At 40.1% G+C, this 144,179-nt stretch overlaps 1 protein-coding gene and 1 non-coding gene across 7 annotated transcripts; both read right to left on the bottom strand.

Annotated features, from left to right (window-relative positions):
* Window positions 1–38,987: 38,987 nt before the first annotated feature.
* On the bottom strand, window positions 38,988–122,078 carry CPEB2 (cytoplasmic polyadenylation element binding protein 2). 6 transcript variants are annotated; one of them, XM_068975190.1, is made up of 12 exons: window positions 120,399–122,078; window positions 117,261–117,542; window positions 116,389–116,478; window positions 108,098–108,188; window positions 83,886–83,936; window positions 67,916–67,939; window positions 57,226–57,396; window positions 55,502–55,591; window positions 50,336–50,454; window positions 49,953–50,067; window positions 47,878–48,059; window positions 38,988–39,309 (listed from the first exon to the last, which is right to left on the bottom strand). In XM_068975190.1, exons 1-12 carry the CDS (start codon window positions 122,076–122,078, stop codon window positions 39,082–39,084), a joined length of 3,123 nt encoding a protein of 1,040 aa, XP_068831291.1. In that variant the 3' UTR covers window positions 38,988–39,081. The 6 variants fall into 6 exon arrangements, with proteins under 6 accessions (XP_068831291.1, XP_068831295.1, XP_068831290.1 ...); XM_068975194.1 differs by lacking the exon at window positions 116,389–116,478 and having other exon boundaries at window positions 117,252–117,542; XM_068975189.1 differs by lacking the exon at window positions 67,916–67,939.
* Window positions 122,079–137,863: 15,785 nt separating this feature from the next.
* On the bottom strand, window positions 137,864–137,935 carry TRNAW-CCA (transfer RNA tryptophan (anticodon CCA)). The gene has a single exon. It is a non-coding gene; the product is annotated as a tRNA-Trp (tRNA).
* Between the last annotated feature and the right edge of the window lie 6,244 nt (window positions 137,936–144,179).

The following is a 144,179-nucleotide window of genomic DNA, read 5'->3' as shown; positions in this document are numbered from 1 at the left end:
TTTTATAATCCAATTAAAAAAAAAAGTGCCCGACATATAGTAACACTCAGGAAATACAGCTTTAATTGTTAGCATTTTTTATAGGTTGGTAGAAAGGAGACAGAAAGGTCTGGGTAAAATGTGGAACATACAGTTCCTTCTGGAGAGTGTGTGTGGGCCTGTGTGCCTGTATATGCATATTTTTTAGCTTATTTTCCATTACAGGTTGTTATGCAATATTAAATATAGTTCCCTGTGTGATACAGTAAATTTTGTTTTCCATCTATTTTGTGTATAGTAGTGTGTATTTGTTAATCCCATGCTCTTAATTTATCCCTCTCCCTCTCTTTCCCATTCAGTAACCATAAGTTTGTTTTCTATACCTGTGACTGTGTTTCTGTTTTGTATATAGACCTGTTTGTATTATTTTTCAATTTCTATATACAAGTCATATCGTATAATACTTGTTTTCTCTGTCTGACTTACTTTACTTACTATTATAATCCCTAGGTCCATCCATGTTGCTGCAAATGATAATATTTCATTATTTTTATGATATTTTCTCTTTAGATAGTCCATATTTTATATATAAGTACCCATATAGATGGGCTTCCCAGGTGGTAAAGAACCCACCTACCAATGCAGGAGATACAAGAGACACAGTTTCTGTCCCTGGGTTGGGACGATTCCCTGCAGGAGGGCATGGCAACCCACTCCAGTATTCTTGCCTGGAGAATCCCATGGAAAGAGGAGCCTGGTAGGTTACAGTCCACGGGGTTACAAAGAGTGGGACACACCTGAAGTGACTTAGACAGAACAGCACAGGACCCTTATATATATTTATACACCATATCTTCTGAAACGAGCTATCTGTTAATGAAAACTTGGACTGTTTCCAAGCCTTGGCTATTGTAAATAGTGTTGCATTGGCTACATGTAGCAATGATGACTTTTTAAGTCACTGCTGGATGATAAGAACAACAGCATCAAAGTCCACCACCAAGCTTCTGTGTAATATAATTCTAGCAAGTCCAGGATGCCCAAATCTGTCCCAATCCATTAGGTGCCCTATATTTGCCAGCATGATTTGTTCCAGTTGAGAATGAGCTGGTTAATATTACTCATGGGCTTTCCCACGCAGTTCTGTCATGATCACAGGGACATTATTTTGAAGAGAGCAGGGGGTAAATGAAGAGCAGCAGGAATTTTGGAAATAGAGTTTTTTTTTTTTTTTTTTTTTTTTTTTTTAAGAGTTAGCTTGATAATGCGGAACGGGTTATATCCTGTATCTTCTTTTATTTGCTAATGAAATTTTGCTGAGTTCTTAGGAGGACGCCTGAGATTCTGCACAGCTCAATTCATTCTCTATGGACTTTGGGTAAAGGAAGATAGAGCAGCCACAAGAGCCTGGACACTGGCTTCAAGCAGGGGCCTGACTTTGACCTCAATCTTGGGGTTAGATCTCCACAACCTGGGTGGCTTAAAACAACAGATACTTGTTGCTTCACTGTTCAAGATGCCAGAAGTCTAAAATCAAGGTGTCAGCAGAGTTGGTTGCTTCTGAAGGCTCTGAAGGATTGTTGGTTCTAGGCCTCTCTCCGAGCTTCTGATTGTTGTTTTTGTTCAGTTGCTAAGTCATGTTGGATTCTTTGCTACCCCATGAACTGCAGTATGCCAGGCTCCTCTGTCCTCCATTATCTCCCGGAGTTTCCTCAAATCTGTGTCAGCTGAATTGGTGATACTATGTAACCATCTCATCCTCTGTCACCCCCTTCTCCTCCTGCCCCCAATCTTTCCCAGCATCAGGGTCTTTTCCAATGAGTCAGCTCATCTCATCAGGTGGCCAAAGTATTGGAGTTTCAGAATGAGTCCTTTCAATGAATATTCAGGGCTGATTTCCTTTAGGATTGACTGGTTTGATCTCCCTGCAATTCAAGGAACGCTCAAGAATCTTCTTCAGCATCACAGTTTGAAAGCATCAATTCTTTGACTTGCAGGCTTCTTTGCAGTCCAACTCTTATATCTGTACATGACTAAAAAACCATAGCTTTGAGGCATTTGCTGGCACTCCTTGGCCTTCTTAGCTTGCAGCAGTGTCAGTCGAATAATTGCCTCCATCACCATGTGACCTTATTCCTGTGTGTCTCTCTGTGTCTTTACTTGGCCTTCTTCTAAATGTTGCAGATCTTTGATTTAGTGCCCCTGCTAATCCACTAGTACCTCATTTAATCATATCTACAAAGATCCTAGGTCCAAATAAGGTCACATTCTGAGGCTCCAGGAGGACTTGAATTTTGAGAAGGTGCTCTTCAACCTGGTTCAATTTCTCTTGCTAGCTGTGTATGTTTCTTATAGGGTAAGTGTTTTCACTTATAATGTGTAAATCTTCCACTGTTGGGTCATGTGAGTAAATGAAGTAAAGCAGGGAACTCAGCACCGTGCTGAGTATACAGTAAAGACCGCAAGAGCTGTGTTACTAAGGTCAGATCCTGTCTGTGCTGGGAGATTGTGGGCCTCTCTGAGCCTGTTTCCTATTTGATTAAAAGCTCCTTAAAGACAGGGAAAATTTACTCTATTTTATTTGCATTGCTACATCTCAAGAGCTCCAGGTCAGTAGTGGGCACTTATTAAACTATCTTGGCATCTGTGGATTCTAACATGGGAATGATGGGTATCTCACAAAAGTGTTGGTGGGATGAGATAAGACAAAATTGTGTCTGCTTCTTTGTACTCAGAAAATGTCCATTTCCTCTTGTCCGTCTATCTCTCTCTCTTTCTGTCTGTATTTTAAAACACAGGCTGGTACAGAATATACACATTCTGAGAGATGCCAACAGGGACTGTACTCACTGGCGAAAATCTCAAGACTTAGGGAAGGGACATCCTGAGCTCAGTTTAAGGCCTGGGTAGGATTTGGAGGATGGGAAGGAAAAAGGTAAGCCAACTTGACAAACCACCAAAATGATGTCCACTTAGTCTACAAACAGACCTTTACATCCAGTGCTATTCCAGAAACCATGTATGTGGTTGGGGATACCAAGGTGATCTCCTGTTCTCTTTGGTTCTTAAGTTCAGTAGACATGGGGCTAAACAGATCTAAACAGGTTAATATGAGGTTATAGGGCTCCACGGGGGCATTTTGCCAGGATAAAATTTTCTAGACATATGCAAATGTATAAAAATAACAGTGAATATTATATACCCAAGTAAAGGAATGAAGTATTGTTAATACAGTGGGAACGCTGTGTTCTTCTTCCAGTTGGCACCTCTCTGACGGGTGGAAAGTTGTCCACCAAGAAAAGCATAAAGTGAGGAGAAATGACTGGCCCGGGCTGCCAGGTCCACTCTTCCGTAATGAAACAGGCAAGTATAGCCTTGTATTGTCTGATGGTGTCCATCACTTTTCAAGCAAAGGAAACAGACTATTATTCTAAAGGCTTCGTTCAGTGTGAATGACCCTTTCCTTCCTTCCCTGAATCCTATACCTAAGGTAGTCTTATTCTATTTAATAACAATGTCACAAAAAATTTAGGAAAAGGAAGCTCCAGCCGCTCCCATGCTACATGAAACCTCCAACAGAGGATCAAGCATCATGCCAAGGGAATCCCTGAGAGGTGGGAGAATTAACCTCTGCCTCGATATTTGCCCAAGCATCACACCACAACATTCCTCAAGCTTGTGAGAATGAATCCAGGGGACACAGAAGATGAGGGAGTTGTGGGAACCCTACTCTTTGTTTGAGAAGAAACATCCATCCTCTTTGGCAGCCAAGTTAAAGAGGTGAACTAAGAACATCACTTTTGAAGGCCAAGGGCATCTTACTTGCCAACTGGAGGTCACTGAACTGTAAAACTTTGAGGCCTTATCTGGTGCTATTATTGGAGAAGAGAGAAGCAGTGTGGTGAGCAGAATTTTAAGGTGGCCCATTGGAAAAGACCCTGATGCTGGGAAAGACTGAAGGCAGGAGGAAAAGGGGATGACTGAGGATGAGATGGTTGGACAATATCGCCAACTCAATGGACTGGAGTTTGAGCAAGCTCTGGGAGATGAAGAAAGACAGGGGAGCCTGGCATGCTGCAGTCCACGGGGTCTCAAAGAGTCAGACATGACCTAGTGATTGAACAGCAACAGCTGAGCTTCTCAGACCCCAGTGTACACACACCTCCTCCTAGTCTCAGTGAGCACCAATCTAAGTCCTGATGTGAAGGGATTTTTCAGATATAATAAAGATCTTAAATTAGTTTTCATTAAGACGAGGAGGTTATCTGAAGCCTGGCCTAATCACAGCTGAGTTTAAGGGTCAAAGGCAGAGGAAGCCAGAGACTCAAAGTGTGAGGGAGGCTGGGCACACACAAAGTTCTCCTTTGATGACTTGAAGATGGAGGCGGCACATGCAAAGGAATTCAGGTGGCCTCTGAAAGGTGTGAGTAAGTCTGGTTGACAGTCAAAAAGAAAACGGGGACCTCAGTCCTACAACCTTGTGGAATTCTGGCAGGAGACTGGATTTGTTTGGAAGCAGATTTTTCCCCACAGCCTCCAGCGAGAACTCAGACTGGTCAACATCTCCATTTCAGTCTTAAGATAAACTAAGCAAAGAACTTTAGATCTGCAAAACTGTGAGAAAATAAGTGGGTATTGTTTTAGGCTGGAATATTGTGGCAATTTTTATGTAGCTAGATTTTCAAGATCATTCTTTCCATGGTGGCTCAGTGGTAAAGATTATACCTGCAATGCAGGTTTGATTCCTGGATTGTGAAGATTCCCCTGGAGAAGGGAATGTTTCAGTTCAGTTCAGTTGCTCAGTCGTGTCCAATATTTGCGGCCCCATGGACTGCAGCACGCCAGGCTTCCCTGTCCATCACCAACTCCTGGAGCTTGCTCAAACTCATGTCCATTGAGTCGGTGATGCTATCCAACCATCTCATCCTCTGTCACCCCCTTCTCCTGCCTTCAATCTTTCCCAGCATCAGGGTCTTTTTCAATGGACCCCCTTAAAATTCTGCTCACCACACCATGCTTTCCTCCTCTCCAATAGGCTGGGTGGTTAAAAGCAGAAATTTATTTCTCACAGTCTGGAAATTGGGAAATCCAATACCAAGTTTTTGGCCTATTTGTTTCCTGGTGAGAGTTTTCTGCAGAAAGCTGTCTTTTTACTTTATCCTCACATGGTTGAGAGAGAGAGAGAAAGCAACCTCTATGGTCACTTCTTATAAGGGCACTAATTGCATCACAAAGACACCATCCCCATCCCCATTACCTCATCACTTCATCTGATATCCTAATTACCTCCCGAAGGCCTCATCACTTTGGGAGTTAATGGTTCAACATAAAATTTTGAGGAGGACACAAACATTCAGATCATCACAGGAGGATTCTCTAAGGATGAAGATATGCCACTAAATACCATAATCAAAGACCCTGTGGCCTCTGAGCCAAATGTCTTGCAAATGAAAATAAACTGAAATCCTGGTTGGGGGCAAGGGGCAAGCAAGCCTGTTGAGAGCTATCACTGTTCATGTCATCTTCAGGCCGGAGCTGCCTTGAACCTCAGGAGTTCCTGCTCACTAATCCCAGACCAGCCATTCAGGCCCAGATTAGCACAGTCTGAGCCAAGGACATCTTCATCACCCGGGAGACTATTCAGTCTCTTCTATGGGAGCACATTCCGAGGCCAGGGAACAGGCAGAGGTGGAGAGTTGGCACACAAAGAGACACATCTCAGAAAGCAGCCTCAAAGAAAGTCACAAAAGCCACGTTTGCCTCGGCCTAATATTTGCCATTCCTGGATTTCACATCGGCTAACAGTAGGGATGAACCTGTGGCCATGGACACAGTCTGGGGTGAGGGCTGCTTCTCACTCTTTATGGCTTTTCCAAGAAACCTGCAGGGTTCTGCAGACACAACGTGATTTGTCTTTGGAGTCTCTGTCTCTCTTTCTCTCTCTCTCTTTCCTCCTCCTCCCTCTCTTTCTTCACACCACACAAAAAGATTTGAAAGAAAGCATGAACAAGTTAATATTTATTGAACCCTGATTGTGTTCTAGATATCATGTTGCTGTATTAATTGATCTTCCTGATAATCCCACAAAAAAGTATATTACACAAGTTGGAGGGAAAGAGTAACTATGTTCAGAGATGCTGATTAAAGTGTCCAGAATCATACAGGCCATAAGCAGTGAAGTTGGACTGGAACTCCTGCCTAGCTGCCCTCAGATCCCTGCTCTAGCCACCTTTTCTTTCCAGCAGAAAGCTGAATTCAGGAAGCGGATTCTATATGTGAGACAGTGGATCCCCCTCCAGACAAGAACTCAGTATGAAACTCCTTTTTTCTTACTGCCCATCTAGGACCCAACCCACAGTGCCCATCTAAAGGACAACTTGAGGGAAGGTGGATGGGAACAATGTCTTATCTTTCATGATACCTTTAAACAAACATCTTCTGAGGTCCGAAGGATCACCTGTGAAATGACTGAGGTTAAAAGACAAGAGATTCCACTCCATCATTTTTACAAATATCAGCAAATCTCCTGCCATTGCTTCATTGCTAAACCTAAAAAAGATGAACAAGATCATCTTTACCCTTAGACTAAAAATGGTTTATGCTGTTACCAAGCTTTTAAAATATTGTATTCCTTTCTTACTTATTTTTCACAAGAATCCTATTAGGAAGCCAATAGCATATCCATTTTATAGAAGAGTCAGTTGATTGTCCAAAGATCCATAGTAAGGATAGACACAGCAATAGCCAAAGTTCATATAAGTTGTACACTGTCCGTGGGTACCCAGTCCATCCTGGCAATGGGAGAGGCTCATCCTGGATCAGGCAGTTAAAAGGTCCATTATCTGAAGACAACCTAAGAACTTAAAACTGATGGGAAGTGGTCTATCGCAACTCTAGTTCAACAAAGATAAATAGGGACGTAAAAATGGAAGCTCTGAGAAACTAGATAACCAGACCATAGACAGATGGTAAGTTAGGACTAGAAGTAGAATCCTATGATGCATGATTCACTATTCTTTTTACTCTAGCATGATGCCTCTATGACCATAATGTTAATAATACATGTAGTAATTCTTATTTACTGGATATCCAGCATTTTTCATGCTCATCTTGTTAAATCTTCAGGAGAGCCCTGTGCAGCCAAGATTATCCTCATTTTCCAAGTGGGAGGAGAGGGAAAGAAACTCATTTGTATGACAGAAGTGGGAAAGAGGGGGCCTGGGGACGGAACCCACACGTGAACCCACGTTCTCAACCACAGCAGTGCACTGCTTCCCACGACTGCTCAACTGAAAACCTTCCTTCGATGGTGTCAGCAATTCTGTGCTCTTGGTAACCATTTGCTATGTTAAAGGAAACAGCCTAGCCACGCCATAAGCTTTAACTCATGTTAGCCTCCTCTTCCAGTCAGGCAGCAATTCTTATTTCTGTAAAAGAGAAACAAGTCAGCTAATAGAAGTCAAGGAACTTGCCAAAGGTCAAAGTGAGGTGGGACCATTGCTTCTCTGCCTGACTTCCAAGAAGCAGCCTCTGTACTCTGGCCTCCCCAATGGCCACCTTGTGAATATTATGAGAGGGGTAGCAACCATTATTATGAATCAGAGCTGACTGTAGCAGCAGCTATGGTCACTGCAAATCATCTCTGTTGCTAACAGATTAGAGAGGAGCCAGAGTAAAATTATAAACGCAATTTTTTTTAATGCCATCAAACAGATCAAGGGGCTTCCCTGGTGGCTCAATCGGTGAAGAGTCTGCCTGCAATACGGGAGACTTGGGTTCAATCCCTGGGTTGGGAAGATTCCCTGGAGAAGGAAATGGCAACCCACTCCAGTATTCTTGCCTGGAGAATCCCATGGACAGAGGAGCCCACTGGGCTACAGTCCATAGGGTCACAAAGGGTCAGACACGACTGAGTGACTAACACACACATTAAGAGGTTAAGAAATGGGAGGATAAGAAGAAGAAATATACAAGTGTATGGCAATCATAAGACGGCCCTGGTGGTTCAGTGGTAAAGAAGCTGCTTGCAGTGCAGGAGACACATGAGACTAGGGTTCGATCCCTGGGTTGGGAAGATCCCTTGGGGAAAGGAATGGCAACCCGCTCCAGTATTCTTGCCTGGAGAATCCCATGGACAGACGAACCTGCAGTCCATGGGGCCTCAAAAAGTCAAATATGACTGAGAAACTAACACTTTCAATTTCTATCAAAAACATACACAACCCACAAATATCAGCATGCTGAGAGATACAAATATTTCTTCAATGAAAAATGGATTTGTAGCTTGAAAAACTTGGTACAGTAATGGTATAAAATAAAATTTATATATATATGTATATATATGTATATATATATGAGCTCACACACATACATGTATGTTTTATCCTTATAGAGGAGGCCAGATTTTTTTTTTTTTACTCAGAGTAAAATTTAAATTTTTACCAGGAGTTATACCACTTCTTGAGCTTTTCTGATGGTAGAATCGCTTCTTCCTTTTTTTTTTTTTCCTCAGAATGCTGACTGATATTTATAACAGGTGAGTTTCTCTGTAAGGCCTAGTTAGTAAATATTTTATGCTATGTGGGCCATACCAACTATTTTGCAATTACTTAATTCTTCGCATGACACAAAAAGGGCCATTGACGACTCCTGTGTGAATGGACACCAGTGGTTGCTATCCATAGGCAGAGACACCCTGGAGAACAACTCGGCACCGTCCTGCAAAGCAGGACAGGCACACACTTTGTTATTCAGGGGCTCTGCTTCTAGAATCTGCCGTGCACGTGCATCTGAAGACTCATGTAAGAATGTTCACAGCAGCCTTGTTTGTCATAACGAGAAAACTAAGAATGAATCAAGCTGGCAGAATGGAGTGATAAATCGTGATATATTAGTACAATGGAAAACTACACATCAGGGAAAATAAATGAACTACAACAGAACATCCACCTGGGTAAATATTAGAAGCATCGTATTCCGTTGAAAAGTGGAGAGCAATTTCATTCTTATAAAACTCATAAATGAGCAAAATTAGATGGTGCACTGTTTGGGGACACATACACACATGGAAAAATTACCCCCCAAAAGACAAGGAGGTCATGAGCACCAGTTTCAGGGGAATATTTACATTTAAGAGGGAGGAAGGGGATATGGGAGGAGCACTGGGATGATGTTTAAGTCACCAGTGGGATTTTATTTTGTTTGTTTCATTATCCTGACTATGATTTTCACAAATATTACACCTTTTCTTTTGTACAAAAAGTTATGTAATGAAGCAAAAAATAAAAAAGATTGTGTTCTAATAAAACTATATTTACAAAAACTGGTGGTAAGAAGTGGTATTTAACCCATGGGTCATAGAGTCCTGGCCCTGATACGGTGGGACATTTGTTTCCTAAAACACAGCTTATGTGATGTCACTGACTGTTTACAAAGTGCTAGAGCAGACCATGCAATTTATCTGGTTTCACCTGCTGCAAGCAGCGGAACCCTAAATCTATTAGTAAGGTAGAGCTCATGCAATAAAGATACTTGTCAAAATATCTGGAAGGGTTCTATAACTGTTCTTGTTGTTGTTTGGTCTCTAGGTCATGTCCAACTCTTTGCAATCCCACAACTGCAGCATGCCAGTCTCCTCTGTCCTTCATATCTCCTGGAGTTTCTTCAAATTCATGTCCATTGAGTCAGTGATGCCATCCACCCATCTCATTCTCTGCCATCTCCTTCTTCTCCTGCCTTCAGTTTTTCCCAGCATCAGGGTCTTTTCCAATGGGTCAGCTCTTCCCATCCAGTGGCCAACATACTGGAGCTTCAGCTTCAGCATGAGTCCTTCCAATGAAAATTCAGGATTGATATCATCCAGGATTGACTGATTTGATCTCCTTGCTGTCCAAAGGACTCTCAAGAGCCTTCTCCAACACCATAATTTGAAAGCATCAGTTCCCTGGCACTCAGCCTTCTTTATGGCCCACTTCTCACATCCCTACATGACTACTGGAAAAAACATAGCTTTGACTACAAGTACCTTTGATTTTATAAAAATGATAGAATTGACTGTTAAAGATGATCCCATGTTCTAGAAAGATAACTCTAAGGCATACTACTTTCATACAAAAATTACAAAATAAATTCTGTTACTAGCTTCCTAAAAATAAATAACATGCAAAAAATTAAAGATGTCAAATACCAATAGATAAAAGTTAACATAGATTAATAATAAAAATGCTTAATATGTAAGCACTTGAAGTACACCATTAGCACAGCAAAGCATTTCAAAACAGCCAACATTGTGCTTAATGATAAAGCACCAGAAGTTTTGGTATTGACATCAAGAATAAAATGAAGCTACTATTTAATTTTATTCTTCATGTTCAGAACAGTCTAATAAGGCCTAAGCCAGAAATAAGGGCTGTAAGTATTAAAAAAGATATCATTATATCAGGATGATACAATATAGTACTTTAAAAAATCCAAATAAATCAACAAAAATTCTGTTAGAATTCATGAGTTCATGAGTAAAGAAACCAAGAAGATAACTATATAAAAATCAGTGGCATTTCTCCAACCCAGCAATTATGAGTTTGAAACAAAAGGAAAACATAAGTAAAAATCGGAATGGCAGTTCATTATAAAATATCAAGCAATAACTTTGACCAAAAGAATTGTGTATATTTATACATCTTTGATCGGAGAAGGCAATGGCACCCCACTCCAGAACTCTTGCCTGGAAAATCCCATGGACAGAGGAGCCTGGTAGGCTGCAGTCCATGGGGTCGCTGAGAGTTGGACACGACTCAGTGACTTCACTTTCACTTTTCACTTTCATGCTTTGTAGAAGGAAATGGCAACCCACTCCAGTGTTCTTGCCTGGAGAATCCCAGGGACGATGGAGCCTGGTGGGCTGCCGTCTACGGGGTCACACAGAGTCGGACACGACTGAAGCGACTTAGCAACAGCAGCAGCATACATCTTTGATAGACTATTCATACAATTTGAATAAAAATCTCCCTTGTTTCCATGCAGGAACAGAAAATAGATTAGAGATAACCACAAAGCAGTCAATCCAAAAGCAGACTATCACTGAATATTCATTGGAAGGACTCATGTTGAAGCTGAAGCTCCAATACTTTGGCCACTTGATGCGAAGGGCTGACTCATTAGAAAAGATCATGATGCTGGGAAAGGGCAAGGGGAGAAGGGAGCGACAGAGGATGAGATGATTGGATGGCATCACCAACTCAATGGTCATAAATTTGAGCAGACTCCGGGAGATAGTGGAGGACAGGGAAGCCTGATGTGCTGCAATCCATGGGGTCACAGAGTCGGACACGACTTAGCACCTGAACAACAGTAGTCACAGGCTCAATGGGAAGTCATTCTTCCCAGTGGCTGTCATATCCTGGAGAACAGGTCATAAAATGGACCATTAATCCAGGTGGTAGCAGTATCTGTGGTAAAGAGAGAGCATTCTTGGGATGTCAACAGATATAAACTGGTGCTGCAAAGTTAATTATTTGTCTGGTTTTTGTCCAGGGTTCCTAGCACTGAGCTTCTAAAACCCTTGTAATTTCCCAAGTGATAAAATTGTCTGTTTTACCATGGATCCCTTGGGCCACATCTTAACTTAAAATGATGAGATGACTCACGTTTGGCCTCTACATACTTCAAGATGAGGACTGGTCCTCGGAAAGACCAACCACATGATTAGAAGGCTGAGACTTTGAGCCAGCTTGATCTTCTAGAGAAGGAAAGGGAGTTGGAGACTGAGTTCAGCCATGTGGCCATGATTTTATCAATCATGCCTAACAATGATGGTGGTTTAGTCGCTAAGTTGTGTCCAACTCTTGCAACACTGTGGACTGTAGCCTGCCAGGCTCCTCTGTCCATGGGATTCTCCAGGTGAGAATGCTGGAGTGGGTTGCCATTTGCTTCTCCAGAGGATCTTCCCAACCCGGGAATCGAGCCTAGATCTCCTGCATTGCAGGCAGATTCTTTACTGACTGAACTACAAGGAAAGTTCCTAAGACTTCAGTATAAAGCTGGATAGTGACGCTTGTTGGAGCATCCTGGGTGGGGAAGACATCTGTTGGGAGAGTGACAGGTCCTGATTCAATGAGGAGAAGGCACAGGAGCTTTGCATTCGGGACTTTCTTGGTCCCTGCCCTATTTACACCGTCATCTGGCTATTCTGAACTCTGTCTTTATAATAAAATTGCTGTTATAAGTATTGCACCCTCTTGAGTTCTGTGAGTCATTCTAGGAAGCTATGGAGCAAAAAGCAGTCATGGGAACCTCCAAAATGTACCCTAGATTGAAGAATGCATGACTCTGATGTCAACCTGCCAATGAGTTGGCCAAAGGAGAACATGCCTTCTGTGGTGCTGGGTGGTGGGAAGACAATGTGATGCCTGGATCTGGGGTTGCAGCAGCTGCCTGCCTGACTCACTGAGGATGGATCAAATGGAAAAAGGCAAAGCTTTTTAGAGAAAGCCCCACCTCAGGATTTCCTCTTGGCTAGGGAATGACTCACTGCCCAAGGTTGAGGCCATTTCGCTGATGTGTCTTCTGCTGCTTGGAGCAGAAAGCCTTAGGACGCAGTGAGAAAGCCAGGAAAGGAGACCCCAAGGCTTCCTGAGACTTCCAGAGATGAGATTCTCCCAATATATGTGGTCATTCGACTTCATCCTGGGAGAGAGCTTACTGGGAGGGAATTTACAATGTGTGTGCAATGGATAGGCTCATATTCTGTTTGGGAGAATATAAATTGAAAAGACCTCTTTAGAAAACTTTTTGGAAGTTTGTAGCAAGAGCCTTAAGTAAAGCAGTACACTTTGATGCAATTATTCTACTTTTGACAATTTATCCTCAGGAAATAATTCTAAATATGGAAAATGCTTTATGTCAGCAGATGTTTATTGCTATAATAATGAAAAATGGAACCAAATTAAATTTGCAACAAGCAGGGGGAATTTAAATCAATGATGGCACATATACTCTCCACTTGCAAAGATATTAGAAATGATGATTATGAAGACTAAACTAGCAATGAGAAGTGTCTATAATTTAATATGAAAAAATGATGATATAAAATTATATACAGTATAATTACATCGTGAAAAGCAACAATTGTATGGGTAGAGACATGCTGGAAGGAAAGGCAATGGAACATGAATAATAGCTGGATTTGAATAGTGGGGTTATCAAGATTTTTGGCGGGGTGGGGGGTCTTCCGTGGTTAAGTGGTAAAGAATCTGCTTGGTAATGCCGGAGACACAGGTTCGATCCCTGATCTGAAAAGATCCCCCATGTCATGGGGGAACAAAGCCCCTGTACTACAACTATTGAGTGTGTTCCAGAGTCCAGGAGCTGCAACTGCTGAAGCCTGGGCGCCCTAGAGCCCGTGCTCTGCCACAACAGCAGCCACTGCAATGAGACACCCTTGCATCACAAGCAGGGAGTGGCCCCCCACCCCTTGTTGCAACTGCAGAAAGCCTGGGCAGCAACAAAGACCCAGCACACCCTTAAATAAAATATATATACATTTTTTTAAAGTTCTTTTAACTTTCTACATTTCTATAAAATACTACATTTATAATTGTTCTTATTGTTCATTCCCCTAGTCGTGTCAACTTTGTGACCCCATGGACAACAGCATGCAGGACTTCCCTGTCCATCATCATCTCCCAAATCTTGCTCAGACTCATGTCCATTGAGTCAGCGATGCCATCCAACAATCTTATCCTCTGTCATCCCCTTCTCCTCCTGCCTTCCATCTTTCCCAGCGTCAGGGTCTTTTCCAATGAGTTGGCTCCTCTCATCAGGTGGCCAAAGTATTGGAGCTTCAGCTTCAGCATCAGTTTTTGCAATGAATATTCAGATTGATTTCCTTTAAGATTGACTGGTTTGATCTCCTTGCAGTCCAAGGGACTCTCAAGAGTCTTCACTACCACAATTCAAAGGCATCAATTCTTTGGTGCTCATCCTTCTTTATGGTCCAGCTCTCACATCCATACATGACTACTCTTATAATATATAATTTTTAAAAAGATCAGAGTAATTGCCTTAAAAAATGCAAAATGTGTTGTGTTAGGGCTTTCCAGGAAAACAGAATCAATAGGAGATAGACATTATGGGGAGAGAGATTTATTGCAAAGTTTTGTCTTGGGTGATGAAGGAGGACGAACAGACCCATAACTTGCTATATCTAAACTAATGGCCCTAGAGAGCCAGTGGTGTGGTTCCGGTCCATGTCCAAAGGCCTGGAGCCAGGAGTGGTGATGGTGTAAGTTCCAGTCCGAGTACAGTAAGCACTCAATGTCTCAGCTTGAAACCAGGTGGAGAGTGACTTCTCCCTCACCCAGACTTTCCTCCATCCAGGCCTGCAGTGGATTGGATGAGGCCCACCCACATGGTGAAGGGCAATCTGCTCTACTCAGTCGATTGATTCAAATGTTTATCTCATTCAGAAACGCCTTCCAACACATGCGCAGAATAATGTTCAAGCAAATACTTGGACCCCACTTGACTCAGTCAAGTTGACTGTAAAATTAACCATCACTGCAGCCATGAAATTAAAAGATGATTGCTCCTTGGAAGAAAAGTTATGACCAACCTAGACAGCTTATTAAAAAGTAGAGACATTACTTTGCAAACAAAGGTCTGCCTAGTCATAGTTATGGTTTTTCCAGTAGTCATGTATGAATATGAGAGTTGGACTCTAAAGAAAGCTGAGTGTATATATATATATATATATATATCTTAATACAGCTTTCTATGTGTATACATTTATATCTATACAGGCATCTACGTGTGGGCATGCTCATTTGTTGTTCAGTTGCTCAGTCATGTCTAACTCTTGGTGACCCCCATGGACTGCAGCACACTGGGCTTCCCTGTCCTTCACCCTCCCCTGGAGCTTGCTCAAGCTCGTGTCCATTGAGTCTGTGACGCCATCCAACCATCTCTTCCTCTGTATCTATATTTGTACGTGTGTGTGTATATTTGTATGTGTGTAAATATATCTAATTCCTAAGTGTCAGGCATAGTTCTAGACCCTAGAGAAGCAGCAAGACAAAGTCCATAGCCTTATAGAGCTTACAGTCTAGAGACTGAACAGATGAAACTGGAAAATAATAAATAAATTTATAATTATACATTATACAATTTATTTAATAAATCTATAATACAATAATAATTTATTATTTAATAAATACATAATAAACTTTAGACAATGAAATATACTAGGAAGAAAAATTATAGAGAATACATAGATAGGTGAGGGTTCTATTTTCAGTGACATTGTCAGGGAAAACCTCCTTGAGGAGATATTTGAGCACAAACCTGAAGGAAGCCAAGGAGCGATCCCAGTGACAAAGGTACCAGGCAGATGGGATGTTACTTGGGGATCTTGAGGAGGACAGCTCGCCAAGGCAGCTGGAGCTGAGTGGGGAGGGGTGTTAGGAAATAAGGTCAAGGGTGGGCAGGAATGAGAGCAGGTGTAGCTACATAGGCTTGGGGAGCGGTTTGAAATGTACTCTGAGCACCTTGGGGGCCAGTGAACAGAGCGTGCATGCTTAGTCACTCCAGGCATGTCCCGCTCTTTGTGACCGCATGGACTATAGCCTGCCAAGCTCTTTGGTCCATGGGATTCTCCAAGCAAGAATACTGAAGTCGGTGACCATGCCCTCCTCCAGGGGGTTTTCCCGACCCAGGGACTGAACCCACATCTGTTAGGTCTCCTGCATTGCAGGCAGATTCTTTACCACTGGGGCTTCCCTGCTGGCTCAGACAGTAAAGCATCTGCCTGCAATGTGGGAGACCCAGGTTCGATCCCTGGATCGGGAAGATCCCCTGGAGAAGGAAATGGCAACCCACGCCAGTACTCTTGTCTGAAAAATTCCATGGACTGAGGAGCCTGGTAGGCTACAGTCCATGAGGTCACAGAGTTGGGCACGACTGAGTGACTTCACTTCACTTCTCTACCACTGAGCCACCAAGGGTTTTGGGTGTTGCAACAGGCAAAGGCCGACATATTCACTTTCATACTCAACTGAATAAACCCATCTGGTGCCAGGCATTGTTCTGGGCAATTTCTCTTTGATATGCAATATCCTGAATGAATGCAGTGGGTTCTCTAGAAATGCTTGCTAAAATTCATGTGTTCCTCCCTTAAAAGCTATAAACATCACGAGGTACAATGTAAAACATTTGGAAACTGGCCCTCAAATGGTAAGGAGATTTGCTGAGGTCCTGCAGCTAATGTAGATAAAATGCAATGAGAGGCTTTGGTCTGAATTGTAAATGGGCCACTTGCCAGGTTTGCAGCCTTGGGAACAGGACTCCACTGCTCTGTGTCTCAGTTTGCACACGTGTGATTTGGGGTTAATATTAGCACCTCCCTCATGGGGAGGTTCTGAGGATTAAATGAGATAATGAGCAGAGCTGATGTTATTATTGTTAGAGCTTCAATTCCTGCCTAGGCTTCTGGCTGGAAGCAAACGTACTGTCTTGGTACTTATCTGACTTCTTACAAATCTATGCCACTCCACAAAATCAAATCAAAGCAGTCATCTGACAGTCAATAGGAGCCAATTTCTCACAACAACCTTGCATTTAAGAGTCTGCTCATAGCCAGGACCAGCCAGGAGAGCTGCTCTTTCTTTTCCGAAAGGACCTTGGTCTGGTAGAAGCATCCTGGTGTGTAGGGAGCAGCCTTGCCGGCTGAAGGAACACACTGTCACCTCTGTTTCTCCTGCACGGGCTGGGTCTTCTGCTTCTTCTGAGTCCAGTTTTCTCTGAGGGTGTCATATGTCTCCCCAAACCAGACCACTGCTGCCTTGGGAAAAAGTTGCCAAATATCAAACAAAGGCTCTGTTTAGGTCCTGCCACCGGAGGGCTGAACTGAGGGTCATATTCCATCTGGGGTTCTCCAGGTTGCATACCTGTTCACTTTAGCACATGTTTTTTGAGACTACAGACTACAAATCTCTCCCCACCCACCCCTAGCCACAGCTCTCTTGTAGAACTTCTCTCCCTCTGCCCTAGCATATTGGGTCTTCCTGTGGGTTGAAGGATGGGCTTTGTTAGCGGTGCTTGACTAGAAGCACATTTCCAAGCCATGTGAGTGTATCTCAGTGACCACTGCTCACCTCACCCCATGGAGGGCAGGTGTTTCCATTTTTCAGTAGAAAGCTATGCCCTGACTTCCCAGGTGGCTCAGTGGTGATTCTGCCATGCAGGAGACACGGATTCCATCCCTGGGTGGGGAAGGTATCCTGGAGAAGGAAAGGGCAACCCACTCTGGTTTTCTTGCCTGAGAAATCCCATGGACAGAGGAGCCTGGTGTGGGGAAGATCTCCTGGAGAAGGAAGTGGCGATCCACTCCAGTATTCTTGCCCAGGAAATCCCATGGATAAAGGAGCCTGGTGGGCTACAGTCCATGGGGTCACAAAAGAGTTAGACAGGACCTAATGACTCAACAACAGCAGGCCCTGACTTCGAACTGGAAGAGTCACTGAAGAATATCTTATGGATCTCCTTTCTGATGTTTCAGAGTGCCGGACAGTGCCTCAGCTCTCCTCCATATATTCTATAATTTCAAATCATCTCATTTTGATTGAAAGCTCTTTGCACCTGGTGGTCACATCACTTTCTTAGACTAGTCTTTTTACATCTGAATTAGAGTATTTGTATGCAAAGAGCATATTGTAATGTTGACAAAATTTCATTTGGCCCTAAAATTGAGAGTAATAATCTTTGGGGGAGTACTCTTTTCATTTTCTGTTTGTCCCTTCAGATCCACTTTGTAAAAATTAATTTTTATTGGAGTATGTTTGCTTTACAATGCCGTGTTTGTTCCTATTCCTCAGCAAAGTGAATCAGTCTTTCGTATATATATATCCTCTCTTTGTGGATTTCCTTAGGTCTCTGTAGAGCATTGAGTAGGGTTCCCTGAGCTATACAGCAGGCTCTGATTAGTTATCTATTTTATCAGATTCACTTTTAGCCCTCCTCTGCCCTGCTTTGGGACTCAAGAGGCTGACTATTAGGGACTTCATCAGTGGGCACAATTGCCCTCTGATTTCTTATTGATTTTTAATGAGGTCAAGGTGTGTCTTATCCCAGTTTCCTCACAAAACAGACTAAGGTTTATGTGTAGGTAGTTTATTTTGGAAGTGATAATAGGGATATGGAGTGAAGACTTAGGGAGAAAAAAATAAGAGAGGTGGTGAAGTGAATATAAGGGCCTCAGTGTGGTCAGCTGCACTGAACATCTTACCTGTACTCCTGGTAGCTCAGTGATCCTGAGAAGAAGAAGAAGACAGAATATGCCTCAGCATTTTCTACCAGAAGGCTGCTGGGGAGAAGCAATTAACCATTGTCTCCAGTCTTCATTCCCTGAAGTTTGCCCCATGGGCTGTTAATTGCCCCTATATTTCTCATGGATGGGTGTTGAACAGGCTGTCACAGGCATCAGAGAAGATCTGGGGCAAAGGACAAAGGCAGAGTGGCGTGCATGTGAGTGGAGGCACCGCCAGGCAGAAACAAATCGAAACCTGCATGGAATTGATCACCAGAGCTGTGGCTGGGATTCCAGGTGAAGGCAAGCGTGTGTGAGTTGGTGAACCAAAGGTTTCCTATATTGTGTATTTATTCCCGCTGGTTCCCTCTCTGCTTGTTTGTTTCACTCTTTCTAAGGTTACAGTTCCTACTGGGTGACTCCCCCCAAATTGAGATCTAAGCCAATATCTCCATCTCTGAAAACGCTATAAAATAAGAAATTTGAGACACCAATATGAAAAACCTGGTCCTGATCGGGGGGAAATTCAGAACCCTAGGGAGCATCAACTGCAAAACCACCAGACCCAGAAGGTATCATCAGTGAGGGGTAGACATAAGAAACAACTACTCAAGATAAATCCACAAACAGAAATTACAAAGCCTGTACTCAAAACAATTATCACAAAAGATTGTCTGCAAACTCAATGGACAGGGACTTTATTGTTGAGGAATTGTAGGTATTAGGATCATCTTCTCAGAAGGCATTTAAATGATATGGATTAAATCCTCAAAACAATAAAGAAAGACATCACATCCATAAAGAGAAAAAAAAAACCAAGAAATTATGAAACAGAAACAGGGAGGTCTGAACCAAGAACAACAGGAATTTGAAGGGGAGATGTCTTTTTTTTTAATGAAATTTTTAAAAAGAAAAGTTCTAGAATCTATACAGAATGATTGCAAAGATAGTTCCTCTTATACTCTATGTTCAAGTTCCTTTATTATTAACATTTTACAATCATGGTACACACGTCACCGTTAATGAACCAACTTAATACATTAAGTCAAGTTCATAATTTACTTATATGTCCTCAGCTTTTCCCTAATGTCCTTTTCTTTTTTTCAGTTCCAGAATCCAATTCAGGATATCACATGACATGTATTAGGCATGCTTCCTCAGTTACCTCTGTTAGGCAGCACAGTGAGGCTATATGCTGACTCAGTCCAGTTCAGTTCAGTTCAGTCGCTCAGTCATGTCTGACTCTTTTCGACCCCATGAACCACAGCACGCCAGGCCTCCCTGTCCATCACCAACTCCCGGAGTTCACTCAGACTCACGTCCATCGAGTCCGTGATGCCATCCAGCCATCTCATCCTCGGTCGTCCCCTTCTCCTCCTGCCCCCAATCCCTCCCAGCATCAGAGTCTTTTCCAATGAGTCAACTCTTTGCATGAGGTGGCCAAAGCATTGGAGTTTCAGCTTCAGCATCATTCCCTCCAAAGAAACCCCAGGGCTGATCTCCTTTATTTTTATTTTATTTTTTTTTTAATTTTTTTTTATTTAATTTTAAAATCTTTAATTCTTACATGTGTTCCCAAATAAGAATGGACTGGTTGGATCTCCTTGCAGTCCAAGGGACTCTCAAGAGTCTTCTCCAACACCACAGTTCCAAAGCATCAATTCTTCAGTGCTCAGCCTTCTTCACAGTCCAACTCTCACATCTCTGTTAGGCAGCTCAGTGAGGCTATATGCTGACTCAGAGGATACTTAGAAGGCAGAGAAACAACAGAGTGGATCTGTTGGCTCTTGGGGCACTGAAACAGTGCTGATGGAAGTGGGGCTCTGAGCCACGTGGGCCCAGAAGGAGGTGCTACTCTCCCCAAGCCAAGAGCCAAGAACCATGCAAGGGAGTCTCAGGTGGTGGTGCTTGTTTTTAACATTGTTAAAATAGATCTGACTAGTATCAACTAAACCTATACCAAGGAGGATCATCTCCTGGGCCATTAAACCGAAATGGCAACCCACTCCAGTGCTCTTGTCTGAAAAATTCCATGGATGAGGAGCCTGGTAGGTTACAGTCCATGGGGTCTCAAAGAGTCGGACACGACTGAGCTACTTCACTTTCTTTCTTTCTACCAAATTGAGAAGAACTAAAATTACACCGAATGTGTTCTTGAGCCTCCACTGAATTAAAGTAGAAATCAACAGCAGAAATGTTTATAGGATCTTTTTTGTGATAGCCCCAAACTGGAAACAACACAGGTATATCCCTCAGGGGGTGACTGTTTAAACAACCTGTAGTGCATCCATATTATATAATGGATATATATATGTATATCCATCCATGCACGTGTGCTAAGTTGTGTCCCACTCTTGTGGCTCCATGGACTGTAGTCTGCCAGGTTCCTCTGTCCGTGGGATTTTCCAGACGAGGGTACTGGAGTGGGTTGCCGTTCCCTTCTACAGGGGAATCTTCCTGACCCAGGGATTGAACCATGTCTCTTATATCTTATGAATTGGCAGGCACGTTCTTTATGACTGACGCCACCTGGGAAGCCCAGAGTTACCATATTTCCCAGCAATTCCACTGCTGGGATTATATCTAAAATACAGAAACACAAATACAAAAAGACAAACCTAGACAGCACTTTAAAAAGCATAGACATCACTTCCATTGGAGGGACTGATGCTGAAGCTGAAGCTGCCATACTTTGGCCACTTGATGTAAAGAGCTGACATGTTGGAAAAGCCCCTGATGCTGGGAAAGACTGAGGGCAGGAGGAGAAGGAGTGACAGAGGATAAGTTGGTTGGACGACTCAGTGGACGTGAGTTTGAACAAGCTCTAGGAGATGGTGAAGGACAGGGGAGCCTGGCGTCCCACAGCCCGTGGGGTTGCAAAGAGTCTAACTTGACTTAGTGACTGAACAACAACAATCCAAAAAGATACATGCACTGCAATGTTCGTAGTAGCATTATTTATAGTTGTGAAGATACGGAGACAACTAAATGTCCATCAACAGATGAATGGCTAGAGAAGATATGGTGCCTATAGACACTATATATACATACATACCTATATAATATATATAATGGAATATTGCTCAGCTTTAAAAAAGAATGAAATTCTGCCACTTGCAACAATGTTTATGGCCCTAGAGGGAATACTGCTTAGTGGAATAAGTCAGAGAAAAAATATTCCATGTTATCACTTATGTGAGGAACCTTAAAAATAGAATAAATGAATGAATGTAACCAAACAAATTCACACATATAGAGGACAAGCTAGTGGTTACCACTAGGAAGAGAGAACAGGGAGGGGCAAGAAAGGGGTAGGATATTAGTAGACAGATACCACTAGTTCAGTTCAGTTCAGTTGCTCAGTCCTATGGATGAAACAAATAAGCAACAAGGATATATTGTCCAGCACAGGGAAATACAGCCATTATTTTGTAATAAACTAAAATGGAGTATAATCCACGGAAATATGAAATCATTATTTTATAAACCTGAAACTAATATAGTATCGTAAGACATCTGCACTTCAATAAAAGGAGTCTCATTACATTAGCACCTTAGCAGAAGGATCTCTAGCCTTTTCTAGCTGTGATATTGCACAAGTTACTGAGCCTCTCTGTTTGTTGGTCTCTTCATCTATTGATGGGATCTTTTATGGTTGTAAATATGAAGTGCTTACCATAGTCCGTGTCACAGAGCAAGCATTTCAGTAAACACAGTCTCATTTACATCATCATCATCATGACTGCAGGCAACCTTGAATGGGACACACTGGAGAAGAAGGTGAAGAAGGGACTTTCAGTGGAGTATGTGGCACGAGGACCTGGGGTGGAATAAGACTGGGAAGAGAAGCAGGCCTGGGAGAAACTCACAGCAAGGGCTGGGGCCGAGCGGAGGGGAGGAGCATGGGCAGAAGATACAACGGGAAGCACTGCCTTTGCATTCCTGTTCAGCCGGGACTGATTTCGCATCCCAAATTCAGATCTTTTATTGGTGTTCCCTTTTCTTCTGCAGTCAATTTGAACAGAAACTTGCCCGTTTTGCATTTTCTTTTTTTAATGCAGTTCACTCACTAAATTTTAAATGAGTACCTGTTAGGTGCACGACACTGTTCAGCGTATGTTGTCCCACTGTCTCACGATTTAGAACTTTCGGACACTTCCATTCCAGTTTTCACCCTCAACAAATGGTCTTATTTGTGACAATGAATTTGAAGGCTGTTTATGAAGTAAAGCTGGTATAAATAGTGTGGCTTTGAACAGGTACTTAAAACTTCTGAACGTCAGCTCTTCATCTACAAGATGGGCAAAAGTATTATTTGCCCTAAAGGGTTAGTGTGAGGGTTAATTTGACTAAGCCTATAAAGTTCACATGGTTTCTGAAATATATATATACCCCTAACAAATGTTGCTCTTCCTATAACTAAGAAATCCTAACCTGGACCAAAGCCTCGGGGCCAGCCCTGCACACATGCCGGTGGTCAGCGAACATCTCCTGCTTTTCCTTCTCATGTGCTCAGGTATCAGGTTTGGGTTCAGGATCATTTCCAAGCCAGCTGAGCACTGTGATCTTGGGTGATTTATATCTCTGAGGCTGTGTTCTCATCTTGTGGAAAATATTAATACAGTGCAGCCCTTAGAAGCATGAGCCCTGGCATCAGACGAACCTGTGCTTAAAACCCTATACCTTCATGTATTAGCTGCGAGACCTTAAGAAGGGAGCTTGAGCTCTCTGTGCCTCAATATTATCGTATGCAAAGTGGGAATAACAGTACTTGCATCACTGTGTTTTTATGGTAATGCAGGATATAGCGTATATCAAGCCTTGTGCATAATAAGCACTCAACAGTCCCCTTTTCTGTATTCTCTATTTATCTTAGAGAAATTATAAGTAAGTGTCTTATTTATTTAATTTTATTATTTGGCTATGTCATGTGGCATGTGGGGTCTTAGTTCCCTGACCAGGGATCGAACCTGTGCCGCCTGCAATGAAGTGTGGGGTCCTAACCATGAGACCACTGGGGAAGTCGTGCCCTCTTCTTTCTTATGTAGAATGTCTAGAATAGTGGCTGGCACTCAGCAAAGGGTAGCTGTTATTATTGAATTTCTTGTTCCCAGGAGCAATATGCTTACAAGTGATACTCAATATAAAAAATCTGAAAATGATTATGGAGAAGGATTCATTCATGATACATTTCCAGGTTACATGAGGTCCGCCTTCCCCTAACTACTCTGAGAGCTTGGAGGAAAACATCAACTATTTGTTATTTATTTCAGCATATAGTGTCCAGGAAAGCATGAAATGAAATCCATTGGAAAAAGTATGGAGGGAAGAAATATTAAAACACAAGGGATAACTCTAATGCTTCCAGTCACTCCAGCTGGGCCCCTCTCTCCTCCCACTTAGACACGCACCCCAAAATTAGAAAAAGCATGAATCTTGCCCACAGCAGTTGCCTGTAGGGAACTTTTACTGAGAGATTTAGATGATTTGAGTCGGAAAATGCCTTTCACCACAGCCTTTCACCACAATAGTGATTGGGTAAAGTGACATTTGATGAACTGTGGTGAGATAAGTCTATATCTACCCACTGATGCCCCAAACTCATGAAATAGGATCGTAAGCCCAGTTAAATAGAAGCAGATCTGATCCCTATTTTCAGGTAAAATCCAGGGGACTAATTTGCTGTCTTGAAGGGATTTCAGGTGGACTACATTCTGTTCTGCAATAATGTTATGTTCTTGATGAACCTCATGTCATGATAGAAATTATTGCTTCTATGTGGCGGGGAAGTAATATACTAAAGTGTTTCACAAGTGCAATGGTGGTGTGGTTTAGTCACTAAGTTGTGTGCAACTGTTGTGACCCCATGATTGTAGCCAGCCAGGCTCCTCTGTCCTTGGGAATTCTCCAGGCAAGAATACTGGAGTGGGTAGCCATTTCCTTCTCCAGGGGATCTTCCTGACCCAGGTATTATACCCACATTTCCTGCATTACAGGTGGTCTCCTATATTATAGGTTGATTCTTTATCAACTGAGCCACCAGGGATGCCTCATATGTACAATAATAAAGTTTTCTTAGGAATTTTAATAATACTACTTGCCTAGCTAAGATGTATATATATAGCTATAAAACTTAAACATGACTTGAACACATCTGACACTTGATTCCATGCAGCTTAAAAAAAAAAAAAATGTCTATCACCACCGCTTGTTATGCATCCATGCCGCCTTTCTATATTCCCTTAACAATTGTTGATCAAAATTTCTACTACATGCCAGGCACCCTTCCAAATGCTGGGCCTGTGAGAGTGACTGAGGCAGGCAAGAGTTCTGACTTCAGAAGCATGGAAACCATCAGGTCAACACAATGATTATGGATTTCTACTGGGTTACCCAGGAACTAGAGAAGACACTGGGATGAAGGTGAAAAGGAGGGACCCACTGTGGAATGTGTGAGCAAAGGAGGCCTTGTGGAAGCTGAAGGCTACAGCCTGAGAGAGACATGGGGAAGACCATGGCAGGCCGAGGAAAGAAGTGACGTGAAGGACCTGAGTCGGAAAGAGCTTGTCGGGGCCTTGGGAAGAGAAGGGGTGCCCGAAATGATGGGACCACGTATGGAACAGCCGTGCTTTAACCCTGATGCACTCCTGATCCCCTCACTATATCACACCCTATCTATTTCAGATTACGAAGTCACGCTGGAGGGAAATGCCCGCCCCACTTTCTTTCTATTTATTTGTTTAAGTTTCTTTTTGGCTGCCCTGGGTCTTGGTTACTCACGGGCTTTCTCTAGCTGTGGCGAGCAAGGGTTCCTCTGTGTCACTTGCGTGAGTTTCTCACTGCAGTGGCTTCTCTTGTTGCAGAGCACAGGCTGCAGGCACGTGGGCTTCAGTGGTTGCAGCGCGTGAACCCAGTAGTCATGGTTCACAAGCTCTAGGGAACAGGCTCAACAGCTGAGGCAAACGGGCTTAGTTGCTTCGAGGCATGGTCTTTCCAGACCAGGAATGGAGCCCATGTCCTCTGCCTGGGCCGGTGGAGTCTTCCCCACCGAGCCACGAGGGAAGGCCCCTGGGCCCCTTTCGGATGTTCCTCTTTTCCTGTTTTTCTGGCACTGAAGCTCCTGGCTCAGGTCTTCATACTCTGCCTTGCAGCTGGCAGCCTGGGGCTTATTTCAGCCTCCAGAATCACATGAGCCAATTTCCAAACGAATCTCCTCTTATATATCTGCGTGTGAGCAAAGTCGCTTCAGTTGCGTCCAATTCTTTGCAACCCTATAGACTGTAGACCATCAGTCTCCTCTGTCCATGGGATTCTCCTGGCAAGAATACTGGAGGGGGTTGCCATGCCCTTCTCCACCTCTTATATAAATATACATATGCTATTGGTTCTGCCTCTGGGAAACTGACTGCTAGTCAAAGCTATGGTTTTTCCAGTGGTCATGTATGGATGTGAGAGTTGGACTATAAAGAAAGCTGAATGCCGAAGAATTGATGCTTTTGAGCTGTGTTGTTGGAGAAGACTCGAGAGTCCCTTGGACAGCAAGGAGATCCAACCAGTCCATCCTAAAGGAGATCAGTCCTGGGTGTTTATTGGAAGGACTGATGTTGAAGCTGAAACTCTAACACTTTGGCCACTTGATGTGAAGAGCTGACTCGTTGGAAAAGACCTTGATGCTGGGAAAGATTGAGGGCAGGAGAAGGGGATGACAGAGGATGAGATGGTTGGATGGCATCACCGACTCAACGGACATGAGTTGAGTAAACTCCGGGAGTTGGTGATGGACAGGGAGGCCTGGAGTGCTGCAGTCCATGGGGTAGCAAAGAGTCGGACACGACTGAGCGGCTGAACTAACTGACTGACAGTTGGATTGCTAACATTATCTAACTCAATTGATGGCATTCCTTACTTGGTAAGTACTCAGTTTAGAGATAATTGAATAAGCAGTAGGTGCAAGATTCAACTTAATTGTTCAGTAGGAAGTATGTTTTAAACAAACCTTTAAGCATTATACAATGTTCAAAGGTGTATTTTCTAAAATCTGAGGTGCTTGTTTCCTTCTGGTTAAAATTTACTTTAGTCCAAATCAGAAATTGTTTTATATATTAATAGAAGTCTAACTTGAAGTTTCGGTTATTGTTGAAGTTGTATCCATTGTTCTTGTTTAGTTGCGGCTGTGCTTAGTCACTCAGTTGTGTCCAACTCTCTGTGACTCCATGGACTATAGCCCAGCTGGCTCCTCTGTCAGGGGGTTTTTCAGGCAAGAGTACTGGAGTGGATTGCCATTTCTTTCTCCAGGAGATCTTCCTGAGTGGATAATTTCATTGACAGAGGGGCCTGATGGGCTACAGGCCATAAGGTCACAAAGAGTCAGACATGACCGAAGTGACTTAGCATGCATGCACATAATAAGCAGATGAAAAGATGTCAATATTATTAGTCATCAAGAAAATTGCAAATTAAAACCATGAAGAGAAAGATACCAGTTAATATTCACTTAAATACAAAAAACCCATCAACCTTGGTGGGAACGCTGTTGTTGCTGTTTAGTACATCAGTCTTGTCGGCTTCTTTGTGACCCCATGGACTGCAGCATGCCAGGGTTTCCTGCCCCCCACTGTCTCTCAGAGTTTGCTCAAACTCATGTCCATTGAGTCGGTGATACCTTCCAACCATCTCATCCTCTGTTGTCCCCTTCTCCTCCTGCCTTCAATCTTTCCCAGCATCAAGGTCTTTTCCAATGAGTCAGCTCTTCACATCAGGTGGCCAAAGTATTGAAACTTTAGCTTCAGCATGAGCCCTTCCAATGAATATTCAGGGTGGATTTCCTTTCAGATTGATCGATCTCCTTGCAGTCCAAGGGACTCTCAAGAATCTTCCCCAGCACCACAGTTTTAAAACCATCAATTCTTAAGCACTCAGCCTTCTTTATGGGCCAACTCTCACATCCGTACATGACAACTGGAAAAACCATAGCTTTGACTATATGATCCTTTGTTGGCAAAGTGATGCCTCTGCTTTTTAATATGCTATTTATGTTGGTCATAGCTTTTCTTCCAAGGAGCAAGTGTCTTTTAATAGAATGGCTGCAGTCACCATCTGAGTGATTTTGGAGCCCCCCAAATTTGAGTCTGTCACTGTTTCCATTTTTTCCCCATCTATTTGCCATGAAGTGATGGGTCCAGATGCCATTATCTTATTTTTTTTGAATGTTGAGTTTTAAGCTAGCTTTTTTCAGTCTCTTTCACCTTCATCAAGAGACTCTTTAGTTGCTCTTTGCTTTCTGCCATGAGGGTGGTATCATCGGCAAATCTGAGATTATTGATATTTCTCCTGGCAATAATCTCTGTTTTCCTGGAAATGAACAGAGATCATTCTATTGTTTTTGAGATTGCACCTGAGTACTGCATTTCGGACTCTTTTGTTGACTGTGATGGCTACTCCATTTCTTCTAAGGGATTCTTGCCCATAGTAGTAGATGTAATGGTCATCTGAATTAAATTCACCCATTTCAGTTCATTTTAGTTCACTGATTCCTAAACTGTCGATGTTCACTCTTGCCGTCCCCTGTTTGATCACTTCCAATTACCTTGATTCATGGACCTAACATTCCAAGTTCCTACGCAGTACTGCTCTTTACAGCATTGGACTTTACTTCCATCATCAGTAACTTCCCCAACTGGGCATTGTTTTCACTTTGGCTCAGCCTCTTCATTCTTTCTGGGCTTATTTCTCCACTCTTATCCAGTAGCATATTGGGCACCTACCGACCTGGGGAGTTCATCTTTCAGTGTCATATCTTTTTACCTTTTCATACTGTTCATGGGGTTCTCAAGGCAAGAATGCTAAAGTGCCTTGCCATTCCCTTCTTCAGTGAGAACATACAGCAATTGAAACTCATGGATTGCTAGTGGAATGCAAAGTGGTAAGGCCACTTTGAAAAAGAATATGGAAGCACCTTACAAAATTTCATACATATATTTAATATAATTCAGCAATTCCACTTTTAGATATTTATCCAAGATAAATGAAAACATATATTCCCATAAAAATGTGTGAACATTCCAGCCAAAACCTGGAAGAAATCCAAATGTCCATCAGCTGATGAGCAGACAAATTGTGTATGATGGAACAGTAATCTGAAACAAGAGGAGGATGATACATTATTATGGACAACACAGGGATAAATCTCAGAAAAACTCTAAGTGAAAAAGTGAAACACAAAATGTTATGTTCCACGTGATTTTGATTATATGAGATTTTATCAAAACTATTGTCAGAGAAAGTAGAACCATGCTTGCTGGAGGCTAGAGGTATGAGAGGAAGGACTTGTATCGTGTAATAGACACAAGAAACATTGCAGAGAGAGGGAGCTCTTCTGTAGTTTGGTTGTCATGGTGATTGTGATTGTATACAGTTGCCCAAATTTGTCCAGCTGTATATTTAAAACGTGTGAATTTTATAAATACCAATGTGAAAAAGAGAAAACAATACAAGCTAGTGCTTGCTGAAAAAATTAACATTAAGTGGTGAGATAACATATGGAAAGGAGAAAATCTGGGTGATGACATAACAGGATACAGCAGGATGGTCCTGGTTGTTCAGCCTTCCTGGCCTGCTTGCAACCGCATCATGGCTGGTGTCCAGTCCTGTTTCTGAAAGGCAATGTGTCGTGAATCACTCATCAGCTGGTGTGTGTGTGTGTGAACAGTTGCTCAGCGGTGTCTGTCTCTTTGCAACTCCATGGACTGTAGCCCTCCAGGCTCCTCTGTCCATGGGATTATCCTGACAAGAATACTAGAGCAGGTCTTTTTTTCCTCCAGGGGATATTGCCAACCCAGGGATCAAAACTGTGTCTCCTGCCTTGGCAGGCAGATTCTTTACCACTGAGTCACCTGGGAAGCCTGCCACCTGGGAAGAGGGTTAAAAACATTAACATGGTCAAGATTAATATTAACCAAATTGGCTCGGTGCATGCATTTTACTTAACAGAAGATTCCATTTGGCAGAATTACCTTGTACATACATTCATATTCCTTTAAAGGATGAGGTGAAAAAAAGACATATATGAGAACAGTTACTATCTGGTCTTTGGGGCTATGTTGTGTGTGAAATTTCTAAAGTTCATCAATGCTAAATGGGTTTCTCCATACGTTTATTGAGTGGATCATAGTACTGGTTATAATCAAACATTTCCCATGATTGACAATAAGAATGAGCCAGACATGGTACCTGATGCTGGTTATAAAAGTGAGCAGACATGTCGCCCATAGTCTAGGATTTGGCACCCTGCTCTACTTAACTTTTTATTTTATATTGGAGTAGAGGCAATTCACAGAGTTGCGATAGTTCCAGGTGAACAGCAAAGGGCCTCAGTCATACATGTACCCATTCTCCTTAACCCCCCTCCCATCCGGGCTGCCACATAACATTGAGCAGGCCTCCCTGTACTATACAGTAGGACCTTGTTTGGTTATCCATTTTAAACAGAACAGTGGTACATGTCTATCGCAAACTCCCCAACCATCCCTTCAACTCATCCTTCCCTCCGCCACCCTGCCCCTGGAAACAGGAAGTTTGTTCTCTGAGACTGTGACACCCTGCTTTTGTAAATATCTAGGTAGTACATGGACCATCCTCTGTTGCAACTACTCAACTCTGCTCAAACTCATTAGTAATCCAAGAAATGAAAACTACCACAGATTGGCAACAAAGATGGACCAAACCTGTAGGGACTAGGATGCAGAATATCAAAACTTCCTTACATTGTTAACGAGTGTACAAGCCAGTATAATCACTTTAGAAAACAGATCACATTCCTGAGCATGTAGAAGCTCCTGTGCCCTCTGACCCAAGCGATTCACTCCTGGGTATTATACCCTAGAAACTGAGACATGTGTGCATACAATGACAATAATAATGAAATACAATAACATTTATAGCAGCACTGTTTGAAATAGCTGAAAACAACTAAATGCCCTTCAATAACAGTTAGATATTTATATGATAAAATGCTATCCAGCAATGAAAATGAACTGTAGCTACAGACAACACAGATGTATCTTATACAAAATACTGGAGAGCAAGAAGTAGACGCATGAATTGTTTTAATTCCATTTACTGAAAGTTTAAAAGCGATGTCATTTTGGAATTCAGACTTGAGTGTTAAATTATACCAAAATGTAAAAGGCAGCAAAAGTGATTGTTTCAGAGAGGATGGGAAGGTTATGACTGAGGGGACAAAGAAAGATCCTGTCAATTTGGATACTGTCAATTTTCGTCCTCTTATTTATTTATTTATTTATTACTGTAGTGAAATATACATAACATAAAATGTACCTTTCTGACATGTATGATGTGAGAGTTGGACTGTGAAGAAGGCTGAGCGCTGAAGAATTGATGCTTTTGAACTGTGGTGTTGGAGAAGACTCTTGAGAGTCCCTTGGACTGCAAGGAGATCCAACCAGTCCATTCTGAAGGAGGTCAACCCTGGGATTTCTTTGGAAGGAATGATGCTAAAGCTGAAGCTCCAGTACTTTGGCCACCTCATGCAAAGAGTTGACTCATTGGAAAAGATGCTGATGCTGGGAGGGATTGGGGGCAGGAGGAGAAGGGGACGCCCCAGGATGAGATGGCTGGATGGCATCACTGACTCGATGGACGTGAGTCTGAGTGAACTCCGGGAGTTGGTGATGGACAGGGAGGCCTGGCGTGCTGTGATTCATGGGGTCGCAAAGAGTCGGACACCACTGAGCGACTGAATTGAACTGAACTAAACCATTTTTAAGAGTGCAATTTGGTGGTACATTCACGTCATTGTACAATTATCACCACTACCCATTTCTAGAATTTTTTCATCATGTCAAACAAACTCTGTCCCCATTAAGCACTAACCATCTTTCCCTCAGATCCTGGCAATCTCCATTGCACTTTCTGTCTCTAAGAAGCTGACTACTCTTGGTAGCTCATATGATGAAATCACAGTGTGTCCTTTTGCAACTGGCTTACAGTGGTTCAGATGGTAAAGCATCTACCTACAATGCGGGAGAGACCTGGGTTTGATCCCTGGGTCAGGAAGATCCCCTGGAGAAGGAAAAGGCAAGCCACTCCAGTACTCTTGCCTGGAAAATCCCATGGATGGAGCAGCCTGGTAGGCTATGGTCCATGGGGTCACAAAGAGTCGGACATGACTGAGCAACTTCACTTATTTCACTTAGTGTCTTGTCTTCAAAGTTCATCCATGTTGTAGCACGTGTCAGACTTCTCTTGCTCGTAAGTTGGAATCATAGCTCATTGTATGCCTGTATCACATTTTGTTTATCCATTCATTTGTCAGTGGTCACTTACGCTGTTTCTACCTTTTGACTATTGTGAGTAATCCTGCTGTGAACATTGATGTATATCCAAGTCCCTGCTTTTAACAATTTTCTTTTTGCATTTTAAAATTACTCATAGTGCATATTGATGCTTAATATTTTCTATACGTACTTAACAGTTCACAAGGAGGCTTTTAAAAAAATCCTATAGATCTGGGATTCAGGTACCATGGAATCTCGGTTTCTGATTTTGATTTTGCATTTCTTCCTATGGAACTCTCGCTCTTGTCCTACTAAAGCAAATGGCGTTTCCTTGCTCATTTAAAAATAAGCTTTTAAGTGAGGTATAAAACCTATAGAAAAAATGCAAAAATGATAATCATCAGTGTGATGAATTATTCACAAAATGAACAGCCTGTTTGCATGTGCATGCTAGGTACATGAAAGGGGTGTGTCTGGAAACAAACCACATACAGTCATTTTAGGAAGCCAACAAGGTCTTAAGCTGAAAAAGAAGAGCGAAAGTGTGCTACTTAGCTGGAAGGAGGTAAATAGCATGATACTGTAAAAGTGTTAACACTTTTAAGGTGGTTGCTTCTCAGGAATGAAAAGTAGGGATGAAAAGTTGGTGGGCCAATGTTTTATTCTGGCCATTGTGTATTTGACTTTTAAAAGAGATACATATTTCATATTATAATTTGAAAATAGTTTATTTACAATAAATGAATCAACATCTATAATCTGTCTTCCTTACCCCAAACAAGGCCTTTGTTATCATTTCAAATGTTCATCCAGGTTTTGGTTTTGTTTAAATTGAGTTTTATTCTTATCTTAATGTTATACTTAGATGATATATTATGTCTCTACTCTTTAGGACTTTGGAGAAGGAAAGGGCAAATCGCTCCAGTATTCTCACCTGGGAAATCCCATGGACAGAGGAGCCTGTTGGGCTATAGTCTTTCAGGTCACAGAGAGTCGGAGTGACTGAGTGACTGAGCACATACTCTTTAGGACTTAACTATACATTAGACCCACAACAGTGTCCAGCACCCATGTTATGACTTTGACATCAATGACAATGTGTTTTTCTAACGCATGCGTGTATGTGTACGTGCTAAGTCACTTTAGTCGTGTCCCACTCTTTGCAGCCCCAAGAACTGTAGCCCGCCAGGCTCCTCTGTCCATGCAATTCTCCAGGCAAGAATACTGGAGTGGGTTGCCATGCGCTCCTCCAGGGGATCTTCCCCACCAGGGACCAGACCTGAGTCTCCTGTTTCCTGCACTACAGGAGGCTTCACCACCAGTGAAGCCTTTATTCCCAAGACATCACTAGCAATTCTTTGACACCACATGAATGCCCTAAAATTAACTCAGCTCGGACACTATCTACCTGGTGATAGTGCCAGACCTCATAGATGAAGTCAGGCTCGGACCTACAAGGTCCCCCTCCTCCCACTTCAGTTGAAGTCCAGATTGTCAGCTGCAGTTCTATAGGCTGAAGGTTCCAACCACTCCTCCTTGGATTTCAGTAACTACCAGTTTATTATAAAAGAATATAACTTAGAAAGAGCCTGATGGGAGAGATGCCTAGGGCAAGGTGGGGGAAAGAGAGTGGAGCTTCCAAGCTCTATCTGGACTCAAGCTACTTTCCCTGAGCTCACCGCCCAGGGTGTTCACAGCTCTCCAAACCCTGTCTCTTGGTTTTTTTTATGGAGGCTTCCTTACTTTGGCATGATTGATTAAATTGCAGTTCATTGGTGATCGATTCAATTCACAGTCGATCGATTCAACTCACAGTCCAACTCCCCTTCCTGGATGTGGGCCAGGCTGGGGGCAGGTGGGGTGGAGACTGAAAGTTCCAATCTTCTAATCACAGTGTGGTTTCCCATCCTTAATCGCTTTCCAAAAGTAACCTCATTAACAAACTCAGGTGTGGTTGAAAGTAGATTGTTATGAATATTCACTACCTTCATCATTCTTCTCACTTTGGAAATTCCAAGGGTTTTAGGAGTTCTGTGCCAGAAACCAGATAAGGATTAGATATGTACCTATTATATTTTCATGATATCATACATCTTCCTGTCCCCTGGATGTTTTATTTTTACTCCTTTTGGTGAAATAGATATTCAAGTGTTTCTCTCAGAAACAGTTTGTATTGAGTTTTTTTTTCTCATTTTATTCTTTTATTGCTTATATTTTCCTCATAGTAAATTCCTTTCTGTGAATTAAGTTAGATGATTATTTTTTAATTGAAATAGAATTCCATATAACATTATATTTCAACTGTATAACATAATGATTTTAATATATGCACATATTGCAAAATGATCCTCACAATATGTCGTTAACATCCTTTAAATTCTTAGGTCATACAAAAATTCAAGTCAAATGCTAACCCCTAAGTGAAATTCTTAGAAATTGTTTCCCATAGCGATTGATGCAAGTTGACTATGATGAGTTTGAATTAACCTTTCAACCTACAAGGCTATGACATGGCCTGGCATCCAAGGATCCTACATGGCTAGTGTCCACTCCTTAGCTGCTATTCAAAGTTTATTCTTAAGTAACAGAAGGATAGGGGAGCACAGAAAGATAAATGATTTTTATATCAGCAGTGGGGAAAAGAGATAAGAGGATCAGAAATTCCTGCTAAGTCTTAAAAGGTAGACAAGAATGGAGATGAGGCTCTCTGCTTTTGCTGTGGAAGGGAACTTGTTGGGTTTGAGAGAAACTAAGATTCTAAACAGCAAAATGGCAGCTTAGGCCACATATATATGAAGAGGCATGGTTTGCTTGCAGAGGCAGGTGAGGGGCTGGCCAGGGTCGGGATTAATCGGGTTAAGGCATTTCTGTGAGGTCTTGTAGAATATGAGGAAGTAGTTTTATCCTCTCTGGGACACCTATTTCCTTGTGGATTGTGTTAGTTGCTCAGTCGTGTCCAACTCTTTGTGACCCCACGGACTGTAGCCTGCCAGGCTTCTCTGCCCCTGGAACTCTCCAGGCAAGAATACTGGAGTGGATTGCAATTCCCTTCTCCAGAGGAACTTTCCAACCCAGGGATCAAACCCTCGCAGGCAGATTCTAAAGAATCTGTTTGAGCTACAGGGAAGTCTTTGTATAGGTAAAACAAAAAAACTGGTTGCACTTGGTACTTTTTAAAACGTTCTCTGAAAAAGCAATGGCTCCTTTTCTTCCCCAACCCCCTGCCTGAACATCAGTTTTCAAGTAGAACGCGAATGCTGTTCAAGTTAAAAGGAGATCTGTTCTAACCCTCATTAGGCTGAGGACCTTGATCCCATACCACTTCTTCTATATCTGTCCTTCTTTCTTCCTCTACAATGTGGCAGCTGAATAACTCAGACTGTGCAGAAAATAAGTAGGAAAATCTTATGGCAGTGGTTCTCAACTAGATGGTGTCTGAAAAAGTGTCATGGAAATTGTGCACTTGCAAATGGTCAAAAGTTTCTCAGTTTTAAGTGCAGCATCAATTTGGATGTGGTCACACTATCTGGTGATGACTATAATACCAAAATTTCTATGGTATGTGTGTGGGGGTTTAGGGGGAAGTGAGGAAAAGAACTGAGGCCCAAGGTCTTTGGGGCTGAACTAGATTTCAAGGTTCTTTTGTAGTCCATACAGAGTGGTCATGTCATTTAGCTCTCTGAATAAGATTTTACTGGTGGTGATGAGTATTTTGATAGATTTGAACTGAAGAGTAAAGATTCCACAACCATGCCAATAACTTAATAGTTTATTAGTCAGTCAACAATATTACAAATATTTAAAAATTACTTAATATAAATAGTTGGCAGCAAACTATTCCATTACAGAGTTAAATTACCAGTACAACAGACAGACTGGAGATTTAGACACCTGGAAGATAACAATAAAATAAACTAAAATATTTTAACAAAAAAATTTAAGCTGAAGGCGTTTACCTAGTGTCCATAAAAGCATGGGTTCTCTTTTTATTTAGAAAAAAATAAAAAACGGCTTTAACACCTCATTAGGAATATAAAATAAAATCAACTGAAAATATTAATTTGCATATCAAAGAACCATTTATAATTACAATCCAAACACTCCATAAACCACTTGTGCGATTCTATACAGAAACTGGGAATTAGAAACTAGTTGCTTTAATATTACAAAGATTTCAGCTCCAAAAATAATTCAACATAAAATAAACTTTAGCAATTAGTGTCATAAAATTATATATTTCCACATAAAAATACAAAATAATATTAATGACAAGAATATGAAAAATTATTCCAAGTATATTTTACTACTATTAAAATAAAATAAAACCCAAAAAAACAAAATAGAAATATGCATGAAAAAAGTCTCTCCTTTTGTTAGCAAAACACTATCCAAAATAACTACAATCATTTACATCAGTACAAAGATTTCTGGATTTAAAAAATAGTTGCAATGACAAAAGGGGTATCTTTTCTGACAGTAAAAAATGACACTGTGGATAAAATCTGCAAAATATGCAATGAAAAAAATAAATTTGCATTAAAAAGGTTTACACTGTTATTTTTTTTTATACAAACATTAGAAACAGTATTGCACATCACAACACAGAATCGAGGTTAGTCAGCCTTCCAAAATGTGTTATATTCAAGTTTTGTAGCATCTTTGAGGAGAGGCTCTGTGCAGCCAGATGCAACAGGGATAAAATGTCAAGTGTCTTCCATACACAAATATATAAATGTTAAATGTTTCCTTCTTAACAAAAAGTGTGGATTTTTAAAGTTTTTTTTTTTTCCTCCACAGTCATACTTTTGGGCAGCAATATGAACATTTAGGGAACACAAGTGAAGAAGCTTTGAAAATACAAAAATACAATCAAAATTAATAATTTTCTACAAAAATAGTAAAATAAATATGATCTGTAAATTAAAAAAAAAAAACAAAAACTCCAATACAGTGTTTAACAGTTAGAAAATAAGAATGCAGTACGTAAAACGAAAAAAAAAAAAAGAGGTGGGGTGAGGTGGGGAGGAGTGAAAGATTAGACTAACAAGCTTTAATTGTAACAGAAATGAAGGTAAAACAAGCCATACATTTCTGTCATTTTCACCCGTGGCGAAAAGGGTGTTCTACTACATTTCCCTTCATTTCCAATATTTATTTCTGTTTAAGAAGGGAAACTGATTTTTCAACATCTCCAATTATTTTCATCATATAATTTATTTTAGTGTTCATTATTTAATACACAAAAAGGCTCTTCAATTTTAAACATTAAGCAGAAATTATGAAAATAAAGTTAAAAAATCTGCGAAATTAAATATCTAAATAATTAACATTGCAAAACTACTGATTTCTTTTCTAAATTCCAAAAATTGAGGTATAGCAAAGGAGATGTCATCAGTCAAAAAAAGTGTGCCATAAAATAGCTGACTGTTGGAAAAAATCTCTCACAGAGATATAAAAATAGTGCATAACAAATGTCAAATGGATCAAGGTTGGCAGGGTTAAGGTTAGAAAAGAATACTCCAAAAATCTGGAGGATCATGGTTAAGTAACAAATAGGGAACATTGACAAATAAATTAGTAAAAAGCTCTTCTGAAAACAGCATCAACTTTAAACATTAAAAACTTGAACCACAACCACAATAAAACAGCAGAGTTAGACATGAACCACATATTTTTACAGTACAAAAAAGCACACCATAGACAACCAATATTAAGATCAACACTTTGCTCACGTGAAGGATTGTCCCAAGGGGCTGCAATAAGGCAACACCCTTGTAGTTTTCTCTCTTTAGAGTCAAGAATCTTATTTCAGCATTTTAAAAAACATCTACCATGTTGGATGCTTTGCTTAGATTGCAGAGTAACTCTTACATTAAAATATAGGGGCTAGTTGCATTAAAAATGCTCTAAAGAGAAAAAATGTCACTAATGATACTCTAATAGTGTTCAGTACCAAGAGAAACTAACTATTGCATGTTTCCATGCCACTTTCTCAAAAAAACCGCAAGCAGTCATTACCAAAATTCCTTCATCAAAATTTAAAAAAAGCAATTTTTAACCATTAAGAACAATTTCCATGCAACAGTGACCCCAGTTTAGACAGAAGACCCCAATATACATAGGTCAAACACATAAGCAAGTTTAAGCCAGATTTCACCGTTATCTTTAAGGTAAAATTGAATTTTATGCAACTAGCCATCTGTATATTTCCCCATCTCCATTTTGACTTTACTTAGGTTTACTAAAGTTTTGCATTCTTCGAGAAAGTTCCTTTGTCTAAATATGGGCTTCCTATGGGCCTTACATTTGGTGACCGGTTAGCAGTGTGCTGGCCATCTTTGGTTTATAAAGGATGTCTTAACCATGAACTATCAAAGGGGCTAAAATCAACTTTCTTTAAAATTCTAGTACTGTTCTTTTACTCAATCTTTTATCTATACTATATCACTGCACATGAATTAGAACCGCACATCACAAAATTGCACAGGGATTACAAATATTACATCCAGTCTGCATAAAATCGAATTCCACTACTGACCAGATCACAAAATGGCTGCACTCTCTAATCTAAAACTAATTTGCATATTGTACACATGTAGGACATTGTTTTTTAACTTGAAGTCACAATAATGCATGCAAGTTTGCTTTTTTAAACAAATTTTATAATTTGTTCATGCTACCTAGTTCAAGAGAGCTTTTTTTGAACATTTGCAATACCTCACCTCTTGTTAATAATTCTAGTGCATGCATATGGTGTATACAGGTAAGTAAACATGCATTTTTTTCACATTCTAAAACTATGGCAGTTTAGGCCATATTGTGCTGCCTGCATTTTATCTGCAATGCAGTGTGTCTCTAACGTTTTCAATCCCGTATTAATAGGTGGCATTTACACATAACACCTATATAGCAGCAAAGCTAATACAGCTTGTGATTAAAAATGTTTAAAAATAGCTAATAAATCAGATTATCTTGAGGTATTATTTCTTGCAAGTCAAAATGGAGAGCAAAAAAACAACCCTAATTTTTTAGTTTATGTATACACTGAAAATAGCAACAATAAAAATAAGCCTTTGTAGCAGACATATTCCATCTTCACTATTATTTTGCTACCTTTGGTAAATTACTGGGGCAGATCTTAAAGTTAAAAACCCACGTTTAGAAATAAGTGCACGCTTCACCCACTATATAGCAGCAGACTGTTTGCCCCTACGCAAAACATTCTCATATCTAATTTTAACTTTACATATAAAAATAACTTGGAGAAAATACAAAAGAACATTTTATTTTAACATGAAAATATCACAAAAATTAGTAAGCCTGAGATGTAGGGTTTTGGTGAAAAACAAGAGGCTTGTAGTGTTTTGGCTGCTGATAAAGATGCATGTATTGATAGCTGGGGTGAAAGCAGAAGAATGCACTTATTTCTTCTGCATGTCAGTATCTTCAGACACAGTAAGCCACATGCACCCTTTCTTTCCTTGTTGAACAGAGGCCGGTCAGCTGTTCTTAGTTCCAGCGGAAGTGGATCTGACGTGGGCGATCAGCACCTTCCTTTACCAATGGCTTATGGAACTCACGTCCTGCACGGGAGTGGATATTTGCCCAACAAAACTCACAGTAATACTGCAGGCAAGTGACATTGGCACAAAAAAAGGGAGCAAATTTCCCACCACAGCGTGCGCCCTGGCACTCATCACACATCTGGTCATCCAGCACATATGGCTTCACCTCCACCTAGAAAAAGAGGGAAGACCAGTCCTGTCAAGTCTGCTTCAGACGCCACTTTAGCACTGATTTAAGAGGTTCATGCAGCGTTCTAGAGAAATGGAGCGGCATTCAATGCTGAAAGGAAGAGGTAGTTTCCTAGGGTGATAGCTTCGCCATGGTGGTTTAATCACTAAGTTGTGACAGATTCTTGCAATCCCATGGACTGTAGCCCGCCAGGCTCCTTTGTCCGTGGGATTCTCCAGGCAAGAATACTGGAGTGGGTTGCCATTTCCTTCTCCAGAGGATCTTCCTGAGCCAGGAATCAAACCTAGGTCTCCTGCATTGCAGGCAGAGTTTTTACCAATTGAGCTATGAGGGAAGCCCAGCTTCACCACCTTGTAGGTTAAACAAAGTACATCATTTTGTTCTTGCAGTAATCTTTTCATAGGTCTTAAGTTCATAATTGACCATGAGACTCAATGAGCACTTAGTTTGGTAATTTTATTGTATTTTGATATGTTTCTTCTGAGAATTATTAACTGAATACTATTTACATCACTTTATTCCTCAAAGACAAAAAATAATTTATAAAAACTATAAAATCCTAATTGATTCACAAAACATTCCACCCTCACCTTTCTTGAAGCTGACATCTTTAAAACATCTGTGTGTTGATCTTTTCAGAGGTGGGGGTAACTGTGAGTTAAAATGAGCAGGGCATGGAAGACAAATGCACTTACACCTTTGTTCTCTCTTCCCAGCCTCACCGGTGAGATGGCACAACTGTAACAGCCCCTGATCCTGGCAATGCTGCTCTACTGCAGGTGAGAGCTATGCCCTGCTCATAAATAACTGGCACCACCAAACCACAGCTGTGGATGATCCTATGAAAGGCATGTCTAGACTTCTGAGAACTAGTAAGACAGAAGTCAAAGTCCCACTGTGAAAGTGTGACTCAGGAGAAGGTCTCAGACTTAAGTCAGCTCTTGATGCTAAATTTCTTGACCTCAGTTTCTGTACCTGTGAGATGAGACAGGCACTAGACCCTGCTTCCTAGAGTTGTGAGGATTAGATGACGCAAGTAAAAGTACGTAAGACTGTGCTTGGTACCTGGTAAAATACTCTGTAAATTAGCACTGGCCACTATTAGCTGCAACGGCCTTACTTTCTGGCTTGTGAGAACTTTATGAATGACAGGTTACTGCTTCTGTCTGACTGAATAGTGCCAGGCAGTTTAAGATCTCTGCATTTCCTGAGAGGAGAGAAAATTGAGTGTTTAAATGGCTTGGTTTGCCCAAGGTAAAAAAATAATGACCTGATGATTTCTATTTTGAGTGTATTCTACTGAAATACTCGCATGTGTATAGAAAATAAATATATAAGGGTATTTTCTTCACCATTATTTTGAACAAATACAATAACAACAAACTGGAAACAAACTAGCTGACTGATAAAAAGAACTGTAAAACATTTGATGGAAAAGTAATGAAATAACAGTTTTGTTTGTATTTGTATTGGTCAAAAAGTGCATTTTCAGTATGATCTTATGAAAAACCCAAAGGAAGTTTTTGGTCAACCTAATATTTCATGGTTAGGGTTAGGATAAACCTGAAAAAAAAAGTGAAAGTTAGTTGTTCAGTCATGTCCAGCTCTTTATGACCCCATGGACTGTGGCCCAGCAGGCTCTTCTATTCATGGAATCCTCCAGGCAAGAATACTGGAGTGGGTTGCCATTCCCTTCTCCAGGGGATCTTCCCATCCCAGGGATTGAACCCAGGTCTCCTGCATCGCAGGCAGATTCTTTACCATTTGGGCCACCAGACTGGATATTTTATATATATTGGACATTTTGCTTTCCTGAACTGTCTATATTTTTTGCATATTTTCCTGCTGGTGTTTTCTTTTTTAAAACTAATTTATAAGTCCTCTTTGCCAGTTAAGGATTTTTAATCTTTCTTTCCATTGGCTTTTGATCTTTAAAATGATTTTTGACACAAATTCTAAAATTTGTATGCTCCATCTTTGTCTCCTACCTTTTTCCTTTACAGATTCCATCTTGATTGGCAGGTTGTTATTTTTGACTCATTACCTTGATTATAACTATAATTAAGGAAGTGCATTACTACAACCAAAGAATAGATCAAGGCAGTATGAGAACTGCTGGGTCTCACTTCACTGGAGGCTAAGCTGTGAGCAAAAGGGCCACCTGCACTCGCTCAATGTCCAGTGCTGTCTGGTGGCACGTGTAGCGCAAAGCTGAACCTACACAAGTGTCTTCGTAGACGCTTTTTCTGGGTTTTTCTCTTGTGCTTTTTTTTTTCTTGCCTTTATCACCGTAAGATTTTAAGCACAGTGTCTCTGTTATTTATTTAATTTTCATAATACTTCATTAAATACTGGGTGACAATGTAAAACAATGATTTCAATTATCTGTATTTTTAAATTCTAGATGTTATTTTATACAGCTCATCTGGCGTGCTGCAGTCCATGGGGTCACAAAGAATTGGGCAAGACTTAGTGACTGAATGACTAACAACAAATCTACTTAATTCAAAATCAAAACTTACAAAGATGAAAATGGATTTCAAATCTATGATTTTAGAATACAATCAAAACCTATTTTTGATTCATAATCTTATTTCAAATCTATGATTTTAGAATATAATCAAAACTTATTTGTGATTCATAATCTCTATCAATGCTTGAATGTGTGAAAGGGAGTTTCAATGATTCTTCATGCTTCTTATTTTTTATTAGAATGTCTTCCCTTTTCCACTACAGAGGAACTATGATGCACCATCAACTGGATTCATAACTAATAATTAGCCAATCTGAAGTATAACACAATTCATTTCAGTAACTATCAGAAGCCACAGTGAATTATACTACTCATTGAATAAAATATAATAAATAAAAATGATTTATACATTTGTGGTGACTGTTCTTCATAGCTATCGGGAAGATGAAACTAAATTTCAAAGTACTCATGAGCCTAAAAAATGCGTTGAATAAACAATTTTAATCCCCTCAAATAAGTACACTATCTTTGCATTCCAGATAAATTTAAATTTTATCTGCTTTTATGGTTCAATTAGCGAGATGAAAGGTATAAAGAATAATAATTTAATTTTTTTGTATAATGACTTATAAAATATTTAAGGCTCAAATTCTTTCAAATAAAGTTGAAGGCATATCAATATCTTAGTAGCACATATCTTTAAAAAGCAAACATTTCTCTCAGTAGTTCAAGGCCTTTTTAAGAAGAGAAGTGTTTCTCAATTCACTTGCTTTTCGTCGAGGTTTCTCTGTAAGAATTGATACCCTGCCCTAAATAATTTTGTCCTCCAACATCATTCTGGAAACAAAGAGGTGTGAGGTATGGCAGTACAATAATTGCATCTCTCTGCTTCTGTATATTAAACCCTCTCACTTGTCTGAAAAAGCAAGTGAGCTTAGCTCAGACTAGCTTGATGGTCTAAAGCACAGTTAACTAGATGAGCGGCATAAAGCACGGCTGGGCCTTAGAATCACCCAGAGGCTTTATAAATCACTCCTGCCCTGGGTGTACCCCAGACAACCACCACAGAACCTCCGTGGGGCTGGGACCCAGACGTCGAGGTCTTCCTCATTCCCAGGCAACTTTACCGTGCAGTGGAGGCTGAAAACCAATGGATGAGATGGACTCTAAGGTTCAAATCAGTTAAAAAAAAAATTTCATAGCATGTCTGGATAAAAGCAGAACTCCTTTTCTTAGATACTTAATTTTTTTCTTTCTTTTTTTGGGGGCAACATTTAAATAACAATGGCAAACAAGCATGCCTCTTTGTACACGTGAACTGAACTGATGGCTGCATTTTGTTCCTAAATGGTGTGGTTTCATAATTAAATTGTTACTACTCCTAGAGTCTATGGTCTAGTCAACAGGTATTAATTAACCAGGTCCTCTGCCCCTAAAATAGTCTTTTATGTGCAAACAGCCCCAGAGAATAAGCTTCAAGAAACTGTTACACTGGGAAAACAAGAACCCACTCAAGTTATATCTACTAAAATGGGTATAAGAAAGTTAATTTACCTCATGTTTTTAGTATAGCTCATCTGTACTACAAATGTAAACATGATTATTCAGGAAGGAAGTAGCCACAGTTTTATAGCATGAAATAGATTTGAAAATAATCAGTTGAGTTTTGTTTGCTCCTTTTTCGTATTTTAAATGGTTGGTAACCAGTATTACCAACAGTGGCTGCCTGGGTGCAAGAGAGCCTAGAGGAGCCATCCCAGGTTGAAGGTCAGTAAGGGAGGCAGTGAGGAGACACCCCTCATCCAAGGTAAGGAGCAGCGGCTGCGCTTTGCTGGAGCAGCCATGAAGAGATACCCCACGCCCAAGGTAAGAGAAACCCAAGTAAGATGGTAGGTGCTGCAAGAGGGCATCAGAGGGCAGACACACTGAAACCATACTCACAGAAAACTAGTCAATCTAATCACACTAGGACCACAGCCTTGTCTAACTCAATGAAACTAAGCCATGCCCGTGGGGTAACCTAAGGAGGCGGGTCATGGTGGAGAGGTCTGACAGAATGTGGTCCACTGGAGAAGGGAATGGCAAACCACTTCAGTATTCTTGCCTTGAGAACCCCATGAACAGTATGAAAAGGCAAAATGATAGGATACTGAAAGAGGAACTCCCCAGGTCAGTAGGTGCCCGATATGCTACTGGAGACCAGGGGAGAAATAACTCTAGAAAGAATGAAGGGATGGAGCCAAAGCAAAAACAGTACCCAGCTGTGGATGTGACTGGTGACAGAAGCAAGGTCCAATGCTGTAAAGAGCAATATTGCATAGGAACCTGGAATGTCAGGTCCATGAATCAAGGCAAATTGGAAGTGGTCAAACAAGAGATGGTAAGAGTGAATGTCAACATTCTAGGAATCAGCGAACTAAAATGGACTGGAATGGGTGAATTTAACTCAGATGACCATTATATCTACTACTGCGGCCAGGAATCCCTCAGAAGAAATGGAGTAGCCATCATGGTCAACAAAAGAGCCTGAAATGCAGTACTTGGATGCAATCACAAAAATGACAGAATGATCTCTGTACATGTCCAAGGCAAACCATTCAATATCATGGTAATCCAAGTCTATGCCCCAACCAGTAATGCTGAAGAAGCTGAAGTTGAACGGTTCTATGAAGACCTAAAGACCTTTTAGAACTAACACCCAAAAAAGATGTCCTTTTCATCATAGGGGACTGGAATGCAAAAGTAGGAAGTCAAGAAACACCTGGAGTGACAGGCAAATTTGGCCTTGGAATGCGGAATGAAGCAGGGCAAAGACTAATAGAGTTTTGCCAAGAAAATGCACTGGTCATAGCAAACACCCTCTTCCAACAACACAAGAGAAGACTCTACACATGGACATCACCAGATGGTCAACACCAAAATCAGATTGATTATATTCTTTGCACCCAAAGATGGAGAAGCTCTATATAGTCAACAAAAACAAGACCAGGAGCTGACTGTGGCTCAGATCATGAACTCCTTATTACCAAATTCAGACTCAAATTGAAGAAAGTAGGGAAAACCGCTAGACCATTCAGGTATGACCTAAATCAAATCCCTTATGATTATACAGTGGAAGTGAGAAATAGATTTAAGGGCCTAGATCTGATAGATAGAGTGCCTGATGAACTATGGAATGAAGTTCGTGACACTGTACAGCAGACAGGGATCAAGACCATCTCCATGGAAAAGAAATGCAAAAAAGCAAAATGGCTGTCTGGGGAGGTCTTACAAATAGCTGCAAAAAGAAGAGAAGTGAAAAGCAAAGGAGAAAAGGAAAGATATAAGCATCTGAATGCAGAGTTCCAAAGAATAGCAAGAAGAGATAAGAAAGCCTCCTTCAGCGATCCATGCAAAGAAATAGAGGAAAGTAATAGAATGGGAAAGACTAGAGATCTCTTCAAGAAAATTAAGATACCAAGGGAACATTTCATGCAAAGATGGGCTCAATAAAGGACAGAAATGGTATGGACCTAACAGAAGCAGAAGATATTAAGAAGAAGTGGCAAGAATACACAGAAGAACTGTACAAAAAAGATGCTCACAACCTGGATAATCACGATGGTGGGATCACTCAGCTAGAGCCAGACATGAATGTGAAGTCAAGTGGGCCTTAGAAAGCATCACTACGAACAAAGCTAGTGGAGGTGATGGAATTCCAGTTGAGCTCTTTCAAATCCTTAAAGACGATGCTGTGAAAGTGCTGCACTCAATATGCCAACAAATTTGGAAAACTCAGCAGTGGCCACAGGACTGGAAAAGGTCAGTTTTTATTCCAATCCCTAAGAAAGGCAATGCCAAAGAATGTTCCAACTACCGCACAACTGCACTCATCTTACATGCTAGTAAAGTGATGCTCAAAATTCTCCAAGCCAGGCTTCAGCAATACATGAACCATGAACTCCCTGATGTTCAAGCTGGTTTTAGAAAAGGCAGAGGAACCAGAGATCAAATTGCCAACATCTGCTGGATCATGGAAAAAGCAAGAGAGTTCCAGAAAAACATCTATTTCTGCATTATTGACTATACCAAAGCCTTTCACTGTGTGGATCACAATAAACTGTGGAAAATTCTGAAAGAGATGGGAATACCAGACCACCTGACCTGCCTCTTGAGAAATCTGTATGCAGGTCAGGAAGCAACAGTTAGAACTGGACATGGAACAACAGACTGGTTCCAAATAGGAAAAGGAGTATGTCAAGGCTGTATATTGTCACCCTGCTTATTTAACTTATATGAAGAATACATCATGAGAAACGCTGGGCTGGAAGAAACACAAGCTGGAATCAAGACTGCTGGGAGAAATATCAATAACCTCAGATATGCAGATGATACCACCCTTATGGCAGAAAGCGAAGAGGAACTAAAAAGCTTCTTGATGAAAGTGCAAGAGGAGAGTGAAAAAGCTGGCCTAAAGCTCAACATTCAGAAAACGAAGATCATGGCATCTGGTCCCATCACTTCATGGGAAATAGATGGGGAAACAGTGGAAACAGTGTCAGATTTTATTTTTTGGGGCTCCAAAATTACTGCAGATGGTGACTGCAGCCATGAAATTAAAAGACGCTTACTCCTTGAACAAAAGTTATGACCAACCTAGAGAGCATATTCAAAAGCAGACACATTACTTTGCTGACTAAGGTCCGTCTAGTCAAGGCTATGGTTTTTCCAGTAGTCATGTATGGATGTGAGAGTTGGACTGTGAAGAAGGCTGAGAGCCGAAGAATTGATGCTTTTGAACTGTGGTGTTGGAGAAGACTCTTGAGAGTCCCTTGGACTGCAAGGAGATCCAACCAGTCCATTCTAAAGGAGATCAGCCCTGGGATTTCTTTGGAAGGAATGAAGCTAAAGCTGAAACTCCAGTACTTTGGCCACCTCATGCAAAGAGTTGACTCATCTGAAAAGACCCTGATGCTGGGAGGGATTAGGGGCAGGAGGAGAAGCGGACGACCCAGGATGAGATGGCTGGATGGCATCACTGACTCGATGGATGTGAGTCTGAGTGAACTCCGGGAGATGGTGATGAACAGGGAGGCCTCGTGTGCTGCGATTCATGGGGTCGCAAAGAGTCGGACACAACTGAGCGACTGAGCTGAATCAGTATTAGAAATTATACAGTAGGGGAGCTTTCATTTATAATCCATAGGACTTCCTGAAAATTCTTACTATGATGACCTAGCAGTGCTGCTAGAGAGTAATCATCTTGTGTGTTTAGTTTATTTGTATTTTGGCTTATTTACAAATTTACATTTGTTACTGCATATATTTAGGGAAATATACACAATGGGTTTTACTTTAGATTTTATGAAAAATGAAAAATAAGTAACATTTAATATTAGTGCCTATCTCTGAGTGCTTCTACAGATGTGAATTCACTTATTCCTCAAAATAACTGTGAAAGAGATACTATTATTGTTTTCCAACTTGTACATGAAGAATAAGAGGTGCGAAGAAGGTTCATTTGCCCAGGGTTATGGAACACAGGGTGGAAATGGGATCCCAGGGAGTCTGGCCCCAGAGTACAAGCTCTGCCTCCACAGTTAGAAAGATATTAAGATACCTTGTTGGCTATTTTCTAAAATGGCTTTAAAATGATATTTAAATTCTGTGTATTATACCTAAAGTTTAATGTCTCATCAAGAATTTCATAATGCAGGGATCTTTTGATACAATACTCTTTAAGAGCTAAAGGAGTATACAAATAAACACTCAGTTTTTGAATTGCATTATTAACTCTGTAGGATAGCAAGCTTTGGAAAGTGTGAAAGTGCAAGTATTAGTCACTTAGTTGTGTCCAACTCTTTGTGACCCTATGAACTGTAGCCACCATGCTCCTATGTCCACGGAATTCTCCAGGCAAGAATACTAGAGTGGGTTGCCATTCCCTTCTCCAGGGGAACTTCCTGACCCAGGGACTGAACCCAGGTCTCCTGCATTGCAGGCAGTTTCTTTACCATCTAAGCCACCAGGGAAGCCCAGTAAGCTTTGTATCAGCAGGTTATTACAGGACTTAAATGATTTTCCAATATGCAACTTACACGTTTATCAATATCACCGTGCTGAAGCTGAACGAACCGGGCACTGATGGCAGCAATGTAGCTCTGCTGATTGGAGAAAGCAACTCGACCAGCACCTTTTGGATATTTCAGCTCCGGATCTGTATCAATCCCTGCATAACACACGCCACCATACAGCCGGTCCATGATCATAGCAAGCTCCACTGGAAAATGAAAAGAAGTGCACATCAAATGGGAGAGAACACAGTGAATCAACAGTCTTAAAGTATTTTTTTTTAAGTGAAAGTCAATAGGATAATGCTCTCTTCTAGGTCCAGTCCTCTGTCTTGTACATGGGGCCCATCTGCTCTCAGCACAGAAGTGGACCGCTCAGCTGCCCACTGGACCAGTCACGCATGTCTAACCGGCCCTGTAGCACGCACTGTCCTACATGGTGCTCCTGACCTTCCGCTACCTGTCTAAGCGTGCCCCAGTGTGTTTTCACTGACTCAGTAAGTGATGGAAAAGATGAAGTTGCCAACTCAAGAGGCTTGGCTTCCTCCTTCCTGTTTTTTTCTGTTTCCCACGGTGCATGCAATCCCATGAACTTGATTTCCAGACATATCTAGAATCCAACCGCTCTGCCTCCATGCCTAACATCCTATTTCAAGGTACCATTATTTTTCATTAGATTATGGCAATAGTTGTATCACTTCGTTTCTGATCTGTGCTCTTCCCACCCCCCAGTTTATTTTCAAAACAGCACCAAGGGTGATTCTCTTGAAGATACAGAAGATGCCAATGGCTTAACTGAAATTTCTGCTTGGGAACTCTGAATGGAGGCACAAACTAGTCTTCAAAACCACAATCTTCTTCCAACCTACTCCAGTGTTCTTGATCTTCTCGGTAATGGTACCACTGTCTACCTAGTAGCTTAAGACTGAAAACTGAGATTGAGCCTTTGCGTTTACTTCATAAATACCTATAACACTTGTTCACTTGGCTCTTCTACCACCACCACCACTAATCCAAGCCACTGCTAACTGTCTCCTGGACTGTAATAACAGGCTTCTGAATTCATCCACCTATATCTACTCTCAACTCAACTCTCCCCTCCACAAGTCATCAGCTAAACTGGTCTTTCAAAAATGCAAATATGATGTCTCTCTCTTTTACTTAAAATCCCTTCATTGGTTTCCCACTGCTCTGAGGATAAATATCAAATTAGCTGTTGGACTTTTATGATCTGACTGCTATTTACCTCTTCCGTGTCTTCTGTGTCTCTCCCCTCATTCCTTAGGCCCTAGGTGGTGACTCTGGACTCCCCTCAGTCCCTCTGATGCACTCGGCCTCCCTCCACCGAACATCTTTGAATATGCTGACCCCTTTATCTGAAACACACTCCACACAATCTCCTTCTGTTCAATCTTCATGTGTCAGCTCAAATACAAGTATTTTGAAAATATTAGGCTATATCACATTTCCTTGCTTTATGCCCTTCTGTTTCCTGTAGTGCTTCTTTGTAGTAGGTATATCTGTAAGTATTTACACAGGTGAACAGTCTTTTAACAGGCACCTCGATACTGGAAGAGGGTGTTCTCAGTGATGCAAGGAGTTAACACACTTCACAAGGGTGCACAGTATCATAAAACCTGCTTGTACTGTGGGCATTTATGTCTATAATTATGTACCATATGACATCTTCTGGTAGATCTCTGGATTCTGATGACTGATGAACAGAAGTTTGTCATTCAACTATCTAAAGTGTCTTTCAGATATCAGAATCACCTGTATCAAATAAACAGACCCCAAATTCTCACATCTTGGAGAGTTACACTTAAGCGGACTTAAGTGCCTGTGTGGATTCTTCTTATAGAGTCTGTCTGGAGTTAGCTATACATACTGATAGATGGTTGCCCTATTCTCCAGTTCCTTAATGGTCTCAAGAGCAGTTTTTAGAATTTGTCTCGATTCTCTAGCAAGCAGCTGTTGGAGGAGAATCTGCCCTTAGCTGATCTAGTGGTGACATATACACAATAGGTGCCCAATGCTTACTGAATCAATTCATGTTTAAATGATTTTTGTAAAGAAACAAAATTTGTTAACATTCTACTTACCAGCCCGTAATGGCCTAGGAACACCTCCAACAAAAATTGTTTTTCGAGGATCCAAAGGTTGAGAACCATCCATCACAAAATCACTGTCACTCAAATTCCAAGGACGGATCTGAACCTGTGAAGAAGATGACATTATGGCCTTAGGTCTCGCTGCTTTAATAGCTGATGAACTTTCTGCCAACTGTGGTGCTTCCATAGTTCAGAATTTTGGACAGATAGTTTGGGAAACAAATTGTTAATATTTTAATCTAGATACTGTTTAAGTTATATGAACTTTTAAAAACTGAACCCTTAATGCAGTAGTTTTTTCACTAATAATCATTTCAAAACAGTTTTTGGAAAACTTTCATTTGTAGCTTCAAGTTCGAGTAGCATTTACTTACAGGTTTGTCCTTGATGGTTGGGCTGGAAACACACAGATAGAGTTTTCCATCCTCTTCAATACAAGCATCAATCAGTGCCTGAACTGAGCTCTCTTCTTGAAAGAGTAGGAATGCATAGCCTGTAACAGCCATGAAAATGAGGCAGTGAGTCAAGGTCAGTGATTTCATCCCAAACTTCAGTACTGTTTAGAAAACACACGCCTTTGAAGTAGATAAAAATGAACTATCAAATAGGATTACAATCATTATGTTTCTATCGGAGAACACAACATCCTGTAGAATACACACAAACACAAATACTCGGTAAATTAACTACTTTATATAGAGCATTTAATATCTGATATTATACTAAGAGCTTCACATAAATATTTGATTCTCAGAGTAACTATGAAACATTATTTCCAATTTACAGAAAAAAAGAAAAAGAAAAACAAAACAAACCCTGAGGTGTCAAGTGGTTGAATTACTTGCCCAAAGCCAGTCACATAAGCAAGTAGTTGGTTGATTAATTTCAAACCTAGATCTTCTCTAAGGTATCCCATGATACTGTCTCCTTAAAGAATTTGGCTGGATTAACCAGTTGAGCCCAGCAGAAGCTACAATTTTCTTCAGGTGCCCTCAGGCAAAGACAAGTTCTAGAGCATACTCTTGGGCAGGTGGAAGGAGCACATGTGGAAAGGCCCTGGAATTCCTGTAAGTAGGGGAAAATTCCACAGTCAACCTGACCACTTCCAAATGATACTAAGAAAACTCCCTTAGGGAGGTTGGAATGAAGCAGATTCCTTCAGGATGGGTCAGACTTTTAAATCAAGTCTCAAAGTGGCTAAGCAGCAGAACACTTTTTCCAAACAGTATGGAGACTGGGTTTGCACTTTGGAGTCAAGTTCTTGCTTAGATTCCTATGCTCTTTTGGAAATATGCCCTTCCTCCTTTCCTTGTGACAATCAGTCAATCTTTAATCAAATATTATGTATCCATCAGGCAGAAAAGACTTCATTATAAAAAGAAGGCATCAAAATTTACAAGTTTACTATTATGTGATTATTCCCAGTAGCAGATAACTGTAAGTGACCTAAAAATACCCCTTTCCCTTGACAAGATTTCTATGCAAATTTAGAGCAATGAAATCTAGTCTCAGTATGAAAATGCCATCAAACAGGCCATCCATGTCTGGTCCATTAAACAATGGGAAGAGTGAGTTCATGTTTTACTAGAAGTCAAAAAAAAACCACAGCTTACTGCCAATAATCGCTTTTAGTGCCACAAAGATCCGATATGACACACAAAAGAAGTACTTCATTTTAATAAAATTACTATATCTGATTGCACAAATAAGCAATCAAACCACTTCTATTTCTACACAAATAGAAACTTCCATATGTATGATTATGCAAGATCAGAAACACATCTTAGACTTTTATAATTGTTAAGAAAAACTTAAGTAGGCTTGAAAAAAATGAGAAAATAAAGACTGGCTTTCTATATGTGAAGGCATTAATTTTGATACAAGCTATGGTTCTGAGAGCTATAAATGTTTTGTAATAATGGGGGAGTATAGATCGATTTACCAGAAGAGCATTTAAAATTTTTAATGTTATGTTTTATGATGCTAGTTTTTATATTAATGTTTTAAGTTGCTAAATTATTTTTGTGATTATTAGGAAAGAAATATTTGTATCACAAAAATTAATTAAGCAATATGGCAGGTAAATTTTGATCTAGCTAAGGCAAGCCACTAAATATTAAAATAGTCTCATCAAAAATACCACCTAACATGTTCTTTAGAATTTATTAATGAAAGCTAATGTTTACATTCATCCATGGAATTGCAAACAGTCCCACATGACTTGGGGAACAACAATGTTTACACAAGGTGAACCTTATTCACTGCAAAGGACAGGTGTGTGTGTGTGGTTCAGCATCAAGGGCTAGAGTCACTACCTCAACTACAAGGCAACTTCATCAACTGGATGTTTCTACACCAGTGTTTTCCCAAACCAGGGAATGATGAATTCCAGCAATGACAAAAACGCATGAACGTGCAAGGTTTAGGAACACTGGCTTTTGGCAATGGGTACAATCAACTATAACTGTACCAAAATACTATGATTTGCCACTGCTGATTTTTTGCTGTTTTTCTTGTTTTCAGTTTGAGAAAATAACAACTACCACAAAATTACAATAACAATGCAACAGCAACAATGACAGCAGCTCTTCTGTTCCATGAATCAGAAATCAATCTATCTCACTAGGCTTAAATCCACCTCTTATCTGAACAAGAAGTCCATGCAGAAAATGTATACCTGTCTTTACAGAAACTAATTCCAGTACCTTTCTAAACTTGTACTTCAATCCCTGCCTGTAACTCTACTGAACAGCTTTTTAATCTATCTAAACTGCACAATCTCCTTTAGATTTGGTTCAAAGTTTCACAGTGGAGCTTTCCTCTGCCTACTTCAAGTCAAAGGATAAACCATCCTAGTTGTTTATATCACTTATTAGGGAACTTTCAATCCATGAATTACTGAGGATACAAAGATGAGTAAAGACACAGTCTGATAGATTACTGGAAAAATTTGAAATTAATAGGTTCTGACATTAATAGATATAACTCTAGCTGGGTTGTGGGAGAAACACTGGGGATATCCAGAGATGTGGACAGACTAAGTCATATGTCTGAGATAGTCCAGACAAAGGATGGTAATTTAGGCAGAAATGTCCAGAACTAACAGGCACTTTTATTGAACATTTGGTGAAATAAACTATAAAAGACAAGATCGTAACACTGAACAACAGATTAAAACCAAGCTAAGAAATGAACATCTACATCAACATGAAGCTAGCTTTCTCTCTAAACTAAGGATGCAAGACCTCCAGATCCAGTATGTTTCAATTTAGAGTACATGGAAACAGGTCCATAGGTAGAAGTAGATTCTAAAAGCTGCCTGAGATCTGGGATCAAAGGATTCCGTAAGATTTAAAGGTTCAGTTCAGTTCAGTCACTCAGTTGTGTCCGATTCTTTGCAACCCCATGGACTGCAGCATGCAAGGCCTCCCTGTCCATCAGCAATTCCCAGAGTTTAAGGTGTGTGTGTATGTATGTATGTATGTGTATATATACATGTAAATCACATATATATAAATCACTGCATTATTCCATTTCTCTAAAAAACAACATCAACCACTCATGGGAGTTCTGTAATTCTCAATGATAAAGGTAGAGATGGCCTGAACAATTTATCACCGGAAACCCTGAGCTGGTTTTTGGATGCCAATAACTCTGACATGTTTCCTTTCCCAGAGTCGAAATCAGGTTATTCAATAGATCTACTGGAGTCTTTTCCCCAGGCTTGAAAAATCCACTCAGCCATGATAATAATGGTGTACTTTTTTATTTCTAAAATTACATTTGAATGATATTCAAAGTAAAGTCTTTCAATCTCCCCCTTTCTTTTATTCACCTATGAGGATGTGCCATGACTGGCTGGATTCAGGCTAAATTCTCTCCTGCTGCTCACTCCAGGCAGGTGATTCTTCCTCTGCCCACTGATGGTGGCATCACTTTGCTCAAATGAATGTTAGCTCCATTTGTGATCCTCTTCTCTGGATCAGTCATCGCAGTATCCTAGCAATCCGTGACTCTGCACATCTTATCTCTTTATGTAACTGAGTGTTTCCTGACCATTCATTTCCTTCTCTATCTAAATTCACCAACAGAGTACATATTACTCTCGTCATCTCTGGAACACTTAAGGACATCTTGCAATACTTAAAATATTCATGGGTTTATATTTTATTCTCACTTCATACATTTTTTAATAACTTCAGATATGCAGATGACACCACCCTTATGGCAGAAAGTGAAGAAGAACTAAAGAGCCTCTTGATGAAAGTTAAAGAGGAGGGTGAAAAAGCTGGCTTAAAGCTCAACATTCAGAAAATGAAGATCATGGTATCCGGTCCCATCACTTCATGGCAAACAGAAGGGCAAACAGTGGAAACAGTGGCTGACTTTATTTTTCTGGGCTCCAAAATCACTGCAGATGGCGATTGCAGCCATGAAATTAAAAGACGCTTACTCTTTGGAAGGAAAGTTAAGACCAACCTAGACAGCATATTAAAAAGTAGAGACATTACTTTGCCAACAAATGTCCATCTAGTCAAGGCTATGGTTTTTCCAGTGGTCATGTATGAATGTGAGAGTTGGACTGTGAAGAAAACTGAGCACCAAAGAATTGATGCTTTGGAACTATGGTGTTGGAGAAGACTCTTGAAAGTTCCTTGGACTGCAAGGAGATCCAACCAGTCCATTCTAAAGGAGATCAGTCCTGGGTGTTTATTGGAAGGACTGATGTTGAAGCTGAAACTCCAATACTTTGGCCACCTGATGCAAAGAGCTGACTCATTTGAAAAGACCCTGATGCTGGGAAAGATTGAGGGCAGGACGATAAGGGAATGACAGAGGATGAGATGGTTGGATGGCATCACCGACTCAATGGACATGAATTTGGGTAAACTCCGGGAGTTGGTGATGGTCAGGGAGGCCTGGTGTGTTGCAGTTCATGGGGTTGCAAAGAGTCAGACAGGACTGAGTGACTGAATTGATACATTTCTTAATTTCACTGAGCGGAGATACTTCTTTATATGTCTGTGCCCAAGCTACTGAGAAGGATACCTTAGGCAGAAAAAAGACTCAAATATTTGTTGATACAAGCCTTTGAAATCATTATCAAATCATTATAGAGAAGGCATAGCAAGTCTCTGATGATTCTTGACTGGCTTGAAGTGAACCAAATAGCTTTCAGAAACATTCTGCCTCACCTGATACATTGTTACCGATCTCTACAAATTACTCTATTAGTTTTTATACAAAGATGTACTCATATTCAATTCTAAAAGAAAACAACGAGTAATTGATATTATTTCTTTGTGAAAGGGAAAGGACTGTGGCTTGCCAGGCTCCTCTGTCCATGGAATTCTCTAGGCAAGGGTACTGGAGAGGGTAGTCATTCCCTTCTCCAGGGGGTCTTCCTGACCCAGGGATTGAACCTAGTCTTGCATTGGAGGCAGATTCTTTACCATCTCAGCCACTAGGGAAGACGAATTGTTTCTTTAGCTCTCATATAACTTATTCCCTAGCAAACAGTAACAAAAAAACCCTCTTACCTTTCGGTGGAAAATAGGACTTGCTTTCTGCTTTATGAGGCCAATCCACGACCAAAGGCCCAAATCTTCTGAAGCTAGCAGTTATTTCATCTTAGAAAAGTACAATAACATGCATTAGGAATTAATTTTAATGATTCATTCTAAAAAATCCTGTATTTTATGTTATTTTAAAAGATTTAATATTTTAAAGTGCCAAATAGCCTAAGATAAACTAGAATATAAATACTAGAAACATGGTAAGATTTAATATTTTAAAGTACCAAATAGCCCAAGATAATATAAATGTAAACCCAAAAATACAAATACTAGAAAAAATGTCTAATATCCTCATTAAAATGATACATAAAATTTAATCTACTTAGTCAAAGTAGTTTTTAAGCAGCACACTGGTTAGAATAATCAGTTCAGCATGACTTCTAAAATATTATATAATACCATATGGACACTAAGGGATTGACAGTATAGCAATTATAAATATTACTGACTTGAAAAACATGCTGACATTCTATCAAATTAAAGATCCATAAAGAGATATATTACTGCTTGATAAAGTAACATATTGTAGGAAAAAAAAGGTCTGCTGAACAAGACACATAAAGCTTTAATATTTATAAAATATACTAGAGTCTATACATGCTCGGTAGTTTCACTGAAAGATGTACAGGTCAAATACAATGACACGTTCAAGCTTATTTATCACATGGAAACTTTTGGTACAGATTAGTATACAGAATAAGTCTGTGGATATTTGAATTATAACTGAAAAAATTCCCAAAATGTAGTAATATTTTCTCTATTATTACATTGTAAATGAGAGTGGCAGATTTCCCACAGTCTCACAAGTATTAGTTTCAGTATTTTATATTTATCTTGAAGTATCTTTCTTTAGTTATTATTACACAGGATAATTTTTACATATGCTTAATATTCTTTATAAAATCTGAATTTTCTGTTTATGTACTGTTTCCTTTCCTTGTTTACGTTATATAGTCTCTTACCTGTTTCTAAAAGTACATTTACACTTAAGTTGAATTTTTGATTCTTATACATTAAAGTTTCATGGTTGCTGCTGCTGCTGCTAAGTCACTTCAGTTGTGTCCAACTCTGTGTGACCCCATAGACAGCAGCCCACCAGGCTCCTCCGTCCCTGGGATTCTCCAGGCAAGAACACTGGAGTGGGTGGCCATTTCCTTCTCCAATGTATGCAAGTGAAAAGTGAAAGTGAAGTCGCTCAGTCGTGTCCGACTCTTCACAACCCCATGGACTGCAGCCCACCAGGCTCCTCCGTCCATGGGATTTTCCAGGCAAGAGTACTGGAGTGGGGTGCCATTGCCTTCTCCGAAAGTTTCATGGTTGGTTACCTTTAATTCATTGTTTGTGGTGTGTGTGTGTTTGTGTGCATGTGTGCGCATGCATTACAGTCATATGAACAGTTTTTATGTATGGTTAAGTCACATACATACAAAAAGTTTGGTCATATGTGTTATGGTCATACAAAAAGTTTTTTAAAGTTTTAAATAAATATATAAAACAAAAAATTTAATGTATTTAAGTATGTTCTATGTTTTAAAAATAACTGAGACATGAACTAAAGGAAAATCTGATTTATAAAAAATGCTCACAGTAACAATATGTAAAAGATACAAAGTAAAGAAACAAACTTAGATCCTCATTCACACTATATTTTAGGTTTTTTTCTTTAGTATCACAAGTCATCATTTTACCTTCATCAATGTCTGGAGGAAGACCACCAACAAAAACTTTTCGAGAGAAACGTTCTATTCGCTCTCCATTCTGATGAGCTGAGTAACATGTGGGTGAATTTAAAACACCAACTTGATCATTATGCCCATCATCCAGCAAGCCATCATCTATTGGAAAGAGGGAAGAACGACCTAAAATATAAGAACAAATATAACCTGAATCTCAGATCTAAGAAAGTGATAAAAGTCAGGAATAAAAAGAGCAACAATTAAAGGCTTAAAAATGAAAGTGAAAAAATAAAAAGTGAAAGTGATATAGGTATCAAAAATTAAGGAACATTCAGATAGCTTGAAAGTTCAATTACCTGAATTCAAGAGAGACGTTGTCAGGGGAATGACTTAGAAATAAACATGGCCATATGATAACAATTATGTCATAAACAAACACTAGATCACTTTGATTTTTTTATGGAAAACAGCAAAAATCTGCTGTATGGGGATGGTTAAACTGGGTATGTAACAGGAGAAACCTTTTAGAAATTGGTGGCAGAAAGAAACAACACAGACTAAATTGATAAGAAAACAACATCAACAAAACACTTGCAGACCATAGTAATGAAGGATGAAAGTACCAAATTATACTTGCATATAAGATCTTGATGTACTGCATGTATGTCAGTTACATGACAGGGTGGACAGAGATTCTGCACATGTGCAGAACAGAAGAGGCTCCCCTCCAGGACTTTGGTCCCCACCTGAGCCCACCCTTCAGGACACACCCTTGTAGAGGAACAGACTACATAATTCTCTGCGGCAATCCTGATTCTGGATTCTGTGGGGATCACAATAAAAAAGTAAATAAGATGATCTTGTAAAACAGTCTCTAAAGTGCTTCAGCGGAAGTGTGCTGGAGGAAGGGAGTAACCTGGCTAATAAACAGGCAATTTCTTAAATCCCCAGGTGAAACTGGATAGCAGTTCTGGTAAAGGGGAAAATAGTGGTACTTAGGGAGTTAAGAAAAGGTAGGCTAGTAGAATATTTGTAAGAAAATGGTTTTGAATAAATTTTTCAAGTGGAAGGAGAAACATAAGAGAGAGAAGGAAAAAATGAATTTATTTAAGAAATAAGAGTCATGTTGGCTGAAACATGTTGGAAAAAAGGAAAATAAAAGCTAGAAAAGCACCCTGGGCTAGACAGAACACTTAGCCTTGAATGCCAGGCTACAGGACACATTTTATTTAGGCAGCAAAAAAACAAAAAGGAACAAACAAAGAACAACTGGATACAGGCATTCAAGCACGATGATAACTTATCCTGTATTTTAGGAAGACTCCTCTTGGCAAATATGGTTAACGTGATGAGAAATGAGCCAACCAGAAGTCCTTCAAAAAATTCAGGAAGGAGGTACAGTTGGAGGTACCTGAAGCAGTGAAAAGTAGATGGGAAATGAAACAGGAAAAAAGAATGGAAAGGAGGAATTAAGAGGTTTTAGAATATAAGTGGTAAAAATCATTAACTGAATAAGTGTAAGGACAGTAAAGACCTGAAACTGCAACAGGAAAGGGAAATGTGTCCTAGACATGTGAAGGTTCACAAGCTTCACATCTGTGACACTCAGAAATGGGGAGCAAGGAGAAGAGTCACAGTGCTGAGAAAGTCATCTGGGGTCAACTCTCCAGTAAACTGGTGGGAGCTTAACATTCTTTATAACATCACTGATAAGAACTCCAGTGAGAAATGGTAAGGAGAGCACCTCAGGAAACTTACAAAGGAGAAATGAAAGAATAAAAAAAGCAATGAAGGAACAATGTCAGATGTTAAGATAATGATTTAAGAACAATGACAAGTTGAAGATATGCATGATCTTTGAAGGCAGTAGCATTAGTAAAGCTGCTGGTAGAGTTTTGTGAAGTACAGACATCAAACAAGTTTATTAAAGAAAGAAAAAGAAAATAAGGATATAGGCAAGGTTTTTTTTTTCTTCAAGATGGAGTAAAGGATTTTTTAAATGAGGAGAAAATGTATATAATCTGTACTATGTCTTAATATATACAAATTATAAATATTCAATATAAAGTGTCATTAATGTGCTATCATCTTGAAAAGTATGGTACATAATGATGCAACTGATGTAACAAAGACAACCTGAAATGTGATGGCCTGCACAGAACTGGGGTTGTTGGGCTGAGGAAAGGGTGACATGTCTGTGAGCTATAGCTAGCTAGATGTTATAAGTAAGAATTTTAATTTTATAAGATCAAAAATAGGGGGAAAGACCATATTTGGTATAGGAAAGAAATTATTCTGCATATTCAAATTTAATTTAACAAGATGTTCTGAAATATAACCATATTCACTGAGTAAGTCTATGAATATTTAACTTTCCCAATACCTTTGCTATCAGGAATAAGGACCATGAAAAACAAATGTCAATATTCCTTGTGATCAACAGAAAGAAAGCTCTTCAAAATGAAACTATTTTCCTTAAAGAGAACCTCATCAAGAACCATCACAAGTAATATTAATTATGAATAACTAGTTCAACTTTCTACGGTTGGACTTTAAATGAATAATTCTATATTTTAAGAAGAATAAGATGAGGTAGAGAAACAACATCAATATTTAGTTTTTGATTAAAATGATAAATCCAAATTTTATACTTATTTCAGACATGCCAATACTTAAACAGAAATACTGAATGCAGTGATAAAGAAAATCACTATATAAGCAACATCTGATAGCTGACCCAAATGACTTAAATTTTTTCTCTTAACTATAATATTTTAAGTATACTCATTATATACTAATGAATTTTTCTGTATTCTCCAGGCCAGAATACTGGAGTGGGCAGCCTTTCCCTTCTCCAGGGGATCTTCCCAACCCAGGGATCGAACCCAGGTCTCCTGCATTGCAGGCATACTCTTTACCAGCTGAGCCACCAGGGAAGCCCTATTCTGTATTACTAACTATAGTATTCTAACTATAGATACTGTCTAAAATAAATACTGCAGTTAATACAGTAACTATCAAAGATTCAAGTGTAATCTATGTCTAAAATCTATTAGCCAAAGTTCAGATGAACAAAAGATACAATGAAAAGGCTGGGAACATGTCATATACTGGCCGTACTCATGATAATCTTTATTGCTGGGAAATCACGACCACTTTCGTTCTAGAAGCCATAAAAGCTCTAGAGTTAAATACTCATTTAAAAGAGGAGTTAACTAAACATGTATCGTCAACAAAAATACTGTTTTTCATCTTCCCAATTATCCTTCCCTGTAACTCAAATTAACATGATTATAAACGAAGACCACTAAATAATTATGCCTTCCATGTACTTAAAAGATACTTTCTAAGAAAGAATAAAAAAGAAAATTAAAATCACCAATACTAAGTATGAAAAAGCAGACATCAATCAGCACAAAATGCATGGTTTTTAACAGACTGAGGAAATTCCCATCTATTCCTAGTTTCCTTAGAGGTTTTTAAATCATGAATAGCTGCTGAATGTTATCAGATATGCTTCCTGTATCTGTGGTATTTCTACTGCATGCATATATGCATGGTCTTCTGTTTATGTGGTGAATTATAGTAACTGATTTTCAAATGTCAATCATATTTCTGGGATAAATCCCACTTAATCATGATACATTTTCCATTTCTATAAACTTCTAGATTCAGTCTATCAATATTTTCTTTAGAATTTTTACCTCTACTTCATGAGGGATACTAGTATATAGTTTTCTTATAATATTCTTGTCAGGTTTTAGTACCAGGGTTATAAAATAAGTTAGGAAAAGCTCTACTTACAAACACAAATGCAAGCAAATTAGCTTACACTAAGATATCTAAAATGTACAATAAAATTTTAAAAAGTAAATATGGTAGTTACAATAAATATGATAGATAGAAGCCATAAGAGATGAAAGAGAAAAATAGGACTATACAACGTTGGCCAATCACTGCCAGTGAAAGAGTGTGAGAAGGCCTTTATGTTGCCAGGCCTATTCAACAGGTCACCAAGATCTCCTTTCAACATGAAAGCAACATAACAGAATGCATATTCCTATAAACAGGACTCAAAGTACACCTTTTCCAAAACCAGGAAATCAGCAAAGATTTTGTAGTGAGAAAAACTGCAGCCACCACAAATACGAGCCTCATTTATGATGTTCATCATGATTTCATGATCTTTTGGGGCTTCCCAGGTGGCTCAGATGGTAGAGAATCTGCCTGCAAAGCAGGAGACCTGGGTTTGATTCCTGGGTCGGGAAGATCCCTTGGAAGAGGAGATGGCTTCCCACTCCAGTATTCTTGCCTGGAGAATTCCATGGACAGAGAAGTCTGGCAGAGTCCATGGAGTTGCAAAGAGTCGGGCATGACTGAGTGACTAACACATACCCATACAATCATGATTCAAATTACTCACTTTAAAGTATTAAAAAAAAATCATTAGAGAATGCATGGAACTTCTCTATATCCATATAAAAACTGCTGTTCTATACAAGCAATAATAAAAACTCTACTACGAGCATCCTAAACTGAAGACGGAACTAAAGACAAACTTACACATATGCTTGTATGACTGAGAGCTACTCCTCCACATCTGGTCCTCTTATGTGAGCAGGTGTACGTGTAGCACAACGGATACAATTAGAGAAGTAATGGGCAATTACTAACTGTGACACTGGTGGCTATTCTAATATGCCCAAAACTAATTATTATACTTGGCTTTTCAGACCATAGCCTTACTCTGGATGCCCAGAATTAAGACATTTCCCAACACAGAAACACAGCAGGGACAGGCAGGAGAGGAAAACAAAATATTTGTGCAAAATTAAGTTAATTTATAGCTTAAAGGTAAGCATGGTTCTTTGATTTTAATGTATAACCTGTACTTTTATTTACTGATTGTTGGTTTAAAAATTAAAGCAAATGCAAAACAAAGTGTTATTATTAAGAAAGAATATTCCTCCCATGCTTCAAGATCCTAGCAGCCACTCCACTGGGTTAAATGACCCACCAGTGTGATGGCATGAATTTTATTTCATATGCAAGGATTAAAAAAAACTATCCAAACAACAGAAATAGGTCTGGAACTGATCTCTCTCAAGCACCACCTGTGGAATTAGATAGAATCACTATCTAGAATGTTTCTCCAAAGAACTAAGACAGGAGCTATAGTTATTACTTAAAAATGTTTTGCCCCAATAATAGGTTTGTCCTTTTCTCACAGGGAATAAAGATATTTAATTTAAAAAAAATCAGTTAAAACTTGGTACCCTATATGTCTTTGTAAACTAATTGCTAGACATAATATATTTGGGTTAAAATTGAGTTCACACTAATAAACTATAAGAAACAGAAAACAAGAAAATAATCCCATTTATAATCACATAAAAAAGAAAAAAATATCAATGAACAAACTTAACTAAGGAGGTGAAAGACCTATACTCTAAAAACTGTAAGGTGCTAAAGAAATGCAAGATGACAGAAATAAATGGAAAAATAGACTGTTGTCATGGATTAGAAGTAATATTGTTAAAATTTCCATACTATTCAAAGCAATCTACAGATTCGATGCACTCCCTATTAAGATACTAATGACATTTTCCACATGATTAGAACAAATGGTTCTAAAATTTGCACAGAACCCCAAAAAACCAAAAAAACAAAACTTTGAATAGCCAAAGCAGTCTTGAGAAAGAAGAACAAAGCTTGAAGTATCAGGCTTCTTGATTTTAAACTATACAACAGAGCTAGAGTAATACAAACAGCATGGTACTGACACAGAAAGGACACACAGATCAGTGGAACAGAAAGCTCAGAAACAAACCAACATGCTTATGATCAATTAGTCTGCATGACAAAGAAGGCAAGAACACACAGGGGGAAAAGACAGTCTCTTCAAAAAACAGTGCTGGGAAAAAGGAATTACACGAAAAGAATGAAACTGGATTACTTTCTCACATCATATACAAAAAAAAAAAAAGTCAAAATGGATTAAAGACTTAAATATAAGACCTAAAACTCCTAGAAGAAAACACAGACAGTAAGCTCTCTGACTCTGGTTTAGGCAATATATTTCTTTGAACATGTCTCCTCAGCAAAGGCACCAAAAGCAAAAATAAATAAATGGGACTACAGCAAACGATAAAAAGCTTTGCACAGTGAAGGAAATCAACAAAATGAAAAAGCAATCAACTGAATGGGAGATGACATCTACAGATGACAGTAAGGGGTTGATATCCAAAACACAGAAAGAACTTATACAACACAGTATCGACAACAACAAAATTTTGAAATAAGCAGAGGACCTGAATTGGCCTTTTTTCCGGAGATGACATCCAGATGGCCAAAAGATACATAAAAAGATACTCAACATCATTAATTATTAGGCAAACCACAAAGAGATGCCAACTCACTCCTGTCAGAATGGCTATAACAAAAAGGCAAGAAATAACAAGTGTTGGCATGGACGTGAAGAAAAGGCAACTCATGAAATGTTGTTGAAATATTACTCAGCCATTAAAAAGATGAAATCTTACAATGCACACTAACACAGATGACCTAGAAGGTATTAATTACATTAAAGGAAATAAATCAAAAAAAGATACTGTATGATTTTACTTATATGCGGAATCTGAAAAACAACACAAATACACAAAACAAAACAGAAACATATTCATAGATACAAAGCATAAATGGGAGGTTGCCAGAGGGGAGGAAGGTGGAATAAACAAAATAGAAATAGGTAAAAGGAATAAAGAGGTTTAAAATTCCAGTTTATACACAGAGATGTATTGATAATGGACAGCATAGAGAATATAGCTAATAATACTGTAATAATTTTGTACGGGGACAGATGGTTACTAGACTTATCATTGTGATCATTTTCCATAAAATACTGAATTACCACACTGTACATCTAAAACTAGTGTAATACTGTATGCTGCTGGTACTTAGTTTCTAAGTCATGTCCAACTCTTGTGACCCCATGGAATGCAGCCTGCCAGACTCCTTCTGTCCACAGGTTTTCCCAGGCAAGAATACTGGAATGGGTTGCCATTTCCTTCTCCAATAGTACTGCATACAAATTATAATTCAATAAAAAGGTGATAAAAGTAGTTATCAAAGATGAAAATTGTCAGCCTTTATGTCATCATGAAAGGATTTGGTAGTGGTGATGTTAGGGAGTATATACTTACTCTGGCTATTTTATAAGACTGTTAAAGAGTCAAATGAGTTCAAATTAAATCTAATCACAGAAAATCCTGGATCAATTTTTAAGCAATATTTTAAGTATAATGTATTATTAATACTTATTCATTATGGCACAGGAATATGAATGGCTATATACACAGTATGAATAAATCCAACCACTCTAATTAAGGCTCTGTAATTTTACTCCCTTTAAAAGTATTTCTCCCATCTTCCCATTTCATATGTAATACACTAAAATCTACCGAGTAAAGCTTTGGGCTTGCCTGCTAGAAAAGATTGCTTTCTGGTTTTTAGTTTCACTAACTAAAACAGATTCTTTATTTCTGTTATTTAACATAATTCTGTATATTTTTACTCCACTGGAATAGAGCAGCATTTTAATCCTGTCCCTATTATTGCATTAAAAGGACAGGCTACAGTAACAGAAATATTTCAGACTGAGAGAGAGTGCTTAAGTTACACTTCACACTTCTTTCACAACCTCCAAACCTACTCAAAGCTCAGACCAGTATGTTCACTCTCAGAATGAAATAAACATTGAATATATAAGATAGACATAAGAGTCTTTCTCCTTTCTAATCCTGGCCCTCAGGCAGCACTGTAGAAGAGCTTTTTATGGCTCCCAGGGCACAGAAATACATAGGAGCAGGGGCAGGATACAAATGAAAAGCAGGGGAAGAAATCTTTGCTTTTCTTAATCACTTTTAGCATATTTAAATTTTGATTATTCCTAAGGTATATTTCATATATTAGTATCCACAGGCAGTTTGGATTATATTGACATTATTAAAGATATTAAAATATACACATTCATTTTGGTAGTAATTTGGTTTTTACTGCACTCAAGTGGGAAATCTTTTAAATGAAAACAGCTACTCTATGCCTGAGCTTAAAGGTGAGTCAAAGGTGACAAAAGAAGAAAAAAATAGTTCTTCTTAAACTAGACTATAAAGTCAAAATGCTTGTGAAAATAATACTGTCCACCCACCATTCACTGGTAAACAGCAATGTCTTATTTTTTGGCAAAAACTGTATTGGCTCACTGTGACACATGCCACGATCAACAGATCTGATGTGCATGAAAGTTTTCTTTTTAGAAAAGAAAAATGACTAAATAAATAAATGGACTTTCTTTGATGGACCATATCTAAAATATGAAACCCATAAAAGGAATCTTTGATAGTTAAAAGGTTATCATTGTGATACTGCTACGACATCTAGCATAGGAAGAGGAAAAAGTGAGTAGAAAATAGGAAGAAAGCCAGGCTACTTCTTGTTGAGACACTCCTTTAGTATGTGCTTTTTAAAAAAATATATTTTATTACTTACTGTGTTAAAAGTACTTTCAAACTCAAATAAGACCTCTCAATAGTTATTTCTAATGGGTATACTTAAAAAAAATTCATTGAAGTATAGTTGATTTACAATGTGTTAATTTTCTGCTGTACAGCAAAGTGACTCAGTTATATATATATATGTGTGTGTGTGTATGTATGTGTGTGTGTGTATATATATATATATATATTTTCTTTTTCATATTCTTTTCCATTCTGCTTTATCACAGTGTATTTTCATCTGACTATCAAATCTAAAATTTTAAAAGCAGACTCCTAGGAGGAACAACTAGAAAAATTACTAATGCTATACAATGTGAGAGGAAAAGTTATCCACCACCATGCCCTACCCGCTTCACTCCACCTCCTGCTAAACTAAGCCAAGTAAGTATAACAACTGTTAGCTCTGTGCTACAGAAGGCTTCTACTAAAAGCCTTAAAACCAAGTGAGAGTCTTCTTTCTTCCAATGCTGGGAGGCAGCTCTGAAGTAGAAGTCTTTGTGGCTCCCAGAGGACAGAGATATTTGAGTAAAGCACAAATTTTTGTTTTTTTCTTAATATAGTCACAGTCTATAATTATTAAATTAAGATAAAAGAAGATAAACAACATGATTTTCCTATACCTTGTTTCAAAGAACTTTCCAGATTATGACATTTACATTGGAATATACCAAATCAGGTGTATAAATCACACTAAGATTAAAAGATGAAACGTGCATAAAAAGACAAGAATCCTAAATTGCTCTACAGTTTCAAAAATACCTAAAAACACAGATTGGTAAATGGGCTTTTTTCAAGAGAACTAAATTTCCATATTAAAATACCACAGTGAAATAAGATAGTCCAGAGAACTGAAAATCGGTACTAAAATTTTCAATTTTTCTCCTCTTCTCAGCTGCTAGTAACAATCTCTAGAAAGTTATTCAGCTTCAGTTTTCTAAGTCATTAGTCTCTAAATCCTCTTAATTTTTTAGTTAGAAAAATAAAGAACCAAGAGATTCAGTGAAGCATTTCAAGAAACTAGATTCTGAAAATGAAGTTAAATTCAGAAAACGTTGAAATACGAAACTGGAAATACTACTGACACGTATGAATACTAGTTTCTGTCGTCAGTGGTGACAGTTTTGCATGTTTGTGTTCAAAGTCACACACTCATGACTAGATAAAAAGAATTTGAAGCACTGGCACACATACATAAAATTTATCAAGAGGCACTGTTCTTACTATCTATGCTCCATGGCTCAAGGAAGAGTTTACAAGCTAAGGAAAATCCTTTTACATGAGTACTATGGTTACTGGCATTTACAACAACCACATAAGTAGTATGGCTATTCATCACTTAGAGGATAATCTAGTGTAAAGCTACTTTTGCTTCTTCTCATCCCATCATCACATCTACTTTTCTTCCTATCAATTTCTGCACATGAAAAAGAAAAGCAAAGTTTAAGCCACAGAAAATGTTAGCTGCTTTCCTAGGAAGCTGAACAAAGCAGCGCTGCATAGTCCTAGTCTTTTCCTTAAGAAAACAAGAACCCAAAGGGGAAGACTCTTGTGCAAGAGAGAAAGTGTGTGTGTGTGTGAGACAGACAGAGAGAGAGAAAGTGCATGTGCATGTGGTATTAAGACAGAGAAAGAAAGGATTATTTTAAGACATAGAGAAATATGAGCAACATGATTTCTATATGTCGGTGTTAATAGTAATCTGTTTGGTATTTGGCATGTTCAACTAGATCAAACATAAAACTAATAAACTAGAGCTATAAATTATATACCATAGATAAGACAATCAGTTACAGATTGGGAGAGCAGAAAATTCATATTGCATGTCGCCTTCAGTAGTATCTATTAAACACATCTCTTAAAACACTATAAACAGAAGGTTTATTTTAAAAGATACACAAATGACTTTAAAAAGTTAAAATCTAGACATTTATAATGGAAAAATTTATTAAATAACCATATTAGTATGAAAATGTACCTTAAAGGTTAAGATATTTAGGGTTCAAAACTTGGACAAGTAAGTGTGCAAATCAAAACACAATTTTTCAGTGAGTTTCCAGACATTGCATAATAAATTTGGGATAATTACAACATTGATCAGTGAAACCCAATTAGAAACAGTTATACCATAGCAAACAGAAATGAATTACCTCGTCTTCGCCCATAACTCCTCGCTGCATGTAAACAAAGGACAAATTGTAAAATGTCAGAACTAAAAATAAGCCCACATAAACAAACATTTGTGACATGGAAAGCTATGTGGGCATCTGGGAATTAGAACTACTTTGTCTTAAGAGCTACCTCAATATCATCACACAACATGTGCATGGTATTTTAATATTTACAAAGCACTCTTTTATGTCCCATCTGAACCATACAAAAACTGTGAAATTAACTGGAAATACAAAATTTATTCTCAATTGCGGGGGACGGCCCGTGAAGGGTTAAGTCCTGGGAGCTGCTCCGCAGGTATGCAGAGCCTTAGGCATTGTCCTAAGCTCCCTGTCCCGCCACCCTCAAGAATTCTTGTAGCCCTTAAGGCTCCAGGTCGTCTTGCTCCGGGATGTCTTGTTCCTGTAACATGTCCTAGAAGATAGATTATCTTATACACGTGTCATAAAAGATAGATTATCTTATTGAATTCTGTATACAATGGTAGGGGTCTGGTGATTGTATTTGGAGATTAAAGAATAATCTTGTACATGTTTTAAATCACGTACTTTACCCTATAAATACTGTGGCCTAATAAAGGAAGGCATCAGACATAGTGGGTCTGATCCTCTCAACCCCATCTTTTGTCTCTCTCTCTTATTTTTCCACGCGGGGACGCTCCGTTTCTCTCCCCTTGCAGGTGCGACTCTTGCTTGTGCTGGCCGCGGCAGGTGGCGCCCAACGTGGGGCTCGAGATCGACAGCTTCTCCTCGCCACTGCTCATATTAAGTCGAAAAGAGTGAGTATATAAGTATACTAGCGACTATCAAGGAAGGAGCAGTAAGGTATATCGTTGAGAGTATAAATATGGGACAGACGCATAGTCGTCAACTCTTTGTACATATGCTATCTGTAATGTTAAAACACCGGGGAATTACTATTTCTAAACCTAAGTTAATCAATTTTCTTTCATTTATTGAAGAAGTTTGTCCTTGGTTCCCCAGAGAAGGCACGGTAAGCTTAGAGACGTGGAAAAAGGTAGGGGAACAAATTCGGACTCATTATACTTTACATGGCCCTGAAAAGATTCCTGTAGAAACTTTATCCTTTTGGACACTAATTCGTGATTGCTTGGACTTTGATAATGATGAATTAAAGCGTTTAGGAAACTTATTAAAACAGGAAGAAAATCCTCTTCATGTTCCCGAGGGAATTGAAGGTGACCCTCTGTTTTGTAACCTATCGCGTCTTTCGGATAGTGATGACTCACTTTCCTCCACAGATGAGGCGGAGTTAGATGAAGAGGCTGCTAAATACCATCAAGAAGATTGGGGTTTTTTGGCACAAGAAAAGGGGGCGTCAATATCTAAAGATGATTTGGTTGAATGTTTAAAAAATCTCACTGTTGCTTTGCAGAACTCAGGAATTAAGTTTCCTAGTAACAGTTTAAACTCCCCTTCTGCTCCACCTCTCCCTCCTGCCTATGCTCCTTCTGTTGTTGCTGGTCTCGATCCCCCTCCGGGGCCTCCTCCTCCTCCATCTGAGATGGTGTCTCCGCTACAAAAGGCATTGAGACAAGCACAACAACTTGGTGAGGTTGTCTCCGATTTTTCCCTTGCTTTTCCTGTCTTTGAAAATAATAACCAGCGTTTCTATGAAGCACTGCCTTTCAAGCAATTGAAAGAGTTAAAGGTCTCTTGTTCACAGTACGGTCCTACCGCTCCATTCACTATTGCTATGATAGAAAATCTGGGTACTCAAAATCTACCCCCAAATGATTGGAAACAAATAGCTAGAGCTTGTCTTTCAGGGGGAGATTATTTATTATGGAAATCTGAATATTTTGAACAATGTGCCCACATAGCTGATATTAATCGGCAGCAAGGTATACAAACCTCCTATGAAATGTTAATTGGTGAAGGCGCTTTCCAGGCTACTAACACTCAACTTAATTTTTTGCCTGGTGCATATGCACAAATATCAAACGCAGCCAGACAGGCATGGAAAAAACTTCCTAGCTCCAGTACTAAGACAGAAGATCTTTCAAAAGTCCGACAGGGACCTGATGAGCCTTATCAGGACTTCGTGGCACGACTTTTAGAGACTATAGGTAAGATAATGTCAGATGAAAAAGCTGGGATAGTATTGGCAAAACAATTGGCTTATGAAAATGCTAACTCTGCCTGTCAAGCTGCTTTACGACCTTACAGAAAGAAGGGAGATCTGTCTGATTATATTCGCATTTGTGCTGACATTGGACCCTCCTACATGCAAGGCATTGCCATGGCAGCGGCTTTGCAAGGAAAAGGCATTAAAGAGGTACTTTTTCAGCAACAAGCCAGGAACAAGAAAGGATATCAAAAGTCAGGTAATTCAGGTTGTTTTGTTTGTGGTCAACCTGGCCATCGGGCTGTAATGTGCCCCCAAAAACAACGGCAACAAACTCCTGCTAATCCTCCTGCTCCATGCCCACGATGTAAAAAAGGAAAGCATTGGGCCCGAGACTGTCGTTCTAAGACGGATGTTCAAGGTAATCCTTTACCCCCGGTTTCGGGAAACTGGGTGAGGGGCCAGCCCCTGGCCCCGAAACAATGTTATGGGGCAACACTGCAGGTTCCCAAAGAACCATTGCAGACCTCTATCGAGCCACAAGAGGCAGCGCGGGATTGGACCTCTGTGCCACCTCCTACACAGTATTAACTCCGGAGATGGGGGTTCAAACCCTTGCTACAGGGGTGTTTGGGCCTTTACCTCCAGGAACTGCTGGACTGCTTTTGGGGCGTAGCAGTGCATCTTTAAAAGGAATACTTATTCATCCTGGTGTAATTGACTCTGATTATACAGGAGAGATAAAAATATTAGCCTCCGCTCCTAACAAAATTATTGTAATTAATGCAGGACAACGTATAGCTCAACTCCTTTTAGTTCCATTAGTTATACAAGGAAGAACAATTAACCGAGATCGTCAGGACAAAGGTTTCGGGTCCTCTGACGCCTATTGGGTGCAAAATGTTACCGAGGCACGACCAGAATTTGAACTGCACATCAATGGTAAGCTTTTCCGCGGAGTGCTTGATACAGGGGCTGATATTAGTGTTATTTCTGATAAACACTGGCCCACTACATGGCCTAAACAAATAGCCATTTCTACTCTTCAAGGTATTGGCCAAACTACTAATCCAGAACAAAGTTCGTCCCTTCTTACTTGGAAGGATAAAGACGGCCATTCAGGCCAATTTAAACCCTATATTCTGCCCCATCTTCCAGTTAATCTGTGGGGGCGTGATATATTGAGCAAAATGGGTGTATATTTATATAGTCCTTCACCCACTGTAACAGATTTAATGTTAGATCAGGGTTTACTCCCCAACCAAGGTTTAGGCAAACAACATCAAGGCATCATTTTACCCCTTGATTTAAAATCTAATCAAAGTCGAAAAGGCTTAGGGTGTTTTCCCTAGGGACCTCTGATTCTCCTGTGACACATGCCGATCCTATTAATTGGAAATCTGAGGAACCGGTATGGGTCGATCAGTGGCCCCTAACACAAGAAAAACTTTCCGCCGCACAACAGCTGGTGCAGGAACAGCTGAGACTTGGGCATATTGAACCTTCTACCTCTGCATGGAATTCCCCAATTTTTGTTATTAAAAAGAAATCAGGAAAATGGAGATTACTACAAGACCTTCGTAAGGTAAATGAAACAATGATGCATATGGGAGCCCTACAACCTGGGCTACCCACTCCTTCCGCTATACCTGACAAATCCTTTATCATTGTTATAGATTTAAAAGATTGTTTTTACACTATTCCTCTTGCACCCCAAGATTGTAAAAGATTTGCTTTTAGTTTGCCCTCTGTTAATTTTAGAGAGCCTATGCAACGCTATCAATGGAGAGTCCTTCCACAAGGAATGGCTAATAGCCCTACATTGTGTCAAAAGTTTGTTGCTGCAGCGTTAGCTCCTGTTCGTCAGCGTTTTCCTCAGTTATATTTAGTTCATTATATGGATGATATATTATTAGCTCATGCTGACGAACATCTATTGTATCAAGCTTTTTTTATTCTAAAACAACACTTGAGTCTTAATGGTCTTGTCATAGCTGATGAAAAAATTCAAACTCACTTTCCCTATAATTATTTGGGCTTCTCCCTATATCCTCGGGCTTATAGTACTCAATTAGTTAAGTTACAGACTGATCATTTAAAAACTCTAAACGATTTTCAAAAGCTCCTGGGAGATATTAATTGGATACGCCCTTATTTAAAATTACCCACTTACACCTTGCAACCATTATTTGACATCCTTAAAGGTGACTCTGACCCTGCGTCACCCCGAACGCTTTCTTTAGAAGCACGATCAGCCTTACAATCAATAGAAGAAGCTATTAGACAACAACAGATTACTTATCTTGATTACCAACGATCATGGGGTCTGTATATACTTTCCACCCCACGAGCACCTACAGGGGTTCTTTATCAAGATAAGCTTTTGCGATGGATATATCTATCGGCTACTCCAACTAAACATTTGCTTCCTTATTATGAGCTTGTTGCAAAAGTTGTAGCAAAAGGACGTCATGAAGCCATCCAATATTTTGGTATGGAACCCCCTTTCATTTGTATTCCTTATGCTTTGGAACAACAAGATTGGCTTTTTCAATTTTCAGATAATTGGCCTATAGCTTTCGCAAATTACCCGGGACGGATTACTCATCATTATCCTTCTGATAAATTGCTACAATTTGCTAGCCTTCATGCCTTTATTTTTCCAAAAATAGTTCGCCGACAACCCATTCCTGAAGCAACACTTATATTTACAGATGGATCTTCTAATGGTACTGCAGCTTTAATTATTAACCATCAAACCTATTATACGCATACCAGTTTCTCTTCTGCCCAGGTTGTAGAATTATTTGCAGTCCATCAAGCATTACTAACTGTACCCACTTCTTTCAATTTATTTACAGACAGTTCCTATGTGGTCGGTGCTTTACAGATGATTGAAACTGTTCCAATTATTGGCACAACCTCTCCTGACGTTTTTAACTTATTTACATTAATTCAACAGGCCCTTCACTGTCGTCAATACCCGTGTTTTTTTGGACATATTCGTGCACATTCCACCCTTCCTGGTGCCCTGGTACAAGGCAATCACATTGCAGACGTTCTTACTAAACAGGTGTTTTTTCAATCAGCTATCGATGCGGCTCAAAAATCTCATAACTTGCATCACCAAAATAGTCATTCTTTACGGTTGCAATTTAAGATTTCCCGTGAAGCTGCACGACAAATCGTAAAATCTTGCTCTACCTGTCCTCAATTCTTTGTTCTCCCTCAATATGGCATTAACCCTCGAGGTTTACGCCCTAATCACCTTTGGCAAACAGATGTCACTCACATTCCTCAATTTGGGCGTCTCAAATATGTTCATGTCTCTATCGACACTTTTTCCCATTTTCTTATGGCCTCCCTTCATACTGGAGAATCAACTCGTCATTGTATTCAACATTTGCTTTTTTGCTTTTCTATTTCAGGAACCCCACACACCCTTAAAACTGATAATGGACCCGGTTATACTAGCCGTTCTTTCCAACGTTTTTGTCTTTCTTTTCAAATTCATCATAAGACAGGAATTCCATATAATCCGCAGGGACAAGGTATTGTGGAACGAGCCCATCAACGCCTTAAACATCAATTATTAAAACTAAAAAAGGGGAATGAACTGTATAGCCCCTCACCGCATAACGCCTTAAATCATGCTCTTTTTGTTCTAAACTTTTTAACTTTAGACGCAGAAGGCAATTCAGCAGCCCAACGTTTTTGGGGAGAACGGCCCTCCTGCAAAAAACCACTTGTACGATGGAAGGATCCACTTACCAATCTGTGGTATGGGCCAGACCCTGTATTAATATGGGGACGGGGACATGTTTGTGTTTTTCCACAGAATGCCGAAGCGCCGCGCTGGATCCCGGAGAGGCTGGTGCGCGCGACGGAGAAACTCCCTGATACATCAAATACGCCGCATGACATTGAGCGAGCCCACGAGTGAGCTGCCTACCCAAAGGCAGATTGAAGCGTTAATGCGACATGCTTGGAATGAGGCTCATGTACAACCTCCAGCAACACCTACCAATATCTTGCTTATGTTATTGTTGTTGTTACAGCAGATACAAAACGGAGAGGCTACGGCTTTTTGGGCATACATTCCTGATCCGCCTATGATTCAATCAGTGGGATGGGATAAAGAAATAGTGCCTGTCTATGTCAACGACACAGGTCTTTTAGGAGGAAAATCCGATACTCATATTTCCCCTCAGCAAGCTAATATTTCCTTTTATGGTCTTACTATGCAATATCCTATGTGCTTTTCTTATCAAGTGCAACATCCTCACTGTATACAGGTGTCAGCTGATATATCATATCCTCGAGTGACTATTTCTGGCATCAATGAAAAAACCGGAAAAAGATCGCACCGTGACGGAACTGGACCTCTCGACATTCCGTTTTGTGACAAACATCTAAGCATCCGCATGGGAATAGACACTCCTTGGACTTTATGTCGAGCCCGGGTTGCGTCGGTGTACAACATCAACAATGCCAATACCACTTTTCTATGGGATTGGGCACCTGGGGGAAAGCCTGATTTTCCTGAATATCGAGGACAGCATCCACCCATTCTCTCTGTAAACACTGCTCAGATATTTCAAACAGAACTGTGGAAACTTTTTGCTGCTTTTGGTCATGGTAATAGTCTATATTTACAACCCAATATCAGTGGGAGTAAATATGGTAATGTAGGAGTTACGGGATTTTTATATCCCCGAGCTTGTGTCCCTTACCCATTCATGTTGATACAAGGCCATATGGAAATAACATTGTCATCAAATATTTATCATTTAAATTGTTCTAATTGCATACTTACCAATTGCATAAGAGGTGTTGCAAAAGGAGAACAAGTTTTAATAGTAAAACAACCTGCTTTTGTAATGTTACCTGTTGAAATAACTGAAGCTTGGTATGACGAGACTGCTTTAGAATTGCTACAACGCATTAACACAGCTCTTAGCTGCACTGAAAGAAGTGTGAGCCTGATTATTCTGGGTATAGTATCCTTAATCACCCTTATAGCAACTGCTGTTACTGCTTCTGTATCTCTAGCACAATCCATTCAAGCTGCTCATACTGTAGATTCCTTGTCATATAATGTTACTAAAGTAATGGGAACACAAGAAGATATAGATAGAAAAATAGAAGATAGATTATCAGCTTTATATGATGCAGTTAGAGTTCTAGGAGAACAAGTTCAGAGCATTAGCTTTCGCATGAAAATTCAATGTCATGCTAATTATAAATGGATCTGTGTTACTAAAAAGGCTTATAATGCATCTGACTTTCCTTGGGATAAGGTGAAAAAACATCTACAAGGAATTTGGTTTAATACTAATGTCTCTCTAGATCTATTGCAATTACATAATGAAATTCTTGATATTGAAAATTCTCCTAAAGCTACTTTAAATATTGCTGATGCTGTTAACAATTTTGTGCAAAATTTATTTTCTAACTTCCCTAGCCTGCAATCACTATGGCGAAGCATAATTACTATGGGCACGGTTTTGATTGTTGTGCTTATCGTGATTTGTCTGGCTCCTTGTCTTATTCGTAGTATTGTTAAAGAAGTTTTACATGTAAAAATTCTGATACATAAAAACATGTTGCAGCACCGACATCTTATGGAGCTTTTAAAAAATAAAGAGAGGGGAGCTGCGGGGGACGGCCCGTGAAGGGTTAAGTCCTGGGAGCTGCTCCGCAGGTATGCAGAGCCTTAGGCATTGTCCTAAGCTCCCTGTCCCGCCACCCTCAAGAATTCTTGTAGCCCTTAAGGCTCCAGGTCGTCTTGCTCCGGGATGTCTTGTTCCTGTAACATGTCCTAGAAGATAGATTATCTTATACACGTGTCATAAAAGATAGATTATCTTATTGAATTCTGTATACAATGGTAGGGGTCTGGTGATTGTATTTGGAGATTAAAGAATAATCTTGTACATGTTTTAAATCACGTACTTTACCCTATAAATACTGTGGCCTAATAAAGGAAGGCATCAGACATAGTGGGTCTGATCCTCTCAACCCCATCTTTTGTCTCTCTCTCTTATTTTTCCACGCGGGGACGCTCCGTTTCTCTCCCCTTGCAGGTGCGACTCTTGCTTGTGCTGGCCGCGGCACTCAATTATGTTAAACTCATGAATAAATATTTCTTTCATCTAATTGGGATAGGAATATGTAACACTTTATGGTTAAATAGCATCCTAAATATTTTTCCCAATGAATGGAGACAACTTGAATTGAATCCTTACTTTTCTACTTATAAAAAATGATACAGCATATAATGTCCAACTAGTAATTCTGGTCAACATCCCTTTTTATGCAAAGCCCTGCATGGAAAAATAACTGGAAGACACAGAAGAGTGAAAAGCTAAAACAATACTGAACTGGTCCGCTGAAGTCTACAGAGCTTAGACAGACAGAATACAAGACTCATGTTCAAACTTGCTTAAGTGAGGAAATGATCAATGACAGACTAACAGTGCTTTCAGTCTTTTTTGGTACCTTTTATAACAGCTAAGTGTTTATTGTCTCCACATCTGGAGTAAGAGGGATTCTGATACAAACTACTATTAGTATCTTCAAAGAATAGTACATATGTTAAACCTTTAAAAGGGTAAAGCAGAAAGTATTTCAAACTATGTTACTAGCAGTTTACAGATTCCTCATGGAGAAAAAACACTGCAATTTATTTTTCATAAGAGTACCAGTTTGATAAAATCTACAACTTGTTTTTAAATAACTTAGCTCCCAAATCTGAGTATACTATGAGTATTTCTACTCTAGAATTAGCAGTAAACCAAAAATGACTGTCAAAATCAAGATCTTAATTCATATTCATCGACTTTTTTAAGTCTGGGAAAAATCTGTTATTGAAAAATGTCAAGTCAAAATATGTATTAAAGGTTGTCAGAAATGTAGTCTCTCCAAAGGTATGAAATTTAAAGATCAAAGGAAAACATTTTACATCATTAAACACATTCTATTGTAGAGATTTTACAAAATTAAAAAAAATTATACTAAGGCTTTAATATAAAGAAGTGTGTCTACAGGGTGGGGATACAGTCTTAGTTCCCCTATAATAAACAGGGGAGAACCCAACTTGAAAAGTCTTAATTGTTTTTATTTCAAGAAATAAGCCAGTAAATGTAAGGTTTGTATTAGTCTTTTATATAAAGTAACTTCATTAACATCCTGCATTTTACTGTCTTTAGTTATGTATACTGTATGTACAGACTGTTGTCTTCTCTTATATAAATGCAGACTTAACCTGTCCTTGAGTTCCAGTTACCTCAAAACCTGGCAGATTTACCTCACCTATATACGCATTTATATATAGCTTATCTCTGCATGTGTTTATGTGTATATACAGATTATATTAATATATAGCTTAACTGATCTATATATTAGTTTAGGGTGGAGGTAGTGTTGGAAGTGGCATTTGGAATTTTGTCATCTAGGTCTTCTGAGACATATACAGGGTTTCAAACAGACTGAAGGTCAACTATGGAAAATCAGACACTAGGAATTATAAAAGGAGTTATCAAGAACAGGCTATGGAAGGATGAATTCCCTGAAGTCTTTATAATTGTATTCAGCATCAAAGTGGTCAATAGGCCCCAAAGCACTTCACAAAAGTTGGGCTTCCTGCTTATCTAAAGGCATTAATCTAATATAAATTTGCTTTGTGGAATTTCATTCATGGTTGTAGAGGGTCAAATATTCAAAAGAAAATAAAACTTTTCATCAAATTTAAAGTCATATTATAAAATTATGGTTAAGTAATAATGTACACACTCCAGGAGATAGTGAAGGACAGGGACGCCTGGTGCACTCCAGTCCATGGGTCACAAAGAGTCGGACATGACTTAGCAACTGTATGACAATTCATGATCTATTGAGAAAATTAATGACATCATAACCAGTTTATGGTCTTAGCTTTTATGTTCTTAGCTGAGGCTAGTCAACATTAAAACAGTGAAAATATGTACAAATGTTCACAGCATCTTAGGTTTCATTTCATTTCTAAGCTTGAACACATTACTTAGAAAGTTTCTCCAACTATCTCATACCTGAGGAATTTTAGAATCCTGTAAAGAGCTATTGCCCTTATTTCTTGGACAACTCTCAGATTCCAAGTCTCTACATTACCAAAAATAGAACTGACTGCAGATGAAGCTAAACCATGTGAAACATTCCCTATTCCCTGTCATGGAAATAACCAATCTCCTACCATTATGCTAAACAATGGTGTGTGTACTCAACTTTCCTACTAATATTTCTATGTGAATTTCATGGGTATGTTCCACTGTCACCAAATCAGAATTATCAGAAATTCTCAGTGAGAAAAGAAAATCATTACATGTCTAGTAATCATTCTGTTTTAATTAAAACAGACTTTTTTAAGCAGTATGCCCCTCCCAAACTCATTTAGAATATGATTTAGAGAAAAAAAAAAAGCAAATAATTTGTAGTATAAAAACACTGTACTTAAGAGTATTAAATTTCAGGTACATAGATTTATAAAGCATCATAAAAAGTGAGGAACTGGCTGTTTAACATACATGTGTATATATATATGTATATATGTATGTATGTGTGTGTGTTAAAATATACATTATAGGCACACACATATATATTTCTTTGTTTTCAATGAAGGTAATAAGGACATGAGAAAAGCCTGAAGATCCTTCCTATACAAGGGATGTTACAGTTTGGTCCTGGTTACCAATAATGTTTAGATTCTAACCTGCAGCTACTTAGAAAGAAACAGGATAATTCTAACCTTCTCCTTAGGACCTTTGTGCCCTTAGGTATTTACTCTCAGCAACAGTCTGTGGTACCTGAATTACTGCAACTGGAGGAAGGGACAGGTAAACATACCAAATCAGCTGAAATATATTTAAAGGTTAACATTTTCTTGGTGTGAAGCTAAAGACAATATGTTTTGTTCTAAAAGAGCCAAAACCAAGGGGAGAAATATTCCCCCCCAACCACAATCCTTTTCAAGATCCAAAATAAATCTGCTATGATCTACTTCACTTCTATCAGCATCAAAAAAGAACTGATTGCATACTCAAGTTTCCTATTTTCATGACTGAATATACTTAAGACAATTTCATTACTAAGTACATTTTCTTAATTAAAAGATACACATTATTTCCTCCTAAAATAGAGCAAGCTCTTGATTATAAACATGGCTGTATGTGGTTAATCACAACAAATCTGAATTTCAAACCAGCTTGCTACCCACTCCCCACACTTCTGGTCTGTTCCCCTTTTGAAAAATCGCATGTACTAATAAAAATGTAAGCTATTTTTCTTGGGAGACATGGGAACGGAGTACAGTAATAGAAACAAATACTCCAATGATGCACCATTTTGTATTACTCCTAGAAAAGATTTTTTTTTTTTACTATTATTAAAAATGTAAGATTTATACACTTAGAAATACAAACATTAAAGCTGTCATTCTAACATCAGCCACTAAAACCTTTGGTTTTTAGACAATCTACCCATTGCTATATAATGCAACTTCCCTAAGGTACTTCTAGATGTTAAACCTGGACTCTTCTACAATATCTGAATTATTCAACAGTGGCAGTGTTCACTAGTTAACTGGATTTTTAACTGAATTGAGGAACATGGTCTATTGTAGGAGCCTATTTGCAGTTATATTTCAATGACATTTTTTACTGTTAAAATCTGTAAAAAAAAAAAAAAGAAATCTAAAGAACAATGTCACAAGACATACAGGTATGGGATTATAACTTTTTCTATATCTGAGTAAACAGAGGCTCAGAGTTATGGATTTGCCAGGGGTACTTCAGAGTTTCACCTATTTTGACCAACTTCCTGACCTTTACTCCAGTCCCTGTTTATCCTTTATTATCCCTTACTTAAAAGGAGTATTTACATGTTTAGCTATCATGCTAATTACTCAAGAAGGTAGAATCACAAAACGTTTACATTGTCTGCCTTATCTTCATAACCCCTAGACCTGAGTTTATATACTATCTTTTAATGGACTCAAACCTAGCACCACTAGAATAGTACAGATTTCTGCTAGTCCTGTATTAGCTAAGGAATGATCTTAAACTGTCATCAGTTCAGTTCAGTTCAGTTGCTCAGTCGTGTCCGACTCTTTGCGACCCCATGAATCGCAGCACACCAGGCCTCCCTGTCCATCGAGTCTGTGAAGCCATCCAGCCATCTCATCCTGGGTCGTCCCCTTCTCCTCCTGCCCCCAATCCCTCCCAGCAGCAGAGTCTTTTCCAATGAGTCAACTCTTCGCATGAGGTGGCCAAAGTACTGGAGCTTCAGCTTTAGCATCATTCCTTCCAAAGAAACCCCAGGGTTGATCTCCTTCAGAATGGACTGGTTGGATCTCCTTGCAGTCCAAGGGACTCTCAAGAGTCTTCTCCAACACCACAGTTCAAACGCATCAATTCTTTGGCGCTCAGCCTTCTTCACAGTCCAACTCTCACATCCATACATGACCACAGGAAAAACCATAGCCTTGACTAGACGGACCTTAGTGGGCAAAGTAATGTCTCTGCTTTTGAATATACTATCTAGGTTGGTCATAACTTTTCTTCCAAGGAGTAAGCGTCTTTTAATTTTATGGCTGGATGAAACTGTAATAGGAGTGTGTTTATTTTAATGAGCATTTGTGCACCATCAAAAGTCATCTTGGGTGCCACAAAGGGTAAGTGTACCACACTTGAGAAACACTGCTTAAGGAATCATTTTACTTTTATTGACTCCAACTTTGAGCATCTTCCAAATGGTTCTAGTCAGGGTTTCTGAAGTAATGTATGTCTTTGTCCACTATAAATAACTTCCTTCAAACACTTAAAAATTCCAGTTATGTCTTCTCTTAATTTTATATTCCCCAAACAGATCCAGCTTCTTCATTTACGCACAAGACACGATTTTTACTCTTTAAGTCATTTTGTCACTGTTCATCACCCATTACCACAACTGACTTTTACTGTCAGAAACTGTTCTAAATACTTCATGTGAATTAAATCACTCACTTCTTACAAGATCCTTCTAAAGCAGGCAGAATGCTGTCTCTTTTACACGTGAAGACTCAAGACACAAAGGGAAGTTAGGTAAACTGCCCAAGGTCACACAGTTAGAAAATAGCAAACTTGGGTTTAAACTCAGATAACCTGGCTCCAGAGTCTGTAATTCCAACCACTGCCAACTACTGCTAAACCACCACATGGAAGAAATACTGATGTAGATTTTATTACCAATATTGATTTTAAAGGTCAATAATATCAGCTATGCTTGTTGGTTAAATAATATTACTAAATCAGTTGCCTAATGGTGAATTAAATTCGTGACAAACTAAAAAGAGCAACAATTTAAAAGGCAGGTCTATGTACTGAGATGCTATAATTTCTTTAATCAATCAATAACATTTCATAATAACTCAGTATAGGCAGAAGTTTGATATTAATATCACTTAATTCTCACTTATCCCTTCAATAACCTTGACATCTACAAATAACCCTACAGTCTTAACATTTAATACTTTCTTACCTTACAAATATACCCTATTTTCTGCTTTTGCTTTTCCTCTTAACCAAGGATCCCAGATAAGCAAAGTGTTTTTTTTTTTTTTCCTCTCTGGATCCAGTTGTTTCTACTAGCCTAAACACTTCTGATGTCTTAGATTCATCACCATTTTTCTCCCCTAGTCCCTTGTCAGAAGTTCAGAATTTCCAGGATGGCTTACTGTACTGAGTATGTACTATAACCCTAAAATGGAATTCTGTAAAGGATGCTAACATAAAAAATAAAAACAGATTTGTCCACAAGATGTAACTCCTGCCTGCCTTAATTTTATTATTCTCCAAACAAATCCAACTCTTTCAACTGTTCACAAGGACATGATTTTTACTCTTCCAAAGTCATTTTTGAAAATATATATTTAATAAAATATGACTAGGTCTACTATGTGATGTAACACTCAACATCTAGATTATTCATAAAGGTTTTAGACAACTGAAGAAGTCAATTAGTTTAATAATGTTTAGTGCAATCGAAAGTATAAAGTATAAAAACAGTGTGGCTACTAAGCTCTGCTCACATAGAACCAGCACATTCTATTGTGATTACGATATGCTTCTGAATCATTCTATTTTACTATGTATTCAGCAGTCTAAGAACATCTGTGAATGATCTAACAAATTATCTCATACAGCACTTTCCTTCAGATAGATTTTAACAGAATACGTGAAACATATGCAAATTCACTTTTCAACTGAATAGCTTTTCTTAGAAGTTAAAAATAGAAATGTGAATAACCTTTATTTACCACACAGACTGTTCCAAAAGAAAAGAATTTAAGGAAGTCAGGATCAGCATATTAAAAATGTATCATTATCTAAAGTTATTATTTTATACATCAAGCCATAAAAGTAATAAAGATTATGATTTATTTTCTGTTTTGTAAACTCAATTTCAACAATATAATTTTCAATCACAGATTTAGAATTCAGAGACCAGCTGCTTAGATGATATGGTTTGTTAATTCCACAGTAGAAAAAGGGTCCCATGAAGAAGTCCTGGAATGTAATTTCTAGTGCCTTTCTGGTCAAAGTCTATGGACTGTTAGACCTCTGTAAGGCCTGGCGTGAACATGACCTCAGTCTAGAGTGCAGAGTCTGTTAATACTGTGACAATTCTACTTCTAACCATCCTAGAAGATCCTCAGGAATAAATAAACCAGTGATTGGACTAGGCTAGCATGTGGTAGGTGCTCAGTACAGAAGGGTCAAATGTTGAACAAATCAATCTGTCACCTCACTTAACGCTTTGCTTCTTCAATTCTTCTTTTATTCCCTAGTCCTATCTACCTTGACTATCTCCTAGGTAGCCTAGACTTTCTTCCTATCTTTCCTTCTTTACTTAATATTAATTTTTACTTAACACTAGAGTTCACATGGTTTAGCTTCACACTGGCCGTTTTTTCACTCTTTGTTTCTCAACTTCATTGCCAACTGTTTTCAGCAAAGCTTTAGTTGAAGAAGTGTCAAGCCACTCTAGCAATTAATTAAGTATTTTAAGGAAGTCCTATCCTATCTTTACCATTCCTTCTTCATCCTTCTTCCCTCTTCTCAGACCTGCCCCTTGAACATACTCTACAATAAATAAGTGTTGTTTAAAATTAAAAAACAAATAAATAAAAGCAACCTTTGCGAAGGGTATTTTAATCCTGCCATGTCTACTCCAAAGTCATGGAAGTACTAGGTACTGTGACTCCAAATGCAATATTTGTCCATCAGAAAGAAAACAACTTTAATGACAGTCTATTTATTCTTTTTCATGAGAGTAAAATTCACTGTGTAAACTTTCTAACTAGAATAAATTAAGTATGACTACCATATTTAGAGAATCACCAGTATATTTCCTAGTCGAACATAAACACAAGTGCTATAATATATAATAACAGGTTCTACACACTTTGTAAATAGCATCTCATTTAATTCTCATAATGAACTTTGAGACTGCTATTCCCATTTCACAGATGGGAAGCTAAGGCTCATGGAAGTTACTTGACAAGTTAATACAATAAACTGGAAAGCTGATATTCAAACTCAGGACTGCCACCATAGACATAGTCATTGAATTAAATCATGCTGTCACAAATATACTTCAATGGCTGCTTTGCCAGTGAGAATATGCTCAAACTCCTAATTCTATTTTCTATACAGGAAGAGTTGCAGCTTCATTTTTATACTTATAAAATGATTAACTTGTATGTATGGGGAAGGTTTAGAGAAACATGTATTCAGTCATCTTTATATAAATCAATTGAAAACGTAAAATGTTTTTATAAAAACTTACCATTTAACATCAACAGATTGTCAGTTCCTGGATGTGGATAGCTCAATCGACCTTTAAAAAGATGGGAAAGGGAAGTTTGAAGATTATGGAGCTATTTGAAAACCAAAAAAAAAAAAAGGAAGGGGAGTAAGGAGAAGAAATTTACTGAGCACAGTACAGTTCTTCAGGAATAAAAAATTAATGTTTAGTTAAAAGTGTATTAATTGAAACTATCTTTGGAAGTTGAAAACAGTGAAATTTTAGCTCTCAGAATATAAAAGCACAATGTGATTTGGGAGCACCCCTTACAGAATCAAGATTTCTTTTTTTGGAATGTAAAAACAATGTAGGTATCCTAGTCTTTCAAACTTAATACAGGATGTGAAAATTAAAAAAAAAAATCTGTTTGTAATTCTCTCTCTAAAGACCTGTTTTCCCAAAAATCGTATTTGAAGGACAGAAACTTATATTCTTAAAAAAACACAACAAAATATCAAAAAAAAAAGAGCTGCAAAAACTCTTCTCAACTTGCTCTTGAATTCAATATGATTTTATAAGCTGAATTTAAACAAAGCTTAATAAAAACATTTTAAAGGTTTTACTATAAATAACATTGGAAATTTAATACTGTTTGATATTGTTCAATGTTTATGAATGGGACAAAAATAAAAACATACAAAATGAAAATATTAAAGCTTAGGAGCATAATACTTCTTTTTGAGTCATCCTTCATTAGGGAATTTTGCATTTAGAAAAATACAGAAGGGACAACTACTATATACTGCTGTGGAAGAGAAAAAAGTTGTACATGAACAACTGCTGCAGTTTTACATAATAACATTTATTTCATTAAATCCCAATAGTGAGGATGATCATTTGTTTGTGGTCCATGAAAATACAGGATTTTCCTCGAATGACTGAATATCTGATAGACTATTAGAAAGGTACATTAAAATCTGCTTAGAAAACTTTGAAAAATTAAATATCTCTGAGATTGCATTTTAGCAACTTTTAGCACAGCCCTTGAAAAAGACACTACAACAGAGTGCAGTGTATTGATACCAGAGGGAGAAACCAATGACTGCCAGTGAGCCTGACACGATCTGTAAGGAGTACAGAGTAACTGCATCTGCCTTTACCACCTCACCAAGTACTTTATACCCTAAGGGTCCTCTCCAAAATATCCCACACAAAACAGATATTTTCTACTGGCTTTTAATTATGAAGTTAAAGAATTTTATCATTTCCAATGCAAGAGCAAGTAGCAAAGGTAATCCAATTTTGACATTAAAACATAAGCAGATATATACGTGTGTATATATCTATACACACGTCATCTGAGTTCTAACTTAACTACACACTTTGTTTTCACCCTGAACTTAAACTAAACGTTTCTGACCTTCAAAGGACAATTTACCAGCCCTTACTGACTCCTAAGTTTCATGCAGCATGACATTAGTTAACAGAATGCCATACAAATAAGTTCATTGATGCGATACTTTAGTATGGAGTGAGAAACAGAAGAGTAAGTACAAAGGGCATAAGATAGAAAGAGTTAGGAAGCAGAGCTCTCTTGAACTGGATATTTCAACAGTGTGGAACATTACTTTGACGGATCATAGTTTATTTTGGGAATATGCCTATTTCTAAACATCTTGTTGCAGATGACCAAATTTAGAGAACAATTTAAGGCTACAAAAAGAAAAAAAAATCACCGTTATACTGACACTGAAAACCAAAATCCCTAACAAAGTGGCAACCTGTGTTGCTCTGGTCAGTGTAACAAGTTCAATAGTCTGTACACTGATGCTAAGGATACAAACACTAGTGAGATAGTCTCTGCTTATGATGTGGTAGGTGAGACAGACACAAATAAACAATTCCAATACACTTAGCCAAGGGTAGAGAGTTATGTACAGTAGGCTATATTAAAAAAAAAACAAAAACACAAATGAGTATTTAACCAAGTTCAGGGATTTAAGCAAGATTTCCAAGAAAAGTAAACTAAGCAAAGCCTTAAGCCTAGTTCCACTTCAAAAGACACTCAACTTCCAATTGCCACATAATTATCCTCTAATAGGTTCACTGTTCACTTTATTTTTTATCCCAAGACACAGGTAACAAGATATTTTCATTACTAATAGTCTTGACTTCTTGGCTCTGAATGGACTTAAAAGGCACACCTTATGTGGAAAGTTCAATGAACAGATATTCTATTTGCAAATGGATAGATATGTGTAAATACGTTCTAAAATATAATTCTTCAAAGAAGAAAATCTCTCAAGATAATTAATAAAGCACTCCAAATTGAAATAAGCAGATTTAGATTTGTTTTAAAATTACCCAGTTACTTTTCCTCTACCATCAGTTCAGTTCAGTTCAGTCGCTCAGTTGTGTCCGACTCTTTGTGACCCCATGAATCGCAGCACGCCAGGCCTCCCTGTCCATCACCAACTCCCGGAGTTCACTCAGATTCATGTCCATCGAGTCAGTGATGCCTTCGTGCCATCTCATCCTGTCGTCCCCTTCTCCTCCTGCCCCCAATCCCTCCCAGCATCAGGGTCTTTTCCAAAGAGTCAACTCTTCGCATGAGGTGGCCAAAGTACTGGAGTTTCAGCTTTAGCTTCATTCCTTCCAAAGAAATCCCAGGGCTGATCTCCTTCAGAATGGACTGGTTGGATCTCCTTGCAGTCCAAGGGACTCTCAAGAGTCTTCTCCAACACCACACTTCAAAAGCATCAATTCTTCGGCTCTCAGCCTTCTTCACAGTCCAACTCTCACATCCATACATGACTACTGGAAAAACCATAGCCTTGACTAGACGGACCTTAGTGGGCAAAGTAATGTCTCTGCTTTTGAATATACTATCTAGGTTGGTCATAACTTTTCTTTCAAGGAGTAAGCGTCTTTTAATTTCATGGCTGCAGTCACCATCTGCCATAGTGAAATACTAATACATTTTTACAAATAAACTTTCACAGCTCTATTTTACATGTGAGTGAGTGAGTGTTAGTTGCTCAGTCATGTCAGACTATGTAGCCTGCCAGGCTCCTTTGTCCATGGGATTTTCTAGGCAAGTCTACTGGAATGGGTTGCCATTCCCTTCTCCAGAGGATCTCCCCAACCCAGGGGTAGAATCCAGGTCTCCTGCATTGTAGGCAGATTCTTTACCATCTGAGCTATAAGGGAAGCCCATACATTTTAAAAGGGGTAGTATTAAAATTACTTTCATTAAGAATCTGCCAATTGACAGCAATAACTAACACTGGAGGTTTTATGGGCTTCCCTGGAGAATGGGATTGGCCTAAACCACTCCAGTATTCTTGCCTGGAGAATTCCACAGACAGAAGAGCCTGGCAGGCTACAGTCCATGGGGTTGTGAAGAGTCAGACACAACTGGGCAACTAACACTTGCACTTGGCAGGTTTATGATGTACCAGGAGCTTTTCTTGGAGAAGGAAATGGCAACCCATTTCAGTATTCTTGCAGAGAGAATCCCAGGGATGGCAGGGCCTGGTGGGCTGCCATCTATGGGGTCGCACAGGGTCGGACATGACTGAAGCGACTTAGTAGCAGCAGTAGCAGGAGCTTTTCTAAGTTCTTTACAACGACTCACTTAACCCTCACAACAATCCTGACTTAGGTACCATTATCTTCCCACTTGAAGATAAACCTTGCCACAAAAAGTTAAACATCTTGCCCAAGATTACAGCACTGGCAGGATTCGCTCCAAGCAGATTAGCTACATACTTAATCACTATCTTATAATGACTCTCTAGCTAATAACAATCTGGATCAAAGTAGGCATGGTTGGTTGTACAAAAAATTCATTCAATCAAAAACTTCACAGAATGATTATGCAGCATAGATAATTTATCCTTTAATATAGAAAAAAAAAGAAAAAGAAAAAAAGCCACATTGCTATAAAACCAGTTTCCCCCTATTGTCAAAAGGCCTGTGGCACAGAGGCAGTTGTAGATTAACACTTGTTTTGTCAATACGAGGACACACAAATGGGCAGACACAGAGCTGCCCACAGGGGAAAAAAATAGACTTTCCCAACCTTTCTTGTAGTTAAGTGTACCCATGTGTCTACCGTGTGGTCAACAAATGTAAAACAAAACTGGTAAGTGAAGTTTCTGGAAAGTATCCTTAAAAGGGAAGCTCTTCCCTTTTCTTTACTGTTTCTTCTGCTTTCTGGAATGCATATGCAATGGCTTAACCGAATCAGCCATCTTAGGTCATGAGGCAGAAGCTGGGTGTGAAGACTACAAGACTGAAGGACCCCAGACCCATGAGAACCCCAACACTACTTCTCGGAGTCTTATGTTTATGTAAAAGAGAAAACGCCTATCATATTTAAGCTACTTAGTTCTCGGTTATACCAGAAGATAACTTTACAGATAAAGTCCTCTAGCAATGAGTTTGAGCAAACTGAATTTTAGTTAATTGGACTATTATTTATGATTGTAAAAATATGACAAAATATAGTAATGTCATGATGGTTTTAACATATATAAAGAAATGGGTATATACTCCCTCTTGGTCTCTTTTATATTAGAATACTGTAAAATTGAAAATAAATAATTTTGAAAAATCTGTATTCCTGGTGTTGGTGAATAACTAGAAGACCTACAGTACCTTAAAAATTGTCTTGCTGCTGCTGCTGCTAAGTCACTTCAGACATGTCTGACTCTGTGGGACCCCAAAGACAGCAGCCCACCAGGCTTCCCCGTCCCTGGGATTCTCCAGGCAAGAACACTGGAGTGGGTTGCCATTTCCTTCTCCAATGCATGAAAGTGAAAAGTGAAAGTGAAGTTGCTCAGTCGTATCCGACTCTTAGCGACTCCATGGACTGCAGCCTACCAGGCTCCTCCATCCATGGATTTTTCAGGCAAGAGTACTGGAGTGGGATGCCATTTCCTTCTCCGAAAAATTGCCTTATTAGTCTATTAATATTTTAACAATATGCATAATACATATACAAAAAGACAATTCATGTTAGCCACTTCAGATGCATATTCATTCAGTTCAATTCAGTTCAGTCACTCAGTCGTGTCCCACTCTTTTCGACCCCATGAATCACACATGCCAGGCCTCCCTGTCCATCACCAACTTCTGGAGTTCACTCAAACTCATGTCCATCGAGTCAGTGATGCTATCCAGCCATCTCATCCTCTGTCGTCCCCTTTTCCTTCTGCCCCCAATCCCTCCCAGCATCAAGGTCTTTTCCAATGAGTCAACTCTTCGCATGAGGTGGCCAAAGTACTGGAGTTTCAGCTTCAGCATCAGTCCTTCCAATGAACATTCAGGACTGATCTCCTTTAGGATGGACTGGCTGGATATTCTTGAAGTCCAAGGGACTCTCAAGAGTCTTCTCCAACACCACAGTTCAAAAGGATCAATTCTTCAGTGTTCAGCTTTCTTCACAGTCCAACACTCACATGCATACATGACCACTGGAAAAACCATAGCCTTGACTAGACGGACCTTTGTTGGCAAAGTAATATCTCTGCTTTTCAATATGCTATCAAGGTTGGTCATAACTTTCCTTCCAAGGAGCAAGCGTCTTTTAATTTCATGGCTGCAATCACCATCTGCAGTGATTTTGGAGCCCAAAAAAATAAAGTCTGACACTGTTTCCACTGTTTTCCCATCTCTCTGCCATGAAGTGATGGGACTAGATGCATATTCAGTTCAGTTCAGTCACTCAGTCATGTCTGACTCTTTGCGACTCCATGAATCGCAGCAAGCCAAGCCTCCCTGTCCATCACCATCTCCCGGAGTTCACTCAAACTTATGTCCATAGAGTCGGTGATGCCATCCAGCCAGCTCATCCTCTGTTGTCCCCTTCTCCTCCTGCCCCCAATCCCTCCCAGCATCAGGGTCTTTTCAGATGAGTCAACTCTTCGCATAAGGTGGCCAAAGTACTGGAGTTTCAGCTTCCGCATCATTCCTTCCAAAGAACACCCAGGGCTGATCTCCTTTAGAATGGACTGGTTGGATCTCCTTGCAGTCCAAGGGACTCTCAAGAGTCTTCTCCAACACCACAGTTCAAAAGCATCATTCTTCAGCACTCAGCTTTCTTTATAGTGCAACTCTGACATCCATACATGACCACTGGAAAAACCATAGCCTTGACTAGATGGACCTCTGTTGGCAAAGTAATGTCTCTGCTTTTCAAGATGCTGTCTAGGTTGGTCATCACTTTCCTTCCAAAGAATAAGAGTCTTTTAATTTCATGGCTGCAGTCACCATCTGCAGTGATTTTGGAGCCCAAAAAATAAAGTCTGACACTGTTTCCACTGTTTCCCCATCCATTTCCCATGAAGTGATGGGACCAGGTGCCATGATATTCATTTTCTGAATGTTGAGCTTTAAGCCAACCTTTTCACTCTCTTCTTTCACTTCCATCAAGAGGCTTTTTAGTTCCTCTTCACTTTCTGCCATAAGGGTGGTGTCATCTGCATATCTGAGGTTATTGTATTTCTCCCAGGAATCTTGATTCCAGCTTGTGTTTCTTCCAGCCCAGCGTTTCTCATGATGTACTCTGCATATAACTTAAATAAGCAGGGTGACAGTATACAGCCTTGATGTACTCCTTTTCCTATTGGGAACCAGTCTGTTGTTCCATGTCCAGTTCTAACTGTTGATTCCTGACCTGCATATAGGTTTCTCAAGAGGCAGGTCAGGTGGTCTGGTATTCCCATCTTTTGAAGAATTTTCCACAGTTTATTGTGATCCACACAGTCAAAGGCTTTGGCATAGTCAACAAAGCAGAAATAGATATTTTTCTGGAACTCTCTTGCTTTCTCAATGATCCAGAGGATGTTGGCAATTTGATCTCTGGTTCCTCTGCCTTTTCTAAAACCAGCTTGAACATTTGGAAGTTCACGGTTCATGTATTGCTGAAGCCTGGCTTAGAGAATTTTGAGCATTACTTTACTAGCATGTGAGATGAGCACAATTGTGTGGTAGTTTGAGCATTCTTTGGCATTGCCTTTCTTTGGATTGGAGCCACATCAAAAAACACTGACAAATATGACAACTGCATACAACTTACCAACTATAAAGATAAATTATTCACAAGGCAATATTTAAAGATATGCAATAAGTTAAGCCAATATTAGACTACTGACATATATATCCATATATATATGTATGTATTGATATGTATCAGCACATAAGGTATTTCTCCAAACTAATTACTACCAACACAAAGAACTTATTAGTGATTCATATATATATATATATATTTGTTGATATGTATCAGCACATAAGCTCTTTCTCCAAACTACTTACTACCAACACAAAGAACTTATTAGTGATTCATATATATATATTTTTTGATACGTATCAGCACATAAGTTCTTTCTCCAAACTACTTACTACCAACACAAAGAACTTATTAGTGATAAAATGATAACATTTCTTATTTCATGTTTCCTTAGATTTATAAACATTCTTTTAAAGTTATAGAAATGTGAATTAGAAAGGATAGAATGAAGCAGTCATTTCCCCAACATTTCTTAATGCTTGTGTATTTTCAAATTTAAAGCTTCTAGTTAATGAGAAGATAGCCATTTGATGAGTTTAGTTGCTAAGTTGTGTCCAACTCTTTTGTGACCTCACGGACTGTAGCCCACCAGGCTCCTCTGTCCAAGGGATTTTCTAGGCAAAAATACTGGCATGGGTTGCCATTTCCTACTCTAGGGGATGGCCCTGACCAAAGAGATGAATCCACGTCTCCTGCACTGGCAGGCGAATTCTTCATCGCTGAGCCACTAGAGAAGCCCATTCGATGTAGTGTCTTACTTCCTTTCCCTATAGCATATTCTCTTGGTTCTCCTCTATCAGCAGCCACTCCTAAGGTCTTCTTTGCAAGTAATTTATCTTCCTCCTCTTCTCAACCCTTAAATGCTAAAGCTCCAGTGGTCAATCCTCAGACTTCTCTCACTGTCTCCCTAGATGACATTATCTGCTACCAAAACTTTATATGTCATCTCTAAGCAGATGACACTCACATTGTATCTCTTAACTGCAACTCTCTACGCTAACTCTGTATTTCCCCAGATTAGTATACAGTACTTTTTCCCATTAGTTTGCTCATCTCCAAACTCTGGGTTACCTTATTCCCCACTCTGACTAATCTGTGTATAAATCTGTCACCTCTTCTCTTATCAACACAAAGCCCAACCTGACTACTCTTCACCAGCTCCTTCACTGTCTGCCTGGCCTAAGCCATCCCCATCTCCTCACAGACAGCCAGAATAACAGCACGGTCTTGTCTCCACTCAGAAGTGATCCTTCTAAAACCTAAATCAGCTTATATTGCTCTATTGCTTAAAACCCTCCCCAACTTATCTGGCCCCTCATCGTCTACCATTCTAACCACAATGGCCTCTGCTATTACTCAAACATGGCAGGCACATTCTCATTTCACGATCTGTATACTTCCTCCCCTTTTTGATCCAAAATGCACTTGCCTACATATAACCAAAGTCACTTAACAGATGCCATCACAGACCATCCTGTCTAAAGCAGCAGCTTCATTCTTTCTCTGTGCCCTTGACACTATGCTTCTGCCTTCAAACAGAAGGCAGATTGATTGACAACACTGATTCCCTTTGTCTCTGTCCTTCATTAAACAGATCCAGGAGGGCAAGACTGTCATTTTTTATTCCCTACTCTATCTCTAGCATGTAACACAGAGCTTGGTACATAACAGATTCAAATATTTATTAAAAGGATGAAAAAAAAGTCTCATTCTGTTATGTGAACTATGACCTTGATCTAAAGCACAGTACCTAAATATGCATTTGTATGTGAAGCAGGGAAAAGACATTCTCTCAGTGAATGGGAAAAAAAAAATCACAAAACAAGCTTTTATCAATTCATTTCTTAACCCCTTAAATATGGGGAGGGGAGGGAAAAAGACAAGTCCTATTTTTGCTCTTTGCCAAGATTAATTTTTCCCATCTCCACAACTGCCCAACAGTTAATGATGTCAACCAATTTCTCATTAGTGATGAGAAAATTGCTGAACAACAATGCCACACATTCTGCCAACTCTTTTAAACAGGAAAAAAAAAATCACACATTAAGAGTTTGAGTTAGAATAGTTAACCAACAAATAAGACAAGTGGTCGTTCAAAGCACAAACTCAAGAACTATTAAATTCTACCAGCTACTAGCAATGAAATTTAGATATTTATTATTAGTAAGCCACCACAATCATCCAACTGTAAATTAAGGCTAAATGTCTACCATTAGTTGTGATAATTAACTAAATACATACATGTAGAGTCATCAGAACAGAGCTTAGCATATATCAAATGCTCAATAAATGATAGGTATGATATGTTATATATTGGGTACATATATTAAACCAACACACATACACATACACAACACTCTTAAATAAGAACTAATTCTTCCTCTTTATGTGCTTTAAACAAAGCATTGCTCCCACTGCTTTGGTAGACTGTTACCATATTTCTTTTATTATCTACATTTCACCTTTATTTTGAAATGCAATTAGGAAAAAAAAAATGGTTCACAGGAAGCCTGGTAAAATCCACTCAGAATGTGGTCATTACCAACCTTGAATAACTTCAATCTCTGCTCAGATCCAAAGGGCAGGACAATCATTCCTGACCTCACTCCCAAATCTGAATGCATGCCTCATAAAAGCCTAAGAATAAGATCATACAAATGTAGAAAAGACCCTTAGATCCAGATTCCAAGAAAGCAACAGAATCATTCCTTAACCTTCATCTAATAAAAGCCATCAGTCTACTTTAGTTTCCAGGAAAATTAATCAAGCTAATTCACTCTTAAATAAGGATCCCATCATAATTTTCTTTACCTAATATTTATAACTTTCAATACCTTTATCCAATTAATACTAGACCATCCATTAGGAGGGCTTCCCTCGTAGCTCAGCTGGTAAAGATTGCAATGCAGACCTGGTTCGATTCCTGGGTTGGGAAGATTCCCTGGAGAAGGGATAAACTACCCACTCCAGTATTCTTGGACTTCCCTGCTGGCTCAGCTGGTGAAGAATCTGCCCACAATGCAGGAGACCTGGGTTTGATCCCTGGGTTGGGAAGATCCCCTGGAGGAGGGCATCATAAACCACTCCAGCACTCTTGCCTGGAGAATCCCCATGGACAGAGGAGACTTGTGAGGGCTACAGTCCCTGGGGGGGTCTGTAAACACCAAGGAACATAGAATATGAATAAGTTTCTTTTAAGTATAACCACAGAGAAAGACAAAAACAATAAAGGGCTAAACTTAAGTCATTAATCATCTGGTAAGATAATGTATCATTGTAAAATCACTTCAATAAAACTGGTACTAATTGATATATGCAATTAAATGTTAAAATCATGTTGCACTAATGGTCACAAAAGTTTAAATTACAAAACAATTAATAAAAGGAATATTGAGAATAACAAATGGACTATCAAACATCATCAGTGGTAGCATAAACTGACATAAAACTTAAAAATAAATTGGCAAAAGTGGGGGGGGTGGGATGATTTAGGAGATTGGGATTGACACAGACACACTACTATGCATAAAACAGATACCTAATTAGAGCCTGCTGTACAGCACAGGGAGCTCAGTGCTCTACACTGACCTAGACGGGAAGGAAATCCAAAACAGAGAGGGTTTTTGTGTACATAGAGCTGATGTACTTCACTTTACAGCAGAAACTAACACAACATAGTCCAATAAAGGTTAATAAAACAATACACTTAGTCATGCTTAGGGAATTCACTTTCATGCATTGGAGAGGGAAATGGCAACCCACTCCAGTGTTCTTGCCTGGAGAATCTCAGGGACGGGGGAGCCTGGTGGGCTGCCGTCTCTGAGGTCGCACAGAGTCGGACACGACTGAAGCGACTTAGCAGCAGCAGCAGCTGCTTAGGGAATTAAGACTGCTGGTTACCAACATAGTCTGATCCCACAAGGGTAGGAAATCTGTGACCAAGGACCACAGGTCAAGCAGCAACCAGGTTTTCAAAAGACACTGTTTTAGAGCCAGAGAAAGAATGATTCCACTTCCAAAATGAGACTGCCTCTCACTCAGGAGGATACATGAGTTTCCTTCCTTCTTATGCTTATTGAGATAGGCTGGGACCTGGGACCCTTTGCTGCAGTGAGCTCACCTGCACAAAAGTCTCTTTGAGCATCAGAATACAAAGAAACCATAGGGAACTAAAAATAAAGTGCCTACATTTGCGGTTACACCACATTATGAACAATAAGATACAAAAATATCAAAAACTCAACTGCCACTTCTGAGGCATCAGGAGCAAAAGCAGGGTCCTGTGCATGATCCATCCCTGCACACAGCGCCTCCAGGGCCACCAAGGGTGGATGGACCACTTAAGCCACCCCCTGGCCTGACCCACAGATCCACCCTTACCTTCACCCCATCTAAAGGACTAGTTAACTTCCCCATCTCAGGGAGCATGGGAGGGAACAATGAAAATCTCTTACTTGTTTTCATTCCCTTTTAATGTAGCAGGAGTCAAAATAAACCTTGCCTCTGTGGTGGCTCAGACAGTAAAGAATCTGCCTGCAATCCAAGGGACCCAGGTTCAATCCGTGGGTCAGGAAGATCCCGTGGAGATAATGGCAACCCACTCCAGTATGCTCCCCTGGAGAATTCCATGGACAGAGGAGCCAGATGGCTATAGTCCATGGGGTCGCAAAGAGTTGGACAAGACTGAGTGACTAACACTTCCACAATTTGGGGGGGAAAAAAAAGTTGGCAATATGTGTCTAGTGCTTTGAAAACAAATGTAATGTCTACTCTATGGAAATAAACTCAGAAAAAGCTCACTGACTTTCACTTAAAAATTTAAATAACCAAATGTACAACTGTAGGGGAATGGTTATACAAACTATTTTGCATGCATATGAATGATTTTAAGTTCTAAATAAATATTGATAAAAAATTTTTGTGGACCATTGTTTAATCTTTCAACCAATAATTCACTGAGCATGTTCTATGTGGTTGGCACTAATACAGATGCTGATTCAAGATAAGGCAAAAACAGAAGTGGTCAATGCTCCCATGATACACTATCATGTGAATAGAAATATACACTGAAAAAAAATAACTGAATCAGAAATAAATGACAAAAGTGCTCCAACTGAAAATTCACATGGTTGCTTAGCAATCCTTACAAAGTAACCCACTACTGACTAGAGTGTCAAAGAGGCTTCAATAAGGAGGTACCTGAACCAGGGATTACAGTCTTCCAACTGAACATGGAAGACTGAATACATGAGCTCATCTCTGCTGCTTTCTGAAACCCCTAAAATGACAGCATAGAAGTTTTAAAGAGGCATAACCACCATTAGGACAAAGAGAATTGGACAGGATCACAGAAGAATCATATCACATTTTCAAAAGCTGTGAACGTGAATGGCTGAGTGGTAGTTGACTGTGGAGACCAGAAATCACCAAAAACACTAAAGGCAACCTGGTGTGTACATGGGGAAGATTATCAAGGAATAAGCCATTTACTATAACAAAAGCCCCCAAAAGTTGAGAAATAAGCAGCTCTGGTTATCACTCAGAGTAGATATGAGTAGAACTGAAAACTGGGAGGTGGATGATGGGTTCAAGCAGAGACACCTGTAGCCCCTTCTCTGGCTTTTCTAAGAAGACTAACTAGGCAGGACTATAGCTTCTAGGCCGAAGAATGGAACACAGACATCCAAGTCCATTCCCCAGACCAAAAGAAAATATATGAACACAGACACTGTGACACACAGATCCATTTACAGTAATGCTCACTAGATCATAAGCTTTAACTACAGTTTCCAATCACCATTTCTGTTTTATCTTTAAAAATGAACGGACAGCAAAGGATCATAAGATACTAAACAAAAGTCTCCAGCATGAGAAAAAAAAAAGAACAAAACCAAACAATTACAAAAGAAGAACTTACAAGAAGCACAGACACTACAAGGAACTGGAAAAATAATTGTTTAAATACTCCAGAGAAATAAGATCAAAGAATAAAAATAAGAAAGTTCTGAGAATTTTTCTAAAAAGGGTCTTAAAAGTTATTCAGAGAAAATTTTTTAAATAAAAAAATCATTATAAGGATTCAAAGTAAGAGATGAGGAAACGCTTCCAAAAGCAAAACAAAAGATAAAGTCATGGAAGTTAGAAACCAAATGTTGAGTATAGGAGACTTAATATTTCAAGAACAGCAATTTCAGAGAGGGGTAATATAAAAAATAGAACAGAAGAAATTATTTTTAAAAAGTCAAAAAATTCCCAAGAACTGAAGGAAATTAATCTCTGAAATAGGAGGACTCAACTAATGTGCAGTACAAGAAATAAGACAACAAAATGGAATGAAAGAGGTAAAGAAGGAAGGAAGAAAGGGGAAGAAGACAGAGAGGTAAAGTCTCCCACCATCATACATGGAAAGACCCATATTTACATTACAAAATTTCAGAACCACAGGCATGAAAATATTCTAAAAGCTTCCAGTAAAAAAATTAAAATTAAAAAAAACAGAAAAGACAATCATACAAATGAACAGGTTTTAGAATGGTGTTAAATTTAACCCTGGAAACAATGAAGCATTGCTTTCAACATTCTAAATCACTAATACATAATTCCACACGAGCCTATCATCTTATGTAGGTAGAATAAACATATTTTCATACATACAAGCCTCAAAATTTATATCCTATCTGAAAGAAGGTTGTAAGGTAGGCCCAATAAAACATATATAAACCATTAAGAAAGAACATGGAAATTAGGATATGAATCTCAAAGGAAAACGGAATTCTTGGGCTTAAGGAAACCCCAAAATGACAGTTATGATGGGCTACAAGGATACTCACACCACCAGGGGGAGAGGAGGGAAGACAATTTATATGACTATTTGCTGTTTTCACATGTTCCAAGAAGCTTCAGTGTTTTACAAATATATTCTGGGATGAATTAGTGTAAGTACTTAGAAAACTAAGCAAACAAACCAAAAGAGACAATGATCAACTCCAGGAAAAACAAAGTTATATGAGAAAGAAAATGTTACAGTACAAAACATATGAGGTTCACCTGTAAATAACATTTGTATTATCACAGTAATTGCATTCTCTAAACAAAAGTGGTCCTAAAATAGTTTTCAGAGGACAAAGCAGTGAAAATGTTGAGGGTATGGGTAAATCAAAGTAGACAGTCTACAGACAATACCTAAAATGTAGGAAATATAAAGCATAAGCATATTATTTACAAATAATTACACCAAGAATAGGTACAGTTGAAAGTGGCTACATCCAAGGAACAGTAATCAGAAGTAGACAGAGAAGAATGAAGAAAGACTTCTATTTTTCCTTCTATAAACCTTATGGCACTATTTTACCTTGTAATCTATGTACATATATTTTTTAAACTAACTTTTTGAAAGTTAACCAGGTTAGAGGGAAGGTAACTATTTGAATATCTCAAATATCTTATGTTTATATATTTAAAAAGAAAAAATGAGAAAAATTATATACCAAAAATATTAAACATGGTTATTTTAGCTTGTGGAATTACTGATAATTTTAAAACTTTTTTCCCCAAAATTTTTCCAAATTTCCTTTAATGAATGCACACTACTTTTTTGAAATAAGAAAAACATTTCAAAGAATGAAGTCCTATATCCTGCAGGAAAACATTTCATTAGAGACTCTCAGATACTTTTCAAATACTATATGCTGCTAAAATTCATAGGCCCAGTTATCCCATGTATTTATCACTTCAGGTTCTATATAAAAAATATTCTTTCTGCTTTTATTCAGAAAACAAAGATCATGGCATCTGTTCCCATCACTTCATGGGAAATAGATGGGGAAACAGTGGAAACAGTGTCAGACTTTATTTTTTGGGGCTCCAAAATCACTGCAGATGGTGACTGCAGCCATGAAATTAAAAGACGCTTACTCCTTGGAAGAAAAGTGATGACCAACCTAGATAGCATATTCAAAGGCAGAGACATTACTTTGCCAACAAAGGTCCATCTAGTTACGGCTACGGTTTTTCCAGTGGTCATGTATGGATGTGAGAGTTGGACTGTGAAGAAGGCTGAGCGCTGAAGAATTGATGCTTTTGAACTGTGGTGTTGGAGAAGACTCTTGAGAGTCCCTTGGACTGCAAGGAGATCCAACCAGTCCATTCTGAAGGAGATCAACCCTGGGATTTCTTTGGAAGGAATGATGCTAAAGCTGAAGCTCCAGTACTTTGGCCACCTCATGAGAAGAGTTGACTCACTGGAAAAGACCCTGATGCTGGGAGGGATTGGGGGCAGGAGGAGAAGGGGACAACAGAGGATGAGCTGGCTGGATGGCATCACCGACTTGATGGACGTGAGTCTGAGTGAACTCCGGGAGATGGTGATGGACAGGGAGGCCTGGTGTGCTGCAATTCATGGGGTCACAAAGAGTCGGACACGACTGAGTGACTGAACTGAACTGAACTGAACCGAAGCCCGTATTTCAAGTTCTAGGACAGATGCTTTGCGTGAGTAATAAACTTTTAATAAATACACATATGCTTTGAATAAATGTGATTTTTAAGAAAATTCATTGTCATTTCTGCGCAATAGTTTTTAGTTTTTAGAAAAGAAACTGTAATCTTATATAAGTCAAATGATTTAGTTGACTATTCAAAGATGCTTGGAAGAAATAACTCTAAATTTAATAATATTGTTGCTAAGAGAGATATATACAACTAAATAAAAATTTAAAATCTCTACCCATGATACCATATTTCAAATGAATCTTCTACAACAAGAACTTTTACAATCATACTTTCAGAATTTCCTCTTCAATCTGCAGATAACAATGACAACAGAAGTTCTACTCTAATAAATTGTACCGTTAAGATAAACTAAATTCCGAGTTAGTTGGGGATAAAGGTATCAAGTATGTCACAACAGTGATCACCTCTTAAAATCAAAACACATTTAATAAAATGTATATGGCTTCTATATCATTTAGTCCAAAAACAATTATTTTTTTCCTCTTTATCAAAGGCCAGTGACCTACAGGAAAAACAAAATCAATGAAGTAAAAGGGAAAGAATGTGTAAATTCTTATTCCTTTTTAAAATAAAAGGAAACATTTTACTTAAAAACTGAAAGCATACATAGCAATCTATTATCCTGTTTTGGAAAACCTTCTAGTAAAATTATTTTCATCTATACTTTTTTTCGGCACGTGTGAAAGTTTTGACTTCAAACCACACAGGTGGCTGAAGAAAAGCAAAATGGTTCTGGAAAATACATGCCTCTCTATCAGAGTTATGAATAAGCTAGGGCAGTTTAAGAGGAGCGAGGTAACTATACTTTGACATGGATATTGTTGGTATCAGTTTTATTTTTTGCTCTGCTCTATTTTAATAAAAAACCATTCAAATTTTTTAAACTTCTTATGGATTTCTTCACTCTTGTTCTAATAGAGGAGAGTTTCTCAAAAGTGTACTCATCACATAAGCTTCCATGGCTAATTTCTAGGAGCAGGGCCCTGAAAGCTGCATGTTAAACACGCTTTCCAAGTCTGAGAACCTCTGTCCAGCTTGGAAGTAATAATTTTTTTTTAATTATGAAATTTGATTGCTTTTTAAAGATTTTTTTTTAAATATGGACAATTTTTAAACTCTTTCTTGAATTTATTACAATACTGCTTCTGCTTTATGTTTGGGTTTTTTCTGCCACAAGGCATGTGGGATCCCCAAGCAGAGATCAAACCCACACTTCCTGCACTGGAAGGTAAAGTCTCAACTGCTGGACAACCGGGCAAGGCCCTAGAAGCTCTTAAGCTCGAAAATGTAAGTTCTCACACCAGACTTTTGGAAACTGATACAAGTTATTTTGTGACTCTGTACTTCAATTGTAAATTGTGGCTTCACCTGATGAATCCAATGTGATAGTTACTGATGTGCTCAGACTTTCAGTTGTGTCCCACTCTTTGCAACACCATGAACTGTAGCCCACAAGGCTTCTCTGTCCATGGGATTTCCCAGACAAGAATATTGGAGTGGGTTGCCATTTCCTCCTCCAGGGGAATCTTCCTGGCCCAGGGATTGAAACTGTGTCTCTCACATCTCCTGCACTGGCAGAGTTCCACAGAACAGCAAGGACAGAGAACAAAGTCTTCTTAAGTGAACAATGCAAAGAAACAAAGGAAAACAACAGAATGGGAAAGACTAGAGATCTCTTCAAGAAAATTGGAAATACCAAGGGAATATTTCATGGAAGGATAGGCACAATAAAGGACAGAAACAGCAAAGACCTATCAAAAGTAAAAGATATTAAGAAGATGTGGCAAGAATACACAGAAGAACTATACAAAAAAGGTCTTAGTAACCCAGGTAACCACAATGGTGTGATTACTCACCTAGAGCCAGACATCCCAGAATGCGAAGTCAAGTGGGCCTCAGGAAGCATTACTACCAACAGTGCTAGTGGAGGTGACAGAATTCCAGCTGAGCTATTTAAAATCCTAAAAGATGCTGCTGTTACACTCAATATGTCAGCACATTTGGAAAACTCAGCAGTGGCCACAGGACTGGAAAAAATCAATTTTCATTCCAATCTCAAAGAAGGGCAATGTCAAAGAATGTCCAAACTAATACAACTGAACTTACTTCACATGCTAGCAAGGTAATGTTCAAAATCCATCAAGCTAGGCTCCAGCAGTACATGAACTGAGAAATTTCAGATGTACAAGCTGGATTTAGAAAAAACAGAGGAACCAGAGATCAAATTGCCAAAATTCACTGGATCACAGAGAGAGTAAGAGAATTCCAGGAGAATATCTACTTCTGTTTCACTGACTATGCCAAAGCCTTTGACTGTGTGGATCACAACAAACTGCAGAAAATTCTTAAAGAGATGGGAACACCAGACCACTTGACCTGCCTCCTGAGAAACTTGTATGCAGGTCAAGAAGCAACAGTTAGAACCAGACAAAGAACAACAGACTGGTTCCAAATCGGGAAAGGAGTCCGTCAAGGCTGTATACTGTCACCCTGCTTATTTAACTTCTATGCAGAGTACATCACACAGGATGCTAGGTGGGATGAATCACAAGCTGGAATCAAGACTGCAGGGAGAAATATCTACAACCTCAGATATGCAGATGATATCCCTCTAATGGCAGAAAGTGAAGAGGAACTGAAGAGCCTCTTGATGAGGATGAAAGAGGAGAGTGAAAAAGATGACTTAAAACGCAGCACTCAAAATAACAAGATCATGGCATCCAGACTCATAACTTCATGGCAAATAAATGCGGAAAAGTGGAAACAGTGACAGATTTTACTTTCCTGGGCTGCAAAATCACTGAGGATAGTGACTGCAGCCATGAAATTAAAAGATGCTTGCTCCTTGGAAGGAAAGCCATGACAAACCTAGACAGCATATTAAAAGGCAGAGACATCATTTTGCTGACAAAGGTCCAAATAGTCAAAGCTATGGCTTTTCCAGAAGTCATGTATGGAGGTGAGAGAGGGACCATAAAGAAGGCTGAGCGCCGAAGAATTAGTGTTTTTAAGCTATGGTGTTACAGAAGACTCTTAAGAGTCCCTTGGACTGCAAAGAGATCAAACCAGTCAATACTAAAGCAAATCAGTCCTGAATATTCATTGGAAGGACTGATGCTAAAGCTCCAAAACTTTGGCTACCTGATAAGAGCAGACTCACTGGAAAAGACCCTGCTGCTGGAAAAGATCGAGGGCAGGAGAAGAGGGCAACAGAGGATGAGATGGTCGGATGGCATCATTGACTCAGTGGACATGAGTTTGAGCACACTCTGGGAGATAGTGAAGGACAGGGAAGCCTGGCGTGCTGCATTCCTTGAGACTGCAGAGTGCGACAGGCCTTAGTGACTGAACAACAACTTCCATTTTATAACTAAGGCAAGTGAGAAGAATATCAGAGGGAAAAGAAGTATCTTGAAAAGAGGCAAGAATTTAGTTGATACCACCAGGACCATTTAGCATTTATAGAGTCATTCCTTATTTCCTCAAGGATTATTTTCCTTAAAATAAGCAGAGAATTTTTTCTTCAGCAGTTTAGCAGTCAAGTAATAAAAATGATGCTATGATATACAAAAACACAGTAAATAAAAACATTCTCAAGGCATCCACTTCTAAAAATATGTCAATATTGAAAAATCATGCTCTAAATCCTTTTTCTTGAATTCCCCTTAATTGTTCAGAGAACATTAGTAAAGGCATTGTGACTTGCTGACACAGAACCTCCTAAGATTGCTAAATAAACTACATTTCTTCCTGCTGTTCTCAAATAATCTTTTATGTGCTTAAATTTTTTGTTTGCCCTTATGATTTGGAGGAGGGGTAGGCAATTTGGGGTAAAAATGCTTACACAGTAAGACCTTTTTTGTAAACTGCTGAGGGCAGAGAGGGGAGAGAGATTAACAATAATCACTGACTTGTTCTTTTGTTTAAAGGGGAATGAATTGACCCACACATACAGAAAAAAGATCACAGATTATTTAACATAGGTATGCAAACACAAAGTTGCAAAATCACAAAACTTTTACTTGGCAAAGCATGATTTACTTTGACCATTGAAAGAATTCATAATTGTCCTTCCTATGAAAAGGGACATATTTGTCAAAAATCAAGACAGGCACCAGAAAATGGATGTTCATGGTGAGTAGTCACTGCAGAATAAATAAAACAGATCCGTCAGTGCCACTCGTACTACGGAAAGCATGAAACAGTGTGTTAGTGTTCACAGTCCAGAGCAAAAGACTCCCCCCACCCTCAGAGGACTGACTGAGCGGTGTCACACCCAGTCACCAGCAGGCAGCCCTAAAACAGCTATGCCAGGACAAGTCGGCTGTCAGCTCCTCAGTTACGACCAGCTCTTCAACACAACCTGCTCCCTCTGTCTAGCTGACGCTTTCCCCCCATATTGTTTCATCCTTGTGTTGCTCAGGTTTCAGGTCTCACCTTTCATTTCTCCACATCTTCCTTAGGTACCTCCACTTATTACCTCCAAACACTTCATAGCCCCCCGCCTCCACATTATTCTAATACTTACCATTATATGTGTACATAATCGAGCCCACCAGGTTCCTCTGTCCATGGGATTTCCCAGGCAAGAATACTGGAGTGGGTTGCCATTTCCTCCTCCAGGAGATCTTCCCTACCCAAGGATCAAACTCGAGTTTCCAATGTCTCCTGCATTGGCAGGCGGATTGTTCTTCACCACTGTGTCACCTGGGAAGCCCTATTGTATGTTTATGTTATATTAATGTGTTATATGTATCTATGCATATCACACATGAACTAGAAGGTCTCTCTTCCTCTTTGGCTGTACATTCCACAAGAACAGAGACCATGTCTGTTTCACATAACACACAGCAGGCTATTGGATACTGCCTAGTACAAAAGCAAGCACACTTTCTGGAACAGAATGCATCCAGGGTCACTCCAGTACTCTTGCCTGGAAAATCCCATGGATAGAGCCTGGTGGGCTGCAGTCCATGGGGTCGCTAAGAGTCAGACACGACTGAGCGACTTCACTTTCACTTTTCACTTCCATGCATTGGAGAAGGAAATGGCAACCCACTCCAGTATTTTTGCCTGGAGAATCCCAGGGATGGGGGAGACTGGCAGGCTGCCATCAATGGGGTCACACAGAGTTGGACACGACTGAAGCGACTTAGCAGCAGTAGCAGCAGGGTTTCATCTATGGCTGCCATCACTTCACATCCTCAGAGCCTTGACAAGACCATTCCACCTGCCATGCTAGACTAGAAAGACCCTAACAGTAAACAGTAGAGGTTCTCTACTGACCTATAAAAACCACTAGGCTTGCATTCTGGGCTAAAGTGGGGGCAGGAGGGTCCTTCTGTCAGTCTGATTAGTCAACAGTCATGCCAGTAACCGGGCGTGGACTTTTTTTGGATTCCAGAGGACTGCCTGATTGCTTTTCTGTCTACCAACATAAACCCTTACCTGAAGCAGTTGTTCTTTTCCTTTAGAACAGCAGAACCCAATGCAAATTTTGCTTCTGCCTTTCATCTCTGTGGAAGGCAGCCTCCATGACTGCCTTTGCTGCTCTTTGCCTCCTAGGACTCACAGCTCTCGGGCATCAGACTCCACCCCAGGTGAGCAAGGTGTTCTACGTGGCTAGTATGCTGTCATGGAAATGATGGCATGAGACTGCTGAAGCTAAATCCTATAAGACACTGGGGCACCTGCTTTGAGGACTTTATCGTTTGCTCTGGGGGTGCAGGCGGGGGGGATACACTTGTAGGACACTTCGGCAGTCCTGAGCAGAGGTCTGTGATGAACTATGTTCTCCTGCCAACAGCCTGCGCCAACTTGCCAGCCACATAAGTAAGTTATCTTGGAAAAGGATCCCCCTCGCCTTAGTCAGACCTTCAGATGACTGCCGCCTCATTGCTCTCCTGACTGCCATCTCTTAAGAACCTCACCAGAACTAACCTGCTAAAGAGCTTCCGAGTTCTAAACCACAGAAACTGCAGGTGATAATAAAGGTTCATTGTAGCTTCAAGCTACTAAATTTGGGAGTAATTTTTTATGCAGCAGTGTATAACTAATACAATCTTTCACCACTCAAGTTTGCACAGAAAATTTTCAAGAAACTGTCACCACTTACACAAAGGGAAATAAGAAATTCATTTTTATTTTCAGTTTTTCATTTACCCCACAAGTCTCACCTCTCTGTTCATTAGATTCCATAAGGAAGACATAGCAACTGGTTGGGTTATTGAAAAATATTTTAGAAGGATAAAATAAGATTTGTTCTGCTTTTTTAGAGAAAATAATTTTCATATGCTAAGTAGAGAACAGAATTTTCTGAAAGTGATGAAAAGATGAGATAAGAGAGATAGGATAGAGGCTGAAGTGATGCTCTAAAGATCAGGAATGGAAAGGAGGGGAAATAAATTCAGGGATTGGTTCCTTCTATATGTCACAACCTTGCTTTTCTAAATTTTTACTGATGCCAAGCCCCAAGAAACTGTATAATGATCAGCGTGTGGGAGTAAGATACACAGTATGACAAATCCCAGGAGGCAGGGAAATGTGTACTAGTAATAAAAGAAAGAACCAAGTTACAGCCCTTGAATATCAAGATGATTTTAGAAGGTGCGTGCATGTGGGTGTGCTAAGTCACTTCAGCTGTATTCAACTCTGCAATTTCATGGACTGTAGCCCACCAGGCTCCTCTGTCCATGGGATTCTCCAGGCAAGAATACTGGAGTGGGCTGCCATTCCCTTCTCCAAGGGCTCTTCCTGACCCAGGATAGAACCTGCGTCTCTTACGTCTCCTGTATTGGCAGGTGAGTTCTTTACCCCTAGGGCCATCTGGGAAGCTCCAATTTTAGAAAGGTATATGATGGCAATTTGGCAAAAACACCAGTCTTACTTCTCAATTCTATGGAGAAGCATTCTCAAATGTTTTCTTTTGTTTTTTCTCTATTCCCTGTCATAATAAATGTGGAACATAAAATGTTCCAATTAGAAACAGAGATGTGTTACCATGATTCCTAAAGGTGGTTAATGAGCCTTTTTTTTCTAACAGAAGAATTCTGAATTCATTTGAATATTTCAGTTATTGATATTAAATTCCTTTTAGCCTCATACTGCTTCTGTTTTCTTTTTCAAAGTCTTCTTTCTAGGTTTCCTTCCACTTTTATTATAAAATAGGCTAGAAAAACTGGGATAATCAATAGTGAGTATATAATTAATATTTTCTCTTAACATATTCAAAGGGCTTCTTTAAGGAAGGCTGGGAGAAACAATGATAAAAAAAGTTTAATTATCCACTGGTTACAGTTAATATTGACTTGATCAGCATTAGAATTTCTATGCATTTTCTTTCTATAGAAGGCAAGGAAATCAACAGAAGGAAGGTCTTCATAAGTGCCCTTGGACTGTTGGGGTAACTGGGTTAAAAAAAAAAACAAACAAGACCTCAAATATGCAAAAAACTAGGCTGAATTTGGTTAGAGGCAATTTCCCTCAAAAAAAAAATAATAATCAAAGTATAACTATCTTAATTACTTTGTGAGTAGAATTAGCATCGTTACACATCATCAACAATTACCAAAATCCCCTGAGCTTCTCAAAGTCCTCACCAACAAAGGAAACAGAAAGATAAGAAACTCCTTTACAAGCAAAACCCAGAGGCAGAACAAAAGTGTTGAGATAGCTCGTCAGTACTGCCAGCTCAGCCAGAGCTATCGCCTTGCTGCCAACTCTTGAGTTCCAGAATTTTTAGGCTGACTCTTATAAGGGAATCCTTGGCTTTCCAGAATTAACAAGAGAACAGTTTGAAAGATCCTGAGCCAGAACCAACCAGTTAAAAGTGCCCCTGATTCCTGCCTGGCCCACAGAAACTGTGTAAGGTAATACAATGTTGTTTGAAGCTGCTAAGTCTGGGGACTGTTCACTATGCAGCAACAGACGCTAGTATTTCTCATGACTCAAGTTCACACAGTTTGCTAGATTCTCATCATTTGTAATATAAAAGGCAAGAATATATTTTATATGAAGAAATATAAAATAATCACTAACATGTAACATGCAGACAAATGAAAACAAGTTTGTTAACACAATTTCTTCAGTTGCAGTTAACTGTAACTGTGATAAGGCTGGCAGTATAACGTTATGGGCGCTGATTCTTTTACCTAATTTGCCCTAACTTTTATGAATAGCTTCTCTACCTCAAAACCCTTTCAAATTCCTACAACATGACAGCAGAAAGGAAAATGAGAAAGGAAGTTAACTTATGACAATTTTAGGCTGGAATTACTGCAAACTACAAATCCAAGTATTCCAAGAAAGTTTTTTTTTTTCTTTTTTAATATTTCTGTATTTGAAAGAATTCTAGAATAGTGACTATAATGCCTTCAGAGCCATTCTTCATCCTTGGGTGAACTGAGTTATCTCTAAAAAGTGGCTTTTTCTTAAATAACAAGTCAAGAAATTTAGGTTTTTCCATCTCTCTATATAAACTGGCATAAAGTTAAAGCAGCTACTAGGGTAAAAATATGACCTTTCATAAAAACAAAGGCTCTTGTTAATAAATTTAGAATTTTATAGATGAGATAGGTGTTACTTAGTGCTTATTTTCATATGAAAAAAACGGTAAGATAAGCAGACAAAATGGTGGATGGCATAAGAAAATAAAAAAGTCACATACCCTTAAGAGGATCATGCTCTGCTCTCATAATATCAATAAGGGAATTTTCCAGAGAGTGCATATTCAAACTGTCATACATTCTACTTCGATCCTGGAAGAGAAGAAAAAAAAAGAATACAGTCAACACAATTTTTTCAAAAAGTGATGATTAATGTACTATTTAAATCTTACATAAATCAGGACATTTGACTAATATAATATTACTAGTCAGTTTGCAACCCAAGACAATGTCAATAACTAAGGATCTCTTGAGCTTAATATCTCTTGTACTGGAGGACAATAGATTTCATACATTGATCTCCAAAATTCCATATCAAAAGTATCTCATTTAATCAGCAGTATTAATGCAATACAGTAAAAACAATTTCTGTTGTTATCATTCTCAACTTATAAATATTTCTGAAATCTTATACACACAGAAAGCATTTTCAGTTGTTATTTAACTTTTAAACTTTAAACTTTTCACATATATATATATATAGGAATTTGGACACTGGCCCTTGAAAAATAAATATTTGGGGTGAAAAGGCTTAATTCCATAATGCACCATACTTTAAACACCAAACATTGTATGCTATTTAATAGTCAGAATTTCATAATAAAGAATGCATAAGCATCCTAAACAGTAAAAATTAAAAGCATGAAATACCAATTTCAGAACAAAGACAAACATCAAGAATAATCTTGACATATTGATCTCTGCATTTCCAAATCTTCTCTCCCCTCTACCCACTGTTGCAAAAAATGAAGGCAGGGGAGAAAAGGGCAAAAGAATTTTCACCACAGCAAGTTTCCTATATCATCAAGTCTCAGCACAAAGTCTTTTGTGAGTTGGAAATTTTGTTTGCTGAATGTCAAACCCTCAACTTGCTTACTAGAAGGAATCTGATTCTATAATGCTCATGAATTTATATTGCATTCTGTTCAATATACATTCAATAAACTTGAACAAATATAGACAGGGAGCCACCACAGCAAGCCCTGGCCTGTGCCCCACTAATTGCCAGGCAGTCTGTTCCCAAATTACGCCCATGTTAACCCCACTCATTTAGGTTTAAGTGTGTACCCTACCCGGTGGTTATGTGTTGTGTGTAAATGAGGGGAAAGTTCAGCAGGCAGGCCACTTTCAACTCTCAAAGAATGATGAACACAGAAAAAGGAAAGGAAGAACCGGAAAAGTTGGGGAAAAAAGTCTCCACCGAAATCAGAATGAGGCACTTCTTAACCTAGGTCCCTGAGCTTCAAGGACCATGACATCTGTGAGATTATGTAATGCTCCGTATGGACATGTATATGTGATTTTTTCCTGAAAAGGTTTATGGCTTTCCTTAGTTTTCCAAAGGAGTACACAATCCAGAGAAGATCCAGAACCACTCTTTTAGAAAGCCGAGGAAAAACATAAGAAGCTTTTCTTAGAGTATGCTGACTTTTAAAAATTCTCCTCTGATGTTTCAATGAAGGTTGCAAGCTTTTTTTTGCGGGGAGTGGGGGGCGGGCATATCACCACTGCAGACTAAATAAGTCACTATCAGAGAATCTGAAACTGTGCAAATCAACAGTGAAGGACAGAAAGAATACTAGACCTGAGGATCCTGCTGGAGCTTCATCACTACCTACATTAGCACCCCTTACTTAGTTTTATTTAGACTCCTGAGATGTAACACACCCACCAGTAATAGGTGTTCCCTAGAACAATGACCTTAATTGGGATGGAGGCACAGTCACTGAGCTGTAACAGCGACTCTTGCACTTAAGCATGCTTCAGGAACATCTGGAAGGCTTGTCAGACATACGAGTTTGCTGGGACTCATCAACTGATTCAATAGGTCTGATTCAACAGACCTGGAGTGGTCTCTGAGAATTTTATTTCCAGTAAGTACCCAGGTGATTCCGAGACTGCTGGTCCAAAGACCACACTTTAAGAAGCATTGCGCTTCTTAACCTGAACCTACTTAACCTTTTTAGGCTTTGTTCCATCTTCAAGAAAATAAAATAATCGCATCAAACTAGATGATGTCTAAAGTCCACTTTAAAAATAATAGAAATAATGGAAAAGCAAAAAACTTACAGTAGTATATAATAAATAAAACTGGGATACAGAAAAACTTGGGCAGAAATGACATGCAATTTTTGTAATCTATCCAAAAATGTCCATCTTTTGTGCTTCTACTGTATGAGTTCATAACTAATTTGTTGGTTTTCCTGCCTCTGTCAATGAATTTCTAAGTTAATTCTAAGTAGGGACCTGCTAATTATGGAATATAGCTATCTCTCAAATGTTTGTTGAATGAACAGTATTTATCTTTACCATAAAAACTGCAAAAGTTTAAGTTGAGTTCAGTGAGGGCAAAGACTGCACTTTTACGTGGTAATTACAAAGGACTGCAAATCTTCTCAGAATCCTCCATGGACTAGGTACTCAAAATGTTAAGTAACTAAGCTGAGACAAGTATCAGGTAATAATGTGACTTTGCTGTCGACTTGAATTTCCAACCACACAATAAAAGATTATATTCAAAGCTCCAAAATGTATTTAAAATATAGAATTTAAAAAGTAAACTGTCATGACAAAAATCTTTTAAAAAGTATGCTGTATCTAAGGGTTCTAAGATGGAATATAACATAGATACTTATAACATAGATACTTTATAGTCTATTGATCTTAAATTCTTACAAAGAAATGTGTTATGGTTCAGGGCTATCTTCTCAGGCTTATGTTTTCTGAACAGAATCAGACCATGTCTTCAGTCAACCATGACTGTCTTCAGTCAACCTATGAACTTAATTAATGGTAACTAATACCACCCAAATTTGCATTTCTCATACAACTTTGATTTATGTATTTATTTGGCCAGCCTCTACCTCCACCAAGGAGTATGATTTTGCTTTAGAGCATAGCAAAATTAATGCAGAATCCTATATATACTGTCAACGGGCCATGGATAATATTTCAGGTATGAAGAGATAATACATAAGCAAGTTATTCAGTAAATGTATCAACTCTGGCAACTCTTATTTTAAAATAAAAAAAGCCACATGTATTAACAGCTTTAGCTTTAATGCCTATATCCAACTGAAACAGTGAGATGCCCACTTATAAAGTCCCTTATTCTCCTTTGCATATCAAGTCTCATCATGAAACAAACTCCTATTTCAGCAAAGGAAATAGCAAGCTATTTTAAAACTATTAACTTAGTTATACTTTATTAAGCATCAGCTGCAGCCCACATGATTTTTAAATCACCAAATACAAAATAGCCTTGAGCAGGCAAAGAGCTCATGACCTCGAAAAAGTTAGTTTCTGGGTAATGGAACCTGGATGTTATTCCCATTAAAAAAAAAAAAAAAAAACAGATAATTCCATTAAGTAAAGTGTGGGGATTAAAATATAACTTCTGAAAAAAAAAAAAAAAACCAAAACAGAAACGTATCTGATTACAAGACAAACACTCATGCACTCTTCAGGAATAGGGACATTAGAACAAATTGTGTTCATGTAAACTCCCATTGGTTCAAAACCTAAATGGAAATCCTGAATCCATTTTAAAGTTACCATAAACACAGGAATACTGATTATCAAAAAAATGATGGGAAATTGCAGCGATGTAATTTACATTTATTACTACATGGCTATTTGAAAATAGCCAATACATTTCACAAAAGTAAGAATCTACCAGAAAAAGTTTATCCAAATCTACTGCAGAAATATGAAAGCTATGTGGCAAAGAACCAACTAAATGGGCTTTCAGAAACTGAGACTACAGTATCCCACAACAATGAACAGGCAAAAATTAGAACACAATCGTAAAAAAACCCAACAATCTCTTATATTCTAATAGTTTGCTACAGTCTTTAAATACAGACATTTGCCAAAAAGACTTAGGGAAGCAACAACGAACTCCTAGAAAGACTGAAAAACACAGAAAGAACAAAGTCATTCTAAGTTGAAAAAGGATGACCTGGGAAAGACTATAAACACTGAAAGGTAATTAATGTGGTCAACAGTGATATTAAAATACAACAAAAGGAACTTAAACTTACTTAAAAGGGAACTTTCTGGGATGTTGTATTTTTGCTTTGACATAATCAAAACAACCCTGTTTATTTCAAAAGAAGTAGGTAAGTAGAAGCTTTTTCCTTTTGACAATGATGTGTCCTCCCTATGAAAAAAGAGGCAGGTTATAGAAAGCCCACCAGGCTCCTCTGTCCATGGGATTCTCCAGGCAAGAATACTGGAGTGGGTTGCCATGCCCTCTTCCAGGGAATCTTTCCGATCCAGGGGTTGAACCTGGGTCTCCAGCATTGAAGGCAGGTTCTTTACCATCTGAGCCACAAGAGAAGCCCATAGAAAAACTCTATAACATCATATTTAAAGTTATACCAGATGGCTTGGGCATATCTTCTTCTGCCTAAGTAGAAAGATCAACTTTTGTTGTATTTTTGTGTTTAGTTCTCCTGATTATACTCTCCTACCACACCTTACTGAACGAGCAGCAGATACTGTACTGCTCTGCCTCAGGACTCAATGCAGCTCTCAATCTCATACACTCCCATCCGATTCTCTGGTTGTTCCACACAGAGATATCCCTTACTCATCCAACTGGACTTTCATCTTCTCAAAAGCAAAGAACAGTATCTCCCTGGACCCATCTCCAGGGTCAAGCACTACCGCATATACAATGAATATACATTTCTTGACCTTCCTTTATTATTCTAATCCTCAAAAAAGAGCTGTAACAGTGATTTAGGGGGAAAAACATCAAGCCCCAAATAGCCAAAGCTAATTTAGTATCCACAATGGTTAAATAAAATGGAAAGGTAAGTAAAAAAATACCTGGTGTAAGAATGTATCAAGTACAAGTAAAGAACTGAACACAGATAGGAAACAAAAAGGCTCATACGCACAGATAACCAGATCCCATCCTACCTTAGTTTCAGTAGGGATGATAGTTTCACAATTACCAGTGGCCCTATAACTCATCTAGTTTAAGAATCACAATTTAAGGAACACTTCATTAAATGAAAACTTGGACTTGGCCTTGTTTTTTGTATAATGTGAATAAAGCCTCCAAAGAATGTATTTTTCTGAGAGGTCCCCAGATTATCACATCACATCATAATAGCCTGGATATTAAAGATTAGAAAAAAATATCTTCAGTTAATTCAAGGTAGTTTATGTACATTCCCAGGAATTGCAGGGAGAACATCTATAAGACCCCAAGTCTAGAGCTGGAAAAAAATTTATATATATATATATATATATATATATATATATTCAGCTAAAGAGCAGGCCAGCTCTCACAGGCTTTACAGGCTATAACACAGTTTTAAAGGCATGGTGTTGGTTTGTTTACAGAAAACTGATATGCCTATATAAACTAAGTAATAACCTCAGCTTCTAGTATATTTCCTCTCCATTGAAAATATTCCAGTATTAATGAATAAATATACTGCAGCCTGTTTATCTGCCTGAAAATTCAAGCTTAAGGTAATTTAGAATTCATACTTTTGAGTATGACTTAGCACATTAGCAAGAGTAGCTAATAGCATTTTAAACAAAAGTAGTATTATATTTAGCCTTAAAGAAACTAATAAAAATACATTCATTTTAAACTCAGAAATGAATATAACAATTTATATTTGTTTTTAAAAAGTTTTTAATCTGAAGTTTTTTGATTAAAAAGAGGGTATTTTAAATAAGGAAATGCCAATGTGAAAATTTTACATACAACTGAAATAAAACCAATGTACAAAACTATTTCTTTTCCATTTACTAAATTCAGTTACACGTCCCATTCTTGGTATAGGTTAGGCCAGGTACAAGAATTAAGACTTTAGTTCTATGGTTTACTACAGTTTAGACTTAAATCAATTTGAGACTTCAGGAAATTTTAAAAGTTAAATGTTTTTAAATAATTTATTTGTTAACTAAAATGTATTAGTATAAAAATATTGTATATGATGAAAAAAGATCATAAATGAAAGTAATCTTCCCAGATATTTAAGTGTCTAAGTATTTTCTATAATTTTAACTTTGCCAAATAGTGAGGAACTACCCAACTGTTTAAGATACCAAATGCAGCTGCTGCTTTAGTTTGTAGCTGCTGCTGTATTTCTAAGAAACTCAACTTCAAATACCTCAACCTTTTATGGAAAGACAGAAACCCTGAACAAATTTTGTATAGTAAGTACCCTTAGGGTACTCAAAGAAAAAACAATATTGCTTTTAAGGCCAGGTGGGATGTCATACAGGGTACCTCCACCGCCTGGGACCAATGCCCATTGCTCCCCCTGGCCCCCGAATAAAGCAAGACCCTTGTATTCTAAAAATAAAGAAGGGGGGATAAGGAAGCAAGGAGCAAAAGACATAGCCACAATAGATGAAAGGAAGCACAAGAGCTGGCTACGAAGGCCTTACAGGATCTAGTTCTAGACATTTCTCTTACAGATAGGGAAAGTATGACCCAAAGAGATGAAAGCCCATAAACTGTGTCATTCAATGTCAAAAAACTCGTGACAGGAAGATGATGATTCAGGTTTCAGATCTCCTTTTCTTCTAGGTCAGTTCACTTTACACTATCTTTTTCTTCACCATTCTCTTCAACTTCATCCTCATATCTTGGGCTCAGGAATCCACAGGGATTGCCAATATCTCAGTAATTTACCAAAAAATAAAAATAAATTATCCTTATGCATCAAAATCCTTTTTCCTAAAGTGAATTTACCTTAAATCCTAAGGGCATAGATAAGAGCAGAGAAGCTGAGTGGGAGGGCTGACGGTTCTCATCCTGTGGCAGTCCCATGGGCACCTCTGCAGAGCCCAGTTTGAAAATTTCCCTTTCATTATGACCTCTATCTATTGCAGCATTTTTCTACCCACTGAAGCCATCTTAATAACCTAATCTCTCAACATCTGCCCCCCCAACCCCCATGGATCCTCACTGATATCTTTGTCTTCTTTTTCCTCCACAGTTACACATCCCGCTCACATATCCTCCTGCTTCCTCCTGGTACAACCTCTTCAAATAATTATGTCCTTTCTTGTCTAAAAACATGTCCCTTGCCACCTTTAAAATAATTACCAGTTTTGCTCTTCTAGCATACCATCTCCTAGGCATTTATGTATTTAATTAGAACACCATAACTCGAAAATGCCCACTAATATAGCCTAGAAGAAGAAGAGAGGAGAAGAGAGGAGAGCAGAAATAGATGGATTACACTGCAACATTAATAAGATAATAAATTACAAATTACATGCGATACATACTTATTTCTAACTGGAGATCCTGGCAGGACTACTTTGGTAAATAGGTGGACTTATTTAAAACAAGTGCTAATGGCTGATTACTGAAGTTACTGCCAACCCTCCCAGTTAGAATGCTATTTTCAAATGTAATATTAATCTGTTTATACAGTCTTTACTTGTAAAATCATTTCATGTTGATAAAGTAACTAAGGATAACAGAGCTCCATTCACTGGACTCCCACAATGTCAAGTCTATGGTCATTCAAACTTGGGCTCTGTAGTAAAGAATCCTCTTTTTGGAGGATTGAGTGTTCTACTGGTCCTGCAAATTATTCTCATCACCTGGTACCCAGTACGCATTCAGATTTCATCTGCAGCAAGAGAGATAGCATTTTGTAACCATAAAGGATTTGAAGGTAATTCGATTAAGACTTGACTCTCAGATGTTTGACTCAGTTTCTTTTCTACAAGGAACTGATTATTTGAGAGCAGATAAGTGTATATAATAGCAGCAACAAAATTTAGAGAAATACCATAAAATTTTTTATAAAGGTGAAAAACTGAACTAAGGGCTTTCTTAGAAGTATATCTCAAGACAAATACAGCATGATTCATGAAAAAGTTTGCCAAAAAATTCTATAAAACATTTATGAAATATACAACTAGATGTTAAACATATGATTTTATACCTAACTGCAAATGATTCTGAAGACACAAAATATGTTCAGTTTAAATGATTCTGAAAAGAGATAAAAGGTGTTCAGTTTGACTGATGTTTAAAGTTAGGTGCACTTGGGTATATGATTCCTTTTTCCAAAAACAAATCAATTACGTTCAGGAAATATAAAATGGTTATGAGTTACTTTCAAATTTAAAAACAAAGCACTTTAAATAGTTTAAGTGATCTTTTAAAAATAAATTGCTGTCATACTTTCTGACATATGCTTAAACAAGTATAATTGAAAAGTACATACTCAATCCTACTCACAATACAAATACTAAACCCCTAGCCAAAATCCTGATAAGTACACACTGTGCAGCCTACCTGGTCTATTCTGGATGTTCCGGCTGCAGTGCACCAACTATCTTGGAGTGAATCTGAGCCCCAAGCTGGCAACTGCAAACTAGATCTCACCTTCAATAGCATAGAAGTTTTCATCAGAAACAAGCAGTTCTCTTCCCCATACCCACCCACAAAAAAAAAAAAAAAAGAAAGAAAGAAAGAAAAGGAACAAAGAATGAAAAGAAAAAAAAAACAATCAAAAGTTCTATCTTGCATCTTTGTTCCATCCTCTAACAGTGTTAAGGGAAAGATATTCTCATTTTAGATAATATAAGGGGACTTCATTAACTTAAAATATCAACAAAATATTAAAGGTCTGAAAAAATGTCTAATCCTCATAAATATTAGGCCACATTTAGAAAAAGTCACTAAATCAGTGAACAAATTTGAATTCAACGTAAAACACCCTAATATTATTTTGCCTCGATCAGAGCTGCACTAACTATATTTGAATATACATACTGCTGATCATAGTTAAATTCATGAACAATTACTAAATATTTTAGTTTAGCTATATTGGAGGAGAAACTCATTTTGGTGGCCTATTAAAGATTAATAAATTAAGGCATTCACATGGAGCTGCAAATTAAAAAGCTTCAATATGAATTTAAGAAATATAGCAGGGTTTTTCTGTACTTTATGAAGCTTATTTTCTATTATGTATTTAGAGAAATTTTTTTTTAGTCTCATTTTCTCTGTATAGGTATTTCATCCTATGATAATTAGACACTTAAACATTGGAGCTTTCTCATTTTAATCCATGAACTTTAACATACTATTACAACTACTACCACCCAATTTCCTATATTGAAAGACTAACATTAGAAACAAGGCCATTTATACACCATTCTTACCTGTAAGGGTAAGAGTGTATTACTATTGTTGTCCGTTCTGAACACATTATCTTCAATCCAAGATTTTGGAGTCAGTGATGGAGTAGAGCGAGTGAATTTCGGCGGTGCTATGACATTACCAGAAAAAGGTTTCTTCAATGGAGATATCTGATTCATAGCTCCTGGAAGCCCCATGTTTCCAGTTCTACGGTGATCTCTGCCGTGCATCGCTCCCCAGGACATACTTCCGGTGCCCCAGCCACTGCTTTGATGGTTGCTCCAAGGAGATTGTTTCAGAAGAGGCTGGGGAAAACACATCTATTTAAATTACAGGCATTTAAAGAGTTTATAATTGAAATCCAAACATAGGCCTGAGTTAAGAATTCATATAATCTTTTAAACAATGAGTATTTAATAGACTTGAGATCTTATATATGAAAACATATTCACTTAATGCTAGGTGACTTTTCGTACTCTCGTCTACATAAATTATAATGAATCAAGCAGGTATTTCACAACAATTACTAAAACAGAACCATGCAGTTACTTTTTTTCCCCTTCAAAGAGAGCCATATACATGACTGATATGAAGAAAAAACTAAAGATAAAAATTGAAATTAACTTTGATATAACTTAACACTATGATTTTTACGCAATCATATTCTGCTAAGCCTACCACTAGAAATAGTTATTTATTAAAATATACCAATCATATGAGTGACATATTTAGACTTTAGGTTTCTAATACAAGTTATATCACTGTAAAAGTGGTAAATAACATTTGGCTTTATTCTATTGCATGGAATAAAAATGCCTTTGGGGGATAGAGAAAATACAAGAAATATCTCTTTTTTTGCACTGTTTATTCAACTTTTAAAATATTTTATTCCACTTTTAATGTACTTTCTTTGAAATTTTTGTAGTTGTTATTTCACTTAACTATCCAAGAAACTGTTATTATCTGCTATTATCCATAGGTGGATACACTGAGATAACTATATACTTTGATCATTCTAGTAGAGATCTTAATAATACAAGTCTGCATTAATGTCATCCATTTTCAAAAATAAATTATACTCCAAAACAGAACCAATGACAATAAAAGTTAAGTCATCAAAGAATGAAAAATTCTCCAAGAGGCTATAACTGTAGATTTTGAAGAGTATTAATCGCTAGCAATTAATTGTCAATAAGCTTATAATTTAATAATTTTGTGATAAAGTTACTGTAAGTCAAGCACCCTTAAACCTATTTTTTGCATAAACCTGGTCTATAGTACCTGTTTAAAAAAATTTTTTAATGCTAATATAACCATGAATATATACTACCCTTTTCCCCTCTACATACTTCAAAAGCATAGCTAAGGGTCCATGGACAAATCCCTTGAGGGCCTTACTTTCCTCATGGACACAGTGCTCAAACTTCTCTTGTAGTGATCTAAAATTCCATTTAATAGCTGGGTGACCTTTTACACTCCATTGCAAGACCCTTCTGTTTGACAAAAAGCAGATTACAGTTAAATATGGATCTCTGTATACAGTCTTCTAATAATAGTCCATGGCCTCAAGAACACAAACATACCTATTGATAATTGCCGCCACAGGTTTCCAGCTAAAACAGAAAGACCCTGACATCCGAAAGATAGTTCTTCAAGATCAGGGAAATCATGGAAAAGTGGCATATTATTTCAAAATTACCTAATTTCAACTCTTACAGGCCACATTCTCCTTTCTCAGGGAGAAACCAGTGGACTGATTCAACAAAAGCTGTTAACTGTTATTCTGGTTAATTTAAATAGACTGTTAACTGTTACTTGGGTTAATTTAGATAGTAGTCACCCTCTTGAAAAGGTTAATCCTTAAAAACTAACCGGTCAATGGAAAAAGTTACATCAGTAAGTTAATACTTAAGGTTAAGGTCCAATTTTGCTTCTCAATCTTTAATCACTGAAGTGGCCTTAGACAGAATAACCACTTTAATAAATGCTGACTAGATAAAAAAAAAAAAAAGAATAACAAAATACTCTTTCAATGTCAACTAACCAACTCAGCGGTCACTCGGACGTTGTCCTGACAGGATAACAACACAGACCTTGAATTTCAGAAAGGACCCGGATGAATAACCTGCCTGTTATGATTTTATAGTTACACTACTCCCTTAAAATATACCCCCTTAAAATAATCTTCAAAAGAAGATTACGGCGACAAAAAAAAAAAAAAAAAAAGGAAAAGTCTTCTCTTCAAGGTAACACACTAATCGCAGGCTCGTTTAGTTTTAAAACCTACAAGGTATTACCGAAACCTTGAGAGGCACAGAAAGTGAAACAACCTTGCAGCACCTATCTCAACCATCTGACAGCTCGGGGGGCCGACCCACGCGGGGAGGCAGGCAGGTCGGCGGGAGGAGTGCTGCCCGGCGGCCCCTCGCCGACGCGGGTCCCGTCGGGTTAGGCGGTGCGGCGGCCACCGCCTCGCCCGCGACGGCTCCCTCCGGCCAATTCAGGAGAAAAGAAACCCCAGAGCAAAAAGGCCTTTCCTCCCGTTCCCCCACTGGACGGCGGCGGAGGCTCACGGGCTGCCCACACGCGTCGCCTCCGGTAATCCTTCCCCAGCTCGCTTCCCACAGCCGCTCCCCCCGAGGCCGCCGCCCGAGCCGGCCGGTCCCGCGTCGCCGGCCCCTCGGTCCCCGAACCCCGGCCGCCTCCCCGCGTCTCCAGGGCTGGGGAAGCCGACCGGCTGATCGGCCGGCCGCCCGCCCGGCCAGGGGGCTCCGGCGGAGCCCCGGGGTCCCCCGCTCCGCGGGACCTGAGGGGACGTCGCGCCCGGACACCCGCCGCCCCGGCCCGGGCGCCATTCCGCCCCGGCCCCAGCCTCCAGCGCCGCGCCGGGGCGTTCGAGGGGGCGCCCGGCCGGGGCCACTTCCAGCCGGGCCCGCCTCCGGAGCACCACGGCTCACGGTGGCCACAGCCCTCCTGCCCCTCCGGCGGCCGGTGGCCCGAGTCCCGTGGCCCTTCACCGCCCTCCGCGTCCCACTCCCTCGGGCGAGCGGTCCTCGCCGCGGCTCCTCGGGGCCGCTCGGGCCGAGCCCGGTCTCCGGCCGCCCCGCCCGCGGTCTCCCCGGCCCCGCGTCGCAGCCCGGCGGCCGCCCGTCCGCCGTTACCTGGTGGTGGTTGTAGGAGTTCCTCTGCTGCAGGAAGGCGGCGGCCGCCGCCTGGTGCTGCTGCTGGAGCTGCGGGCTGACGGGCGACCTCCGGCTCTGCGGCTGCTGCGGCGCCGCGGGCGGCGGGGGCTGCTGCTGAGGTAAATTCATGGCGGGCGGCGGGGGCACGGCGGCCGCCGAGAAAGGGCCCCCGAAGCCGCCGCCGCCACCGCCGCTCGCCGGCACGCTGAGCCCCGCGCAGCCGTGCGGGGACACCGGCGAAAAGCTCGGGAAGAAGGCCGGGTTCATGGACGACGGCAGCCCGGGGTAGAAGCCGTTCTCCGAATCAGGGCTGGGCGGCGGCATGGCGCTGAGCGAGCCGCCGCCGCCGCCGCCACCGCCACCCGGGGTGGCGGCCGACGAGCCCGGCGGCTGCGGCTGCGGCTGCGGCGGCTGCTGGGGAGGCGGCGGCGGCGGCGGCTGCTGGGGCGGCGGCGGCGGCTGGGACTGGGGCGGCGGCGACGCGGTCTGCACGGACCAGGGGGTGCCGAAGCCGGGCAGCGGCGGCGGCGACGCGGAGCCGCCTCCCCCTCCGCCTCCGGGGGGCCCCCCGCCCCCGCTGCCGCCGCCGCCGCCGCCGCCCGGGTGCGGAAGGTCTGGGCTCTGCAGGCTGCTGAAGGCGCCCGCGCCGAGCGCCCCGCCGGGCAGGAGGTTACTGGGACTGTTGAGCAGAGGGTGGTTGGGAGACTCCATGGAGCCCGGCGCGGGGTTCACCGGCGTCGTCGAGGGGGCCAAGCCTGCATTGGGGGGCTCGGCGGCGCTGCCCTCGCCCGCGGCCGGGGTCTTGCGAGGGCTGCCCGCGCCTCCGTGGCGGCGCCGCGGGGCTGCGGGCGGCGAAGGCTGGAGCTGCGGGAGCGGGGGCAGGTCGGCCGGGCGCTGCCGCGGGGCGAAGTCCTGCGGCGGGAGGTGCTGCGGGTGCGGGAGGCTGAACTGCGGCGGCGGCGGCGGCTGCTGGCGCTGGACGGTCGGCGCCGGCTGGAGGAGCTGGCCGGGCGGCGGCGGCGGCGGCGGGCTGAACCGGCCCGGGCAGTGGAGCGACGGCGGCAGCGGCTTCGAGTCCGGAGGGTGGGGAAGATGGGGAGGGCTGAACTCTTTCCTCTTCTGGCTGCTCAGCTGCTGCTGCTGCCGCTTACTGAAGTCCTGCGGGGAGGAGGTGCGGCGGCAGCAGCAGCAGGAGGCGGAGGAGGAGGAGGGGTGGTGCAGACTCGGTTTGAAGTCCTGGGAGGGGAGGAGGTGGGTCACACCCGCGTTCGTGCCGCCGCCGGGGTGGTGGTTGGGGAGTTTCTCCGTGGCCGCCGCCCCCGAGAGCGGCCGCGCCGGCTGCTGTGTCAGCCCCAGCAGCAGCTCATCCTGCATGGTCTGCTGATGCGCCAGGAACGGGGAGGAAGAGGAAGCAGCGGCGGCAGCAGCCGAGCGGTCCGCGCCGCCGCAGCCGAGGGGGATCGACAAGGGGGAGGAGGCCTCCGAGAAGCCGGTGACAGGCAACGGCGGCGGCGAGAGCGGGCCGAAGGGCGTGGCGGAGGGCAGCGGGGCGGCGGGTCCCGCGGCGGAGGGACAGTACGCCCCGCCACTGAACAGGGACCCGGGGCTGTTGCTTCGGAGAGGGGCGGTGTGCAGCACCCCAAAGCCGAAGTCCCTCATTTATCAGGCCGGCGGCCGCGGGAGGAGACGCGCCCCGTCCTCCGCCGCCGCCCTGCCTAAGAAGCCGCCGGATCTGAGGTGGAGCGGCCGTGGTGGAAGGAGGTGGGGCGGGGGGAGTCAGTGAAGGAGGGACACCGTGACTGAGCCAGGGGGCACCGACTTCGGCCCCCGCCACCCCTCGCGGCGCTCACCGCCACCTCCCGAGACCGGCTCGGGCTCCGCCGCCGCGGCCGCCGCGGCCGCCGCCGCCCAGGCCGCTTAAGAAGCCCGGAACGTGCGTCAGCGCCACCTCACAATCACGCCGCCCCCCGCGGTGCGTCCCGGCACGCGCGTGCCAGCGACCGCCGCGCCCCCCGCTGCCCCGCCCCCCCGCCTCCCCGCCTCTCATGAATATACAGATGAGGGCCGGGGACGCGCTCGCGTTCTCGGGAGGGCGGGGGCGAGCGCGGGCGCGAGAGCGAGTGCCGCGTCTCCTCAGGCTACCCCCGCGTCCGGGAAAAGGAGCGGTCGGTTGGACCAGCGGGCGGCCGGCGACGCCTGAGCGCTCGGCGCGCGCTCACGGGAGCGCGCGCGCGCGCGCGCGCGCGGCTCAGACGGTTCCTGGGCAACCGCCCCTCCGGGCGCGGGGTCCTGGCCGAGTCTGCGCAGGTCGCGCGCGCCACCTGCCCTCTGCCCGCGTCTCTCTCTGGGCCCCTCCCTGGGTCACGGGAGCCCCGGGCCGCCGGGATAGGGGTCCGCCCTAGGCGGCGCTGGCCCACGGGGGAAACTGAGGCACGGGAGTGGCTCTCCGCGTCAGCGGCCGCGCGGGAACCCCGGCGCCTCGCGTCCCCACCCCGGGGCTTGGCGCGGGAGGCCTCTGGCCGGCTGGAGTGTGCAGGACTCGGCCGCCTCGCAGGCGGCCGGGCGGCTCGCCCTGGAAAGCGCCTTTTCGCGCGGGTTTCCGTGTTTGTTTTTTTTTTAAGCCTCTCGCGCCGCGTGCTGTCATCCGCCCTCCCGCCACCGCGGGGAAGTGTTCCCTGTGCGGAAACACGAAGCCCCGACCGCGTCCCAAACGTTTTTACTTCAGTGGTGACGAACAAAAGTCCCCGCAAACCCCGCGGCCCCGCGCGGCGGTTTACACGCAGACGCGCACACGACGGACCCCGCGGCGAGCTCCCGGGGAAAGCCTGGCCCGCTCCCCAGCCCTCCCGGTCGGGAAAGCGCGGCCCGCGCGGGGCCGGCGGACCGCGGGGTGGGCAACTCCCCCCTCAGCCGCGCTAGTTCGGGCATCCCCGCCCCTTCCCCCGGGAGACTTAGCTGTTTCCAAAGCTTTATGAATTTTCAAGGGAGAAAAACTTCTTGACAACAGGGAGGAAAAGGAGATTCTGACTCAGCAACAGACTTGTTGAGACTTGCAAAACGGAAGAGGAGAGCTTTCCATGGTAGAGCTCTTGTTGGAAGCGACAGAAGAGGCCCCCAACCTGTGTATTTCCTCAAGAAACATTTAACATAGAGAACTAGATAGATAGATAGAGGGAGATACGTATATGAGGGTCTAGATAAAGGAACAGCAGAGTGATCCATGCTAGTAAGCTACTGAATTTTATGTTCCTCTTTTGCCATTTTAACTTTTCTTGGCGTTCAGAGAAAAACTACTGAAAGAACTCTAGAAAATAGACTAACATAGACTAATAATCTCAAAAGCAATAGAAATGGGTTTAGAGTCTATCTGGTTTGGGTTTACAACTGAACTAAGATTAAATATTTCGTGTTGTTAATTAGCACACTTTTACTGCTGTAGGCAAGAGTACATTTTTATGAGTCCTCATTCTCTATGAGTTAAATTTCATTCCCGCTTTTGTTACTTCAGTGTTTCAAATTTATACAAATCAAAATAAATACAGTAGAGAGAAAAACATTCCATGGGGAAAATACATTCTACATATAACGTTTATGTTTTCCTGTCTAATGAACTAAGTTTGACATTGCCTTCAAATAAGGAGAAAGTACTTTTTAAAAACAACTCATAAATGGTTTAGAAATCAGTGAATGTATAGAAAATTGGTTTGAATTAGTAATCTCAAAACCATTTTTAACAGTCAAGCAAAATATAAAACCAGAGGATTCCTTTTCTACTCTAAATTAGCAATGTCTGGAAAATAACCTGAGCTCCTCAGAATTAAAAATACAAATAGCTATTTTCTCACGTGTTGACATATCTGTTAATACTAACCCATTTGGCAAGGAAAGTGTTCAGCAACTGAGGCATATAAAAATCTTGAAATGAACAAATCTTTTTCTTTTTTTTCCTAAGTAAAGTTATATTTGACTGGACTCACCTGAGGATCCAAGACAAATCTTGAAAAGGTAGGCACTAAAATTAGCTCAATCATCCATTAAAATTGCAGTTAGTGCAATGTAGAGAAAGAGAGCATACATTTAAAAGCTAAATGGTGTCATTCTGGGGTAAAGTTTGAACAAAAACAAGATTTCTTAGTGTGCTGAGACTAGTTTCGGTTTAGAACCTTCCGAGCTCTCCAAAATGGAAAAATGCCGTTGAGTTTGGTATTATGTAATAAGGTCAAAGTTCATATTAAGTGCACTGAATTGTGAAGCCCCACTGCCATGCCCTCTGCTCACCACAGTAACAGATCCGATTGTGTCCTGAGGGCCCCAAGTTATATTCTGAAAGCTAGAACTTTCAAGCTGATGAGTGTCCCATCATTGAAAATACTTTTCCTACAGTGCAGGTAGAGCTGCGTGGGAGGAAAGAGGTTGGGGACCCCTAGCCCAGGAGTCCCCAGCCTCCAGGATCTAATGCCTAATGATCTGAGGTAAAACTGATGTTAATAATGGAAATAAAGTGCACAATAAATGTAATGTGCTTAAATCATCCTGAAACCATTCCCCCACCCCATCCATGGGAAGATTGTCTTCCGCAAAACTGGTCCCTGGTGCCAAAAACATTGCGGACTGCTGCTCTAGCAAGTCCAAAGCCAAGACTTTATGAGTCTACATCCTAATCGTTTTTACATGAAAATTTTATTAATTGCATGACCAGTAACTCAGCCCCTGACTTGAATTTGACAGTCCCTTGTTCATTTCCAGCCACTGGTGTGGGCCAGTGGTTTTAAAAATATTTTGCTACAACCCAGGACACACATATACACACATGCACCTGAGATAAAGCTTTTATTAAGCAATTTTACCTCAATACATGAAACAAACTCTTTTAAAATTTTACTTTTTAAAATCACTAGTTAGTCAGTTCAGTTGCTCAGTCATGTCTGACTCTACCATCTCATAGACTGCAGCATGCCAGGCTTCTCTGTCTATCACCAACTCCCAGAGCTTGCTCAAACTCATGTGCATGGAGTCGGTGATGCCATCCAGCCATCTCATCCTCTGTCATCCCCTTCTCCTCCTGCCTACAATCTTTCCCAGCATCAGGGTCTTTTCTGAGTCAGTTCTTCGCATTAAGTGGCCAAAGTATTGGAGCTTTAGCTTCATCGTCACTCCTTCCCAATGAATATTCAGGACTGGTTTCCTTTAGGATGGACTGGGTTAATCTTGCTGTCCAAGAGACTCAAGGGTCTTCTCCAACTCCACAGTTCAAAAGCATCAATTCTTCAGTGATCAGCTTTACTTTATGGTCCAGCTCTCACACCCATACATGACTACTGGAAAAACCATAGCTTTGACTAGACAGACTTTTCTACTTTTTAAAATGCTATAGATTGGTCGTAGCTTTTCTTCCAAGGAGTAAGTGTCTTTTAATTTCATGGCTGCAGTCACCATCTGCAGTGATTTTGGAGCCCAAGAAAAAATCTCTCACTGTTTGCATTGTTTCCTCATCTTTTTGCTGTGAAGTGATGGGACTGGATGCCATGATCTTAGTTTTCTGAATGTTGAGTTTTAATCCAACTTTTTCACTCTCCTCTTTCACTTTCATCAAGAGGCTCATTAGTTCCTCTTTGCTTTTGCCATAGGGTGGTGTCATCTACATATCAGAAGTTATGGACATGTCTCCCGGCAATCTTGATTCCAGCTTGTGCTTCATCCAGCCTGGCATTTCGCCTGATGTTCTCTTCATGTAAGTTAAATAAGCAGGATGATTTCAAATCTCTAATTTTAGACTCATGATTAGGTCATGAGCTGAAACTGAAGAACACTGTCCTAGAAGACCATTTCTCACTTTCTCTGTCTTAAAGCCTCCTTACACCTCCTGTCCTCACAGTTGCTCACTTGGCTTCCTATTTCACTGAGAAGATAGAAGCAGTTATAGGTGACCTTCCCCAGATCCTCACAGCTCCCCTTTCCAGTCTCTGCATCTGTCCCCCATATACCTCACCTTCCCCTCCTGGTACATGGAGGGCGTGTCCTCACCCCATTTCCAGTCTAAGGCCAGCCCCTCACTGGTGGACCACATCCTTCCCATGCTTGCTCAGGACACAGCTTCCTAGACATCCCAAATTTAACATGCCCCAAGTTGAACTCCCCACTTCCTTATTGGGCTGCAAGGAAATCAAACCATCCATCCTAAAGGAAATCAGTCCTGAATATTCACTGGAAGGACTCATGCTAAAGCTGAAGCTCCAATACTTGGGCCCCCTGATAGGAAGAGCCCGTTCATTGGAAGAGACCCTGACCCTGGAAAACACTGAAGGCAGGAGAAGCAGAGAGCAGCAGAGAATGAGTTGGTTAGATAACATCACTGACTTAATGGACATCAATTTGGGCAAACTCCAAGAGATATAGTGGAGGACAGGGGAGCCTGGCGTGCTGCAGTACATGGGGTTGCAAAGAGTCAGATAGAAGTTAACAACTGAACAATAACCTCATTAATCCCCATCTGGGTAAATAGCCCTCCACTGTTGTAGCTACTTAGGCCAAAAACTTTGGGGTCCTTCTTGACTTTTTTTTTTAACAGGATATCCAAGCCATCATTTCATGCTGCATGTCCTACCTTTAAGTTATACCAAGCACTTCTCACCACTCCACCTCAAGCAACATGGCCCAGGCCACCATGCTCTCTCCTCTGGATCGTTGCTCTCAAATCCTAACCAGTTACCCAGCTTTGGCTCTTGTCTACAATCTAATCTCCATGAGGCAGCCAGAATGCTACTTTCAGACAGATGACATCAGCTCCTCTGGTGAAATACTTATTTAACTGAAAGTCAGAACGTTTTCAATAACTGAAAAGTTCTCTGTCATGGCCTCCTGCCCTCACTAATCCTTCTGACAACTTCTACCCTACAGGGTAATGCTTATTTCTTTACTACACCAAGCCAAGTTAGCCTCAGGGCCGTAGCTCTTGCCATTCCCACTGCCTGGAATACTTGTCCCCTCAATACCAGCAGGGCTCACTCTGTCACTTTTTTTTTCTTTTTCTTTTTTAATTTCTCTCTCTCTACTTGGAGGTATGTGCTCAAGCTCATTTTCTCAGTGCTATCTGTCTTCCCTGCCTGCTGTTGTAAAACAGCAACCCCCTCCCTCCATTCCAGCCTCCTCTCCCCGAGGGGTGCTCAGTCACTCAGTCATGTCTGACTCTTTGCAGCCTCATGGACTGTAGCCTGCCAGAGCCTCCTGTCCATGGAATTTTCCAGGCAAGAATACTGGAATGGGTTGCCATTCCCTTCTCTGGGGGATCTTCCTGACCCAGGGATTGAACCTGCATCTCTTGTGTCTCCTGCAATGGCAGGCGGATTCTTGACCACTGCGCCACCTGCAAAGTCCCCCTTCTCCCTCACAGGTGATTTGATTTTTCTCCATGGGGCCCACTCTGTACTTCAACTGTTTATCTGTCCTCCCTAGTTTTCACAAGGCACATTGTTTTGTTCACCATTGCATCCTCAGCACCTGGAACAATTCTGGCACACAGTAGGCACCCAAGTGTTGTCAAATGCATGCACTGCAGGAAGGAATCGTGAATTAACAAATAGTTTTAGGAACTAATAGCTATAAACATACTGTAGTAATATGAGAGTCCCTTTATCAGTTGCTGGTTGGCAAGAGCTGCCCAAACACCACCCCGGTGCTCCAAGGAATTATAAGCAAGGCAAGATAGCTCCAGGCATTGACAGAATGTGAGCAAAGACAGACAGGGCAACTTCTAATTTTAACATCAGGGGATAGATAATCTGGACTCCAAGGGGCAAGACTTCTGTCTTAGGAACCTAGAGAAGGACTCAGGCTCCAGGGACTGGGTTACTGAGGAAAGAGAAGAAAACACAGGGATTCGGTACAGGAACTTGAAGAAAAACAGGGAATGATGACTCCAGCTCACAGAAACAGAGAACAAGTTTAGGCAACAGGGCAATGAGACAGAGATGATACTGAGCTTTGATTCAGATGCTAGGCCTTGACTACGGTTATCCCTGCTGCCCAGCCTGTGAATGTGACCCCACAGCGTGGGAATGGATTAGTCAACAGATGGGAGCACATTAGTCTTGGGTATGGGGTGGGGGTGGGAGGGAATAGAAATTAAGGTCCACACGGATGCTGTCCACCTTCAGGGTGCTTTATCTAGATGACATCCCACGGTAACACCATCTTCAGGTTGTTTCATATTTCTAGTTCTGCTTCTTTCATCCTATCCTCCATCTTCCTTTCTTTTTACAGATCTCTCTTATCTTACAGTCCTTCGCTTATAATCTTGGTCCTCTTCTCTACTTCTACATCTTCTTTCTAGGTGACTTTACCATGGTCATTCTTTAAAACATCATCTGTCTCAGACCCAGGAATTCTGTGTGTCCATAACTGAATTAGTGGTCAAGAACCTGCCTGCCTATGCAGGAGACACAAGAGAGGAGGGTTTGATCCCTGGGTTGGGAAGATTCCCTGGAGGAGGGGGAATGGCAACCCACTCCAGTACTCTTGCCTGGAAAGTCTCATGGACAGAGGAGTGTGGCGGGCTACAGTCCATAGGGTCACAAAGGGTTGGACATGAGTGAAGCGACGTAGCATGCACGCATTCTTGAACTTACCATCTCCCTCCTCTTTTGCTCCCTATCTGACTGATTGCATCATCACACAACTAGGTTTTCGAGCTGGAAACTTGAGTTGCCCTCTTCTCTGTCTCTCCCCCTCCAAAAACAATTGGTAGCTATTGTATGTCAATTCTACTGTAGAATCAAAGGCAGACCCCTTAGCCTTCTCCCCATTCATGTTTTAGCTCTGAATCTTTCTTCTGTCCTGCAATAACCTCTTTGCTGACTTCCCTACAGTTCCTCTTCTGATTCTTTCCCCTCTAATAGTCCCCAAAGCAACTATGATCCTGTTACACTGTCCTTGTCAATAACCACTCCCTAACTTCCACAGTATCAAGTCCAAACTTGCTAGCAGACAGGCCCCTTCAGGACTTACTTGCACTTGCCACTTTGCCTTGATCACCTGTCACTCTCCATCCTACCAGATTTGCTGAATCAGCCATGTCATTTCATAACTCTGGGCCTTTGCACACGATGCTTCTAGTTCCTGGAGTGCCTCTTTTCATCACCTAATGCTTCCTTTCCTTCCAGCCCAAATGCCACAGTCTTTTTTGACTCCCCCTGGTACAGTGAGCTGAGACCTGTTCTACACTCTGAACATTGTTGTAATAATTTTTTTATTGTTATGTGTCACATGGTCATAATTATTAATATGCTTCCTCGACTATCTGCCCTTTTAGACTGCGAGTTGCTTTATAGGTCATGGTTCTGCCACAGTTCCTGGAGCATGGTTCCCAATAACTTTTTATTGATTATTAATTACACAGTTAATGCTGTAGAATGGAAAGATGAAAAGAAAGAAAGGAAGGCGGGAGTGGTGGAGGGAGGGAGAGGAAGGAAAAGAAGGAGGAAAATGTTTCTAGAGCACATTAAAAAGGAGATGTGCCATTATCTAGAGAATGGTAGCGTTAAGCTAACAGGTTTCCCTGGTGACTCAGCTGGTAAAGAACCCACCTACAATGCAGGAGATCCCGGTTTGATTCCTGGCTTGGGAAGATCCCCTGGAGAAGGGATAGGCTACCCAACTCCAGTATTCCTGTGCTTCCCTGGTGGCTCAGATGGTCAAGAATCCCCCTGCAATGTGGGAGACCCCGGTTTGATCCCTGGGTTGGGAAGACCTCCTGGAGGAGGGAATGGCCACCTATTCCAGTATTCTTGCCTGGAGAATCCCCATGGACAGAGAAGCCTGGTGGGCTGCAGTCCATGGGATTGCAAAGAGTCAGACATGAATGAGCAACTAAGCCCAGCATGGTGGCATTAAGAGTTATGTTTGCTGAAGGAAAAAATAAATACATAAATAATAGGAAAATCCTACTCACCTTCCCCGCATTTTCTTTGATGACACTAAACTGAAAGATCTATTTTTCTATTGCAGTTTTCACTCTGCTCACTATGCCCTCAAGGGTGAACTCATTCATTTACAAAGGTGAATATCTAGAATCTTCCACTGCTGATAAAGCATAGGCCCCAAACACAATGAAAGGTTTTCCAGGAGGCGTTCCCCTTTGTGAAGCCTGGGAGATTTGTTTTTCAAGTCCAGGTGTCCCACCTAGAGAAGAAAACTTCAACCTCTAATTCATGCCACGGTGCTCCTGAACACTTCAGTAGACTGTTTCATTGGTCTCACCTTCTGTCTTTAGGCCTAGACAATTTGACTAGATTATAGTCAGTTTGACTAGACTAGATATAGTTCAACATTCAGAAAATTAATCATGGCATCTGGTCCCATCAGTTCATGACAAAAAGATGGGGAAACAATGGAAACAATGACAGACTTTATTTTTGGGGCTCCAAAATCACTGCAGATGGTGACTGCAGCCATGAAATTAAAAGATGCTTACTCCTTGGAAGGAAAGCCAACCTAGATAGCATATTAAAAAACAGAGACATTTCTTTGCCAACAAAGGTCCGTCTAGTCAAAGCTATGGTTTTTCCAGTAGTCATGTATGGATGTGAGAGTTGGACTATAAAGAAAGCTGAGCGCTGAAGAACTGATGTTTTTGAACTGTGGTGTTGGAGAAGACTCTTGAGAGTCCCTTGGACAGCAAGGAGATCCAACCAGTCCGTCCTAAAGGAAATCAGATCTGAATCTTCATTGGAAGGACTGATGTTGAAGCTGGAACTCCAATACTTTGGCCACCTAATGCTAAGAACTGACTCATTTGAAAATACCCTGATGCTGGGAAAGATAGATGGTGGGAGGAGAAGGGGATAATAGAGGATGAGATGGTTGGGTGGTATCACCAACTCAATGGACATGAGTTTGAGTAAACTCTGGGAGTTGGTGATGGACAGGGAGGCCTGGTGTGCTGCAGTCCATGGGGTCACAAAGAGTCAGACACGACTGAGTGACTGAACTGAACTGAACTGATATCTGGTCAATTTGACCAGATTATAGATCATTGGAGGCAGTGGCCTTCTATGTTTATTTTCCTAGTTCTTGTTGATTCATTTATGTATCCACTATTGAGTGCCTACTATGTGCCAGCCACTACCAGGCACTGGGGATACAACCAGCAACAAAACAGAAGGCACATGCATTATTCTGTGCAGTCAGAGATACTGTAAATCAATGTTTACTGTTGATACTAGCTACCATAATTCATAGCTCTAATTATCTTGACAAATTTTTAAACAGTGAGATTCGAGGCTGAAACTGACCTACTAAATTGGAGTCCTGCAAGCTACAACATAGACTTGCTAGGCTGGTCATGGGTGGAGCAAAGGCATGCATGTAGAATATTGAGGTAAGGCAACTTCGGCAAGGAGATAGAAGAAACCACACACTGAAACATATTGTAATCCTGGCTTGTAATGAAATTTCCATTTGTTATCTCCCATGTGCATGCATGCTAAGTAGCTTCAGTTGTGTCTGATTGTTTGCAACCCCATGGACTATAGCCTACTAGGCTCCTCTGTCCATGGGATTCTCCAGGCAAGAATACTGGAGTGGGTTGCTATGCCCTCCTCCAAGGGATCTTCCTTACCCAGGGATCAAACCCAGGTCTGTCTTCTGCATTAGCAAGTGGGTTCTTTACCACTAGTACCACTATGGGATCCCCGTTACCCGCCACCCCCATACTTGTCAGAATATATTTTGTGAGTAGATAAAGCAAAAGCAAATGATATTCCTATTTTACGCTTGGAAAACCAAAGCCTGGAAACAAAATAATTTGCCTAGGTAGTTTGCATAGCTGGACTGAGTGCCCCCCCTTCCTATTTCTCAGTCTCCTGCTCCGCTACTTGGGCATCAGGCTGCCACCCAAAATATGCAGCATGTTAGCGCAAAACAGTCACGGTGACAAGCCCTACAAACATTGATGGCTATGCCACCAAAGGATACAGAATGGAGAAGACAACCCTTGAAGCCTTCCCAGTAACTCCAGACTGAATGAGTAACAGTTGAGAGCAGTGACCTCAGAGTGAGAGCTTCCTGTTTTCAAAATTCAGAAATAATTCTCAAATGTGCTTACTCATTTTTCTATTAGAAGAATGAGGTATGATCATGTATATTGTATATACTGCATTTAATTCTTTTTTAATTCACATTCTCTAAAGCTTAACTCTTTGTATCGATAAATTATTCTATTCAGAGAAAAGTCAAGATGCATTCCAAAAACTGGAAAAGGTAAGGAGACTAAATTCTTCCTATATTTGAAAGGAAGAAAGAACTAGATGTTAAATATTAAACATCTTCATTGACTATTTAATCGCTAAGGAAAACCAGTGATGTAAACAAAACAAACTTTGACTTTATGGGAAAAACTGAATTCCATTACCAGTTCTGACACCTGAAGGGTGGAGTGTGTTAACGTAGTCAGGCTATCATTTGTCAGTCTGTTTTCTCCTCTGATAAATAACATAGGGAACTATGCCCCCAAAACACCTTATGCCATGAGACCACTGGTCTTGAAATTAGGATAGTCAGACCATGTCAATCCAATAGAAATATAATGAGAGCTACATATGAAGCAACACTGAAAGAGGAAAAAGAAGTGGGTGAAGTTAACTTGAGTAATATATTTCCTTTAATTCAACGTAGGCAAAGTCAGTTCAGTCCCTCAGTCGTGTCCGACTCTTTGTGACCCCATGGACTGCAGCACACGAGGCCTCCCTGACCATCACCAACTTCCAGAGTCCACTCAAACTCATGTCCGTTGAATCAGTGATGCCATCCAACCATCTCGTCCTCTGTCATCCCCTTCTCCTCCTGCCTTCAATCTTTACCAGCATCAGGGTCTTTTCCAATGAGTCAGCGCTTCACATAAGGTGACCAAACTATTGGAGTTTCAGCTTCAGCATCAGGCCTTCCAATGAACATTCAGGACTGATTTCCTATAGGATGGATTGGTTGGATCTCCTTGCTGTCCAAGGGACTCTCAAGAGTCTTCTCCAACACCACAGTTCAAAAGCATCAGTTCTTCAGCGCTCAGCTTTCTTTATAGTCCAACTCTCACATCCATATTTGACCACTGGAAAAACCATAGCCTTGACTAGACAGACCTTTGTTGACAAAGTAATGTCTTTGCCTTTTAATATGCTATCTAGGTTGGTCATAAATTTCCTTCCAAGGAGTAAGCGTCTTTTAATTTCATGGCTGCAATCACCATCTGCAGTGATTTTGGAGCCCAGAAAAATAAAGTCAGCCACTGTTTCCACTGTTTCCCCATCTATCTGCCATGAAGTGATAGGACCGGATGCCATGATCTTCGTTTTCTGAATGTTGAGCTTTAAGCCAACTTTTTCCCTCTCCTCTTTCACTTTCATCAAGAGGCTCTTTAGTTCTTCTTCTCTTTCTGCCATAAGGGTAGTGTCATTTGCATATCTGAGGTTATTGATATTTCTCCCAGAAATCTTGATTCCAGTTTGTGCTTCTTCCAGCCCAGCGTTTCTCATGATGTACTCTGGATATAAGTTAAATAAGCAGGGTGACACTATACAGCCTTGACATACTCCTTTTCCTATTTGGACCCAGTCTATTGTTCCATGTCCAGTTCTAACTGTTGCTTCCTGACCTGAATACAGGTTTCTCCAGAGGCAGGTCAGGTGGTCTGGTATTCCCATCTCTTTCAGAATTTTCCACAGTTTATTGTGATCCACACAGTCAAAGGCATTGGCATAGTCAATAAAGCAGAAATAGATGTTTTTCTGGAACTCTCTTGCTTTTTCCATGATCCAGCGGATGTTGGCAATTTGATCTCTGGTTCCTCTGCCTTTCCTAAAACCAGCTTGAACATCTGAAAGTTCACAGTTCACATTGTTGAAGCCTGGCTTGGAGAATTTAGAGCATTACTTTACTAGCCTGTGAGATGAGTGCAACTGTGCAGTAGTTTGAGCATTCTTTGGCACTGGCTTTCTTAGGGATTGGAATGAAAACAGCTTTTCCAGTCCTGTGGCCACTGCTGAGTTTTCCAAATTTGCTGGCATATAGAGTGCTGCACTTTCACAGCATCATCTTTCATGATTTGAAATAGCTCAACTGGAATTCCATCGCCTCCACTAGCTTTTTTTGTAATAATGCTTCCTAAGGCCCACTTGACTTCACATTCCAGGATGTCTGGCTCTAGGGGAGTGATCATACCATCATGATTATCTGGGTCGTGAAGATCTTTTTTGTACAGTTCTTCTGTATATTCTTTGTAATATCTTCTTAATATCTTCTGCTGCTGTTGCTGCTGCTGCTGCTGCTGCTGCTGCTGCTGCTAAGTCGCTTCAGTCATGTCCGACTCTGTGTGACCCCATAGATGGCAGCCCACCAGGCTCCCTCATCCCTGGGATTCTCCAAGCAAGAACACTGGAGTGGGTTGCCATTTCCTTCTCAAATGCATGAAAGTAAAAAGTTAAAGTGAAGTCACTCAGCCATGTCTGACTCTTAGAGACCCCATAGACTGCAGCCTACCGGGCTCCTCTGTCCATGGGATTTTCCAGGCAAGAGCACTGGGGTAGGATGCCATTGCCTTCTCCTCTGCTTCTGTTAGGTCCATACAATTTCTGTCCTTTATCGAGCCCATCTTTGCATGAAATGTTCTGCTGATATCTCTAATTTTCTTGAAGAGATCTCTAGTCTTTCCCATTCTATTGTTTTCCTCTATTTCTTTGCACAGATCACCGAGGAAGGCTTTCTTATCTCTCCTTGCTATTCTTTGGAACGCTGCATTCAAATGAGTATATCTTTCCTTTTCTCTTTGCTTTTCACTTCTCTTCTTTTCATAGCTATTTGTAAGGCCTCCTCAGACAGCCATTTCTCTTTTTCTTGGGGATGGTCTTGCTCCCTGTCTCCTGTACAATGCTTGCAAAGGATTATCGTTTATCCATGTAGCTGATATAAAAATTATTCATTTGCTGCATCTATTGAGATCCTTGTTGTTTCTGCATTTTTTCTATTAATATTGTTTTGATTAAGTTTTGAATGTTAAACCAATCTTGCATTTCTGGGGAAAATTCCTCTTGGTCACGGTGTGCAACTGTATCAGTTCAGTTCAGTTCAGTCTCTCAGTCAGTCATGTCTGAATCTTGGCGACCCTATGGACTGCAGCATTCCAGGCTTCCCTGTCCACCACAACTCCCAGAGCTTGCTCAAACTTATGTCCATTGAGTTGATGATGCCATCCAACCATCTTGTTCTCTGTCATCCCCTTCTCCTCCTGCCCTCAATCATTCCCAGCAACAGGGTCTTTTCCAGTGAGTCAGCTCTTCACATAAGGTGACCAAACTATTGGAGTTTCAGCTTCAGCAGCAGTCCTTCCAATGAATATTCATTGATTTCCTTGAGGACTGACTGGCTGGATCTCCTTGCAGTCCAAGCAACTCTCAAGAGTCTTTTCCAACACCACAGTTCAAAGTATCAATTCTTTGGCACTCAGCTTTCTTTATGGTCCAACTCTCACATCCATAGATGACTACTGAAAAAACCTTAGCTCTGGCTAGAAGACCTTTGTTGGTAAAGTAATGTCCATCTAGTCAAAGCTATGGTTTTTCCAGAAGTCACGTATGGATGTGAGAGTTTGACCATAACTCTCTTATTCTGGACCATAATTCTTCTTCTGAGCACTGAAGAATTGATGCTATTGAATTGTGTTGGTGGAGAAGACTCTTAAGAGTCCCTTGGAAAAGACCTTGATGCTGGGAAAGACTGATGTCAGGAGGAGAAGGGGACGACAGAGGATGAGGTAGATGGATGGCATCACCAACTCAATGGACATAAGTTTGAGCAAGGTCTGGGAGGTGGTGATGGACAGGGAAGTCTGGTTTGCTGTAGTCCGTGGGGTTGCCAAGATTCGGACTTACTGAGTGACTGACCTGAACTGAACTGAGGTGGTGCTGGGGTAAAGAACCTGCCTGCCAGTGCAGGAGAAATAAGAGACGTGGATTCAGTCACTGGGTTGGGAAGATCCCCTGGATGAGCGCATGGCAACTAACTCTAATATTCTTGCCTGGAAAATCTCCATGTTCAGAGGAGCCTCGCGGGCTGTGGTCCATAGGGTCACAAAGAGTTGGACATAACTGAAGGGATGTAGCATGCACAGCATACATGAGGAATATTGATCTGTAGTTGTCTGGTCATGTCTTTGTCTGGTTTAGGTATCAATGTAATACTGGTGTCATAGAATGAGTTGGGAAGTGTTTCTTCCTCTTCAAATTTTTTGTAAGAGTGTGTGAAGAGTTGGTATTTCTATACGCATGGTTGAATTCACTAGTGAAGCCATCTAGGCCTAGATTTTCCTTTGTGGAAAGTTTTAAAATTGCTAATGAAATCTCTTTACTTGTTATAAGTCTATTCAGATTTTTTTTTCTTATTTCAGTTTCAGTTGCTTGTGTTTTTCTGAGAATTTATCTGTTTCATCTAGATTATCAAATTTGATGTCATATGATTACTCATACTACTCCCTTACAATTCTTTTTATTTCTGAGGTTAGTACTGAGATCCCCTCTTTTATTCCGGATTTCAGTAATCTGCTTTTAAGTCGCCTCAGTCGTGTCCGACTCTGTGCAACCCCACAGACGGCAGCGCACCAGGCTTCCCCGTCCCTGGGATTCTCCAGGCAAGAGCACTGGAGTGGGTTGCCATTTCCTTCTCCAATGCATGAAAGTGAAAAGTGAAAGTGAAGTCGCTCAGTCGTGTCCGACTCTTAGCGACCCCATGGACTGCAGCCCACCAGGCTCCTCCATCCATGGGAGTTTCCAGGCAAGAGTACTGGATTGGGGTGCCATTGCCTTTTTCTTGGCCAGGTTAACTAGAGGTTAATTTTGTTGATCTTTTTCAAAGCACTAGCTTTTTATTTCATTGATGTTCACTACTACTTCTATTCTCTATTTTATTTATTTGTGCTCTAATTTTCATTATGTTGTTCTTCCTGCCTGCTTTTGTTTTAGCTTCTTTTTTTAATTTCTTAAGATGGAAGTTCAGGTTTTTGATCATAGATATTTATTCTTCTTATAAAAATGAGCATTATAGCTGTAAGTTTCCCTCTGATTGCTGTTGAGTTTTGGTATGTGTGGTTTTATTTTCATTTATCTAAAATTTGCCTTGTGATTTCTTCTTTGACTCATTTATTACTTAGGAGAGTTTTTAAACTTTTCATTTCTCAGATTTCTTTATATCATTATGAGTTTCCATTTCATTTCATTGAGGTCAAAGAACATTGTATAATTTAAATATTTAAAAATTGTGTGTGTATGCTCAGTCACTCAATCGTGTCTGACTCTTTGCAGCCCTATGGACTATAGCACGGACTGTAGCCTACCAGGCTTCTCAGTCCATGGGATTTTCCAGGCAAGAGTACTGGAGTGGGTTGCCATTTCTTTCTCCAGGGGATCTTACCAACCCAGGGATCGAACCTGGGTCTCCTGCATTGGAGGCAGACGCTTTACCCACTGAGCCACCAGGGAAGCCCACTGTATAATTTAAATATTTAAAAACTGTGTGTGTATGTTCAGTCACTCAATTGTGTCTGATTCTTTGCAGCCCTATGGACTATAGCCTGCCAAGATCCTCTGTCCATGGAGCTTTCCACGCAAGAATATTGGATTGGATCACTGTTTCCTCCTCCAGGGGATCTTCCCAAACCAGGAGTCAAACCCTTGTCTCCTGCATTGGCAGGCGGATTCTTTGCCACTAGCGCCACCTGAGATACTTTTAAATCAATTGAGATTTGCTTTATGGCCTCCTAATATATCCTGGAAAGTGTCCCATGTGTACTTGAGAAGAATGTATATTCTGCTTGTTGTTGATTGGAATGCTCTGTAGATGTCTGTTACATTTAGTTGGTTTACAGTGTTTACATTTTCTATTTCATTGTTATGGTTGTTCTAACCATTGTTGAGAGTGGGGTATTGCACTTTTCAAATATTATTGTTGAATTTCATATTTTGCCTTTTAATTTATGTACTTTACTTCATGTTTTGAGGTGCTCTGTTGTTAGATGCGTTGTTTATACATATTTTGTCTTCCTGATAAACTGACCCTTTTATTATTATGTCCTTTTTTGTCTCTAGTAACAAAGTTTGTCTCTAAGATTATTTTGCCTTATACTACTGTAGGGAGAAATAGCAATAACCTCAGATATGCAGATGACACCACCCTTATGGCAGAAAGCAAAGAGGAACTAAAGAGTATCTTGATGAAAGTGAGAGAGGAGAATGAAAAAGCTGGCTTAAAATTCAGCATTCAAAATACTAGGATCATGGCATCTGGTCCCATCACTGCATGGCAAATAGATGGGAAACAATGGAAACAGGGAGAGACTTTATTTTCTTAGGCTCCAAAATCACTGCAGGTGGTGACTGCAGCCATGAAATTAAAAGACACTTACTCCTTGGAAGAAAAGTTATGACCAACCTAGACAGCATATTAAAAAGCAGAGACATTACTTTACCTACAAAGGTCTGTCTAGTCAAAGTTATGGTTTTTCTAGTAGTCATGTATGGATGTGAGAGTTGGACTATAAAGAAAGCTGAGCACTGAAGAACTGACGCTTTTGAACTGTGGTGTTGGAGAAGACTGTTGAGAGTCCCTTGAACTGCAAGGAGATCAAATCATTCAATCCTAAGGGAAATCCAGCCTGAATATTCTTTGGAAGGACTGACGCTGAAGCTGAAGTTCCAATAGTTTGGCTGCCTCATACAAAGAACTGATTTATTGGAAAATACCCTCATGGTAGGAAAAACTGAAGGTGGGAGGAGAAGGGGACAACAGAGGATGAGATGGTTGGATGGCATCACCGACTCAGTGGACGTAAGTTTGAACAAGTTCTGGGAGTTGGTGATAGACAGGGAAGCCTGGCGTGCTGCAGTCAATGGGATCGCAAAGAGTTGCATACGACTGAGATTGAACTGAACTGTAGCCACTTCGGCTCACTTCTGAATACTCTTTGTATGGTATATATTTTTCTGTCCTTTTACTTTCAACTTTTCACATCTCTGTGTCTCTTGTGATGGTATATAGTTAGATCATCTTTGCTTCATGTGACCATTCTTTGCCTTTAACTGGACAGAGATACACACTCTTACTAGAGGAATGATATTTTCATTATTTTATAAACAATTCATTTATTGTTTTATTATAAATTAGTTGCTGAGAGCAAATGTATTGCTTTATCTTCTTTTTATAATTTATGGAAAATGAATTAATTATTCATATTAGATCTACATTATCTTAATTTTTAATACTTATTATAATCTGTTTTATAAGATTCATTGTGTAACTTATTTCTCAGTGTTTTTATAATGTTTCTGGCAGTGCTTATTAGTATATCTATTTGAACTGATATAATAAGTGAAGCTTTTTTTCTGAAAGAAAGTGCAATTCAGCTTATTGATTGCCAGGGATATTTTTGTAAATTGACCTAACTATGCAGCTCTACAGTTTTGATTTAATGTATGTGTATAATATCCAGGGAGAAAGTATTATGGAAATGTGAGTTGAAAAAAGAGAGGAAAGGCCTAAAATTTCCAAATTTTACAAAATACTTTTTATCAATAAAAATAACTAGTCTTGAGCATTTAATTTATAATATTCAAATTTCATTTGATACATTTAAATTAATATAGTAATATATGTGAAAATATTAATATTTGTGAAAATCACAACCTTTGTGACAATTTCAACATATGCTAAAAATTTTAGACAGCTTACAAGACATTGAAAAGTGTTAAGTATAGAAAATATTGTTCAAATGTTCAAAATATCTTCAGGTGATTCTCAGGGAAAAATGTCCAAAGACCAGATTAAAGAACAAAGGCACTCTAAATTCATTGTCTCTGGTTGCCTCATTTACTGCTGTATTCTCAGGGCCAATCACACACCAATGATTAAATGATGAATGAGTGAATGTCCTGAATGATTAACATTACAAATTACACACTTGCTGCTTAAAGAAGGGCTTCCCAGGTGGCTCAGTGGTAAAGAATCTGCCTGCCATTGCAGGAGACACAGAAGATTCAGGTTCAATCCCTGGGTTGGAAGATCCCCTGGAGAAGGAAATGACAACCCACTCCAGTATTCTTGCCTGAGGAATCCCATGGACAGAGGAGCCTGGTAGGCTACAGTCCATTGGCTTGAAACAAGTCGAATAAGACTAAACGACTGAACACACACACATACTTAAAGAAAAGGTGACCCTGGAGTTGGGTTTTTCCCTCTATAGGTTGTGTGTGTTCTTAGTCGCTCAGCTGTGTCCAACTCGCTGCAACCCCAGGGACTGTAGCCCGCCAGGCTTCTCTGTCCACAGGATTCTCCAGGCAAGAATACTGGAGTGGGTTGCCATGCCCTCCTCCAGGGGATCTTCCCAACCCAGGGATTGAACTCAGGTCTCCCACATTGCAGGCAGATTCTTTACCATCTCTGAGCCAATTATCACTCTAGGTTAGGCAATTATTAATTGGTAGATAGAGATAGTGAGGTCCTGATGGAAATGAAGAAAGGATACCTACACTCCTGACTTGAGAAGATAGTCTTAGGTGACAGACTTTACCCTTGTCGGGCTCCAGAATATTGAGAGCAATATGGATACAGATTTAAGGGAACTCAATGAACTACCAAGATCCTTACATATCAATTATCTTGAATTCTTCAAGTATTTTTTGAGCATCTACTTTTCTGCCACCGCTGGGTACTGGACATGTAGGGATGAAGACAGGGTATAAGGAGGTCTACTGAAGCAGGGTAAATGATGTAAGAGAAACGTATTCAGTTATAGTTTGAATTATTTGAAACTGTTGTTATTTGACCATTTTTGACCTACCCAAAATACAGTAAATCATACGGTTCAACCTACATGGTATGTAGGTTGGGGGATTCTTGGGGGATTCTTGTTAGTCAGGGAAAGCAATATGCATTAGTTGGGATTTGAGCTGGACATTGAAGGATGAAACAGGTTAGTAGATGGATAGCTGGCAGATAGAATATTTGAAATAACAGAGAGGATCAACAAGAGCAGAGGAATAGAAGGTACATGTGTGTTCTAGAAAGGTACATGAGGTTTCTTTTTGTGTGTGTGAAATCTGAGAAGTATGAATTAAATTATAAAGGAGCTTGAGATTTGAGTTTAGAGTCCTGTAGACCTAAGATCACAATTCAATAGGGTTGGCAGTGGGAAGCCATTTACCAGACTGAGTATTGTGAAAACAGATACAGGCTTTAGAAGAACTCAGGTGGTTGAATGGGGAATGAGTGGAGGGTAGGGAAGTTGAGACTCGAGGCCCAGAAATGCATAGGAAGCTCTTGCAATAGTCAAGATGAACACAGCAGATATGTATAGGGGTTGAGAAGTAGGGCATGTTTCTCTGATAGAATTATCATGGCATGGTCATTAATTAGGTGGAAGGATTAGTTGAAAGAAGTTTAGATTCAGGAGTGGGGGATGGGAGGAAGCCACATCAGGATACCCTCCAGGTATCCTCACAGGGGATACCTCACAGGGATTGTGAGGGTGGAGTCCTAGGCTGTGGGTCTTAGCTCTGCTGGAACACAGTTTATAACTTAAGCCTTGAAAGTAGATGTGGTTATCGGGGAAATTTGTCTTTGAAGAACAGGGAAGCAGAGCAAAGGCAAAAGGACAGAGCACGGGATTAGGAATGGCTCTGTGCCTTGTGCTTTACCACATTTTATCTCCATTATAGCATTTGTTTACCTCTGCGTCTGCCATTTCTAAGTCTATGAGACCTCTAAAGGCGGGAACTATATCTTGTCCATTCTTCAGCATCCTCAAAGTTTATACATAGTTAAGGGGTGGCCACTTATAGCACAGGGAACTCTACTCAGTATTCTGTAATAGGCTATGTGGGAAAATAATCTGAAAAAAGATGGAGATATATATATATATATATATATATATATATATATATATGTATGTGTGTGTATATATATATATATATATATATATATATATATATATATATATATATATATATAGAGAGAGAGAGAGAGAGAGAGAGAGAGATACGTGTATGACTGAATCGCTTTGGTGTACACCTGAAACTAACACAACATTGTAAATCAACTATAGTCCAGGAAAAATTAAATTTAAAAAGCCCTTACTGAATCACATCCTAATTTTCATGGAAAGTTTTCTAGGTTCTAGTCATTGTTGTAAGTGCCATACAGATGGATATTTCATATTTCACAGATGGGGAAATGGAAGCATGTACTTGTTCAAGGTCACGGTTAGTGAGTGCGAGCTCAGATTTGAACTCAGGCAGTCCAACACCAAAGGCTGCTAGCATATAACTCCCATTCTCTGGAATTCTGGAATGAGTCGAGTCAGAGTGACATCTGTTTGGCCCTTGACAGTTTGGGGTTGCTTTCATAGTTAATTCTAATAGCCTCAAAGTAACTTTGTGAGATGAAAGGAGGGGAAATTCTCATTATTAAGTAAATGAAGGTTAAAGTACATGAACTCATGAAGAAACACAGCTTGTTGCTATTGTTGTTCAGTCGCTAAGTTGTGTCCATCTCTTTGGGACCCCATGTATTGTGGCATGACAGTCTTCCCTGTCCCTCACTGTCTCCCAGAGTTTGTTCAAACTCATGTTCATTGAGTCAGTGATGACGTCCATTGAGTCAGTGATGCCATCCACCATCTCATCCTTTGCAACTCCCTTGTCCTTCTGCCTTCAGTCTTTCCAGCATCAGGGTGTTTTCCAGTAAGGGAATTCATGAGGAAACACAGCTATTAGATTGGTGCAAAAAGTAATTGTGTTTTTGCATTGTTGAGCTTTGCCCTCTGATATTGGAATACTTCCTTAAATAAATGTGGTTATGTTATACATCATTTTAATGCACATCTCTGGCTTTATTTTTTTTTTTTTTTACTAATGACATTACTTGCTCTTTATTTTATATTTATTTTAGACTACAGGAATGTGTTAGACAAAAAGCACACTCAAGCATTTTCTTAATTTGAGTTCAAAATGGGTTGTAAAGCTGCTGAATGGTCTCTTTTATTAATAATCATGAATGTTCAATGTTCAGGCACAGCTCTCGTGATTGGTAAAAAAATGATTGGTTTGTTGATTTTAGATGTCAATGAAAAATAATCTGTTGATATATCTATTCACCCTTGCTGGGGACATAACCTGGAATCTGTCCTTAGGAATAGTTTTCAGGGTCCCTATACAGTCTAATGACCTCTGCCTCTTTAGAGGTCTCTATAAGCTCATTTACTAAGGAGGATAAGATTTCTTCTCTTCATAGCAGAATCGAAAGGAGAAAGATGGATGTTGAATTTCTATAGGCATTTGTCTAACCTAATCCCCTAGTACACATGGACTCTCCTTTGACAGTCTCTTTAGATAGCAAAGACTCATGAAAGATTTCCAAAGAACTGAAAATGAGATTCATAATAAGCTTTATACTTGTGTTCAGCTCATTTCAGCTTAGAAAAAAATAAGGTGCCAGTGCCTCTGGCAGGTACTGCCTCGTTGGAACTTTATGAATCTGAGGCCATGTTGGCTTGTCATTTCTCTGCTGTTATACTAGATGGGTTATCTCACCAAGTTTCACCACTGCTAACATAGACTCTGAAGCAGCAAACGCCACAGAGAATTCGGAGATGAGAAATCTCCAGTTTTGTAAGTAGATGTGTTTATTTATGGTCTTCCCTGGTGGCTCAGATGGTAAAAAACCTGCCTGCAG

This window comes from Capricornis sumatraensis, chromosome 7 (genome assembly GCF_032405125.1).
Source record: "Capricornis sumatraensis isolate serow.1 chromosome 7, serow.2, whole genome shotgun sequence".
NCBI classification, from domain to species: domain Eukaryota; kingdom Metazoa; phylum Chordata; class Mammalia; order Artiodactyla; family Bovidae; genus Capricornis; species Capricornis sumatraensis.
This window is presented reverse-complemented; position numbering and strand designations above follow the sequence as displayed.

Coding starts and splice junctions, on each gene's coding strand:
- CPEB2 (XM_068975190.1), bottom strand. CDS start 122,078: ATGAGGGACTTCGGCTTTGGGGTGCTGCACACCGCCCCTCTCCGAAGC. Junction 55,592..57,225: donor TCCTCCAGACATTGATGAAG/GTAAAATGATGA, acceptor TACTTTTCTAAG/ATGAAATAACTGCTAGCTTC. Junction 39,310..47,877: donor ACGGTGATATTGATAAACGT/GTAAGTTGCATA, acceptor CTCTTTTTCTAG/GTGGAGGTGAAGCCATATGT.